General features: G+C 29.0%; 34 protein-coding genes across 34 annotated transcripts; 15 read left to right on the top strand and 19 right to left on the bottom strand.

Annotated features, from left to right (window-relative positions):
- Positions 1-573: 573 nt before the first annotated feature.
- On the top strand, positions 574-3,261 carry PGO_110390 (phosphatidylserine synthase; the record flags this gene model as incomplete). The annotated part of the gene is made up of 9 exons (XM_028688378.1): positions 574-711; positions 871-978; positions 1,167-1,331; positions 1,544-1,621; positions 1,761-1,834; positions 2,019-2,185; positions 2,339-2,378; positions 2,540-2,663; positions 3,178-3,261. 9 exons carry the CDS (start codon positions 574-576, stop codon positions 3,259-3,261), a joined length of 978 nt encoding a protein of 325 aa, XP_028544179.1.
- Positions 3,262-3,792: 531 nt separating this feature from the next.
- PGO_110400 (hypothetical protein, conserved) lies at positions 3,793-4,776 on the bottom strand (the record flags this gene model as incomplete). The annotated part of the gene is made up of 1 exon (XM_028688379.1): positions 3,793-4,776. The coding sequence occupies one exon, from the start codon at positions 4,774-4,776 to the stop codon at positions 3,793-3,795; it is 984 nt and encodes a 327-aa protein (XP_028544180.1).
- Positions 4,777-6,889: 2,113 nt separating this feature from the next.
- PGO_110410 (signal recognition particle receptor) lies at positions 6,890-8,710 on the top strand (the record flags this gene model as incomplete). The annotated part of the gene is made up of 1 exon (XM_028688380.1): positions 6,890-8,710. The coding sequence occupies one exon, from the start codon at positions 6,890-6,892 to the stop codon at positions 8,708-8,710; it is 1,821 nt and encodes a 606-aa protein (XP_028544181.1).
- Positions 8,711-10,290: 1,580 nt separating this feature from the next.
- On the bottom strand, positions 10,291-10,740 carry PGO_110420 (nucleoside diphosphate kinase A; the record flags this gene model as incomplete). The annotated part of the gene is made up of 1 exon (XM_028688381.1): positions 10,291-10,740. One exon carries the CDS (start codon positions 10,738-10,740, stop codon positions 10,291-10,293), a length of 450 nt encoding a protein of 149 aa, XP_028544182.1.
- A 4,124-nt stretch (positions 10,741-14,864) lies between these two features.
- Positions 14,865-18,251, top strand: PGO_110430 (hypothetical protein, conserved; the record flags this gene model as incomplete). The annotated part of the gene is made up of 1 exon (XM_028688382.1): positions 14,865-18,251. The coding sequence occupies one exon, from the start codon at positions 14,865-14,867 to the stop codon at positions 18,249-18,251; it is 3,387 nt and encodes a 1,128-aa protein (XP_028544183.1).
- A 4,248-nt stretch (positions 18,252-22,499) lies between these two features.
- On the top strand, positions 22,500-36,461 carry PGO_110440 (hypothetical protein, conserved; the record flags this gene model as incomplete). The annotated part of the gene is made up of 4 exons (XM_028688383.1): positions 22,500-23,377; positions 23,534-24,560; positions 26,144-26,211; positions 26,414-36,461. 4 exons carry the CDS (start codon positions 22,500-22,502, stop codon positions 36,459-36,461), a joined length of 12,021 nt encoding a protein of 4,006 aa, XP_028544184.1.
- Positions 36,462-37,029: 568 nt separating this feature from the next.
- Positions 37,030-37,473, bottom strand: PGO_110450 (hypothetical protein, conserved; the record flags this gene model as incomplete). Its single annotated transcript, XM_028688384.1, has 1 exon — positions 37,030-37,473. One exon carries the CDS (start codon positions 37,471-37,473, stop codon positions 37,030-37,032), a length of 444 nt encoding a protein of 147 aa, XP_028544185.1.
- A 1,542-nt stretch (positions 37,474-39,015) lies between these two features.
- PGO_110460 (hypothetical protein, conserved) lies at positions 39,016-39,592 on the bottom strand (the record flags this gene model as incomplete). The annotated part of the gene is made up of 2 exons (XM_028688385.1): positions 39,016-39,291; positions 39,485-39,592. 2 exons carry the CDS (start codon positions 39,590-39,592, stop codon positions 39,016-39,018), a joined length of 384 nt encoding a protein of 127 aa, XP_028544186.1.
- A 1,509-nt stretch (positions 39,593-41,101) lies between these two features.
- PGO_110470 (hypothetical protein, conserved) lies at positions 41,102-41,371 on the bottom strand (the record flags this gene model as incomplete). The annotated part of the gene is made up of 1 exon (XM_028688386.1): positions 41,102-41,371. One exon carries the CDS (start codon positions 41,369-41,371, stop codon positions 41,102-41,104), a length of 270 nt encoding a protein of 89 aa, XP_028544187.1.
- Positions 41,372-43,446: 2,075 nt separating this feature from the next.
- PGO_110480 (ubiquitin-60S ribosomal protein L40) lies at positions 43,447-44,388 on the top strand (the record flags this gene model as incomplete). Its single annotated transcript, XM_028688387.1, has 2 exons — positions 43,447-43,653; positions 44,209-44,388. 2 exons carry the CDS (start codon positions 43,447-43,449, stop codon positions 44,386-44,388), a joined length of 387 nt encoding a protein of 128 aa, XP_028544188.1.
- Positions 44,389-46,268: 1,880 nt separating this feature from the next.
- On the bottom strand, positions 46,269-48,074 carry PGO_110490 (hypothetical protein, conserved; the record flags this gene model as incomplete). The annotated part of the gene is made up of 3 exons (XM_028688388.1): positions 46,269-46,685; positions 47,078-47,716; positions 48,045-48,074. 3 exons carry the CDS (start codon positions 48,072-48,074, stop codon positions 46,269-46,271), a joined length of 1,086 nt encoding a protein of 361 aa, XP_028544189.1.
- Positions 48,075-53,388: 5,314 nt separating this feature from the next.
- PGO_110500 (SNARE associated Golgi protein) lies at positions 53,389-54,962 on the top strand (the record flags this gene model as incomplete). The annotated part of the gene is made up of 3 exons (XM_028688389.1): positions 53,389-54,439; positions 54,610-54,666; positions 54,805-54,962. The coding sequence occupies 3 exons, from the start codon at positions 53,389-53,391 to the stop codon at positions 54,960-54,962; spliced, it is 1,266 nt and encodes a 421-aa protein (XP_028544190.1).
- A 423-nt stretch (positions 54,963-55,385) lies between these two features.
- On the bottom strand, positions 55,386-58,220 carry PGO_110510 (hypothetical protein, conserved; the record flags this gene model as incomplete). The annotated part of the gene is made up of 8 exons (XM_028688390.1): positions 55,386-55,521; positions 55,841-56,061; positions 56,221-56,325; positions 56,580-56,639; positions 56,774-56,833; positions 56,923-56,991; positions 57,109-57,157; positions 57,316-58,220. 8 exons carry the CDS (start codon positions 58,218-58,220, stop codon positions 55,386-55,388), a joined length of 1,605 nt encoding a protein of 534 aa, XP_028544191.1.
- Positions 58,221-59,120: 900 nt separating this feature from the next.
- PGO_110520 (glycine cleavage system T protein) lies at positions 59,121-60,697 on the bottom strand (the record flags this gene model as incomplete). Its single annotated transcript, XM_028688391.1, has 2 exons — positions 59,121-60,251; positions 60,626-60,697. The coding sequence occupies 2 exons, from the start codon at positions 60,695-60,697 to the stop codon at positions 59,121-59,123; spliced, it is 1,203 nt and encodes a 400-aa protein (XP_028544192.1).
- A 1,013-nt stretch (positions 60,698-61,710) lies between these two features.
- Positions 61,711-63,426, top strand: PGO_110530 (ubiquitin-activating enzyme; the record flags this gene model as incomplete). The annotated part of the gene is made up of 1 exon (XM_028688392.1): positions 61,711-63,426. The coding sequence occupies one exon, from the start codon at positions 61,711-61,713 to the stop codon at positions 63,424-63,426; it is 1,716 nt and encodes a 571-aa protein (XP_028544193.1).
- A 1,616-nt stretch (positions 63,427-65,042) lies between these two features.
- On the top strand, positions 65,043-67,466 carry PGO_110540 (hypothetical protein, conserved; the record flags this gene model as incomplete). Its single annotated transcript, XM_028688393.1, has 1 exon — positions 65,043-67,466. One exon carries the CDS (start codon positions 65,043-65,045, stop codon positions 67,464-67,466), a length of 2,424 nt encoding a protein of 807 aa, XP_028544194.1.
- A 1,105-nt stretch (positions 67,467-68,571) lies between these two features.
- PGO_110550 (hypothetical protein, conserved) lies at positions 68,572-68,727 on the bottom strand (the record flags this gene model as incomplete). The annotated part of the gene is made up of 1 exon (XM_028688394.1): positions 68,572-68,727. One exon carries the CDS (start codon positions 68,725-68,727, stop codon positions 68,572-68,574), a length of 156 nt encoding a protein of 51 aa, XP_028544195.1.
- Positions 68,728-70,003: 1,276 nt separating this feature from the next.
- PGO_110560 (50S ribosomal protein L17) lies at positions 70,004-71,191 on the top strand (the record flags this gene model as incomplete). The annotated part of the gene is made up of 3 exons (XM_028688395.1): positions 70,004-70,082; positions 70,431-70,518; positions 71,011-71,191. The coding sequence occupies 3 exons, from the start codon at positions 70,004-70,006 to the stop codon at positions 71,189-71,191; spliced, it is 348 nt and encodes a 115-aa protein (XP_028544196.1).
- A 410-nt stretch (positions 71,192-71,601) lies between these two features.
- Positions 71,602-72,615, bottom strand: PGO_110570 (hypothetical protein, conserved; the record flags this gene model as incomplete). The annotated part of the gene is made up of 1 exon (XM_028688396.1): positions 71,602-72,615. The coding sequence occupies one exon, from the start codon at positions 72,613-72,615 to the stop codon at positions 71,602-71,604; it is 1,014 nt and encodes a 337-aa protein (XP_028544197.1).
- Positions 72,616-73,154: 539 nt separating this feature from the next.
- PGO_110580 (ferrochelatase) lies at positions 73,155-74,885 on the top strand (the record flags this gene model as incomplete). Its single annotated transcript, XM_028688397.1, has 4 exons — positions 73,155-73,308; positions 73,588-73,674; positions 73,841-73,946; positions 74,180-74,885. 4 exons carry the CDS (start codon positions 73,155-73,157, stop codon positions 74,883-74,885), a joined length of 1,053 nt encoding a protein of 350 aa, XP_028544198.1.
- A 1,629-nt stretch (positions 74,886-76,514) lies between these two features.
- Positions 76,515-78,165, top strand: PGO_110590 (DNA-directed RNA polymerase II 23 kDa polypeptide; the record flags this gene model as incomplete). The annotated part of the gene is made up of 7 exons (XM_028688398.1): positions 76,515-76,657; positions 76,824-76,931; positions 77,102-77,183; positions 77,307-77,366; positions 77,542-77,625; positions 77,901-77,975; positions 78,100-78,165. The coding sequence occupies 7 exons, from the start codon at positions 76,515-76,517 to the stop codon at positions 78,163-78,165; spliced, it is 618 nt and encodes a 205-aa protein (XP_028544199.1).
- A 547-nt stretch (positions 78,166-78,712) lies between these two features.
- Positions 78,713-79,951, bottom strand: PGO_110600 (hypothetical protein, conserved; the record flags this gene model as incomplete). The annotated part of the gene is made up of 1 exon (XM_028688399.1): positions 78,713-79,951. The coding sequence occupies one exon, from the start codon at positions 79,949-79,951 to the stop codon at positions 78,713-78,715; it is 1,239 nt and encodes a 412-aa protein (XP_028544200.1).
- Positions 79,952-80,865: 914 nt separating this feature from the next.
- On the bottom strand, positions 80,866-83,457 carry PGO_110610 (aldehyde reductase; the record flags this gene model as incomplete). Its single annotated transcript, XM_028688400.1, has 1 exon — positions 80,866-83,457. One exon carries the CDS (start codon positions 83,455-83,457, stop codon positions 80,866-80,868), a length of 2,592 nt encoding a protein of 863 aa, XP_028544201.1.
- Positions 83,458-84,869: 1,412 nt separating this feature from the next.
- On the bottom strand, positions 84,870-86,426 carry PGO_110620 (exosome complex component RRP45; the record flags this gene model as incomplete). The annotated part of the gene is made up of 1 exon (XM_028688401.1): positions 84,870-86,426. One exon carries the CDS (start codon positions 86,424-86,426, stop codon positions 84,870-84,872), a length of 1,557 nt encoding a protein of 518 aa, XP_028544202.1.
- Positions 86,427-88,338: 1,912 nt separating this feature from the next.
- PGO_110630 (hypothetical protein, conserved) lies at positions 88,339-98,436 on the bottom strand (the record flags this gene model as incomplete). Its single annotated transcript, XM_028688402.1, has 1 exon — positions 88,339-98,436. The coding sequence occupies one exon, from the start codon at positions 98,434-98,436 to the stop codon at positions 88,339-88,341; it is 10,098 nt and encodes a 3,365-aa protein (XP_028544203.1).
- A 2,825-nt stretch (positions 98,437-101,261) lies between these two features.
- Positions 101,262-104,717, top strand: PGO_110640 (pre-mRNA-splicing factor ATP-dependent RNA helicase PRP16; the record flags this gene model as incomplete). The annotated part of the gene is made up of 1 exon (XM_028688403.1): positions 101,262-104,717. The coding sequence occupies one exon, from the start codon at positions 101,262-101,264 to the stop codon at positions 104,715-104,717; it is 3,456 nt and encodes a 1,151-aa protein (XP_028544204.1).
- A 2,372-nt stretch (positions 104,718-107,089) lies between these two features.
- Positions 107,090-112,774, top strand: PGO_110650 (hypothetical protein, conserved; the record flags this gene model as incomplete). Its single annotated transcript, XM_028688404.1, has 1 exon — positions 107,090-112,774. One exon carries the CDS (start codon positions 107,090-107,092, stop codon positions 112,772-112,774), a length of 5,685 nt encoding a protein of 1,894 aa, XP_028544205.1.
- Positions 112,775-117,260: 4,486 nt separating this feature from the next.
- Positions 117,261-119,654, bottom strand: PGO_110660 (hypothetical protein, conserved; the record flags this gene model as incomplete). The annotated part of the gene is made up of 1 exon (XM_028688405.1): positions 117,261-119,654. One exon carries the CDS (start codon positions 119,652-119,654, stop codon positions 117,261-117,263), a length of 2,394 nt encoding a protein of 797 aa, XP_028544206.1.
- Positions 119,655-123,120: 3,466 nt separating this feature from the next.
- Positions 123,121-123,663, bottom strand: PGO_110670 (hypothetical protein; the record flags this gene model as incomplete). The annotated part of the gene is made up of 1 exon (XM_028688406.1): positions 123,121-123,663. The coding sequence occupies one exon, from the start codon at positions 123,661-123,663 to the stop codon at positions 123,121-123,123; it is 543 nt and encodes a 180-aa protein (XP_028544207.1).
- Positions 123,664-126,295: 2,632 nt separating this feature from the next.
- On the bottom strand, positions 126,296-130,292 carry PGO_110680 (nuclear fusion protein; the record flags this gene model as incomplete). Its single annotated transcript, XM_028688407.1, has 12 exons — positions 126,296-126,469; positions 126,648-126,712; positions 126,854-126,978; positions 127,114-127,192; positions 127,337-127,414; positions 127,593-127,735; positions 127,856-127,902; positions 128,095-128,216; positions 128,392-128,502; positions 128,628-128,719; positions 128,885-128,997; positions 129,393-130,292. The coding sequence occupies 12 exons, from the start codon at positions 130,290-130,292 to the stop codon at positions 126,296-126,298; spliced, it is 2,049 nt and encodes a 682-aa protein (XP_028544208.1).
- A 1,408-nt stretch (positions 130,293-131,700) lies between these two features.
- On the bottom strand, positions 131,701-133,704 carry PGO_110690 (hypothetical protein, conserved; the record flags this gene model as incomplete). The annotated part of the gene is made up of 1 exon (XM_028688408.1): positions 131,701-133,704. The coding sequence occupies one exon, from the start codon at positions 133,702-133,704 to the stop codon at positions 131,701-131,703; it is 2,004 nt and encodes a 667-aa protein (XP_028544209.1).
- Positions 133,705-134,764: 1,060 nt separating this feature from the next.
- Positions 134,765-135,481, top strand: PGO_110700 (hypothetical protein, conserved; the record flags this gene model as incomplete). The annotated part of the gene is made up of 1 exon (XM_028688409.1): positions 134,765-135,481. One exon carries the CDS (start codon positions 134,765-134,767, stop codon positions 135,479-135,481), a length of 717 nt encoding a protein of 238 aa, XP_028544210.1.
- A 1,294-nt stretch (positions 135,482-136,775) lies between these two features.
- Positions 136,776-139,678, bottom strand: PGO_110710 (endonuclease/exonuclease/phosphatase domain containing protein; the record flags this gene model as incomplete). Its single annotated transcript, XM_028688410.1, has 3 exons — positions 136,776-136,838; positions 137,037-137,102; positions 137,258-139,678. The coding sequence occupies 3 exons, from the start codon at positions 139,676-139,678 to the stop codon at positions 136,776-136,778; spliced, it is 2,550 nt and encodes an 849-aa protein (XP_028544211.1).
- A 1,473-nt stretch (positions 139,679-141,151) lies between these two features.
- On the top strand, positions 141,152-143,940 carry PGO_110720 (polyubiquitin binding protein; the record flags this gene model as incomplete). Its single annotated transcript, XM_028688411.1, has 2 exons — positions 141,152-141,158; positions 141,347-143,940. 2 exons carry the CDS (start codon positions 141,152-141,154, stop codon positions 143,938-143,940), a joined length of 2,601 nt encoding a protein of 866 aa, XP_028544212.1.
- Between the last annotated feature and the right edge of the window lie 239 nt (positions 143,941-144,179).

Here is a 144,179-nt window from a genome sequence, read left to right on the forward strand (position 1 = left end):
ATTTTTGCAATTACTGATGTATATATAATATATATATGTACATATGTATGACATGGGTCTAAGTGATATTTTACCACAGAAAAAAAATAACAGAGAAAAAATTACTGTTGTCACTCCCCTTTTCATGAGAAATACATATGGTGTTATATGTAGTTTCCTTTTAATTAAAACTATATGATGAGTGTGAATGAAACAACAGTGCTTATGTATATCTTTACACATACAACTGTGCGTACGTACGCACGTTTTCCCATTTATTAACATATGTACATATATATATATATATATATATATATATATATATAGATAGATAGATATATAATTCTTTCATATCCTCCATCCCACCCTCTTCAGGATAAGTGTCCATTTTTTTGGAGGTTCATTGCTAACAAGCATATTGTTAGCGCATATAATGGATGGCTGGGATTTTAAAACGCGAATAATCATGTAAACTTCAAAGATTTTTTTTTTTTTTTTTTTTTATCCCTTATAACATATATGCATACCGAAAGACACAACATATATATTTTTGTTTCTCTGTAATCACCATCATCCTCTTGCAGATCCTCAATAATGACATTTGCTAACTTATTAGCAGTAATGAATTTGTTCAGAAAATATGTGTATTCTGTAAAAAGAGACATCTTTACACTTTTCGTAAATTCTTGCATTTTAGTTTACTATCCCCTCCTTTTATTTATGAACTTTTTTGTAAGAATGAAAAAAGAGAAACAAAAAAGAATGGAGAATAGGAAAAGAAAAGAAAATGCGGAATAAAAATGAACAAATGAAAGAATTTAAAACAAAATTAGTCGAACATCCTATATCGCCTAAGCATAATATAACATACCATTTTCACCCTCTTTGCAGACAACAAGTGAGGTTCGATCAATGATAAAACTATTATTCAAGAATGTAACTTTTCACACAGTTGAAAAGTCTTATATGGAAAATTGTAACTCACTAGAAAATGTTATGGTAAGAAAAATAGGAACATATGGTTCCCAATAGCAAAAAAAAGAAAAGTTAAACTATTCATATGTATATATGTATGTGTATATATGTATGTGTATATATGCATGTGTATATATGTATATGCCCAGTTCTGCTTACGCAGCTACGAATTTCTAACTCATTTGCCTCTCACTTATTTTATTTTTTTTTAGGACAAAATTGACATTTTTGTAATAGCCCATTTGGCAGGATGGTTCATCAAGGCAATTGCCATTCGTAACTTTTTCGTATTAAATCTCACTAGTGTGACATTCGAATTGTTAGAATTAAGATTTCAGCACATTTTGCCAAACTTTTATGAGTGCTGGTGGGATCATGTAAGTATCAAGAATTTTAATACCAAATGGGAAAGAGAGTTGAAAGAAAAAATAAAGAAAAAAGGGGCTCCGGTGAAAAGAAACAAACACAGATCGGACACATTTTTCCATTACTGTGATATGCAACTCACCTTTTGTTCGAATTAACCAAAACCTACGCAACCATATACTTCTAATTCGTTACATATATTTATTTCTCTTATCTCCCTTAGATATTATTAGATATCTTGGGGTGTAATTTGTTAGGAATACTGATAGGCCTCGCCTTTATGAAGTGGCTAAATATGCCCGTAAGCAAATTGGAATTGAGTGCAGATTGAACACTAGGTCGTGTATTTGTGATTTATATTGATGATCCCCTACCCTTCTTCATTTCCATTTCCATTTCCATCTCCATTTCCATCTCCATTTCCCGTTCCATTTTTTTAGCTATATTCCTGGAAGGTGCGAGATAAGTTTAAACCGAATAAAAAAGGCATTATATTTCCAAAACTTGACACAATGTAATTGTACATTTGCATTTGTGTGCGTATTTATTACCCTGATGCACATTCTCATCGACACAAAACACACCTGTTCATGTGTTATTATCTCTCCCTTATGTGTTGTGATTAATTATCATTTCACTTCTATAGCTAAATAACTGACTTTTTTTTTTTTTTTTTTTTTTTTTTTAAACATATATAGGCTAAGGAAGGTATTCACAAATAGTCGTACCGTGGTATTATTAATTTTTTACTCCCTCATGACAAATCTGATCGATTTAAACGTATTTTTTTTAAAGGCAGAATTGCAATTGTTACAAACAAATTTTTTAGTCATGATGAGAGAATTGTTCATTGCCACAATTCTGAGTAAGTTTTTTTTTTTTTTTTTTCTTTTTCGAACGAGACAAACATTTCAAACCATCATATAATGTGCAAATGTAACTTATGTAACCCTTAAAATGGGAAATATCTCCCAGAATTTCTTCATTTTCATTACTCATTCTTACCCTTCCTATTTAGTGTATGGCTCCATCCATCTGAATCTTCTCCTTACAGAACAGTAAGTATCCACATTTTTGTTATTAAATGATATAAATGCCATGCTTTACAGTCATACCGAAATATAAGCAATTATTAGTGAGAAACTTATTTTATATACATACTCATAAAATATGTGTTACATGATCTTTTTTTTTCCTTTCCTTTTACGTCCTTTCTTAGCTTTACCCCCAAACGATTGTATTATTCCCTTGCTGCAAGCGGGGTTCTTCTGTTAGAACTCTATTTGTCCTTTAGGTGGAAACACAACTTGGTGTCTGACAATTCTGACTTAACTAATATTAACGTAAAAAATATTTTTATGAATTATTCCTTATGTGCCCAATGCACAGGAGTGTGTGTGCACATGTTTTTTTTTTTTTCCATGTATACGCATATCTGCATGTGTATATTCTGACTCCCCCAATCTATCCACTCTACCCAAACTATCCAATTACCCAAATTATCCAACTACCCAAACTATCCAACTACCCAAACTATCCAATTACCCAAACTATCCAACTACCCAAACTATCCAACTACCCAAACTATCCAATTACCCAAACTATCCAAACTATCCAAACTATCCAACTACCCAAACTATCCAATTACCCAAACTATCCAACTACCCAAACTATCCAAACTATTCAAACTACCCAAACTATCCAAACTACCCAAACTATCCAAACTACCCAACTACCCAAATCACCCCAAAACACTCGCGCACAAGAGCACTAGTGCAAACGTTGCTTTGTGCACGTATGCACACGTAGCCGAACACCCATTGATTCATTCACCCCTGTTTTCATCACCCCTTACAGATGGTATGGTTCTCGATATTCGCAACCCTTTTGTCAGCAATGGCCCTTCTTTTTGTCAACGAATCTCGTACTTCAACAAAATGAGTCAACAGAATTGACCTTTTTTCATTTTTTTCCCCACGAGTGGCGTATGTTCTAATTTTAATTCTTTCATATTAATATTAAATTAATTTTTATTGATATTCCAAAAAAAAAAAAATTTTAAATAAATTATTATATTAGTAGTCAATGCACGTATGTGTGTTTGGTGTTTGTGTGTAAATTTGTTTCGTACATGTGTATATACATGTATATTGATGTGCGTAACATCATAAGCATATTCATAATTAGACTTATAATCAGATACGTACATCTTATGTACACTTTATATATATATATATATATACACTCAGCAAATTTGAAATGCTATTTATGCAATAATTAAGTTACAGTCATGTTTTTGTGACTTTAGTGCTTGGTCTTATTCTCTCTGTAATCTTTTTACTTTATTTATTTACTTCTATTATTTTTTATTTTATTATTTCTTATATATATATATATATATATATATGTTTTTTTTTTGCCTTATGAACACAAACACGCAACAACGCCCTTTCCCCTAATTATTAGCTATATTTAAAACATATTTAATATCCTTTTAATATTATTTAAATATGGGTTATAGTTAAGTATTATGGTGCATTTTTTTATATTCACAGAATTTATATGTATTTCACTTAATATCAAATTACAAATTTGAACTCTCACTTTAAAATCCTTCTCCATATAAAATATAACAGCTGTTAATAAAAAAAAAAGTTTTACTTGTTTTGTCCACGGATGAAAACATAACGATGGTTCATGAGATAAGGTGAAGCACCTCTTTATCATTTTATTAATTTCCCCATTAGTATAAAAATCAGATACGAACGTATTTTTTGTCAATCCCACTTCCAATTCGTGTCCATTTATTTTGTTCTGTGACAATAAACTTGAAACTATGGTACTCTCTGTCATCATTTTATTTCTCGACTCTCTCCTCTTCACGTCCACTGCAACAGTAGGGTCCACATCTCCGCGTGTGTAGAAAGAAAAAGGATCCAAAGCAGCTGACGAATCTGACGAATCTGATACATCGCTTATGTCTTTCCCACAGTGAACAACATGAGACGTCAAAGAGCACGCCTCCGGTTCCCCATCAAAAGGAAACTCGAATATAGACATGTATAAGCAGAAAAACAACTCCTTCAGATTTTTGCAATTTTCATCAACTTGCCGAACTACCAATGACAAACTTCGTATCAACTCTTCGACAGCACTTAGTTTCTGTTTTAGACAATTTTCATTTTTTTTTTTTTTCAAAAATTCCTCGTCATTCAGTGTGTAATCCATAATGTTTTTTTTCATTTCTTTAAAGTTCGTGTTCAAATTATGCCGCAAACATTCTGAATTTTCCACTAAACTTAAAAACCATTCATAAAAATTCTTATTCAATTGGAAATGCCTTCTAATATGATGTTTTACTTTACCCAATAAATGATTTAAGTCTCCCATTCTTGTTGCACTATTTTTTGTCTCTTGCATGATGAAGTTATCGAGCGTATCAAAATTTAAATTCATTGTTCGATATAGAAATTTCATATGTGTCTTATAATGTGAAAAAAAAAAAAAAAAAAAAAAAAAAAAAACATGGACTCTTCCTAGTTATTAACAATCCATTGTGCTAATGAAAAATGGACCAAAGACAAATACAATATGAGAAGAAAAAGATTATCTTTCTTTTTGAGATAGGGTTAAGATACATGATCCTAGCAAATTCCTACTATGCTATTTTTGTCAAATTTTTCTTTTTCTCTTTTTCTTAAAACAAAATTTGACCTTTTTGGCAGTTCTTTGACCTTTTGCATATTCCTAAGTGAACCTGTGTATGTATATATACATATATATATAATATACACTGTTTGTATTACAAATCATTTGATACATATAAAAATGTATCAGCATATGTGTGTTTAGAGCTAGTCCCAGACATTTATATGGATACTAAACAAACCCTTATGTGCATGGTTCGTCCCCTTGCTATTATATACGACCACTTTTTTTATAATTTCATAAATCTACATTTTTGCAAGAACAAAGAACACAACATTTTTACACTAGTAGTTATGTGTCTGAAAAGTAAAAATGAAGCACTCTCCCATCACCACTGCATATGACTGCATTATGGTAAAGCATCAAAAAAGGAAAAAAGAAAAAGGAAAGAAAAGAAAAGAAAAAAAAAAAAAAACTTTCGACATAAAAAGAGAGGAGAAGGAGGTATATTAAATCATATACGAGGAACAAAAAAAAAAATAAAAGAAAAGAAAAGAAAGTGATATTTCTAAAAAGTTTCTTTGCTAATTTGCTTATTTTAATTCCTACTCCTGCAAATATTTTTGCAACACAAATTTTTTTCAACTTTCATTTGGTGAAGAATATATACAATACTACTTTCCCAATAAGCTTAGCCTTTATTTTGGCCAAGCACGCAGAACGAGTCCAAAATTTTTAATTATCATTTTACCATGATTTTTAGGGGGCTATCATTTTTTTTTTTTTTTTTTTTTTTTTTTTTTTTTCATTTTATATCCATTTAAAAAATTTGTACAAGTTATGATTGTTTACTTTTTATTTTTTCCCCTTCATTTCTTCTTCATTTCCCCTTCATTTCTTCTTCATTTCCTCTTCATTTCTTCTTCATTTCTTCTTCATTTCTTCTTCATTTCTTCTTCATTTCTTCTTCGTTTCCTCTTCACTATTTCCCCCTCATTTCTTTACTATTTCCCCCTTATTTCTTCACTATTTCCTTTTTTTTTTTTTTTTTTTTTTTGTCACAAGGTAAGTTTCTCCTGAACACATGATTCTTTTGTGTACATTTCTGTATATGCATATATATTCGGACTTGTTTAGTGCTCATGTTTGCGTATATTACTTGGATACGCGAATTTATGAGAATAAATTAAACATGTGCTTCACTTGAGTTCGTTCAAATTCGTTCAAAAATTAGTGCAATTCTTAACATGTATTTACAACTATTAAATGATAATTAGCGCCAATTTTTTAAGGCGAGTCATTTGGAAAGATTTGAAGGATATTTGCATTTCGTGCGCTTTGCATTGTACTTATTTTTCCTTTTTTTCCTTTTTTTCCTTTTTTTCCTTTTTTTTTTTTTTTTTTATTTTTGCAAGAATCCCTCACTTCCCCATGTACTACCTGACTTAACATCTACCACCATGTTTATATCACCACATTAGCAATTCTGTTTAATTAGTATATAATTTGCATATTAGAATGTAGAGGAGGGGGAGGGGTTCTCTTTAAACTGAAGCATACGAGACATGCCACATGTGTAAAATTTTGAACATTTGTATTTTTTCCACATTTGTAATAGTTTTAATTTTTTTCAGTCATATTTATAACTATGATAACTGTCCTCATTCACAACATTTTAATTTGAGCACACATTATTTCCTTCTTATTCGTCTGATTTATTGGTATTTTTTTTTTTTTTTTTTTTTTTCCATTTCTATAAATCTGCGCATGTATAATTTGATCTGATCAAAATTACTTTCCTCAAGTATGCCTAGACTATCTCGCTCTACATCATAAGAAATCATACATAACTATACGTAATCATATGTAACTATACATAACCATACGAAAGGTCGATGCACCATCGAAGTGAAGTATCAAAATGATAGATGTGATCAGAATATTTAGTAAAGGAGGACTGATTTTGTGGTCTTACGACTTTTATGAAATCGAAGATGTAACCATACGAACCATTGTAAAACAAGCACTAATAGAGGAAAAATATGAAGAATTTAGTAAGAAACACAATAAGTTTCATGCGAAATGGAAATTATTAAATGATGTGGATATAGTTATCCTTATTGTTTATGAAGGAATACAAAATTCAGCATACTTGCAAAATTTATTTTTAAAAATTAAAAAAGCCTTTGTAAAAATTTTGCCAAAAAATTTAAACTACTTTGATATTGACATTCCTCTAAATTTTGACAAGCCATTTTTGAAAATAGTGGAGGATGTAGAAGCCATATTATCATCCACTCCTTCAGCAGGATCCTCTGATAGAAAGAGTCTTCTTCATAAAAATAGAGGAAGCATAAACAGAAGAAGAGGCAAGAAAGACAGAGAGAACAAAAGCAGTTATGAAAAAAATGTTAGTGATGAACGTAATGAAAGTGAACACACAAATGCAGATAGCTGTTCATATGATAGCGATAAAAATGATGATGCTCATGATGATGATGAAATAAAAGGGAAGAACAAGCATGGGGCAGAAAAAATGGAAAGACATAAATACACCAAACAGAAAAGTGAAGAAGATGATAAAACTATCGATGATGATGATGATGAATGCAGTGTTAAGCGAAAAGGAAAAAGTAAAAAAAAAAGCGCAAGAGAATGGGAATTAAGTAAAAAAGTAACGAAACGAGATATAGACAAATTAGATTTTTCAAAAAATGAAAAGATTTCAACAAATTTTCAAGAAATGAACAAATATGAAGGAGAATTTGAAGATTCAAGTGATTGCAATATAGATACCAAAAACAACCTCTTAAATAAGTTAAATGATTCCATTTTAAAAGTATTTTCTTACAATAGCAAAATAGAAGAAAATGATATAGAATCCATTTTACAAGGAATTAAAAACAAACTGCTTTCAAAAAACGTTGCAGTAGGTATATGTGACACGTTAATAGATAAAATGAAGGAAAATTTAGTTGGAAAAAAAAAAACACTATTCTCCATGAATGTTAAAAAAACAGTTTCAACAGTTCTATCAGAAACCATACAATCTATACTCATACCCAAAGAATCTGTAGACATACTACGATCAGCGTTAGAAGCAAAATCCATTGGGAAATTATATTCAATTGTTTTTCTAGGTGTAAATGGAGTTGGGAAATCAACAAATTTAGCAAAAGTTTGTTATTATCTTAAAAGCAAAGGAAATTTAAAAATCATGATCGCTGCCTGTGATACTTTTAGAGCCGGTGCTGTAGAACAATTAAGAACACATGCTAATTGTTTAGATGTATTTCTATACGAAAAAGGGTATGGAAAAGATGCAGCTGCAATTGCCAAAGAAGCAATTTCTTATGCCAAAAAGGAAAATTATAATGTTATATTAATTGACACAGCTGGAAGAATGCAAGATAATGAACCACTCATGAGATCCCTAGGAAAACTTATTTTAATTAATAACCCAGATTTTATTTTATTTGTTGGTGAGGCATTAGTAGGAAATGATGCCATTGATCAATTGAAAAAATTCAATCAAGCATTAACAGATGCTACTTGTAATGCCAATAAAAGGACTATTGATGGAATACTGCTAACAAAATTCGACACAGTCGATGATAAAGTTGGTACAGCACTCTCTATGGTTTATCTCACTGGGAAACCCATCGTTTTTGTCGGCATAGGACAAAAGTACACACACTTGAAGAAGTTAAATGTCAATATGATTGTCAAGGCGCTCGTTTAAAAAAAAAAAAAAATTCAAGAATCAATAAGAATACGAAAAGAAAAATAATGCATGAGATGTCTAATTATCGACTCCACAAAAAAGAGAATTATAGAAATAGTATTTTTTTTTTTTTTTTTTTAATCTTTTTTTATGAACTTCAGACGATTTTACCGCATTTCTCCTTAAATTCCTTTGTCAGCATCGAGGTTTCAATCAAGGGGAGAAAATCCTTCCTTTACATTGTAAAAAATTCGCCAAAATAAAAACAGACCAAACCGATTAACAGACTATCTGATCACTGGTTAAACAAATTTACATTTTACTGATAGCAAACCTGACACCAAAAGGAATGCATATTTTGTATTCTCATTTCAAGCTGCGCTAAAAAAAATATTGGCTCGTGCACGTGCACAAAAGGTTCATGTTTTGTATTCTCATATGTTTATGCATGTGTATATTTTTATGTATGTTTATATTTATGTGGCCACTTACGTATACTTGTGTATATGATTTAAGAACCTACATTTACTGGAAACGTGTGCACATAGCTATTTTCATAATTGAACTGTTTTCTCGCGGAAGAATTTCCTCCTTTCCGTTATTTCTCAAAACCTATATTACATTACTTTAGGTTACTTTATATTATCCCATTATATGTTTTCCCCATCCCGACCCTCATCCCCTTTTTTTTTTTTTTTTTTTTTTTTTTTTTTTTTTTTTTTTTTTTTATTTTTTTTTTTTTTTAAAAAAAAAAAAAAAAAAAAAAAAAAAAAAACTTCAAAACATGGGGTAATTCAAATTAATGATAGAAAATTGAATTCCAAACATTTTGAATAAGCTAACTATCACATATGTTCTTTCAATGCTTCTGTGTGTATACACACGGGTATAAGCTTAGGAAATACGGATAGACGATCGAGTTGAACAGTGTGTATACATATATATATGTGTACTTGTGCCTTTAGTGAATTTTTTTTTTTTTTTTTTTTTTTTTTTACACACTACTTTTGCCGCATTTGAAATGCAGAAAGGACTTTTTTCATTCTGGGGAAATTCTAGCCTGTCAAAAACGAGAGAAATTCATTCTTACTGTTTCCAAGAATGCAAAAAGGCATATGAAAACTTGTGAGAGGAAGAATAGTTATTCATGCATAATTAAAGATAAAAAGTCGAAATAAAACATAAATAGGAATAACAACTGGGTTGTTTTCAAAACATCCATTGTTTCCTATTTTTCTATTTTCCTATTTTTTTTTTTTTTTTTTCTTTTTTCGTTTTTATTGCATATTCATTTCATTTTTTTTTTTTTTTACATTTGCGTGAATGCTCTATATAAGAACGATCACATATAAAAAGTTGTTAATTAAAAATGTTTTGTAATACAGACATGAATTTTTACATTCATTGAACTCACGAGAATAATGCAACCATTTTGATGAGGTCCTTTCTCCATAAAAATTGGGATAAAGATAGCATATTAAAATGATGAATGGGCTACATAGGTATGTGTGTGCATGTTTTTGTTGGAATTTCTGGTGATGATAACACACACAAGTGCTCTTTTCCCACATTCGTCTCAAATATGCGATTCACCTACACTAAGCGTAAATCCATTCCTTAGAATGATGATTCCATTGAACTAGTTCTTCAGCCTTAAACCAGATGTTAATTTCCCTATTAGCAGATGCAACTGAGTCACTACCATGAATTATATTTCTGCTAACTTCTAAACAAAAATCCCCACGAATAGTACCAGTATTACTATTCAAAGGGTTTGTTTCCCCTATAAGTTTTCTACCTTGATTCACGATTTCGACACCTTCCCAAACCATTGCTACAACTGGACCTTTGCTGACGTAATCAACTAAGGTATTAAAAAATGGTTTATCAGACAAATCCTTATAATGTTCTTTTAAAATTTCTTTTGATGGATTTAACATTTTAATTGCAATCATTTTATAACCTTTTTTTTCAAAACGTTCGATAATTATCCCAACTAGTCCTCTCTGTACTCCATCAGGTTTTACCATAATAAAACTTTTTTCCATTTTTTTTCTTATTTTCCTCCTGATTTACTCAAAAAATTGAAGAAATTTTTTTTTTTTTCTTTGTTTTTCTTGATTATTTCCCTATGCTTTTAATAAAAGGAGGCAGAATAAAACAAGGACTCTTGATATGGTTATTCAAATGTGTAAAGGAGGGTTCAGCAATTTATATCTACCTGCGATGATATTTGAAAAGTTTTGTATTTATGCATAGAATTAGGGAATGGGCTAGAGACCGTGAAAAGGTGTTGTGGTATATCTATATCTATATATATATATATATATATATATATATATATATATAGGGCCATGGAAAAATAAAAAGGGGGCAGCAAAAGTAAAGCAAGAATTTATAAAATTAAAAACTAACTGAGATCGAGTGGGTAAAATAAAAATACAGTCAAATTATATTCCAAAATTTTTTAAGGTGTGTTAAACGAGAGAAATTATATCTCATACGTGAAATTCGTGAAAAAGGCATAAATCAAAAACGAAAAAGAAAAAAAAAAAAAAAAAAAAATACACAAAATAAAAATAAAACCTCAAAAAAAAAATTTCTTAAATAAATTGTTATTGTGTAGTAGTGTTCTTTATTATTGTTACCATGTGTACTTCTTCCCCAATTGTTCCACCACTGGTGATCAAGTTATAAGAATTTTTTTTTTTTTTTCCATTATTTTTTTGGTGCCATTTCGGAGGGACTTTTTTTTTTCCTTTTTTTTGTACGCCTTTTTTATTTTTCAATGAAGTCCCAGTATATTGTATCAACAATTTTGACTTATACTCATTCAAAAAAAAAAAAGAAAACGATTTAAAAAGAAAAAAATACCCATATATCTACACGATTGATTAGAATGAATGGAAAAGTGGAAGTAATGAACACTATGATATATCCATTGCCTGATGCGTTAAAAAAAAAAAAAAAAAAATATTCACCGGAATTCACATCTGTTTTAGTATATTTTTTCCTGCTTAACCTGATATATCTTTTTGGATATTAAAAATTGTGAAATTTTCTTTCTATTTTTTTACGAATTCATGTTCGCATAGAATTTTTTTCATACTATTTTATGGGACAAGAGAGGTGGATCTTCTGTTTATTTTATCATATATATTTTTTTTTTATGCATAATTCCCAATAAATATGTTAACAAAATGATATTTGTTGACAATGCTTCGATATGCATTTCAAACATATCTTAAGTATACTGCTATAAAAAAAAAAAGGGACAAAATGGGCACACCTACTTTTTCTCCTTCACCCACATCTAGAGGTAACCGATGCCGAATTATGAATTCCATTTTTCGTATATTTCACAACACCTCAAATACATACTACATGAATATAATTCTTTTGGACCAGAAAAAAAAATAACCCAAATTATTTTCCAGTTGTAAAAGTAATTTGAGCCCCAACATTATATCATAAAATACATCTGCTCCAACAACTTCCCGTTTTACAGCGTTCAAATGTTACATTACTTTGTCACATTGCTTCGTCACATTGCTTCGTCACATTGCTTCGTCACATTACTCCTTTTCCCTAAATGAACTAGTTGATTTTCCTCGCATCGTCACCTTAGCAGAGCGAGCTAACATATAAAAAATCATTTACACGTAATGTGCAAAATGATCATGGCATATTTCACTAAATCCCATTCTTATAACCATACATATATAATCGTAATATGTTTATATTATCTTTCAGCAGGGATACACATTTTTTTTTTTTTTTTTTTATTATTCCTTTTTAAAGATCTTTTTTTTTTTTTTTTCTATAAAATATGTGCATTCAGAATTCAAATGATAAAATACAAAATTGATGGGAAATACTAATCTAAATTTTGAAAATTAAAGATGTTTTTTTTTTTTTTTTTTAAGTTATCGTACAAGATAGGTAAGAAATGTAGGGGCTCATACCGCTATGTTAATTATATTGAGAAAATAAAACAAAAATGAATAAGTGTAACGAAAAGTTAACGATAAAATGATCTAGTGTAAGTATAATAAGCTGAATAAATGAACACTACCCGGAAATGACTGTCATATGTGTGTATGTCCCACCACATACACCCTATATCATATATACTAACTAATTGCATCTATCTATTCTTAAAGAATGGACAATAACACTAATGCTTTTATCATTATTTTATCATTATTTTATCATTATTTTATCATTATTTTATCATTATTTTATCATTATTTTATCATTATTTTATTATTATTATTTTTTTTTATTATTTACCTATTTATTTACTTTTCTTTTTTTGCATAGATTCGTTACATTGAGGAGTTCGTGCTATGAATACTTGCTTACAACGTGATATTTAAACATATACATATATATATAAATATGAATATATAAAAAATATGTATGCCTTCATATGTATGTGGTATTATATACCCATTAAGAGGTGTCAAATAATGCCGATTCAGAGGAGGAACTGGAGACCCACCATATTTGCTACACAACAGGTACGCGATTAAAATAGGGTACCGGGCGAACATACATATGCATATATAAATATGTATATACCCGGTTTTAATATTTACATAATCTCCTGTATCTTCGATATGGAATAAGAAAAGGAGGGTAGTAGAACATGTTAAAATTCGTATGTACTTTTTCCTAAGTTCATCCATGGGATGCATCACAGAAATTTTCCAACTGAACCGTGAGCTCAATATTCATTCAGGTTTTTTTGCCTCGTAATAATATATATTATATACGTAATTTTTCCTACTGATCTTTCTTGGCCTCTTGATGCAGGTGGGAAATGTACACACTATGTTAATAATAAATGTATGAATATATATGTATATATACATATATACATGCGTACATACATACGTACATACACATATAGGTATGTATATGTGTATGTAAACACAAAACTTAGTTGAAAAAAACAAAATGAATAAATAAAAAAAAATATATCAACTCTTTACGAGCTACTCGAGCATACAAAAATAAACCCGCTAATGATTTTTAATCTTTTTTTTAATTTTTTTGTTTTTTCATTTTTTCATTTTTTTATTTTTTTTCATTTTTTAATTTTTTTATTTTTTTTTATTTTTTTACTTTTTTGTTTTTTACTTTTTTGTTTTTTACTTTTTTGTTTTTTACTTTTTTGTTTTTTACTTTTTTGTTTTTTACTTTTTTGTTTTTTACCTTTTTACCTTTTTATTTTTTTATTTTTTTACTTTTTTATTTTTTTACTTTTTTATTTTTTTATTTATTTTTTCATTTTATCCTATTTTTCCCTTTTTTTTGGTTCTTTTGTTTTTAGTTTTACTAGTTCAGTTTTATTAATTTTAATAAAAATCCTGCACCCTACTCCTCTCTTTCCCCGTGGTCTCGGATTTTTTCCTTTTCTCATACCCGCTACATGTACGTATATATATACCTATACGTGAAAAGTTATGTACATATATATATGCATAATATATACACATATATATACATGGATCCAACTAGGAACTAGAAAAATCGTTGCAGTCTTTCAATTCTTCATAGATGAAAATCAGCGTCAGAGTTAGAAAATGCAATTGACTAAAAGCAAATGCAAAAAACTATCACCCAGCAATGAGAACATTCGAATAGTTGCTGAAAAGTTGCTAAAAAGTTGCTAAAAAGTTGTTGAAAAGTTGTTGAAAAGTTGCTAAAAAGTTGTTGAAAAGTTGTTGAAAAGTTAATGAATTACGGCACTCCAATAATTGTCAAACAACAGATAACATAAACAAATGATGCTCTAGTTTTCTTTTTTTTTTTTTTTTTTTTTTTTTTTTTGCCATTAGTTTCAACCTTCTCTAATTGGTAGGGACACACGAACATTTGGCATACGTTTCAACAACAATTTTCTTCCTTCATTTATGAAGAGTACCTTTACGAATAATCATATCCTACGCGAACACAGCCATGTTCTAATAACTCCCTTTCCTCTGTACCATTTAAAGTTTAGATAATTACATTTTACTTCTCTCTCTGTTTAAGCAATCAGGACGTACGACAACCAAGTACTACAAAAGTACGAAGCAACACTGTGTTTTTCACAATTTGGAATCCACACAAACAGGCATATACACACACAAAAAAATAAAATAAAATAAATAAATAAGCAAAGATGCAGGATATCTCCCATGAACAATACACTCTACAAATAAAGTTTCTAAAAGCTTTGGACCTATTCTGCATTTTTAAATTCATTATCACAAATGATTTAAGGATACACGAAGAAGAAACGTACAATCTGTTAGTGAAACTTGTCAACTCATACTCAGTTATTAGTATTAAAAGATCCTCAAAGGATATTTTTTCTGAAACAGAAAAAATATACAAGAAATACTTTTACAGCAATGGGGAAGGGACAAATACAACTACTGGAATGGGTTCTGCATCTGAACCTATTGTAGACACAGAACAAGCTCATCGAAATATCAGAAATGGAATTAACAACACATACAAAATGGGCATGGAAAAAGAAATTCTTACCAATGATTCTCTTTTTTCAAAACGTCTAAGTAACAAACAATTATTCCAATTTTTCAAATTTCCAAAAAATAAAAAAGTAGGAGATTACGTAAACAAATGCTGTGTTAATGAACTTATAAACGAACCATTAAATATAAATGTAGGATTTGTTAAATTTGATAAAAAGAAAAGAAAAAGCAAAAAAAGAAAGAGATCAAAAAATGGGACAATATATATGCCAACAAATCTATGTAAATATAATAGTGATTCTGGTATTAACAATATTCGATTAAAAAATTCTTGCAGTTGTTGTTATGAATCTAAAGAAAATTACAAAAACTTAACAAATAATTTTAAAAAAAAATTTAACGAAACGGACCTATCCCTTTCAGATTCCTCAGAATTATTTGCAAATTTAAAAAATTCATTTGTTAAACCAAATAACACTGCCTATTTCGATCTCAATAATACCAATTGCAGCAACTCTGAAGATGAATCTGATTATAATTATTACAGTGAAAATACAAATAGGGAAGATCTTACTAATGAAACGCGTGAAAATAAAAATATTAAACTTAAGAATAAGTACCTTTCAGTCAAGCTTTCTCTTTATAATTCTCGTCTATGCAACAAAGGCGGAAAGGAACGCACCGGCAGCATAACCAGCAACGAAAGCACCGACATCATCTCAAATACAGAGAACACACCTAATGTGCTTAACACTTCCAACAAGACTAACATTTTAGACATCCCCAACAAGACTAACATTTTAGACATCCCCAACAAGACTAACAGTTCAGATATCCCCAACAAGACTAACATTTCAGACATCTCCAACAAGACTAACATTTCAGACATCTCCAACAATTCGAACGTACCATTTGATGAAACGTCCTTGTGCCTCAACCACTTCTACGAAATACATAACATCCTAAACAGAGACCCGAATGGACTGAGAAAAATTAAAATAATGTTGAAAAAAGATATTGGAACTATTAGCATTTCCCCATTTTACATAAACTTTGATTGGACGAGGATATTCAAAAATGTCTGTCGGGCCTTTAACTTCACTAATTTTGATTACAAGAAACAAGGTGTATACCAAATTATTAACTCCTGTTTTAGTACCCCCAAGTCTAAACATATTTTAAAAAATATATTTCTAGATGACCTGTATGAGCAACAAGAAATATATGAAAATGAACTCAATTGCAAAAAAAATTTACGAAAAAAAAATTTACTCAAAATGAGGAATAAAGAAAATATTTTAGAAATACTTGATGATGAAAAAAGAATTAATGTATTATACTTTATTAACCGTTTTTTATACTCTCAAAAAACTCCTCTCTCTAGTTTGTTTACAAATTATTATACAGCTACCAATTCCAAGCATAATGAGGAAAAAATGGAACACCAAGAAGAAAAGCAGAAATGGAAGAAGCAAGATCAGAGAAGTTCTGTAACTCATGATGATGACTCCCCTTTTGACGAACTAACTGTAGATTATTTACTTTTTTTAATGATTTTTGAAAAAAAAATGGATGAAGAATTTCATAAATATCTTATTCGTAAAATTGATGCATGTAAAGCCTACTTGTCTCCTTATAGTCAAAACATAAATACCACCACCTTCACATCTTTGTCAACTCTTCATTCCAAATATAGTTATCATCCATCCAATCATAAGGTTAATGCCGAAAGCACCATTTCTCACTTACATACACATAGCGAAAAGAAACAAATAAATGATTCGATTGAAGTTATCCAAAATCATTTTGAGGTGTTCAAAAAGGAGGAAATTCTACTGGAAGCAGATGAAGGAGAAGAAAGAAAAAGAAATCTCGTTCACAAGAACCTCCTTGATGGAAGAAACAAAATGGAAACTGCATTAAGCACAGATAGGAGGCATTCTTCCTACTCCTCTACCAGCATCAATTCAGAAACAAACGAAAGCGTGACAAACAACACACACAGTACATACAACATGAGCATGTCGATGAACACCCTCACATCTTATAACTCCAATGACTTATCATGTAGTGAAACGTTCATGATAAATGGACATTCCACAAACGAGAATAATAGAGATGATAACATATTCTTGTATCCTTCCAGCGACGTTAATATCCAATCGACGTGGATTAATGGGAAACAAAATAGAGATCTTGCGAAAGAAAAAAGCGAAGAAATGAGTGATTGCACGAAGAGCACTGTAAGAGATGGTTATGAAGAAATGGAAAATGAAATAGAAGATAGGGAAGATAGAGAAGAAAGGGAAGATAGGGAAGATAGGGAAGATAGGGAAGATAGGGAAGATAGGGAAGATAGGGAAGATAGAGAAGATAGAAAAGATAGAGAAGATAGAGAAGACAGAGAAGACAGAGAAGATGGAGAACAAAATTCTTTTCAAGATTTAAAAAAATGCAATCCGTCTTCCGAGCTAGAATTGAAATATAAAAATAAATCAGAATATAAATCTAGCATAGAAAACGAAATAACATTGCTAAAATGCATAAGACCCTTTCCAACGGTTTATTGGTTAATAAATAAAAATATGTGTGGATATATTTCACATTTAGAAAAAATGAACATAATAAAAAATATTGAATATTTTGTTAATAGTCAGAAGGAAGAATTTCATTTACTCAGATATTATTTAATACATGATCATTTGAAATATATTATTATCCGTTTAAGACATATTAACAAAAGAATACTTTGTTTTTTTTATAATATATTTTTAAATAGCCATAATTTTAAGGAGCAGTTCAATTTGGATGAGACCAACAATTCATTATTTTCTATATATAAAAATTCTTTTGAATTTTCTCCCCATATTTTAAATGAATATATACACAAGTATAAAATCGATTCGAATGTCATTATAGAGATTCTTAGAAAAATTAATACCTTACGAATTAAAGGAATTGGTGGAATATCAAATTTTTTAACTGTTAAATGTATACATCTTTATTTTGCATCTCATTTGTCTTATCCAAATACAATTGGCTATATTTTGGAAGAGCTTTTCAAGTCATGACCAAAAAATCACATCTCCCGTGTTACACCTGTTAGAATGGAGCATCGTGCCACGTCCACCGTACATACATATATATACACACACTTATATATGCACATTTTTGCAACATCTAAATCAACATGCGTGCGCATCCCCCTTGTGGACTAGCCATTTATATTCTCACATAAAGCATAAGAGAATTAGGCGATAAATGTACAGGCGTTCGTCAAAAAAGTATATTACGTTACTCTGGGAATAGAAACCACTGTAGCTTGTTTCTATTCAACATTGCATTCTGCTATATTTGAGAAACATTTTTTTCTTTTTTTTTTTTTATGAACAAATTAAATATAGGTTTATCAAAAAGATACGGAACCCAGTTTCTTTTCTCGTCTCGTTAATCTCATTAATCTAGTCAATTATTAAAACAGACGGGATTATTTATGCTCGCTTCTCATACCACATTGTGGGCACAATGTTTTTTTTTCTATACAGTTACTTACACCGTTGTGTGTGTTACTTTTTACCTCCTTGACACTTCACATATCCCACTAGATACCTTATGCTTCACCCCTTTTGTAACTTTTTCACGTGAAAATAAGTTACCATTTTTTTTTTTATACTCACCTCGAACTCCCATTCTCCCGTAATGCATTTGCATCCAACACCTCCCCACCAACCCCCCCTGAAACATGTCTCTTTCATGCATATTCTCATATTGATATAACGAGTGGAAGTCTATTTAAAATTTACATGCTTTTTTTTTTTTTTTTTCACCGGTTTTTTTTTTGCTTCTCTAAGAAAATTTTCAAAGGTCAAAAATGTATTAACAATTTTTTTCAAACAATTTATTAACAATTTACACGCATAACACTTATGTGAGCGAAGGAAAAACATTTCAAACTTGACATATATGAACTTTTTAAAGAAAATAAAACAAAATAAAAAAAATTGTTTAGGACAATGCCCACCTGACTTAACAATATTTTGTCTTAACTGCTCAAACAAAATATATGTCGAGAAAAACTCACAGTTCCACTTTTTTTCCAATTTATATTCCATATCTTTCAAAATGTATTTCTTTCTGCTAAATATATATATATATATGTGGATATGTTTTTCTGTGTACACATTAATAGGCTTATTCAATCCATTTTTAAAAAAAGTGAATTTTTTTATTTTTCATAGTGAGATATAATTCTTCAAATTCAATATATGCAAATAGAGAGGAAGAAATTGCACCTATGAACTCATAAATAATCTTCTGGACAGTGTAATCGTCCCCCCTTCTTTTGTTGCAAATAAAGTAGACGTGTACAATTTTACTATATTGCCATATCATACGTAACAATGTAGAGCAAAATAAAAGGCACCAAAAATTTGACCTATTTCTTGTATAAAATCTTCATCTAGTGGAAGAAACGGAAAATAACAAAAAAAAAAAAAAATATTGAAGATAAAATAAAGCACTCATGTAGGAAATTCCTACATAATTTCACATTACCATTTTGTGCTGTTCATTTAATTTTCTACTTTTGTTTGCATAAGTAATTACAGAACGTGGTACTGGTTGGTAGTAAGGAATACTCAGTTTTAACAGTTTCCTTACACACTTAAATCATGTACTTATGATATGTCCCTTATACTGAAGTTTTGAAAATTGTGTAAATCTACTTTTTTTTTTGGGGGTGGAGGGAGCCTCTACCACATCTTCTACAATCTCCAATAATGCCAGAGTTGTAAAATCAGAAACTTCGTTAGAAAAGCAGAGACAACTTTCGAAAAATAACCGAACAGACATAAATAACATCATCCTTCCTGTTATCAGTGGATGCATAAATATGGGATAGCAAAAAATGTTCTTATGCGTGTTATGTTAACCCCCTTTGCAGCTTAAGTAAATTCGAGTTAATTTTGCCAATATGAAATGAATGTATTAATTATTACATATTATAAATGTATCGTATATGTATAGTATAGTTATCCCTTCATAGCAATAACTAATTCAAGTTGTTATCATAAATTTCTTATCAAATTATTCTCGTTTACATGTGCATGTTCAACAAATATGTGCCTTTACATTCCATATACATAAACGTGTACATATTATAAAAACATATATCATGGATATAATATGCATATTTCCAACATGGGTAACAAAATTTAATATGACTTTGCATATGCATCTCCTCTAGCCCAAATTAATCACTTGTGAAATATTTTATAGGGAAAATTCAAAAAAAAATATTATGAACAGCCATAAACGATATATATATATATATATATATATATATATAATTATCCAGGTGTTAATACCCTTCCCCTCCCTTCTCCACCTTGTGTATATGCTCACGAAAAATCCGACCTTTACTTCCTCCACATTTATCATTCGAAAATGTTTTATTTATATCTCTTTGCACCAATTTATTTGATTGTGGTGGTGGTGTATATATCTGTTTTTTTTTTTTTTTTTTTAATGTACTAGAATATGCAACACCGCTCGGTTATATAATTGCCATGTCATTTGATATAATCCCACTTGAAAGCATTTATAAGAACAAGCATTCATATTTTTTTTTTATTTTTTATTTCTTTATTTCTTTACTTTTTTATTTTTTATTTTTTCGTTTATTTACTTTTTTCCTTTTTTTTTTTTCCTTTTCCCAACTTACCCGTTCACCATAGGCGTGCATAATGTTACGCAGCCTTTGTATGGCACATTCGTACGTAATATGTATGTTGGTATGTATATATATATGTACTTATTTATATATATATATATATATTTTTTTTTACCACATATAACGACAATGAACGTATAGGGGAAATGCTACATTATACATGCCGTACGCATTTTTCAAATGTTTATTTTGTAGGAATATAAATGTACCTGAAAAATGTGTTCACTTGCCAATTGTACTAAAAAAAGAATTTCCTCTTATTTCAACCAATTTGCAATAGCACATGGAGTAGGATGGGGAAGTTATCATAATTTTTGTGTTAACTCTTCGATAGTATTTACATTTTAATTTTCACGTGGATTTTATTCTTTTTCATGTGTTTTTTTATTTCTCCTTTTCATTTACCTTGCTTACATGCTTTATTTTTCATTACATTTTTGTGAACATTTATGAAAATATTTATGAAAATATTTATGAATATTTATGAAAATATTTATGAAAATATTTATGAAAATATTTATGATCTTTTATGAACATTTATGAACATTTATGAAAATATTTATGAACATGCGTATGAAACATATATCAACATGTCATGATTATGCTAGTTTTTATGAATAATTTTCTCCCCCATTTTTAAATTAACCCAATGTGTACCAACTTCGTGCTTTCGTCACTTGCGAAAAACACAAATTTTTGAAATAGAAAAAAAAAAAAAAAATTAAATATGTAAAAATGATCAACTAGAAGGGACTTAACCCCTATTCCACAGTTTGGCCAAAAGCGCCCGTGAAGTGGATAAGTGGCCAAAGCCATAACACAGCTCTAGGGAACTGATAGGGGCTCATAGGGAGCGAGGTTCAACTTGAACTGATTCAACACGTTTACGTAAGCTCTTCTAACAGGAAAAAAATAAAAAAAAAGTACAAAATGAACTGTCCGGTTCATCCTGTATTTTTATTTTATATGGTTTTTACTTTTTATTTTTCATTTCTTCTTATGTTTAATTACTTATTATGTTTAAGTACTTATTATGTTTAAGTACTTATTATGTTTAATTACTTATTATGTTTCACTACGTTATAAGCTTCACTACTTTTTATTTTATTTATTATTCCACCTCCAGACTCATAATGGCCCCGTGAACTGCTTCAAGGGTGTTTACTTTTGTGCATGCATATTTCTCAAAGCATACAATATATATTTCTCATTTGTACCACCTTCAAATCTCACATTGTTTTCATCCTCTGATTGTGTGCATATTTATTAGCGAGAGCACGTTCTACACACACATTTTCACATGCACTGTATGCACATCTTCTCAAATGTAAAGGCGAATATATATAAATTTTCTTTATATGTAAGACCGTTTTTTTCCTATTTCTTAAACTTCTATTTTTGTTCCTCCTTGCAATGCTAATCAGTACATTGACAAAGGGAGCCATACCTAACTCTGCTTAGAGTTACAAAACAAGATATATAATATTGTAATAATATCCCTACATCGTCTATCATTCTTTTGGGAATACATCTTAATCCATTAACCTATACAAAAAGACCCCAACCCTGAGATTCATTTCTATGAAAAATGTATCAGAACAAGGAAAAAAAAGATCATGAAGAGGAGGGGAAAAGAAGTATAGGGATAAAAAATCCATCTGGTCACAGGAATAAAAAATACGGAAGAAATATAAAACATGCTCCACCAGTGTATAACAACAGATATATAAACAAATTTCATAAGCGAAACAATGATTTAAGGATAAAGAAAGGGAATAATGGAATGATGACTTTTAGTAATTTGTCCCTAAATAGTTGTCATCATAATGTTAAAGGAGATAATATAAAAGTTAATCAAGTATATTTTAATAAAAATAATATGAACAGGAATAATAAAGATATTTTAAGAACAAGTGTGTACAAAAAAAATTATTTGGGGCAGGATAATATTAACTATAACAGTTTTATAAATTCACAAACACCTATATGTTCATTACATATCGAGAAAACAGAAGATGATATAAAAAATCAAATAAAATATAATGAAACTGTTTACCTAAGCAATCATAAACATATTGTTAAAGAAGTAACTAATTCCAGTTACCCTTCATTTGTTGAAGAAATTAATTTTACCAACAATTTAGTTCAATTATCTGCAATTCTCATTCTCTCAAATAATGATAAAATTTTCAACAATTTAGAATTTGAGGGAAAAACTACCCCATCACCTAATGAATGCAATCTAAGCATCTATGTTAATGTTATGAACAAATATACTTCTCAATATTATAAGCAGTTGCACCCTGTCTCATATAATTTTAAAAACAGACTTTTGTTTGCCATACCAAGCACATTAGCCATTGTTGATTCCTCTCTGCTAATAGATAAAATAATCATTAAAGGAAATTTTAAGGCGATTTCCCTAATTGTACTTGGTCAAATTGAGGAAATAAGTGACAATTTAATGTAAGTTTATGTATCTATTTATGCATATAAATTGCCTGAATTTGGATGTGCCTATTTATTTTTGTGTATAAATTTTGTTATTTCACCATTCTGTTAGTGCATATTTCATCTTTTTTTTTCTTTTTATTTTTTTCTCCAATTCATTGTGATTCTCAGATCCTACCGCGAAAACTTTTACGACAGCAATTTAAGAAGCAAAATAAATGAAGATACACTAGATGTGGAAAACATAGATATGGAAAAGGATGATATGTATATCCCCAAGAAACCAGTTGACATCAGAACTTATAACATTAACACATTGATAGAAGAGAAACTAATTTCAAAGCAACCAAACAATGAGTATTATTTTAACAAAATCGAATGGCCTTATGAAGTTCAAACGAATGAACAGAATGAAACCTACGAATCGCAAGAACTAGACCAACTTCAAAATTTGTCCAATTTGCTTGAAGAACAGTTTTTAAATAACAACATGTACCAAAGTGAAAACTTGAACCTCGAGTACACAAATAGGGAGAAAAAAAATAAAACCGATCAAAATTCTAACAACACAAATGAGAAGGAAAATGAGGAAGAAATAAAAGGTGAAAACAATAAAATGGAAAAATCAGAACAGCTGCAAAATAACAGCAGTGATAATAGCATAAGTATGAATTTAGAAGAAAATGAAACAAAATCTTCCAATAAAAAAAACACCATGGTATATTTCGTCCCACCAAACAACGAGCTCATAATAAAAATATTAAACGCGTTTACAGAAATGTATAAAGTAAAAAAACGAATTTTTAAAAACAAGTTGTTACTTTATAAAAAAATTATTAAATATGGAATCATGTGGATGTTTTATATTTACAATAATATAAAACAAGATCAAGATGATTTCTTTTTGAATTATGCTAGATATACAGAAATTAAAATTTATGATATATTAGGATGCTTGTTATTGCTTAGAAGATGTGCATTATATTCTGAATTAGTTAAAGATATAATACATATGAATTTCAACTCGCATATGATATATTTGGATCAACAATGCCCCCATGTCTTAATCAATTTAGTCAATATGCTTACTATTAATAACATTTATTTTTTTTCATCATGGAAAATAAAAACTTCTATACTAAAAACGCTCATTGCCCTAATATCTGATGCTTACGTTATGAGCCATTTTTGTAATTATGTAAGTTGAAAAATGGAAAAAAAAAAAAAAAAAAAAAAAGCAATGCAATGAAAGAAAAGAAAAGAAAAAAAAAAAAAAACTGAGAGAGTTATATCCTACTATGCAACAACTTTATAATGTGTGTTTCCTATTGCTCCTCCCTTCCCTATTTCCTGAGCACCCATGCTTTTGTCCATATGTATATATACATTTATATTCTTTTATGTAGTATAGTTAGAAAATTTTTCTTCTTTCACTTTTCATGTTTGCCCCCCTCTATACATGATTTCCCCTGAGAATTACATGAACAACTTCCAATAATATGATAGCTTGTCTCACGTTCTATCCATTTTTGTTTATGTATATTGCACACGTATAAAAGGAGAATTTTTTTTTACCTTTTTTCACAAATTTATCTTCTTTCCGATATCCCAGCGCAACCCTCCCTCCACCACCTTGTTGTTATTTTCCCGTACAGGAGAATAGTGACATTTATGTGTGTACATTCATGTACATACATTATTACTCCATTTGACAAAAATATTATATTTGTTTTAGTTGATCTGCACGTTTGTTTATATATACAACCTTTCCATTCATTTATTTTTTTTTTTTGTCATTATTTTTTTTAATTTGTCAATGTTTTTGTTTTTGTTTTTTTTTTTTTTTTTCCACTTGCCACATAATATTCCATATGACGTGATTTTATTTTCACATGAAACGAATATAATACGTCATCGCTCTAATAATACCGCCTCCCCCCTTAGTATCTTTTATATAGAATATATTTTTCTTATTTTTTCTACCATACAACGGTAGAGTGATAAATATTGTCAACATAGTTTAAATGATTCATTTGAATTTTCTTTTTTGTTTTATCTATCATTATTTGACATTTTTTTTTTGTTTTTTTTGTTTTTTTTTTTTTTTTATATCGAAGAAGTGTTGATGTCTTTTTTGTAAACATGGAAAACCTTTCACACATATATTACCGATGTATTTATTTGTGCTCCATTTTATACGTTTCAATCTTTTTTTTCTTTTCTTTTTTTTTTTTTTTTTTTTTTTTTTTTTTATTTTTTTTTTTTTTTTTTTTTTTTTTTTTTTTTTTTTTTTTTTTGGTTCGCAAAACACATTGCGAAATGGATAAGAAGGCACATTTTAAAACTTTAGTCGAAAATATAGGTTCATGTCGAATTTGTATATTTATTAAGTTAACAGATATAGAAGAGGGGGAGGGTTAGAAAGTGCTCAAGTGATTTATTCTTTGGGTATCCTTAATTTTTTTTTTTTTGCAATTTCCATGATTTTATTCTAGTTTTTTGATGCCCACATTGTGACTTCCTTTTTTTTTTTTTTTTCTTTTTCTTTTTTTGAGTCCGTGCAAGGAGAAAAACAATTATTAGATATGGAATACTATGTGCCGTTCTGTATCCATAACGTGAATATGTATATACACATGATAAACTAATATTTGCATTTCGTTTGTACATTTATCATTTGCTCATTAAGTAGAATAGGATAAGAGGGAGGTGGGAAGAAAAAATATGTTAACTTTATATTATATTTTACATTTTTTTTTTTTTTTTTTTTTTCCACTCCAGGTGGATGAAAATGGAGATACCCCATACCAAAAGTTGTTAAAGTTGTCTTCAAGTAATAAAATGAAAAGGTAAGAAAATTATTTTTGTCTTAGTATGACGACTGTGTTTGTTTTGTATATTGGCCTTAAAATATCTACAAATTTGAAGTTTTTTTTTTTTTTTTTTTTTTTTTTTTTTTTTTTTTTTTTTTTTTTTTCCTCCTTTACATCTCACATGCACTACATGACCCCTACAATTTCCTCCCCACATTGTTGTCACATCTCCCTTCAGCTACAACACCAAGAGACTGCTTGGAATTATCTTGTGCAGAGTGAAGTTATATGAACAGATTAGGAGCTTCGAACAAACCATTATGCAAATTATAGTACATAGAAGAAAGTACGAGAAGAATCTGTTTAATGAAATTGTTACATTAAAGATAATACACGAATTGAAAAATGTACACAAGGAATTATTTCAACATAGTTGTAGGCCTGAGAGTAAAAATAGTTGTTATGATGAACTGTATGAAGACGAAATTTTTATTTTTGATGAAGAAAAGAAAAAGACGAAGAATTATTATATACACAAATTACATAATTATGTAATTTCATATCTACAAAGAAATAAATTTTTTATTCTTTTTCTCTATATTTTAAAAGAATTTGAAGAGTATTTAAAAAATACATTATTTTTAAATTCGTATGATATTTCATTCGTAACAGTTGTGAACGACTTTTTATTTTATATCCTCAACTGTTCAGGTGGAATTCATTTATTAATAAGTTACAATTTCACGTTGTTTGAAAAATTGTATAAAAACATGTGTCTAATTATAAATAAAAAAATGAAAGACTTAAATTGCAAAATGAAGGACTTAGGCAAAGGTCAAAAGAATGACAAAACTGAGGAAAAAATAAGCGACACAATCAAAATTAAAAATACTAACAACAATGAACTTGCAAATGATCCAGAGAAAAGTCAACTATTTAAAAATATATCAAACGAATCAGCTTACAATTCCTACGACACAGTACACCAAACCAAATGTAATAGAGCAGGTTATCCAAATGAAAATAATATATATTCCAACGAATTTGAAGACCCGTATAGCGAAAATAGCAAAATGATGAAGGGTGCAAAACATATGCCTGAGGTCGAAGATGCAGTAGGAGCAGGAGCAGGAGGTGGTAGTGCATCTACAAGTGGTAAAGGTGATGGACCCATCGCAAGTGTAACAAATTTTATGTCAACCAATCATGTTTGCGAAAAAAATGAGGAACTGAATAATAACGGTGCAGAAAATCAGAAATACGATTTCATATTTAACGAGAAAAACTTTTTTTATGACAATTGCAAGTGTATTTGTACATACAATGACATACTAAGAAATAAGGATATTTCAGATCATTTATATTTGGACGGATTTAACTATAAAGAAATGAAAAATGCACGAAATTATTGTTCATATATATTATGTGCGCTAAAAACATTTTTTAAAACGAATTTATTAATTGAATTGTTTTTTAATTCTGGAGATAATATATCCCTTGAGCATTTAAAATATTTTAATGTTCTCAGTTCATACCCACTTCCCAAATTGGCTCTTTTTAATAATTATAATTTTTATCATTTCTTCTTACATCTAATACATCTGTTTTATTATTTTATTTATTTGGAAAAATTATATGAAGAAGGTGTTACAAATGAAGATTCAGCAATAAAAGGAATCGCATATGTAAACATGGGGAATGAAAGAGAAAAGTCAACAAGTACAGAAAAGGAAAGTGAAAAGATACCGACAGGACCAACTTGCAATTCCAACACATTGAACGATTTAGAAAAAGAATCCTCACATGGAAATAGAAACATATCAAATAATATGAAAAACAATCAACACTTAAATAAGAACACAAACGAATGCATCTTAGTGACCATTCGTTACCTCCTTGGAATCATTCATAATTTAATTTTTTACGATGAATCTGGACATTATATACATCACTTGGGGTACTCCATATTTGTGTGCTTAGAAGAGATAAAAAACATCACTGGTGGTAATATAAAAAAGAATAAAGATTATTCCTTTGGTAGTTTAAATAATAAAAACATAAATAAAATCATGCTAAAGGATTATATATGTAGTGATAAGTTCTTTTATAATAACTACATCTATTTGTATGATAATTTGAAAGGATTATATTCTGACCTATATCGTTATGAAAAGAAAAAATTTTTTGAACTTGGAACAAGTAGAAAGAAGGAACTATATGAAAATAGTCTTCATACAATCTTCAATAATATGAGTAGAGGAACAGTACCAATCGGTGAAACTTTGGATGAATGGCGTAACATACCTCAACAAGTTGACGATGCAACTGAACAGAGATATGATGGAGATTATGAATCTAAATCTGATTTCATCAAAAGGAGAGAATCGAATTTTCCAGTTCGAAATTTAATAGATCAAATTAAAGAACGAATAAGTAAAAAAGAAAATATGTACCAAAATTTACCACCCCTAAAATCAAATTATATACCCAATGTGACAAAAATTATTGAAAGCTGCAATTTGGAAAAAGATAATAAATACATGTTGAAAAAATCAAAAGAATTAAATAACTATAATTGTAAACTCAACAACGATATATATATAAACAATGCTTCCAAAAATTGTACACGTTTGGGTAGTAGTAGTAGTACCACAAATCATCAGTATGTAGAATTACTAGAAGAGTTGGATGATAATAATACCATTTCACAAATTTTTTCTACAAGTAAAAAAATAAACACAACCACATACCCATTTTTGTCACTAAACTTGTTGTATTATTACATGAACTTGTGTTCAAACCTAAACTATTTTGTTACATTGTTTGATGAAAATGGGAGTACAGAAAAAGGCATAATGGAACCTCAAGGACAAGAAAAATCCATGATGAATAAAGAACATGATAATTTCCTTTACCTCACCAATGAGGGTATTTTTTATAAGGACCAGCAAGTATGTTGCAAGAATTATATATTCATAAAGAATGATAAAATTGATGAGACAAATAAACCAATAAAGTATGAAAGTATGACGACACGTGGTAACCATAAATATATGGATAAACATTCCATGAATAATGATTATATACCTTATGAAAATGCGAAAGAAAAAAAAATATATAATAAAATACAATCAGAAGAACATTCCTTTTTGACATCAGCAAATTATATGAGAAAATATGAACATGGAAATTTTAAAAATATTGGATCATTATTATATCTTGAAAATAATCTTGAATTTATAATAAAATTAATAACTAAATGTATTTTTTATTTAAATGGAAATATATTCAAATTAGCATTATTAAATTTTAACAAAATGAGTGGAAAAATACTATATAAAATTTTAAAAAATAGGTTAAAAACTTTATACCTAGTTAAATCGATTTTAAATATTCTTTTTAATTTCTTCTACAATTTAACAGACAATTCAAATTCCATTTCATTAAAATCGTATAGAAATAATGAACTTTTCTACGCTTTACTTTATTTATTAAATAAGTTGCTAAGTTTTACCGATTGGCTCGGATCAAATAACATAACGGAATATAATCATCACACATCTATATTCCTTTTAAGATATAATATTATTTACATGTTAAGAATTTTTTATTTATGGTTTAACAAAACATCAGATAATCAAACTTTTCTTTTTCGTTCTGTAATAAAATACACAAGAATTCTTCCTTCCTTTAGTACATCTGGTATGCTTTTGATTCTAGCCTTCTTTGATTTCAAAAATATTTTCCCCGATTATATTTATTCCTTTTTTCTTGCCAATAATTTGAAAGGCATATGTTACGACAGCTGTGACAACAGTACATCACAGGCTCAGTTGACCAGAGAACAACACCAGAACTACATTCAGGAGGAGGCATATCAACAGGAGGAGATGAAGCTCGATGACTCAGAGTTCGAGTACAGTCAAGATGCAGAAGTGGACGAAGTGCTAGATGCTGAAGTGGACGAAGTGCTAGAGGAAGAAATGGGCGAAGTGGTAGAAGCAGAAGTGGACGAGGTGGCAGATGCAGAAGTGGACGAGGTGGCAGATGCAGAAGTGGACGAGGTGGCAGATGCAAAAATGGATCAAGAAGACAATATCTGTGTTGTAGAGAAACATAGTCAGGTGGAGGAAGCTAACCAGGTAGGGGGAAGCCCAAAAAAAATTAGAGGTAGAAAACGAAGAAAAAATCTAAATAATAACAAGAATGTTCAAGAAATGGTTACATCTTCCCAATGTGATGTAGTAGAACACAAGGAAGTAGAAGATACATCGAAAGAGAAATTGACAAATAACAATAACCCTGTATCAGAGAATATAACGAATGATAACATAGCACATTCTGAAGGTCTGATACCAAACAGATTTTCGTACATGGATCAAAAGAAAAATTATGGAAATTTCTCTAGCAAAAATAAATATCCCATTTCTACGTATAACAAAAGGATCATATGCAGAAACAATCGCAATGTATTTGACCATTATATACAAATTCTGAATCAACCCCGTGACAGCTTCCTAAGTGACATGGAGGATGAGGAACAAGAGCAGGATGAACAGAATATATCAGAGCAACATGCTGAAGGCGAAACACTTATGAATCGAAGGAGTGAAACAGAGCAACGAATGGAAGGATCGCCTGAAATCATATCTAATGATGACTCGAATTACCATTATTATGCAAAAAATTCAAAGGATAAACTTATGGGTGATAAAAGCACAGATAATTGTAGGAAAACGAATGATATATCCTATAGTGAAGAAATGAATGCAGAAGAAAATGGAATACATAAGAAGAACCCCAAGTTAGAATTATATACAGATCCAATCATCGATATGAAGAACGAACTAAATGAGGAAACGAACGAAGGAAGAAGAAGCTTGGAGAGGGTTGTCCTATATTGTAAACTGGATGATACATTTCAAACAAAGGAAGATAAAACCTTATATCTATGCTGTGATATAAATATAAAGAAGCGAATTTTAAGTGAATATGAATGTGAACAATTTCGAGTTCTGAATTTAACGCATTCAACAGATGATTATGAAGAAATACTGGATGGAGAAAGAAAAAACATGGATCAAGTGCTTTATTATAACAACAAATCCATGATAGGAAATCTGTCACTTAACTTTAGTGATGTGGAAGAAGAGGAGAATAAAGGAAATAATAATAAAAACAAGAATAGTAATAATATTAATAATAATAGTAATAGTAATATGGATTCAAAAAGTCATAACAATTTTGACATATTAGATAATGATATTTTGTCAAAAAATTATATTGGAAATAACTTAAAAGGAATTTCATTTCTATCTACGTATAAAGTTCCATTTAAGAAATGCAAGGACACATCAAATTCTTATAACAGCAAAGACAAAAATATGCAGTGGTGGGGGGCGGAGGGAAACACCTCATTTTTATCTCCTCTTCAATCAAAGGGTAAAAGTGATAATGAGGATCGATTCCTTCAAAATCATTTTTCTTTCAATAATTTTAAATATAATGCGAATGAAATAATTTCAAAGGACAAACTGAATAATAGTGAGGATTACGATCACGATCTGTATTACTCAAGTCATGGAGAAAAAAGAGAAGGAAAAGAAGATAATCGTCGCATATGGAAAGAGGAATCTGAACTGATAATAGATGGAAGACAAGGGAATAAGAGAATCAATGTAATTCCAGATAAATCCATAACTGTTAGCGTGACATGTCCTTATTCAATTAAAAATTTTGTAGAAAATAATGAAGAAAACTATGCAGAATATATCTTAAAGAAACTGAGAAAAAATGAACATTTAATTGAACATCATATTAATATGAACAGATTAAACGAAAGCGAAAAAGAAAAAATACATTTAATAAAAAAAGAATTAAAAATAAGAGAATATACAAATTTTGAAGACTTATGTGATTATATTAATTTTATTATAAGAATAAGTAAAACGAATAATGTAATTGGTCGTTGTTTAAGTACCTATTGCTGTGTTCTTTTGATTAATCATAGAATCCCAATTTTTTCAATTCTTTTTAATCATATTTACAGCATTGTGAACAAACTAAAAAATCTAAATTTGTATAATTCTAATAATAATGATGATCACACTAGTATATGTATGAATAAAATTAATTTCTACTCTTTCTATTCTTACAATAGTACGCAGTTGAAAAATATTTATTATACTTACAATAAGGAAATCTATCATTTGAAAGAGTTATCCAATATTTTTTCATTTCTTCTTGAAATATTTCACATTTGCTTCTTTAACAATTATAAAAATAATTATAACAAGTTAATAAAACTTATTTATCTACCTTGTAAAAAAATGCTTGACATTCTCTATGATCTAATCCATAGTTTGAATGAAGTCTTTCCTCAAGAACTTTTACGATATGTAATAAAACTTTCAGCTACTATTTTTAGAGGTTATAGTTATGTATTATTCGTCTTCTTCAATAAACATGTCATTTTACAAGATCATTTATGCCATCCCCATGGATACACAAATGATTATTCATTATTGCATCTACAAGATTGTCTTTTCATACACAAAAATCAGATTCACGCAAGGAATTTACAAATAGACGAGGATAGCATAAATCAGAGAGAACAAAAGCAATACATAATCGAAAGCACAAATGAAAAATCATTTTACAGCCAAAAAAAAGTCCTTGTGTCATGTCCTAATTATATAAAATATATAAAGTTTTTTTTAAAATATTATTTCGAATTAATAAACACAAAAAATGTGATTGATGATAATAATAAAAAGGAAGTTCTATACAAATATTCACATTACGTGGATCTGAAAACATTACATCTTTGCTTGATAAATATTTACGAAATTGTAAAAAATCGAATTTTTTTTTTTTTCTCCGTCTTTAAAGTTCAAAAGGGACTTGTTAACTTATTTTTTAGATACATACATAAATGTAAAAATGGAAAAAAAAATTGTACACACATATTTGAAAACGAAAGTGGAAGAAACAATGCTAATGCTTCAATGCAAAAAAACATGAACATTTTTCCTGAAATAAGAGAATTGAAAGAAAGAGAATTACCATTCATATACGTGTTCGATTTTTACATAAAAATAAACAAACACATAAACCTTTCATATTTATTAGAATTTTTTACTCTCTTTTTTAACATTATCCAAGATATAGATTACAAAATTATTCAGCTATATCAGTACATAAATGCCACAGATATTATATTAAACATAATTAGTCAAATTATCGATTACAATTTTAATTCCCTCTTCATCCTTCACCACTTGGTTTCTCCAGACCTGTCATTAACAATGCTGTATGTAAACAAAGTTCTAAAAATGCATCACAAGGAAGTGCAGCTTTTCGAAGCAGAACAAGAGAAAGAGGAAAAAGAGGCCACCACACTAAAACACAATAACGATTTAAATGCTCAGTTTAAAAATAGAAGTGTAAATAAAATGGACATTAATGCAAAAAAGAAAACAAAAAAAATATCACACCTTCCGAATGTTAACGATTTTAAAAAGAACTTCTTATCAAATTTTCTGAATAGCCTGGAAAACCTACACCGTTGTATTGTGGACAATCAAATGCATGATAATAAATCTCACTCCAAAAGTGAGTCAAACGATATGAACGTTGACAACTTCCAAAAGAATCGAAGCAACCAATGTGATGCAGATCCTACCCAAAATAACAACAGTGATGTTAACCAATCGAACAATAAAATGAGACAAAATGAAGAAAAGAAGAATAATAACCCTGCCCATATAAATGGTAACATATCCATTGATAACATTGCAGGAAATTACACGAAAATATCCATACTTCATCTCCTATCAAACACTGTTTTAAATCTAATTCAAAAAGTAAAGTTAATTAAACAAAGAGTACTTGTTTTAAACACATGCTATGTCCCTGCAATAACGTTTAAGAATTTCCTTCTCTTTTTGTGCTATGATTTGAATGAGTTAAAAAAATTCTACAGGTCACAGAATTCTAAAAGAAGTTTCTCAGAGGCACAAGAATTATGTACTGAATTTATTGAAAACAGAAGACGACGAACTGATGGAGCAGAAACTATCATCTCCTCTGAAATGGTAGACAAACAAATAAAAAAACACTCTGAGGAGGATGCGAAAAACACAGGAGAGGAGGAGAAGGAGGAGGAGAAGGAGGAGGAGAAGGAGGAGGAGAAGGAGGAGGAGAAGGAGGAGGAGAAGGAGGAGGAGAAGGAGGAGGAGAAGGTGGAGAAGAAGAAGAAGAAGGGGGATAATGGTCCCAATACGAAAGAGGAAATTTGCAAAGGTGAAGAATATAAAAAAACAGGACCCACCAATCTGGTAGAAGTAACTAAATTGAATGATGTGAATAAGACTATTATAAAAAAATTGGAATCCAAAGATTATTCTTTTTTCTTTGATTACATTTTTAACGACATGGATTTTACTCTAAATAATCAATTTTTATTTAAAAAATTAAGCCATATTTTTTACTCTCCATATATTCTTAACAAAGTAACAAAGTCTTTTGAATCCCACCAACATTTAGATAACAACTATTTAATAACAGTAAAAAATATGAATGCAAATAATTTTATGCCTTCAGTTAATAAAAAGTTGTATGACTACTGTTCCCATCTATTTTCGGATATTCAATCAAGGATATATTTAAATGAAAATGATGAAGATAGAAATAATTTTACACTATTTAACGTTTCACAAGAAAGTAAATCAAAAGAAATTGATGAAAGCCATGCCCTATATAATTACATTAACTTACTTAAGGAAGAATACAATAAATTGCAGAAAAAAAAAATGGATGCCACGAATGCTCAGAATACACAGACAAAAACAGTCAAACCATTCAAGAGAAATGACAAAAACAATTTTGAAGATCATTTTAGAAATAGAAAAACCGTTTCCTCACGGGCCCCTTCAAAACACGTAGATGATTATGAGGCTGCCAATGCTGCCACAAGTACAACACCAAATGAGGCGAAAAATAAGGGAAAAGAAAACGAAAAAGAAAACGAAAAAGAAAACGAAAAAGACAACGAAAAAGAAAAAAAAAAGGAAAATGAAACAGAAAACGAAAACGAGCAAATTGTTAAAGAAATTAATGAAAATTCTATTGAGAGCACAAACAAAGGTGATATCAAAACTGTTCCAAAAGGTGGACTAAAAAATACTTCTAGAAAAAATATGCATCCTCAAAATAAAAACAAAATGAACATTACTCAGAACAAAGTTTACAAAATGAATAACTTAAACAACAGTAGAATTAACACTCACCTTAATGACAACACCCATGGTCATGACATTCCCAACCTGTCCAAAAACATGAACACTATGAAGAACGATATTTACACTACAGCTTCAGTGGAAATGTCTAACAGAAGGAATAACCAGAAGGATTCCAATGTTAGGAGCACTGGTGAATACATTTCCGGAGAAAGCATGGGTGAGTATCAGCATGAGTCGAATTATGATTCCAATTTTGAACCCAATTATGAATCAAACCATGAACCAAATTATGAATCGAACCATGAACCAAATTATGAATCCAACTATGAACCAAATTATGAATCCAACTATGACATCAACTATGAGGCAAACTTGGACAACTACGACATCTACAATCACTACGATCCCAACGATAATATGAATAGTAACAATTACAACATCACTGAAGATGATACGAATCCATATGATCCCAGAAACCATTTTACCAGGGACAATAATGTCGAAAATAATGCATCGAACAAATCAAGTCATCCCAATGACATTTATGACTCGAATTCCTCCATGACCCATAGTTATAACAACCAAAATGATTTCAAAAAAGATAATATAGAAAATAATAATAACTCAAATAATTACCATATAAATATGCATAAGGATAACAATTATGGTATATCATCCCATGATGGAAAAAATATGAACTATATAGAAAGTAATACTATTGTTAATGCTAATGTTAATGTGAATAATATAGGAAACAATGAAAAGGATAATAACAATAATTCTCGAAAAGATGAACATATTGAATCCAACGAAATGGTTAATAAAAATTCCCAGTTCGAAGATTGCACTTGTTACAAATTTAATTTGCTTGGGTGGAAAGAATTTTCAGAAGATGGTCATAAAAATGATTTAGATGTTTGTAAAATTGTAAACAAACCTGTTTTGTTAAGAGATCCAAGAATTAAAATGAAATTTCTTAAAATTCTGGATAGGCATAAAAATATTAAAGATATATTTAAAAAGTTGGGTGTCGACATAAAATGAGCTTGTCAAAAAGAAGAGAAAAAAAAAAAAAAAAAAGAAAAAAATACAAATGAAGAAAAATTCAAGTGTGCAAGAATTTCCCGCTTAGCAAATTTATATAACACATGTGCACTTATATCTCTAATATATCTCATAGTTCATCATATAATTATCCCCAAACCTCCCCATCCTCCCACACAACACCCATGAACAACGCCCAATTTTGCAATTCACGAATTCCGATAGTCTCACAAATACATTCACCCTGCACGGCATTCATTGCATATCGCGTATTTCAAATGAATTTATCACTTACCGCGACGAAAACCACCACTATCCTTTTTTTGAGAATGAACAATTTTAAACGACGCATTCGGGAGAGGGTAAAAGGGAGGACAACCCCTATATGCCAATACCATGTATTCCTTGTTAATCCTATTGTTTTGCTTCACTTCGTTTTGTTTCACACCGTTCTGCTTTTTGCTACATCGTTTTAGTTTATACCGTATTTCATCCCATTTTTTCGAATATCGGCCCCGTGGAAAATCCACAAAAAACCTCTTCATTCGCGACCCTGTTTTTGCCGTCGTCATTTCCTCCACCTTAAATGTTTCGTGTTTAATTCATCATTCGGCTTTAACAATCGCCATACCTGTGGTTTAAATAAATGTAGTTTTGTCTCATATTGCTTTAAAACGTGATTACTTCTTTTTCTATTCGTGTAAGTTAATTTGCTTGCCATTCCGGAATAATTACATAAGGAATAACCTGCCTTCAAAATATGAACAAGCTTTGTCAAAGATATAATAGATGGAGTTATAAATGCCAGTGACTTCATAAATGCCTCTTCATTAAAATTCCCATCCTTCCTTAATTTTTTCAAGTATAATTCTAACGATTTTTCATTATTCAGTGCTGTTGTGTTGAATGGATAAATTAGAGGGTATGCCAATCTGCTCTGCAAAAGGTTTATAAGCATGTTCACGCGACAAATTAGAACAGACAACCTTTTTTCCTTCCCTGTGTAGTTCATCATGTCTTATTTATTTTTATCCTTCTTTTCTTGCAAGTTAATCGAATTGTCAGCCTACACTCTTATCACTGCAAAATCGTGTAACACAAGGAAGAACACACCTATTTTTGCAGTACTAAGGAACACTACATTACCTGTTATTTCTCCGTTCAGAGCATTTTCCAAACAAGTGAAAAAAATTTGCTAAAACTGGAAATTAATGAAATAGAAAAAAAAAAAAAAAAAGTCCTTTCAAATAGGCAATAAAATGTAGACTCCTTTTTTCCTTTAAAAAAAAAAAAAAAACGCAATGGGAATTAAAATTTTTAGAATCATTGTTTTTCTTCCAGCTGAACTGACAGAGTATACCTATCTTCTGAACATTTTTTCTACGTATTTATAATAAATTTTTTTTTTTTTTTTTACGCATATCTAATCAATGCAATTTTTTGAGTTTTCCTATTTGACAAGGTCCTCACAAAGCGTATTCAACGCATTCTTTCTTCATTAAATAGTCCTTAAACCACCTCATAATGAAAAATGTAAAGAAGTACACCTAAAACTTATTATTACACCTGCTTAACACCATCACAATATTTTTTCTGCTCATGCTCTCCCTACCCATATCTTTCAAGCATGTGAAACATTTTTCCTTTTATTCTTTTTTTATTAATAAATGAAGATTTTTCATGTGACACGTGAACCGATTATTGGAACGCATTCTCACATTATTGACAAAGTTGTGAAGTTACACACGAAATGTAAATAATATAATGCAAGAAATAAAAAAAAAAAAAAAAAAAACACGTTTATATATATATATATATATATATATATATATATATATATATATATATATATATATATGCATATGCAACATTGCAAATAATTTTTTTTCTAAAATACACAATTTTATATTTTAATATCACTTAAGGGGGCCACATTTTTGGATTAAAAAATTTTGGAGGACCCTGTCAGTGCCCTCGTCAATTGTTAATGCAATTGTATTGTTATGAAATATATTTGCAAATTCTCCATTACTAATTGGTTAAAAAATAAAAATGATACTATTCTTTTATGATGGAGAATAGAATCCTAAATATAACTTATTGCATTTATTAAGCATACATAAGTACGCGTTTTTCAAGCATATTATTTGGAAAAAATATGTGTATCTGGGGGGGTATCCTTATAATATATAAACAAAGGTGTTCTTTTCTTAACGCTTCAGCATACATTTATGTAGATGTGTGACTATAGTTACGCTGTATTGGATTTTTCCACTCTGTGTATTCAACACTTCCTTAATGAAATATCCTCCATATGTTTGCACATGTTATGTCTTGTTATTGTGAAAATATTCATTTTTTCTAATTTTTCTTTACTAGTAATGCTGACCATGTGGTGAGGAATTCATTTAAAATACCTTCATCCGATTGTGTAGATGGAAGAGCACATTTTTTTTTTTTCCATGTTTTTTGAGTTAGACATTTTATTTTATTTCCTTATGAAGGTAATGATTAGGACTGTTCACTAACAAAGGCTTATACTTCGTAGCACTTTTCAGTGATGTATGTTCCTCAATTCTCTGATCGACTTAAAATCATCATCGGATGCCCCATTATATAGTTTACTACCCAAATGATTTTCTTCTCTTTTTAAAATATGCAATAAGGACTTTGCAGATTCCCTTATTTTCGTATATGCTGCAGATGTTTCCTTAATAGTTCGATCATATTCTAAACGTGTTTGTAGTTTTTTTGTTATACTGTGACAAACTTCTTGTAGCTTTTCGTTTAGCATGGCTATCTCTTTCTGCATTCTTTCTTTGTCCTCTTCCTCATGTTGAATGGAAACAGAAAGGGGGAAGAAAATGAGGTGGGACAAATATGGACAATAAATATGAATAGATGAAAAAATATATTCGCTAAAAATCATGTAGATACAAAAAAAAAAAAAAAAAAAAAACATGCACACACTTGGACAAAAATGTTTAGAAACATTCTCATCGCTCCTTGTTTCATTTGTGTACCTTTAAAATTTGCTCATGTATTTCCTGCCTCTTTATTCTTAGTATCTCAATGCATTTTGACAATTCATCTTCACTTTTTATAAGTGGTGTTGCCTTCTTACGATCCATTTTTTTGTCTCAGTATAAGTGAAATTGTGAAAAAAATTTATCAAAAAAAGATATCTTACGTGTTTTTTTTTTTTTTTTTTTTTTTTTTTTTAAAGTTATTTCATAATTTACACTTATACACATGAGAGTCGTGTTTAATCAAGAACTCTTATATATAAAAGTAATACTACACAAAAGCAGTCATATTATGTAAATACAGAAAAAAAAAAAAAAATGTTTCAAGCTTCAAAAAATGCAAAAACTTATGTATAAGCCGAATCAATGTTTTATAATATGAACAATTGTCTATCTTTTCAGCGAACCATATTAACATGTGCAACCCGTAAACAGATGGAGCGCAATTAAATGAAATGGGACCAAATGTAACGAAATGGAACGTGACTTACGAAACATGTGCGACGAAAAGAAATGCGTGCAGGGGAAGGGCTATAGTTTCCCATTCACAATAAAACCATCGCACAACTTTTTATTTTAAGTTCGTCTATAATTTATTTAACTATTCCTTTTTGCTATGCTATATGATTTCCCTTTGATTCGTTATATTTAGCATTCCTTCGCTTTGCTTTTTTTTTCACAACACACCCATGCACGGCGTTACAATTTACATGTTCCTTCAAAATTTTGTCTAAATGTAAAAAAAAAAGAAAAAAAAAAGTAACCATTGAAAAAGAAACACATTTCATGAAATTTTGTATAAATTTTGACACAATTTTGTGCACAACTGTCGCATTACTTTCTACACCATCGCGATATAAATGTATGATGCATATGCACACAATATTTGCAAATGTTCAGAATTTATACTTTTTTTTTTTTTTTTTTTTTTTTTTTTTTTATGAACAGTTCATAATCTTTTACTCTCGTTTATCACTGAAAAAAAAAAAAAAAAAAAAAAAAAACTGAATGAACAAATTTGTTTACCTTTTTATGAACACAATATATTGGTCACACTTTGATAAAATTTTAATCATATTTTTTTTTTTTTTTTTTCACATTCCTTGAACAGCTAGACAATTTAAAAAAGTAAAAGCTACGCTCGTTACGTAAAATGAACAATTCTGGAAAAACAAACATAAATTCCTGATCCTAATTTAACGAAAAATGGGTGATATGCCAACGTTTTTACCAAAAATTACGAATTATTTAATAGTTTGGACATAACCTTGAGAATGACGCAACAAGATGAAAACTGTTTCTTTTACCATCAATTGCACACATTATGAAAATATATTAAAAATTTGGTGTCATTGTGTTGTAAAATGGGGAATAAAACAGTGTATTCGCAGTACAACTATTGGTAATAATATTCATATTTTATTACTGCGCGTAAAAAAAATCACGTCATTATACAATTGTTACAAATTAAAAATAGGAAATGAAAAAAGAAAAAAAAAAAAAAAAGACAAGGTTGGGGGAAATTAGGCCTCAAAATGGACGACAAAATAAAAAAACAGAGCCAAAAACGAAAATAAAAACAAAAATAGAAACATAAGCATAATAGAGAAACATTCATCTGTTTTTTTCCTCCTTTATCTTTTTAGTAAAGTAATCATTTACGTGAACCATCACGCCCTTGACATGATCCGACAAATTGTTATGGCTAAAGCATATTTCAACACCTTCTTTGCTATTTTGAATGCCTTCGATGGGCCCCACTCCAGATGAGCACTGGAAAACCTTTTCTCCATTAATGAATGTGCTCGACTTAATTAACATTTCGCATTTTTCTTTATCTAGCTTGCTGCTCCCAATGTTTTCGGAATCTCTCGTCGTGTTCATTTTGTTACAATTGTTTCACGTGCATGCATGAGCCCACGCCACACATGGGAATACAAAGTGGTGTGCAATTTTAAATAACTGCGTAACTGTATATACATATAAATATATATACAAATCCAGGAATTTAATGGGTCAGGGTTTCAGCACAAAATTATTTATCCCCTACGTGTCAATAATGATAGTCCAAAATAAGAACATTCGCCCCAATATATATAAAAGAACCTAAGGAAATATAACAAACATGAAATAAGTACCCACCCTCTTGTTCTGTAATATTATTTATACAAATTATAAATTAAAGCGGAAAAAAAAAAAAAAAAGAAGCTATTCTTGCATATATAATGCGGTAATACTATCGCTATTGCTCATCGTGCGTTTTTTCTTGCAAAAATACCGCTTTGAATCCACGTAAAATATGGTTCAGTATATAAAAAGACCAAATGGTTAATTCTGTTAAGACACTTATATTAAAATAAAAAGATACTACACCATTCATTCACTCCCTCAATTATTTTTGCTTCCCTTCGTCCGAGTTTTTAAAATTATACATAAGCCTGAACATAAATTTACGATTTGATTGGGGGGACTATGAAGAACGCCTACTGCAAATGGTGTCTCACGCTTATTAGCGATCATGCTGTGAAATTTGAAAAAAAGAGTTATCAAAATATTCTTTAAGTGGGGCTAGCATATAAGAATGCAGAACACGTGAAGAAAACTGGGATTACTCAAAAGTAGCATATATAACATATAGCAACAAACCGTTACTCATGTTTTGCTGTTCATTTTTTTGTGTTTTTTTCTCCCTATTTTCTCCCCCATTAATCCCACCAAATTCAACGATCTCATAATTTGACTTATAGTCTGAATGTATTTTTTTTTTTTTTTTTCCTTCCCAATATTTTTCCCTTAAAGCAAAGTATATAACAGTTGTTTTTATAAATTCTGCTTTCGACGACAAAATGATGTACATATAAAATGAATAATAATTAGATGACCCATTCGGTCGTTGTATGCAATTTAAGATTCGATCGAATATTTTGTAAGATAAAGGGATGTCCACAATACCCGTATCCTTAAAACAATTCGACAAAGATTTGTGTGAAGAGAAAAAAAAAAAATGTTCAAAAGGGGAACAGTTTATATTTTTACTAATAAACGAATGGGTGAACATAAAATAAAAATCCAGAAACTGGAACCCCTTTTCTAAATATATTATTATTCTTTTTCATAAGTTAAACAACAGTAACAACGAAAATACTACATATACTACAGTACCCCCATTTTTATGCTCTAAAATCAGGTACTGTACTACAATATTTGTACACTCGTATATCTTTTATAATGCCCCCCCAAAATTTGATATTCCTTTTATATACCCACGAGGGCATCACAGAAGGTGATGAAAGTTATTTAAATTTTCGAAAAAAAAAAAATATACATAAGTACGTAAGCAAAGCGTATATTTTATGTTCTGCATATACATTATGTTCTGTACATATGTAATATATATAATGTTTTGCGCACTTTTTTTTTTTTTTTTTTTTTTTTTTATAAATGATATAGTGTAGCATGGCGCACGGTACGAAGTAGTGCATTCGTATACGCATATATAATTGCAATGGTTTATATTATATAGTGGTTTAAAGCTTTTTTTTTTTTTTTTTTTTTTTCTTCTTCAAAATAGGTATGATAAAGCTGAATTTAACCCATTTTTAGGTGCTCTTTATTTTATATAATGTTTTAAACAGAATAAAGGAAAAAGGCCTTTTCCATTTTTACAATAAAAAAATAAATATATTTACATGTACAACACATACATGTAAATTTTTTTTTTTTAAATTAAAAAAAAAAAAAAAAAAAAATTATACAATTTTTACGAACAAAAGTAAACACGCTGGTCAAATTTGTCACATAATAAAAGTATAAAAATATTTTTAATTCTGTGAGAAATAAAAGAACGAGAAAAAAAAAAAAAAAAAAGCGAAAGTTTTAGTTTATCAACCGTACCAGTTTTATCACATTATATTTCCACGAGTACATTTCTCCTTGATATTTTTTCTCTTTTTACCAAAATGCAAATATTCGTAAAAACATTAACCGGAAAAACCATCACCCTTGATGTCGAGTCATCTGATACGATTGAGAATGTTAAGGCAAAAATTCAAGATAAGGAAGGAATTCCACCCGATCAACAGAGATTAATATTTGCAGGAAAACAACTAGAAGATGGCAGAACATTAGCTGACTATAACATTCAGAAGGAGTCCACTTTACATTTGGTAATATATAAAAAAATACATATGTTATATATTAAAGAAAACGAATTTGAAGAGAATGATAAATAAATTCATAATATTTACAATTAAATTTGTCCAGCTATATATATTTTTTCCGAACTTATAAATCCGTTGTGTTGTTTATGTATACATGCCCGCCCATACATCATAACTGCAAATATAATTACATTATGAGCAAGTGTTTATTGCGGACAAAATCGACATATATATATACATATATATATATATATATAACGAATACCTTTATTTATATTCATGTCCAGAAAAAAAATAAAATAAAAAATAAGGAAAGGCATCACACAACATTTATGTATATATTATGTGCATGTATTGTGTGTACGTAAGTGCCCATTTAGCTGCATGGACTCATTTATAAGTACTTTCGTTTCCCCTATCCCATGTTGAGATAATACATGCATTACATTATTATGAGGTGTAGATCCTTTACAGTCGTTTTACAAACCGTGAAACTCAGTTTGACATATTTCTTCCTCACCGTCTACACATGTGCAACATTTCTTCCCCTCCCACACACAGGTGTTGAGACTTAGAGGAGGAGCCATCGAACCATCCCTCGCCCAATTAGCACAAAAATATAATTGTCAAAAATTAATTTGCAGAAAATGCTACGCACGATTGCACCCAAGAGCCACCAATTGTAGAAACAAAAAGTGCGGAAGAACGAATCAATTGAGACCAAAGAAGAAACTCAAGTGAACGATGCGAGGTGGTGTCGTCCATCGGAACGTATATGTGCAGAGGCATGGAAGGTGTGATGTACAGGAACTGCTATCGTACTATAGGAAGGTTTAACAAATATACGTTCGCATCCATTCATATGTATATATGACATATATATATTTTTTTTTATTGTTATTATTTTTTTTTTTTTTTTTTTTTTTACTTATGCATTCATATGAACACGTGGGTAACATATATAACACGCCACCTAAACAGATATACAGAAATACACACACCTTTCATTCTTAAAATGCTTCTTTAAATCATTTCTTTTAATGACGTTCCAAGTACACACCCTATTATATATTTACTTGAGTGACTGTGCGCTACTGAAGATGAGTGCCTTTTTTTTTTTTTTTTTTTTTTCTTTCTAACGGCTTGTTAACATTTTGTACATATAACGATGCGCATGAAACTGTATCAGCATATTAACATAAGGAAAAAAAAACAATGGACGGAATAAAAACTTTAAAAAAAATTTATGATGTGTAAGTTCTTTACAAAGATACATGTGAATCATATATTCGGTTAAACGAAAAAAGGATGAAAGTGAATAAAATAATAAAAGGAAAAAAAAAAAAAAATGTATAATATAGTAATAATAACTTTTGCCACGACTTCCGCTATTATTTGTTATTGTTACTATATAGTAATGATACTAATTTAAAAAAAAGAAAAAAAAAAAAAAAAAAAAAGCATACACGGATAGGAGTAGGAATAATAGAAGTAGGAAAATAGGGATGGAGAAAGTATATGTAAATATGTTATACTTTCTCTAACGCTATTCCCACTTCTATTTTAAACCATATATGCATTATGCATACAAGCGTTTTGGAATATCCACTGTTGTGTATTTTCAAATATAAAATGATTATACATCACAGGTGTAACAAGGAGCTCATAATGTTACAATTTAAAAAAAAAAAAATCAAAAAACTTTTGAGAGGCATGAATGAAGAAAAATGATAAAAAAAAAACGGAGGGGGACAGGTTAAAAGAAAGATGAAACGGGAGGAAAAGTTATTGAAAAAAATAAAAATAAAATAATTCAAATTTGCGTAAACACTATACTTTTTCACACAGGTTACGTAGAGGTGTACTACTAATGCACAAACATACTAAGTGAATAACTGGAGAAGGGGATATACTCAAACAACAAAATGTTATTTTATTTTATTATTTTATTTTTTTATAAATAGTCAAACTCTTTGCAATTTGTAAAACAAACCTATTTTCTAAAATCGTCAAATTGCTAATATAGGTATGTGAAAGTACTATGAGAGTCCCCTGTGTGTGTGAACTAAAACATACCGAATATGCATATGTATAAACACACCTATATATATACATATATATTTGCATTTATATATATGTATTTATATATATATGTTTACACATGCGTATTTACAAATACGTATTTACACATACGTGTATTTGCACATTCGTATTTACACATATGTATTTATACATTCATAAACTAAAACAAATGAAAATTCTTTTAGGCACATGCTTATGCGTTCTTACATGCACATATGATGAAAGCTAAAGAGAACAGTTTACAAAAGTCAATAAACGTAAGACGACTGATACTGGAGGAAGATGTTACACAAATATTCGTTTGTATAAAGCCTCCTCTCTATGTGCACCTACCTATAACACATGTTTATGTCGTATCTCTAATGAGAATTCTACCTTGACTCGTCCATATATCCACGTATATATATATATATATATATATATATATATATATATATATATATATATATATATATATTTACATGCACATAAATATAAAAATAAGCATAAGCATAAATGCAAACGTATACATAAAAATTTGTGCGTATGCGAACACACACTTACTGTGGAAATGCAGGGGCAATATTCTGAATGGAATAACTTTTTGCCTTTGTAGATTCTGCTGGCGACGATTTATCATTAACCCCTAGAATACTTTTAATATTATAAAAAATGGATTCCTTTTTAGCATCAGATTCAGTTATTTCTCCATAACTTACTGTTTTCTTGGGAATTTTGTTTTCTATACTTGAAGTGGTGTTACGAGTGAACGGATTAATGCTAGTAGCACTACTAGTATTGTAGTTATAATCTCTGCTTTGACCACTACTCATTTGTATACTTTGCATACTGTGCATACTATTTGTGTGACTGTATGCTTTCTTTTCTTTAAATATATTCATGTCATCTTCTTCTTCCAAAAAGAAGTTGTAATCGATTGGAAGTTTTGGTTTCTTTGCATCAAGGTATTTGAATTTCTGTATAAAGTTATGGAATGAAATATTGTGCTATATGTATCACGATCTCTCACGTAAATTTGCAATATTGTGCAGGCATAATTGAAACAGAAGGGGATATTCTCACATGCATAAGGATGTAGAGAAATGTTCTGATGAGTCAAGCGTTACATGTGTGACATCCAAAATTGTGCATGTACACTCTCTATGTCTGACTCATGGAGAAACATACAATAAACTCAAAAATGAATCGTGCGGAAAGTTTCTTCTTTACTTTCATTTATTTGTTTCTTTTATTTATTTGCTTCTTTTATTTATTTGTTTCTTTTATTTATTTATTTCATTTATTTTGTTATTATTTTTTTATTTTTATTTTTTTTTTTTATTCTATTTTCTCTCGTATTTCAAATTACCAGCTCCTTCAGGGGGTCCTTCAATCTGAGGGACACAGAATTCATAAGAGAAAAATAACATAACAAAATTTCCAGGTCTTTTCTAGCATCAAATAAAACTTTATTTGTTTTATTTTCTAGTATAACTTCAAAACCTTTTTTAATGGCATCATGATATTTCAGATAATCATTTTTAACCATATTTAATTTTGCTTCATTTCTAATAACTTTATCTAAATGTTTTTGATTCGATGTAGTAACTAGCTGTAATTTTCTAATTTTCTTTTCATAATGTTCTATTGATGCACCTAAATTTTTTTTTCGCGACAATAAATTTTGTAATGTCTTAATTTTTTCAAGTGTATTATTAGCAGCCATTTTAGAATTAGCTATATGGGTCGTAATTTGTTCCCTTACATCACTAAATGTGTTCAATATATAAGATACATGTTTAATTATTTCTAGATTTACATCATTTTCAAAAAAGGACATTAGACTTCTGTTCAAATCACTTATCATTATATTTATGTTTTTTATAACACTTTCTAATCTTTCTAGATATAACAAGGAGTGAGAAAAGTAATTGTGGAGTGAATTTAATTGTTTTCTTTCGACGTAAAGTTCATCATCTTTTTTTAAATTATCATTTGACTTTCTGAACTGCTAATATGAAACGGTAGAAACGAAAAAAAATTGGGGGGGTGGGGGGAGAAATAATAACATGAGTTAATGCGAAAAGTGGTCTTAAAAAATGGGCAAAATGCCACTTATAAATGAACTCATAATTTAATAAGATGTAATGTGGTGATGTGGATTCGTGGGTACATCCCAAAATATATGAATATCTGAAGGGACTTCTTTGTTGTTAATTTATTAATGTGAGAAAAAACACACAAAATATATACTCTTAAATATACAACAATCATAGAGATATGAAAATTCCTCTCTTTCATTTCCCCATTCTTTTCTCCTGCGTGCTGTTTAATACCTTTTCAACGAAAGCCTTCATGTTATTCATTGCTACTGATTGTGGACTCAAACTTTGAGTAAAAAACTTCAAAACGGAATTAAAGAAAAAAAACAAAAACAAAAAAAAAAAAAACTACATTATAAATAATTATATCTAAATTTTCGTAGAGTCCACTTTCTTCCTCTTCTGCTTCCTCTTCTTCTTCTTCTTCTTCTTCTTCTTCTATTTTCCTCTCACGTTTTTGTTAAAAAAAAAGTGGTGTACCTTTCCTTTCGAAAAAATGTCATTATACTTTTTCATTTACCTCTTTAATAATCAAAAAAAAAATAATAAATAAATAAATAAGGTCGCATAAAGAAAAACTAAGATGGAAAGGGAAGCGAAAGGGGAAGGATGATAAAACAAAAACAAAGCACTTTCCAACGGACTGCTTAGCGTAAAAAAAAAAAAATAAATAAATAAATAATATAAAAATAAATAATTAATTAATAAATAAATGAATAAAATAAAAAAATAACATGAAAAAAAAAAAAAAAAAGTCTAAATAATAGATTAAAAAAAAAAAAAAAAAAAAAAAAAAAAAAAAAAAAAAAAAAAAATAAAAAAAAAAAAAAAAAAAAAAAAAAAAAAAAAAAAAAAAAAAAAAAAAAAAAAAAAAAAAAAAAAATAAAAAAAAAAAAAAAAAAAAAAAAAAAAAAAATAAGAATGAAAAAGAAGGGAATGAAAATAACAATATAGTGCGCAAAATAACACTTTGCAGATGTGTAAGGAGCAACACAATAAATGCGGGTAGGATTTTTTTAACGTGTACTATTTTTTTTTTTTTTTTTTTTTTTTTTTTCACATATGTGCTTTTTTCTTTAATTTACATAATCTTTTCTATGTACCTTATTTATATGACATATTACATAACCCGTGTTTATATTTACATGTGTGCTCCTACACTGGTATTTAAAATATATAATGTATATTTGTAAATATATTCGTAAACCTAACGTTCAATCCAACACATAAAAATTTATAGGATTTCTTTTTACCTATATTTTTGTGTAAAAAAAAAAAAAAAAGGAGGGAAGAAATCTTTCAGGACATTTAAGACTACCCACCAACACCCCACTTCTACCCCCGCTTTTGCTTTCATTTCCACTTCCTACAAGTCTGTATACCTTTTTTTATTTCATTTTATTTTTTTTTTTTTCTGTTGCTTTGTTTTCCCCTATTAACTTTTCCCCACATTTCCCCTTTCGACACGTACACATAATTAAAAAACATTAAATAAAGGTCCCCCCCCCCCCCAATAAGCATAACTTCATTTGAGAAAGGGAAGGATTATTTGTTCTTTTTGCAAAAAAATTCTAATTGCGTTTGTATTATGTGTATTGAGAAAACTTTCATCATAATGGTTGAAGTGACATTCGAACGCATTTCATTCTGCATTAACAAAGGATTAACTATTTATTTCTTAAGTGAACGTAAAAGGTGAAGGAAATGAAAAAAAAAAAAAAAAAAAAAAAAAAAAAAAAATGGAAAAAAAAAAATAAATAAAAAAAAAAAAAAAAAAAAAAAAAAAAAAAAAAAAAAAAAAAAAAAAAAAGGCAAAAAAAAAAGTGAAAGAAAAAAAAAAAAAAAAAAAAAAAAAAAAAAGAAACAATGGAACAGAAAAGCAAATATAGATGTACATTTATATATGCTCATGTACTCAAACAAGATCGCACAGTAGGAAAAGATCTTGTTTAACATGCACAAAAAAAAAAAAAAAATAAAATAAAATAATAAAATATTCATCATCCCTTTCTGATATGTAAAAAATTTACCGCTTTTCAAAAAAAACAGAAAATATAATAAATATCCCCAAAAATTAGTGCACAGATATATACAAATTTTACCTGCTAACATCTCATACAACCATTAAATTCGTTCCTACGTCCACTGATCTTTCATCTTAGCACGAAGACATATAAGAAAGTATTTACGAAAGAATCTATACACAAGCTTTTTCTTTGTGTAATCCAAATATTACGCATGTTGTTACCTGTGTGTGATTTATATATATACCCATATGTTTGATGGAACTGTCCTTGTTTTCCTTTTGAATTTTTTTTTTTTTTTTTTTTTTTTGAGCGAAATTAAAATTTCACGAGCAGAGTGTCATATGTAAAAGCAGATCATTTTGCTAATAATCATCATAATCAATTGAGTTAATTTCATTTTATTTTTATGCGATTTGTTCTTTTTATTCGTATTGTTTTTCACTCGAATTCATACTTCATGCGAATTGTTCTTTTTGTTCGGGTTGCTTTTTATGTCTGCATTTATATATCCATTTTACTTTTGTACATCCGGATTGAATTTCATATTATTTATTTATTTTGTTTCGTTTTATTTTGCTTTATTAGGTCCTATTTTATTTTGTTTTATTTTATATATTTTTTTTTTTTTTTTTTTTTTTTTTTGTTTGCTTTTTTTTATAATTTTTTTTTTTACATTCATTTACCTCAATGTGCGCCCTTGTTTTGCATCTACATACATAAAATCCCTTTCATTTGATGGCACAGCTATAAAACATATTTTTAACTGTTAATATAAAATGCTTATTTAAACCAAACCAAAGGATTAACATTTATGAACATCTGAGATATAGACAATGCAGTGAACATGTGGAACTTTTGACTTCAGAGCTCGGTGGCCCTTTCTTCATAGCATAAAATCGGACATTGCAAATACACCCTTGTTTTCAGATATGAGCTTTCACACACGTACATTTGTACATGCATACAAAATGTGAATAATGTACATATATTTATATATACATATATACACAATACATGAACCCATAGGATCATTATATTACGACAGGCAAAATTTGCAACGATTTTCTTTTCACAAATGATCCATATATAACATAAAATTCACCCTTTATCTCCAATAATTTCATCAGTGGGTACTAAACACACATTGTTCATAATAAACTAATCCCATTGACTTATGCATCCTTTCTACATGTAAATGACAATTCATTTTACTTTTTGTTGAACACACGGAACGATCTTTTCTTACACTTTTCCACATTACAAGGGAGAAATTGTTATAATGACATAGCCTATAGAATGGTCATGATGTAGGCATGAGTGATTCTTATGTATGTAAGTATTTATATGTATGCATGTATGTATGTATTCATGTATGTATGTATTCATGTATGAATGTACGTATGTGTGGCTCTGCTTATATTAGTATGAATGCACCCATCCTATATACAAACGCAGGTTTTTATTTTCTAGCGTCTTCATAAGATACCGTCCCCATAATAGGTGGGATAAATGACATGAGTACATCGCTCTGTATGTACGTTGGTAATTTTCCTTTACGAACTGTGTATAAATATATATACATATTTAAAAACACGAGCTGCGAGAAAATTGATAAAATTAAGAATTAACGTAAAATGTTTATTGGATGATTAAATATGCAGAAAATATGCGAAGAAAATAGTGTATACATATATAAATAAACCTGTATATATATATATATATGTATGCATCATGCGCATACAGTGGAGTTTGAATAAACCGTTGGATTTATTTGTGTTTTAATATGAAGCAGCAGCACTCCCCATATGCAATATTGTGTTGTTCTTACTCCCGGTGTTATTCTTTTTATCTGTCATTCCCAGTACTCGTTATTATTTGCACTTAAGGCTTTATCACTCATCATTTACTATCATTACTTTAGTATATATTTTTTTTTATTTTAAATATTTCCTAAAATTTTAAATTGTAAATTAATTGATAAACATACATGTTGCCCAATCGACTTTTCCATTCGATGTTTCCATCATTTAAGTAGTTTTTCATTCATTCATTTATTTTAGTTTTTACTGTTTTTATTATCCTTTACTCGTTTTAATTTTATATTGACAAAGGAAATCATTTATCCCCCAACGAATTTTCCCTTTTCCGTTTAATATTTTCTTTTTCCGTTTAATATTTTCTTTTTCCGTTTAATATTTTCTTTTTCCGTTTAATATTTTCTTTTTCCGTTTAATACTCTCTTTTTCCTTTTAAAATTTTCCTTTTTTTGTTTAATATTTTTTCTTTTTCCGTTTTACTTTTCCTTTTTCCTTTAACTTTTCCTTTTTCCCTTAACTTTTCCTTTTTTTTTCTTTTTTTTTTTTTTTCTCACGCCACATACCTTTTCTCTCGTTTAACGTGTGTTGCTTTAATTTATATTAGTGGTATATTTGCCATATATATATATAAATATTTATTTATTCATGTTTTATTTTATGTCGCCCAAGTTATTCTCGTACCCTCTGTTTTTTTGAGTAAATATTTAGAAAAGCAATTTTTTGTGTCAGATAATTAATTTTAGTGCTTCTATTTTTTTCTATTTTTTCCCACATTTTTCAAAATTTACCGCATTTTTCTCATTTTTTCCTCCCCTTCCACACTTCTCCCTTTTTTTTTTTTTTTTTGGAAAAATTTTAATTGGCACACATATTGTTTTACCATTAAGTATAACCCGGAGAGATACATTTCCACTAGGAGATATATATATATTTTTTTTTTTTCCCCTTTCCCTTTTGTATACATTTTGTATATATATATTTGCATAGTACATTATTGTATGTATATCCGTGTATACATGTGTGTGTCCACATATGTTATCGTGCGCCAATATACACACTCGTGAACGCACTTAAAATTTTGTTGCCCCAAGTCAATGCTCGTAATGTATACCGCACTGCCCATTGCACATACACATAAATGGGAGAAAAAAAAAAAGTAGTATATCCGAAGAAATAGAAAAACACAAATTCTCAGATAGACACAGAAGCAATTACCATGCTTCGCAGAGCACAAATATAAATGATTGTAACAGAAATGGTACCACAATATGCGTCAAATACATATACGCCTTATTATGCACAAATGCATGAGCAGTAACCTCCAATCCCCCACATACCATCATATATCATCACGTGTACATGTGTATACACCTATAGATGTTGAAAACGCACATACTGGCAAATAGGTTAACTATCCCCAATTGCTAACATGTATATAAGGAGAAATACTGACCTTTATTGAGTTATTCTCACGAACTGATAAAAATATTTTGACGATATCTTTTTTTTTTTATCTTTTTATTTATTGGTACCCCATATAAAGTTACATATACACATATGTGAATAGTTGTTAGACGTACGTGAAGAAATAAACAAAGCCCACAGGCACAATAGGTTAAACGTATGGTAAAACCATCAAGCAATTAAGAAAATAAACCAAGAGATATCACACCAAGCGCCACTTCAACTTGCTTACCTACCATCCCTGGAAACAAAGAATTCAACATCTTAGAAATGGAAAATATAGGAAATCACGGCGGGAAAAAGTATGAATATTTAAGCAACAATTATGATACCATATACAATGGAACTGAAGAAGAGAGTGAATCAATGAGTAATAATTATCATAGTGGTATGAATTACAATTATAGCCAAAATTTATTAAACAAAAGTAACGGTACGAATATGTATATGAATAACAATATGAAAAAAGGTGCTTATAACTCTAGTGATATTAGCATAAATATGAATAATAGCATGAACAGAAGCATGAATGGCAACTTCAATTACGGAAATAATAATAAAAAATACAACTCCACAATGGAAAAAGAAAAACTAATAAATAGTAAGTCCACCTACCAAATAAACCAAAAAAATTACAATAATTTGAACTATGATAGCAACGAAGATGATTGCTCTGAAACGCATTATCATTTTGAAAATAAATATAATTTAGACAAAGATTTAGAAAATAATCGAGTTTTAATTGAACCTGATGAATTATTAACATCAAGAAGAAATCACATGAGAACAAAAATGCAAGTATTAATAAAAGTATTAGTAATTGTTGCCATTTTTTTTCTTCTAGTATTTCTTATTACAAAATTTAAAAAATTCTTAAACTTAATTAATGTAGTTATTAAATGGGTGGGTGAACAAGGTTCTTGGAGTATCCTCTTATTCATTTTATTATTTACTTTAACATCTCCCCTTTTTATGTCTGTAGAAATTATGTGTGTAGGCGCAGGTCTTATATTTTCCGGTGTTTATGGAAAATTTTTAGGAATACTTGTAGCTGTTTTTTCAGTTTTAACTGGTTATGTTTTAGGAATGTCATTATGCTTTTTCATTTCAAGATATATGATGCATGAATTTATTTATAAAAAGCTAATGGTCTATCCTATATATTTAGCATTTAACCAAGCGATCAACTCTAATGGATTGTCTTTCGTCCTCTTGATTCGTTTGTCTCCAATTTTACCCGCCTCAGTCGTTAGTTACATATTAGGCGTGACATCCCTCAAATACAAGGATTTCGCACTTGGGTCCATTTCTGCCTTACCCAGTAAGAAACTGAGCAGACATATGGGGATGTTGCTAATGTTACAAATGCTACAAATACGAGTGAACAAAACCGAACAATGACAGCACTGTTGCAACCCCGTCCATACTGTCGAAATATTAATTTTTTACTTTTTTTTTTTTTTTTTTTTTTTTTTCCCTCGCCATCACCAGGTATAAGCATATTTGTTTATATTGGAGTTTTGCTTCAGGACATTTCCAACATATCGGGTAACACCAAAAATTTCATATATTTGTGTAAATATAATTTTTCTTTTTTCTCCATTTTGTTCCTTTTCTTCCTGTTTCATCCCATTTTGTCCCATTTTATCCCATTTTGCCCCATTTCTATCCTACAACACTTTGCAGAAATGGAGAACCACTGGGCCAACCTGATCATCCTTTTCATTGGCTTTATTCTGGGTGTGATTGCCATTGCATACATATCAGTTGTGACCAAACGCAGATTAAATAACTTGAACATAATGAACTCATCACTGTCGACAACCAATATCGACATCGAGTGAGTGTTTTTATCGAATGTAGAAGTCAACTTAAAAGTAGACATGTATATCTTTCCCTAGTTTTCTATCATGGGATAAATATGTGCGCATGGTTATGTTTTGTGAAGAAATCGCATACTAGCGTTGTCCCAAAATATGTATATATATATATATATATATATATATACATGTGTGTATGTATGTACGTATGCATGCACACTGTTATAATGGAAAATAGGGGAAAAAAAAAAAAAAAAAATAATTTGGAAAAAGTGTACATTATGGAGGCCATACATTTTTGAGAAAGACAATTTGTCACGCTTACTTCATAACTCGAACCAAAAGTTCTTTCCTTTTTTTTCATGCCTTTTTTTTTTTTTTTTTTTTTTTTTGGAACCGCTGTTTTCATCTTATCTTAATTTGTTCCTTATCCCAAGGATACTTACACTATATGTCTTCGTAGTTTTCCTCATCATCCCTGTCGCCATCTTCATAACTTGATACATTTGATTCTCCGGAAGAATAGCTACTTACATTAACATTTACATTATTATACCCTTTTTCATCACTTAGAACCTTTTCCCTATAATTTTATGTTCAAACACACAATATTAAAATTTTTCATGTGATTTACTTTAATCAAGCAAAACATATCAAATTTTTATGTAACAACATTTTTTTTTTTTTTATGAAAATGTTTTATATAATATGCATTGTTTAAAACTCTATGGATCAATTAAATTTTGTTAAAAAGATAAAAATGTGCAAAAAATATACGCATAATAGTTCTTTTTTTTTTTTTTTTTTTTTGTCCTAAAAAAATAAAGTGCTAATAAGCTTTCAGTGCCACCACATACACACACCAATAGATGCATATTTACTTGTACGGTTTTTTCACCCACCTAATATGATAATACAACTCATCCATTAGCTCCTTCTCACTTGAATTATTAAGTATGGTACTTCCTTCTTTATCTATCTCTGAATTTCTATTATTACTATCCTTTCTTTTTTCATTTAATAGAAAAAGAACCTTATTTTTAAATTCATCTCTTCCTTTCAAAATGATTTTACTCAATGATGAAGCTAACTGGACACCATATATGTCTAAAGCTTGTCTCAACTGTCCCAGATTGATCATATGGAGAATGAAAAAAAGGTGGAATGGAAATATTAAAAAAAAAAAAAAGAAAAAAAAAAACTGCTACTTTTGTACGTTATGTTATGTATATTCATATTGTATATTCCACGTTTGGAAAAATCAGTCTCCCTTGCGCCTCACTTGATAGTCCGACAAACTCTCAAACTCATCGGGAAGCTGCATTTTTATGCTATTGAACAATCCAAGTGTACATTTGCTTATTAAACTGGAAAGAGCTTTTCCTTCCTTAATAAAAAAAAATAAGTAGACAAAATAAGTAGGTAAATTATGTAGGTAAAATATGTAGGTAAAGTATGTAGGTAAAATATGTAGGTAAAATAAAAAAAACAAACAACTAAGACAAAAATAACAAAACAAACAGCTAAGACAAAATAAACAAAAACAAACAGCTAAGACAAAATAAATACATAAACACAGCTATTTCGAAATGTGATCAAGCTTTTCATCAACGAAATGCGAAAACAACTAAGCAAAGGTACATTTATGCAGGTTTTGGTTAAATTGGCAAAAGATATATCACTCCCTCGAACGTCGATTCCCTGATGATAAGAAGAAACGAGCATATAACTTGTCTATAAATCGTTCTATTCCATGTTATCCTTTTATTCTATTTATTTATGCATGTATTTAGTTATATATTTGTACATGCATGTGCTTATATTTATTTATTTACTAGGACTATTATATTCCATGTAGACTTCTCCGACTTCTTAACACGAAACATGTGACCTATCTGAGGCGATAAAACAAAATGACACACATCAAGAAGACAAAACAATCTGCATTTGAGGAGAAACAATACTGGAATGAGAAGTTAATTACTTCGTTTAAATCTTTAAAACATTCTAGATTAATTGGTTCTTCTGAATATATTTCCTCGAGGTTTCCAACCTATTTTGTCCAGGGAAAAAAGTTATATTTTTCACTTGCATACGGATAAGAAGAATTATACTCATGCATAAAAATATACATATGCCCAAAAATAAAATAAAATAAAAAAGTTATCACGGTAAAAAGCTCCATTCCAAATTGAGGACCATATAACTTCAGAAAATTCCTGAGTTAGAAAAAATCATAACAAACGCATTAACATATTAACGAATGAATGGCTCCGAGGGGGACGAACGTAAATCGAATGAACTTGTCTATAAAAATATATGATGCAAGTTGTTCACAAAAATTTCAACGTGTTTCAGATTCTCTTTCTTGACTTACGCAAAGCTTTTAGTTATGGAACAATCAGTTGCGGTGTTTCCTAAAAGGGGCATGGAATTCACATAACGAATTAAATAAATATGTCCAGTATTAATTCTCATCCCGTTCTCATCGAATTTTCCTGATTTTCTGACGTTTATGTATGTGTTTACGTTAAAATTGTATGAAGTAAGATGATTTTTTCTGAATATCATACTTGTACAATTATCTACTAATGAGTCTAACAAAAAGTGTTCATCATCATTGGAATGATGTTCTTCACATGTGTGTGTAAACTCTTCAACATTGTCATAACAACACTTAATATTTATATCCTTCTTCCACAAAAGGGTTAATTTCATATAAAAAGAGATTCTCTTATCGTATATATTACACGCATTATTAATTTTTAAAATGACTGATATTTCTATGGACCACGTCCATTCTTTATCCATGTATTCCTTAAAATTCTGCACAAAGGTATGACTTAAATCCTTGTCAATTACTAGCATAAAATCCCATATTTTATTTTCTTCTACCCTTACTTTTAAGTGCAAAAATCCGTAAGCTGTTTTGAACGAATAAAGCAATATTGTTTTCAACCCAATACCAAATTTCCCACTTGTTTTACTGTTATCTTTTGATGTTAAAAACATCTCAGAGAATTTTTCTAAATCTTTAATTTCAGTACCTTCTCCATTATCTCGACATATTATTTCATAAAGAGACAAATTCCTGTCGTGTTCCCTTATTGAAATTTGCACCTCTTTTCCTTTACCCTTTACACCAGATAGAGCATCAATAGAATTATCAAATAGTTCCTTAACAGTCATAAACAGAGCATTCTCTTCATAAAACCCCGTAACAGACAAATTTTTATAAAAAAAGGAATAAGTCGAATTATTGCTTTCACTCAAATTGTCCATGTGTAATGAGAATACTTGTGTGCAATATATAAAAAAGCGTTGTAATGGAAATAATGCATTTATGGGACTTTTCCTGCAAAAAAGTGAAATTTTAAATGTTTTCTTTTCTTTTTTTTTTTCAGTTAGCTAGTTTTTTTTTTTTTTTTTTTTTTTTACATGTTGTAAGGTGAAAATATAATTGTAAAAAAACTAAAAATAGCTAGAAAAGCAATAAAATTTTTCCAAAAAAAAAAAAAAAAAAATCCAAATTTGGTCATACAAAATTCCATAGAAACAACGGTGTGCAAAGAATTCGCTCATTGATGTACTTTAAGTATTTATGTAATGCTATTCATATACACATCAATGAATTAAAGACGAATGACCACACACATATGATGTTTACGTATATATGCAGTAATGACTCAATACAAAATCTTTGGTCTCATTTTTGTGAGAGACTCCATGTGGAAATTTAAAACAAAAGAAGATTGGCTTATGTGTGCAAAAGCAAATTATGAAAAATGACATAAAATTGCATATAATATAAGGGAAATTTTAACTGAAAAAAAAATATTACAAAAAAAAGAAGGCCAAAAAATGGAATATATATGTATATGTATATAAGTACATTTTTATATGTAACATTGCTGCAGATCGTTGCCTAGTGGGAGGTTGATCTGAATCTTCAACAAGTGAATTAAAAATTTTGTGGGATGCATTGGGGAATATGTATACTATCCTGAATACAAAGAAGTAATTAGATACATTCATAAAAATGTGTTATCCAAATTTCTGTACACATGCTTGTGCTTAAAATGTACTACTGTGTGGTGCCCACGAATTCTCATACGCGCAAATATGGAAAGGTTTCTCAGAAGTTCCATAAAGTATTCCATTTCTTACAAGGTAAAATACTTTTCACATTTTATATATTGACAATGGGACAAATGGCATTTTGGTAATTTGAGCGTTTTCCAACTTGTTTAGACATTCCACCTTTATAAGATTGCTAATAGTAGAATGTTCCGTCTTTATATAACCCATGGCTATTGGTTTCTGCAGTAAGGGTGAAAATACGCTACTCGTTATATACCCTATTTCTTGATCTATATTTTCATGGGCATATATTTTAGAATTTTCCTTAGGAACAATAGGAGAATTTATAATTAATCCAACTCTTTTAATTTTTGTGCCATTTTTAATTTGGTTCATTATAATATGTGCACCATTGAAATCTAACTCTTTTAATCTTCTTTGTCCTAAAACCCATTTATAATTCGATTCAATGGGAGTAAAACTTTCATTAATGTCTTTTCCATAAACACAAAATCCACTTTCTAATCTCAAGGTATTCTGAACTTCTAATCCTCCTGGTTTAACTAAAGAATTGCTAAGAATACATTCATACAAATTTTCCACATATTTATTCGGTACTAATATGTCAAAACCATCTTCACCTGTACATGTGTATCTATTTAATAAACAGTCGTCTATTCTATTTAATGTGGCTATATTACTAGACATAAAGCTACAGTTTTCTAAATTTATATCATCCCCTATGATTTCGTTCAGTACATTAACAGATTTACTACCTTGTATACATATAGAACTATGAGAAGTGTATTCTTCTATTTTTACATCTAATTTTGTATTTTCTAAAAGTTTTTCATTTAAATATTTAAAAACTTTATTCTTACATTGTATATTCAAATATATTAACAAATGGTTTTCCCTTAATATAATAGTTATGTCATCTATAATTCCACCTTTTTCATTTAATAATAAACTTATTCTACATTCATTTTCCCATAACCCTTTGATATCGCTGCCTACATATTTTTCCAAAAAGTGTATTTTATCTGATCCACTTATTTTTAAAATTGGTCTATATGTATAATCAAAAAGAGAGCAACTCGATCTTGTATGTAAATGGGATGTTATTAATGTGCAATTTTTGTATTCATTTGGAATATAGTAATTACTATGAATTTTAAAAATTGCATTGTTCTTCTTATGTACGTTATACAAAATGGTTTTCTTCACTTCTTCCTTCGAATCAATGGGTAATAATATTAATGCAACATAGGTAATGTAAAAAAAAAAAAAAAAAAAAAAAAAAAAATGAAAGAGTCTAATAATTCGTTGTGCTAAACAGCTCAGTGTAACAAAAAGGATTGAAATGTTTGAACAAGAATAACGTACGCACATACAATGAATGGCACAAGTCTATGTCAGGACTAATAATCAACAAAATTATTTCCAATAAGTAGGTGTATAATATATCCTACGTGTACTGTAAGCATGGTAATATTTTTTTTTTTTTTTACATTTTTTTATCTTATACGATTAGTTGTGTATATAGTGAACCATCTTATGAACATACTATTTTAAACCGTCTAAATGCATAGTTTTAAAAAGCTTACCTTTTGTTTATTCAATGTGGAAAAACATCGAAGCCAGGGTAGTATCTTTTCGTGCTTGTGTATAATCTTCATTTTTCTATTTCTTATTAAAGTTATTCTGATTAACACGCAAACTTTTTTTTTTTTTTTTTTTTCCTTCTCTCGAAATGAATATTACTTGAGAACCAATTTTGGTTATTAAATTTTTGTATATACAGTGGGAGTAGCACAATTTCATGAACACCATATAAGCATATATGCTCTCCATTCATGAATAATTAAGTACTGCATGCTCCAATGCGTAATGTGACAGGTTTACATGCTTATACTCGCTAATATCACTTGAAGTTACATATTTGTGTTCTCCATTTCTTTATCCATTTATGAGGACCATCTAAATTATCCCCATTTGAGGAAGATCCCTCTGCACTTTTGTTGTGAATGTATTGTTTTACGATTTTCAAGTGCGTTGGGAGAAAAAGAATACATTGCCTTCGCCTAGATAACCTTTCTTTTATTATTTAACTTTTGCCTACTTATTTTTTTTTTCTTTTATTTGTTTTACTTTTACCTACTTATTTGTTTTACTTTTATTTATTTTAATTTCATATATTTAATTATTTTTCTTAGTGCCCAAATTATATACAAATTTAATCTCCCTCCCCCACCCATTAACCTTTTTTTTTACCATATCTTCGTTTTATTTTTATATCATTGTTTCATTTTAGCGCTCGTCAAAATTTCCGAACCATTTTTGTTAAGCCTCATATAACTGCTTTTTTTTTTTTTTTTTAATCTACTGGCTACGATGTAATCTATTTTGTCCTTTACACATTTTTGGAAACAGTTGTATTTGATACGTGTGTTCGGATTCTTATGTTCATTTGTTTCTACATTTTTTACCCCATTTTTGCACGTATGGTTTTTCTCATGTATTAAGACCCCACACAAGGGGATACCGACCCTGTGTGTATAGTCTATTTCGGCATAACCCGTTGTGCCTGGCACTCAAAATCATTTTTAACCATCCACACACAAACTCTCTTCTTAGTGTTTTTTTTTTTTTTTTTTTTTTTTTTTTTTTGCTTACAATTCATGTAACCAAAATGGCACATTTTATAAACAAAGATTTCATCAAGTACGGGCTATGCTTTCTTCTGGGGTTTTACATAAAAAAGATAGCTAAATGGGGAAATAGGGAAAAAAAAAAAATGAATGAAATCCTGGATGTGATATGTTCCAAGGTGGAGACAATTTTATATCCATTTATTTTTTCATTATATGATTATAAAAATGTGGAAAAAATAGAAAAAGAGTTATTTTATGAGAATTTTGATAAAGGAACTATTGATAAGTATGGGAAATATATAAACATAAATGATATTCCATCTGATTCTCTTGAAAAAATTTTCAAAACAAAAGTTTTAATTATTGGTTTAGGAGGATTAGGCTCTCCTGCATGTTTTTACTTAAGCAAATTTGGTTTTAAAGAAATTGGCCTAGTTGATGGTGACAAAGTGGAAAAATCAAATTTACAAAGACAAATAATACATATGGAAAAACACATTGGGATGAATAAAACTTTATCAGCTAAATTAACAGTAAAAAACATGGGAGATGATGATGCGAATATAAAATGCTACCCATTTTATTTGAACAAAATGAAAGGTCTACAAATAGTTAAAAATTACGACATTATTGTTGATTGTACAGATAATATTAGTACACGATTTTTAATTAATGATTTATGTATTTTATACAAAAAAAAATTAATATTTGGAAGTGCATTAGGGTTATATGGACAACTAAACGTTTTCAATATGACTGAAGACACTTCGAATTGTTACAGATGCTTAAAAAATTTTAATAATCATACAGAAAGTAATAATTGTGATGAAAATGGAATTCTTTCAACCGTTACAGGAGTTATTGGAATTTTACAAGCCAATGAAGTTATTAAATTGGCCACAAATTTGGATAAACAAATATTACAAAATTTTTTAACATTTAATAGTTTATCCAGTAAAAGACCCTTTGAAACGTTAAACATGAATCATAAAAATAAAAATTGTATTTGTGCATGGAATAATTTTGATAAGATGCTCCATTTCATTCTGAACAATAATTACGGTGCTGGGGTTAGCGATAATAATGGGGATGCTACTGAAAGTAGTATTAACGATGGCACTGAAAATTGCATTAAGTATGGTACTAGTGATGATGCTCAGAACTGCAGCAGTAATGACATTTGCAAGGGCAACAAATCTCCTTGCCCCAGCAGTAAAGTTATGAACACCTACCAATATGACATATACATTCCCGATTTTATGGAAATTTTAAACAATAATTTCTCCTTTTTTCAATTTCCAGTAAACTATTTATGCATTTTAGATATAAGAAAACATAACAACACCAATGTATATGGATTAAAAAATTCGATCAAATGGAGTTACTACGACATCATGGAATCCATAAATGATTGTGCTAATAATTCAAATAAGCTTAATCAGCTAATTTTGGAAAAACTAGAAATAACAAGACAGAAGGGAAATATAGTTATCATTGTTATTTGCAGAAGGGGTATTGATTCTTTAAAAATTGCCAAATGTTTTAATAATCTTTTTTTAGTTAATCCGACTAAAAAGAACAATACCTCAACCATTCCTCACTTATCTTCATCCAACTCTATCCTCAATTTTCCCACAAAGCTAGAAAATCATAATAAATCTGAATTTCAGGATAAGCACATTTATACGTACAATATGAAAGGTGGTTACCTTGAACTTCAAAAAAAGGTATTTAAAAATTTACCCTTTTTGTAACATTTCCTCTAAAAAATTGTCTTCATGTGATATGAAGTAATAATATATGGTTTTCAGTTTTGCATATATACCCAATGTTCCAATACATCTTTTTTTATTACTTGGAAACATTTTAAAATTGGACCCTTATAACAGTTCACAGGGTTCAGCTGCTACGTGCGACTGAAATATTATTAAGTTTTTGAAGCAACCCTACAGGATCAGTGCTTCGCAAACATATATATGCTTTTAGCTTGTATTGGATATATCCATATGCTTGTATACGTTAAAATGTATATAATAATTCCTTTACTCATTTGTTAAGCAAATTTTTTTTTTTTTTTTTTTTTATGTAAACCACCATCATCGCTCAACCCCCAAAAAATATATTGTTACATCCTAAGTAATTTCTTCAATGTATCCTACTTTGTTTACCCCCATTCATTATACTTGCAAAATTGAAATAATGTTTCTTCCAATGAGATGGAATTTTTTACGTTTTATTATTTTTCTTAATTCTCCGTTAAGTCAAAATTTCAAACAACAATTTTGTTCTTAAAACTTTTCTTTTTCTTGCAATAATATATTACATTTTTTTTTTTTTTGTTTTAGCTAAAACGTTGTGACAATATGGAGTTACAAAATAGGAAAGAAAACACAGAAAAGGAAGGAAAAAAAAAATGATTAAATGTTGTATTATTTACACTCATATATTAAAATAGCACTCATCTTTCTCTAAATTAAAGAGGGGATTTTCCCCTGCCCCCAATATTGACCATAAAAAAAAAAAAAAAAAATCACATAAAATCGCATCATATGAAATAAAAAAAAAAAATAAAATAAAAATAAATAATTACGTGTTTTGGTTTCACTACATGTTTAGTATCATCATTTCACTTCTTTATTTTTCTTTCTTTATTTTGCTTTATTTTTGAGTCTACAAGGACGCGCGCAACTTAAGATAAAAATATATATCTACAAACGTACATATATATATATATATATTTTTACGTTACTCCTTATATATAATGGCATTTTTTATTCAAAAATCTACCGAACTGTCTGAACGCCCCATGGCCCATTAAATCAGCTTTACAAAGAAGGGGAACAAGAGACTTATATATTTATTATTATCCCCTAATCATTTGAATTATCATCATCCCTTATTAATATTTTTCATCACTGCTTTGAAAAAGGTTCCTTTGTTTTGTTTTGTTTTGTTTTTTATCCATACTTGTCAAACATAAAGGAATAAAAACATCAAGCTGGTTTAATAAAACCATATATATATCATGATGTATCATGGGGAAGGAAGAAACAAAGTCAAATCACGTAAAAACAAGAAAGAGAGCTAAGAATTAAGAAATAATTTTTAGTGTTCGCATCAAGCATTTTAAATAGGAAAAGAAATGATACGATTAATTTTTTTGGAACTTTGTATTTCTGCAAATCTAGCTGGAATGCACAGAACGATGAACCATATATATATAAATGAATATGTATACATGTTAAAAACATATATACACAATTAACATATGTTAAAAGCATACTTCCGTACCCCGTGCTGCGTAATATGCATAACATACAACTGTGCATTCAAGAAAAAATCCTTTTTCGAATACAAACTCACAGAAGAGATGAATATAAAAGATTTACTGCACAATGAAATTATCATAATAAAAATAACTGAGTTTTTAACCATATTAGAAATTCAAAATTTAATTATATCACTAAGAATAAATGTAAAAACGAACTTGTATTTTATGAATGAATGCTTGGCCATATTGATGGACAAGGAATATGCAGGTGAAGATTCAACAGAAGAACCAATATCATCATCACTTGCAAGTAAATCGAACGGAAATGCAAATCACAATAGTAGTCGTAGTAGGACTTATGGGGAAAATGAAGCCCGTGATGGATATCAAACTTTGAATAATGGAAATGCATCCCCTGTAATGAGACACATAGATGTTGAAAACGAACGGAACTATGGAGTTGATCCCAATCAAATAATTGATTTGATAACATATGATGAAGATCATGATGAGAATTTAGAAAGCTATGCTCAAAGGAATACAGTCCTAAGAATGAATCGAATAAATGGAACCCTCAGGGAGGAACCTCCAATTGTGGAATCAAATCATGAACATATAATGCCACACGCAGTAATGGATCCATGTAAGAATGCTGAGGAAAATGGAGAAGAAGAGGGAGGAGGGAAAAAAAGGCAAAGGATAAAATTAAAAAGGAATATATTTAAAAATTGTTATCAAATTAATGTAAAAAAAGTCCAATATATGAGAGTAATTAAGAAATACCTGAATATCGATTTTTATAGAAAAAATAAAAATTCCACGTATAATATAAACCCGCAAATGAATGGAATTAAACGATTCAGAAAAATCTGGCTGTACATACATCTACAGAACGAAATAATAGATTTGAGAAAGAGGTTCAAGAATGGATTTTTAAAAATAAATATTAATGAACCAGTATATAAAAATAATAGAAAGCGATTTGATATGTTTCAAATTTTTAAAATAAATAACAAATTTTATACTATTTTTGATGTACCTTGGGTTTCTATATATTTTCAATTATGTTTAAATTCAATTTGTGTATTTTGCCACCAGAAGGTAGATAGAGATTCCCTGTGTGTATTTTCCGAAAAAATTAATTTATCTATATCAAATAAATTGCTTTTAAATTATTTTAATAATATTATAAAATCTGGTGAAATCAAATTTTCTTCACATAAGGGAGAAACTCAGATCACCCCAGACGAACCAGACGAACCAGACGAACCAGACGAACCAGACAAAACAGACGAACCAGGCAAAACAGACGAACCAGGCAAAACAGACGAACCAGGCAAAACAGACGAACCAGGCAAAACAGACGAGCGAGAAGAAATGATTACTCAAGGGAAACGAAATGATAAAACAAATGATGAGTGTAAGGAGCACCCTCAGAAAAGAAAAAAAATAAGCCATGATTTTACGGAGGATATCTATGAGCTTGATCGTGTGTCCATTATAGATAAGGAAGCTTTTGATGATTGGAACAATAACATGATCAAGGAAAATAACTCATATGCCCTTTCGTGGTGTGGAAGTATTAATAGTCTTTCGTTGAAGGACACGAACGGAGCAATCGAATTGAGCGACACGAACGGTGCAGTCGAACTGAAGGACACGAGCAGCACGAACGACTCAATCGATTGGAGTGGCACAAATGGTGGGACGTCGTGGGGTGGAGGAAGTACATTTGATGGTATTTCGTTGAGAGTTACGAACGATGGATATCCGCATAATCAATTTAACGAAACATCTATTGAAATAAGAGAAGAATTTTTAGCTGTAAGAAAAACCCACATATTTTGCGACGACTGCATGAGGATACTCGAATACAGAATAAACATAAAGTCTATTTTTGAAGCTTTGAAAAAAGATTATGAATTGTTAAAAAAATTGAAAATAATAACGAAAACGTTTAAGATCCCGAAAGATCTTTTTTGTATATGTAATTATTTTTTTTTTAAAGACAAGTATATTTTATATTTTAAAAAAGTATCTAGAAACTTGCAAAATGTAAGGAAAGTTTTAAAGAAAAAATTAATTAATAATTTTATATTCACCTTTTCTCTAAATTTCTATAAATATGTAATTCGAGCACTGCTAACATGTGATGACAAAAAAATTTATTATTCCGAAAATATTTTCTTATTTGGATTTTATGTCAAGTATAGAAATTTATTGACTATGTTTAGTAGCCCCAGAATTTTATATTTATACTATTCCTTCCATGTTATTACAGAAAAAATTAAAAAATTGCAGGTTTTTTTCTACCATAAGCATTTTATAAAGTTGGCGCAATCTTTACACTTCGATGTTGTAGCCATCATTGAAAGACTTAAACGATCTGATGCAAAGAGGATTTACAAAGGTATTTCTAAGTATATGTATGAAAAATTGAACGAAGGTTTGTTATCAAACAGAAGTTATGATGAACTCTACGTGTTTTTTTTTCAGTGCGTCAAGAATTACAGATTTTTCTAACCATTTGCAGAACCATTACGGCACTAATAAAGATTTGTTATTATTTATATATACAGTAGGTGCTATTCTATTTACCTTGAAGTTATTTTTTCTTTATTTGTAAATCGGTTAAAAGTGGGGGTAGGGTGCTATATTAGCACCTCGTTTTGTCATGCATTTCGTACTAATTGGACACCACATTATCTACAGAATTTATTACTTTTTTTTTTTTTTTTTTTTTTTTAAATATTAAAACCCTTTTTTAAGTTTTAATTGCTTTTTTTTTTTTTCTTCTTCTTCTTTTTCTGCATCACAAATGATAAAATTTAACTTGTTTTACCCCCATCCATTATGTGTAAACATTACATATAGGTGTCAGTTTTACAAGTCTTGTACGTTTTTCCCACCTATTCCGCTTCCCGACCCGCACACACACATGTCCTTTTCATTTTATTTATATCCTATCACTCTTTTACAACTGGTTGCATGTGTGTGTTGAATTTTACGTAAAGTGTTTAATTCGGTTATGGGTAAAAAAAAAAAATATATTCTCTTCTCTTTTTTCTCATTTGCATTTTTTATACCCATCAATTAAACATAACCCCTGTTTATCAATGTTTCCCTCTTCTTTCTTATCCACCATATTATAATTCATAAAATGAATAGACTCATTTTTCACCCATTTAGAAAAAAAAAAAAAAAAAAAAAACAGCCAATATGTATATAATTTTTTTTAAAAAAAAATGAAATTATTGTTTTAATTCAGATTGTTATGTTATTTAAAAGAGAAAGAGATGTAATATAGTCTCGAAAATGAAAAAAAAAAAAAAAAAAAGAGCATATGGATATTAAAAACGTGTGAAACGTGAAGTATATACAACCTTTGGTACAGCAAAAAAATAAATGCAGCACAAAATAACATTCACATGTGACACACATGTATTCAGTGAAAACAGTTTAATCGATGCATACGGATATCCAGACACATATGTAAACCAATCAAATTGACTATATCCATCCATGACCTTGGCACTTTAGATCTTCATCCCAAAATAATTACGCTTCTTCCAATTTTTAACTACATCCGTCACTCTTGTTCACAATCCACTTGGGTGAAACAAATATCTTACGACAACTTGTTATTTTCTGGTATATCAAAAAGGTCCCCGTGAAAGCATATCAAATAGCATGACACAAGAAAGCTAGAAACTCTTAATATGATTTTCCACTTGTCCGAAATTATATCCTTCGGTTTTTCTCTGAACATTCCTGGGTAAAACATTTTGTACTAATTTATATATATGGAAGTAAAAGTAGAAAAAAAAAAAAAAAAAAAAGAGGAAAAACGGTGATTTTATTTATCCACAATAAAAAAAGCTAACATAGCCCCTTTTACACAAAAAATAGTTAAATTTTAAAAGGATAAACTTTAACAGGAATAAATTAAAGTGAAAATTTTATGTTAAGATATAATAATTGCATAAGCATTATTTTGGTTAAAATTAAAATTTATAAAAAAGGAAAGTTATCTTCCATACTGTGTATACTGGCATTTCTTTATAATTTCATATAACATAAAACATATATGAATTCATATATATGCTACTACATCTCCATACACGCATTACTAAATATATAATAATAAAAAAAAAAAATAAAAAATAAAAGCATCCATACTGGAGGCAAATGGCTGCTTCCTATCATTTAGAAGTATCCATTTTTTTTAGGAGGAACTTTAGCAATTAGTTTTCGACACAAATGCATTTATTTGCGTATATATATGTATTTAGATTTTTTTTTTTTTTTTTTTTTAACTGTTGTGCTCCTAAAAGTGGCCAACAACTCATACATGTATTTACCTTATTTTATTTTTTTTTTTTTTTCTTCTTCTTTTGAAGCAGTATAAAGTGCCTTTTGGGTGGACTCTTCATTTGAGCTTGACACATCTTTGCGTTTCTCTCATTTTTCTACATTTTACATTCGCCCATATGAGAGATCACTCATTTTTATGTTTTGTTAACTTCTCCCTTTTTTACTCTTTTTGCAAATTGCATTTCGGCGAAATGGGAAATGTTTTAAAAAGAAAGTGAAAAGTAAGAAGCGCACATATATGTATGTAAATAGATATGTTCATATATATATATATATATATATATATAGAGAGAGAGAGAGAGAGAGAAAGGGTGTCGTTTTTCATTCCCCATTAGATGAACAACTTGATCCACCATCGAAACGCCTCCACACCCCAAATTCGCATCATTTGAATAAAGAGTGACGACCATAGATAAAACCCAAGTTTTACATTGCATTGTTGTTACTTATTCGGGGTGATGGTGCAGAAAGTTTCATGGACAGACACATGTCTTGTTACAACCTGAGCGACCTACGTGTGCTTAAGCAAATACGCATATATGTGTGCACATTCGTATGAACATTCGCCTGAACATTCCCAATCGTGCGAACGATTGGAACATATTCATACACCCAACTCGGCGCATACACCCTGTGTTACATGAAACTCAGGAAGCAAGCATAACTCCAAATGGGAAAAATAAAAAATGATAAAACTAAGTAATATATATTCATATTGGCATTACAAGGCTTGGCAACGTGCGACGGCTGGATTTTTGAGGACATGTAATTTTTTTTTTTTTTTTTAATTTATTCACTACCACAAAAAAAAAAAAAAAAAAAAAGGACACATCTATGATATATGCTTAAAAAATGATAAAATTTAAAATAATTATTTCAATTTTTTATGTTTTATATTATTAATTTTCATCACTAATAATTGAATTTTTTTTTTTTTATATTTACTAGCAATATATTACAGCATTAATTTTTAATTATTTCCTTTTTAATACATGATGAACTTCATTGTCCGGCCTTATTAATTCTGTATTCTTATTGATATTTTTCTTTTATATTAAAACCACATTATTTTACTCTTTTTTTTTTTTTTTTTTTTTTTTCAACACATTAAAGTCATTAAAAATAATTTAGCAAATAACGAAATGATCGGATATGTTATTAACGATAAACATCCCAAAAGTATACGAGTAGCTTGTGACAGGTTCGATACACATGACAAAATTTTGAGGACCCACTGTTTGTGGGTCAAGGGTGCATAAACCAGGTGTACAAACAGATACGTAAAGTATAGATATACGTATGATTTACAATTACCTTAAATACCTTAACCCATCAATATGTCGAGATCATATAAAGTACATAAATAGACAGTAATATGTGACACATGCAAAAAAAAAAAAAAAAAAAAAAAAATATTTGAAAAAAAATATGACCATCAATATATGCACTTCATTTTTGTATGCAAACAAAAAAAATTACAAACGGGGTAATGGTGGTTAAATGGTAAAGGTTTAACCCTATATATATATATATATATATATATATATATATATAAAATGCACTTATATATAAATAACAAAAAAAAAAAAAAAAAAAAGGCCTAGAATTTTAAATCGCCCAAATTCATTACACACATGGTTCTATCTCCTCTTCCTCTACACATAAAAACATATGCACATTACATTTCTTACAGATATATGTATGTTGTTCGGTATAAAAAGACCTTCAGATATACCAAAAAAATTTGGGCACATGATGAAAAAAGTGAAGCGAAGATTGGAGATATTGTTCGGATTCAGCCACTGGGGTATAGAATAGGTCCATGGAAAAATTATATTCTCGTCAAAATTTTGTACAAAGAAAATAAAGAATAATGATTCTTTTTATTATATTTCAAATACGAGTGGACGGGAGAAATATGTGTAGTTGAAGTAATACTTTTCTTATCTGATTTCTTTTTTTTCTTTTTTTTTTTTAAGTTTTGTTAGTTCATTCTGTTAGGATATGTATATATCTCATGTATGCTTACTCACATCCTCATATGTGTGCATGAGCATTTTCAACTATTTTTGCATTTCGACTGAATTCTTACGTATTTGCAATTTTTTCCTTGTGGAAATATTTTTCTATGTCGCATCATATGCAACAGTAAAATAGTAATCGGAAAAACATCTCCCCCCCTCTTTCCCCATTTACAATCATTTCTGTTAAGAAACAAAAAAAAAAAAAAAAAGATCATAGAAAATGTAAAGCTTACTAATGAAATTTATTTGCTTCCAATATTTCACTTCTCATAATACTGCCTTCTGTTGGATCTATCATAATTTGATGGTGCATTTATGTTTTTCAGAAATAAATTCAAATTATAATTTGTTTGCTTATCCTCATTTTTCAACTGATAATGTTCTTCTTTCAAATCCTTTATAATTAATTCCCTCTCCATCATTTTTTTTTTATACGCTTTCGTTATAAAAACCTTTTCTTCCTTAGAAGTGTCTATTTGGAGTTTTTTCTGTATCAAAATTTCTTTTTCTAATTCTCTTCGTTTGGCGCTATTAATCAGTGCATCCATGTATTTTGATTTGTTCTTTTGATTATTTTCTTTCTTGTTGAATATGTCATCTATGCGAATTTCCTTTTCCAACTCGATTTCTCTCTCTCTATTTTTCTTTCCATTTTTACATTTATCAAAAAATTTCCCCTCATCTTTCCCCATTTCGTTGTCTCTTCCGAAATCGCGTTTTTGTCCCCTCCGTCCACTGTTGTCACTTCTTTCATCACTTGGGAACTTACTTTTCCTTTCATCCGTGCCATCGCAATCTGGGATGGATTTCTTCTTCTTCTTTTTCTTCTCCCCAGGTTCGCTTAATTCATCATCATTCAGTTTTGTCAACTCATCACCCCTATAACCCAGGTATTGAATTTTCTTTTTTTTGTTCTCATGATATATTTTTAATCCTTTCCTTGGATTCGTTTCCACCACGTTTTCGTGTTCATATATATATTCTTTTATTTCTCTTTCGATTTCTTTATTTTTTTTTTCAGTTATTTTTTTATTTTGGTTGTTTTCAAACTCGTATAGTTCTTCATCCTCATCGTCTGATGGAAAAAAAAAATTCCCTACTTGATTTTTTGCTTTTGTTTCGTTGGTTATATTCCTTCCAATATTGTCCCTTATTCGAAATTCTCCATGTTTCTTATTCTTCAATGTACCAGTTGATGTGCCTTTTGTGCTACCACTCCGTTCTACCTCCTCCTTAATCTTATTATTTTTGCTTACGAATAAATTAATCTTCATCTTGTACTTTTCTCTTCTTTAACTGATCCGCGCTACAGCCTTTCAAAAAAATAAAAGTGGCCTCTTAACACGTTTGTTCTTTTTTGCCTATGATTTTTATGTTACATGGATATTTAAGCATAATAATTTACGTGCTTATCTGTGTATGTAGTATATACATACTGTTTTTATCATTTATCTGCATATTTTACAACTTTTTGAGTAATTTTTTAGGGATTTTCTTCATCCCTTAATTATTTTCATTTTATTATTATTTTTTTTTTTTTTTTTTTAAACTAATTTCTGCATTTCATTTTTTTTAATGTTGTTTGTTTACTACGATCGAAAATTATCCTTTTAGCGACAACTACAAGGAGGGGGGTAATTTTTTACATCGCCATAATTTGAATTGGCACACTTTAAATGGCAACAATTTAAATTGCGTCATTTTTTATTGGTTTGCATTTTTTAAGGAAAAATCCTTTTTGCCCCCATAGTTATGCCAATTCTCATGTGCACACATTGGTACATGAACATTGTATCACGTACTTTTTACAAAAATGAATATAGATGACTTTCTAAAATGCAACAACTTAACCATATCGAAAGATAAAATAGGAAACAGCCTTCAGCGTAATAAAATAGGGATACTAATAACAAATTTGGGTAGCCCTGCGAAACCAACTTATTGGGCACTGTACAAATATTTAGCTAGTAAGAAAAAGACAAAAAAGGGGAAATGGAGAGAAAAAAGAAGGGGGAATTAGAACGCATACTGAGATAGTTCTGATGATGTGCGTTCGAATATAATGCTACATTTAAAAAAAAAAAAAAAAAAAAAAAAAAAAAGAACATACGTGCGTTCATACATACATACATACATACATATATTCACGTATTCACGCATTGCAAGCTGTTCACCGCGTGCGCGATACAGCGTATCATCTTTTTGCTTTTTTTTTTATTATTTCCTGCTGGCCTTCACCAATTTAGAGTTCCTGGGAGACCCAAGAGTTGTCAAATTGAATCGATTTATATGGCTGCCCATCCTATACGGATTAATACTACCCTTACGCAGTGGTAACAAGAAAAAAAAAAAAAAAAAAAAAAAAAAAAAAGATACCTTTATAGGAGTCCTATAATCTAATACATCAACCGAGAATATTTTTGTACGCCTCTAAAGTGATATCTAGGAAACATTTACATCTTTAATTTTATAATCATCCACATGTACACTACTTCGCAGGAAAATCTCTGTCCAAATATAAAAAAGTATGGACAGACGAAGGCTCCCCCTTGTGCGTGAACACGCATAAGCAATACTTGGCGATAAAGGAGCGTTTATTTGAAAAGTAAATAAGAAGAAAAATAAAAAAAAAAAAAACATACACAATGATGCATCCACATGAACATGTCCAATATACAAAATATACTCTATCCGTCTCCTTCCTTTTTGATGATGGGGTCCTCGTGCTGGAGAAATTTTTATTCAATTCATCGTAAAGGAATAAAACATGACTTATGAATGTACAAAGTCCATCCCTTCCCAACCCCCACCCCCCCCTAATCACATGAAAATTTGCAGATACAAAGATAAGGTTGCAATTACGTATGGCATGAGATATGGAGAAAGATCTATAAAAAGTGGATTACATTATTTAAAAAATGAAAATATAAACAAACTACTAGTATTGCCACTATACCCCCAATCAGCTGAATGCACAGTTGCTTCCACACTTGATTGCATAAGTGAGAATTTAAAAAGATGGAATAACGTCCCAGAGTTGAGATTTCTCTCTGGATATTGTTTTAATGAAAAATATCTAAACAGTATGACTGAAAATATTCAAAATTTTTGGAAAAAAAATGGAAAAGGAAATAAACTAATTATATCTTATCATTCCATACCTACTAAAACAGTTGAAGATGGAGATTTATATCCTTTTTTTTGTATCGAAAGTACAAATCAATTGGTTAAAAAATTAAACCTTAAAAAAGATGATTATATTTTAGCTTTCCAGTCAAAAATTGAAGGTCAGAAATGGATACAACCATGTATTGAAAATATTTTAAAACAGCTGTCCACTGATGGATGCAATGTCGTTGATGTCGTATGTCCATCTTTTTCTGCTGATTGTTTAGAAACGCTTGAAGAAATTCAAATAACTTATCAACAACTGTTTCGTCAATATGGCAATGGGCAGCTTAGATACATCAAGTGCTTAAATTATTCAAAGATTGGCATTGATTTTATTATGAATATTATTGAGGAGAACATAGTCGGGTGGTAGTGTATTTCCTTGCATGGGAGTTACAATTCTCTACTCCCATACATATGATTTTTTTTTTTTTTTTTTGCTAATCCCCATTAGTGCTATATATGTATACATATTTACAACGAAGAGAAACATAACAAGAGCACAAATTAGAAATATATAAAACTACGGACCTACTCAGCTTTGTGTATCGCTCGGTTTCATGTCTGCTGAACATCCCCGTAACCATATCTCCCCAATTTGTTGTATCCAATTTGTTAAACCCAATTCTTTGTATTACAGTTCTTTGTATCCCATTTTTCGTAGCCTATTTATCATTGCCTAAATTTTTTTTTTTCTTTTTTTTCCTCTTTTCTCCTTTAATGATGTTGAAGCTTATGTTACAACGTAATCGATCATATTTTTTAATACAGCCAAAAATAAGAAAAAATTATAAACTAAAAAAGAACAAAATATTATTCCTACAAAATTTATAATTATTAACAAGTTTTTTTTTTTTTTTCCTTTTTTCCCTGAGGGAGTAAAAACGCATTATTAACATTTTATCATTAAAAAAAGCACCCTCATTTTTTAATAATTAATGTATTTAATGCTAAACTTGTATATTTATAAATGTGCTCCCATCAATATATTAATGTCCAAATGGCGAGTTGGAGGCACAGGGGAGTAACACTTAAAAATTGCCATTCTTGAAATTTTATCCCATACTGGCAGCACTTTTTTTTCAAATTTTCTTGCATGATATATTTGTTTACTATTGGCTAATATGCCACATTCTTTTTTTTTAAAAAATTTTTTTTTTTTTTTTTTTTTTCTTTATTCCAGTGTGAAATATAATACTTTTCAAAAGTATTATAAAATAACTAAAGAAAAAAGAAAAATGTAATAACATATATGTCACGTGCTTACAAGAATAGGGTAACTTATTATTGTAGGAGGAAAAAGGCATGGAACAAATACAACAAAAAAATAAAAATAAAAGAATAGATTGAAAAATAAAAATAATCCCTTGTTGAAAACAAAAATGAGAAGATTTTTTCCCAACCCAAATAATAACATGTCATATTTTACAGAACCAATAAAACTTACATAACATATGAATATGAATCCTCTATTTATGTATTGTATACATATATATACCAACCAAGCGTTTATGTATGTATAGAATATAATTCACTTCTTTTTTTTTTTTTCCATTTAAAATTATCAATACTGTGGAAGGGAGAGCACTAATCATGTTATATGACGAATGTTCCCACCAATGGAAGTATAAACAATAGCTCAAGCCAAAACCTTGAACGAGTTTGATTTATTCGTCTTTTTTAAAAAAAAAATATGAACGTTTTTGAAAGGCTTCACTTATGAAATAATAATATACTTGTAAAAAAAATTAAATGCAAAATGCTCATAACGAAAGGGCACACAAATTTTTTTCCAAAACAAAGTTATACAAAATAACATCATATTTGTAATGTGCACCTCCACATATCATCTCAACATTGTCAAAAAGGATAGTAACTCTATTAACTTTTCCTAATTCAACGATATATCGTCGAAACCAAATAATAAGCAGAATAAAGGGGTGAAAAAAGTATAGAAAACGAATTTATAATATCGCAAGAAATAACAAGCGAACCAAACCAAATGGAAGACCCCACTACAAGGTTCTACAAATGCAGAAAAACCTGCTGTGAGATGCTGGAGGACAGGGGATATATAATAACACCAAGAGAGAAACTTGAAAATTTCGCAGCCTTTAAGGAACAATTCGAAGAAAATGAAAAATTGTAATGAAATATATATATGCATGAACATATATATGTATCTATATAATGGATTGTCTCCAAAGTGGAAAACATATTCCACTTTTTTCTCTTTTATTTAAATTAATAAGATGTTGCGCGAGTGATGTGCATATTAAATAAAACCCCTTACATCCGCTCCTTTTTGTAGACGATCTCGAATGACTATTATAACAAGCCACAAAAGTGACCCGAACAATAAAATAATAGTTTACTTCGCTGATGAAATTAAAAAAACGGGAGTTAAACCATTGAGAGAGTAATACGAAAAACACGAAAATAAATATTTGTTAATGTCTGATCTATACTCTATATGTAAAGTACATTTCATCTTTGTATTTGTGCATGAAAACATGAACAGACTATTTTCACGTCCCATTATTATATTATATATATAAAAAAAAAAAAAAAAAAAATTTATTCATATAGGTTAACAGAAAAAATGGACGAAAAATCAATTCAAAGAGCAATTCTTGTGACTCAAAATACATTAACACCCTTCGCTCGAGATGTAATATATTTAAGAACAATGAAATTAAGTTTTTTTTTTTTTTTTTTTTTCTGACAAGCAAGAAATATAACATATTTTTCTTCTACTTGTCCCCACCTCTATTTTTATATTGCAACATTATAGGCAATTAAGGAAGCTGCCCCGAGACACATCATAGAAAATTTTTTGGACACGGAATTGTTGGTAAGCAAAATGAAAACAAAAGGAAAAGCAGTAGTAGAGCAATATCAGTAGCAACAACAACAATATCATGTTTAATTTTCACAAGCACGTTGATCCATTTCACAGGGCCAGTGTTGCAGATACAATTATCTCGTCACATGTCAACCATACACAATTTCAACTTAATCCTCTGCAGGTTAATATAACGGAGCACGAGTTGGTTCCAAGGCATATCCCCCTTACGAGTGATGAAAAAAGAAATTTGCTACAAAGATATAAAGTAATGCAAAAAGTGAAATCATAGAAAAGAGAAAATATATAATGAATTAATTGTATGAATAAAATGAATTTGTGTTATTGTTATGTACTATGTGTACCACACCTCACTAGTGATATCCAATATTACAAAAAGGGGAAAAATGCTTATCTCGTTGTGTTATTAGTTAGTTTATACATATTTTGAAGCAAAGTGGCAGATAGTATTTTAATCCCTCTCCTTCTGACTGCACACGTACCCGCTATTTTTAACACCCTTACTGACTTCTTTATTTATAGATTAAAGAAAACAAGTTACCAAAAATCCAAGATGTGGATCCTGTATGTCGATATTTTGGTCTTTCAAAGGGACAGGTAAAAAACAAACTTAGTTTCAAAAAAATATTTTTTTCCTTTTTTTCTTTTTTCCTAACCATACTTAATCCTGCACATTTTTCTACATTTATTTTTTCGTATCATTTCCCTCTCGATATCTTAGGTTGTTAAAATAATCAGGCCCAGTGAAACTGCGGGTAGATACGTGACCTACAGACTCGTAGTTTGAGATCCATCGACCTTTTCTGCGAAGGGGGGGGGGGATGGCATATATATGCCATTTAGACATTCGTACTAGTTTTTCCCTTTTTTCCCCTATTTTTTTTTTTACATGTTATTACTATTTCATTTGAACTAATACAGACATGATGCACCAGCTTTTTACCTCTTCGTAATTATAAGAGTTCGTATACATGCTTGTCTCCGAATTCCTTTGCACATTAGCATTAATTGATTTGAATTGCCCACAGCAACCTTTTTTTTTTTTTTTTTTTTTTTTTTTATTTATATCCTTTTCATATCATTTTTAATTTTTATTACCATTTCTTATATGGAATAATTAAAACTATTCGCAAAATTTAGAAAAAAATTTTAACCTTTTCAATTCATAAAGCATTCCCTTGAACGAACTCAGATATTTGCAGTATCTGCTTCTTAAGTAGCTGTTCGATGTGGTCAGGGAGGAGGAAAGGATCTGTGGACATAACTCCTCTCTCCCCTCTAATTACGAAACATGTCTTACAACCGATTGCACTTGAATGATGCATACGCATTGTTCATAAAGCAGGTAGCAATTCTTTACCTCTTTTTGGTAATTCAAAGCTGAGAGCGTGATTTACCCAAAGGGAAATTTTATTCCGTTCTGCTGCAGCGAAAAAACCTGAAAAAGGATGAAAGTCTAAGAAGTTGAAATAGTTAAATTTATACGTTGAAATATAGTCTATTTTTTTCATTTGACTTAAATCACATATATTAATAGTACAGTTATTTGTAGTGGAAATAAATATTTTGCTATCTGCTCTTATAACTATATTATCCATGTTGTCATTTGTATGTGCCTTTTTGGTTATATAAGTCTGTTCATTTTGATCAAGCAGTAGGGAGTATACTGAACCATTATTAGTGCTAACTAAACAGTTGTTTTTGTTTATATGATAACTTAAAACATTTTCCTTAACATCTATCATAAAACTTGAAACAAATTGGTTTGTCATTCTAAAATCGTAGATGAAAAAAACGGAGGGTTCATAACATGCTATCATATACGTCTCTCCAAAAAATGGAACTGGATAAATATCCAAAATGTTATTACACAATTTCAAATTCAAATCAGTGTTCAAAACATGTTTGTATTCATGCTGTTTTTCACAGAAACTTAAAATTTTGATCTGTCCAACTTTTTTCTTTATTTCATCAAAGTGTATAACCAATTTGTTATTATTTCCTGTCTTCAAATTATCCCACTTATTATTACAAAATACATCTTCTTCTGTCACTTTACTCTTGGCATACTTTTCGATACTACAATTTATATTTTTGTTATCTCTACTTAGGGAAGTTAACTTACCCTTGCATGGGATTTTATTTTCTATATTTTTATTCTCACCAGTATGAAGCAACAAATCATGTTTTTCCCTCATATCACATATGGCAATATCCCCATCGTGATTTATAGGTGTAACTATATTACCATTTACACAATACGGTTTCGCATAACTAAAATTATTAGTATCTAATTTCATCACACAATAATCATAATTCAAATTCCATAATTTTACCGATCCTTCTTTTGTTTTCACAAAAAATTGTTCCTTATCAAATGCAGATGCATAAAATGCACTATGATTTGATACCTTATATTTTCCAACACTTCTTTTATCACTTAAATTCCATATAGTAACAACTCCACAATCGCAAGTAGATATTAATAAATTATCCTTAAAAAATTTTACGCTTCGTATATTGTCTGAGTGATTACTCAGATATAACAAAGCCCTTTTATTTTCTCCCATCATGTCTGCTGCATATTTCTTATCCGTCCCCTGCTTTTTAAGTGAATCATAACGAATAAAAAAAATTATAAGAAAATGGGAAATAATTGGAAAAATGTTGTAAAACCAGTAAAAATATACTATGAAAATGTTTGCTTTAAAAAAAAAAAAATAAAAAAAAATAATTTTAAAGGTTCTGATGATAAGATCCCTTGAACTCACCTTGCAAATAATGGTGTACTACTAATAACAAATGGGTAAAAATCTATATGCATATAACTTTTATAGGTCTTACATGTACTGAGGATAAAAAAATAATACCTCCACAAAAAAAAAAAAAAAAAAAACAAACAAACAACAAAGAAGCATCAACAAAGCAGCAAAAAAGCAACAAAAAAGCAACAAAAAAGAGGTCACGGTCACGGTCACAATTTGCGAAAAGAAATAAAAAAAAATAAGTTTCACAAAATAGTGAAAAAATGAGTGAAACTCAAGAATAGAAGCACAGGTTGTGTGCATGCAAAAATTAAAAACTTCAAAAGGGAATGAGGAAATGGATAAAAAATAATCATTAGAGGGCTAGTCGCATTTAAAAGCCCTTAAAATGTACGTATAACAACTAATATATGTTAAAAAAACGATGTCGTAGGAGTAAAATAAAACAAAATAAAAGTAAAGAAAAATAAAATGAAATGAGGATTGTTTCTTAATTTTATGGAAGGCCTTATCTTGATGGTACAGTTCCAAAAAAACTATAGTATGAAAAAAAAAAAAAAAAAAAAAAAAAAACTAAGAGTGATAAATAGGAAGAGAAAGTTATTTCAGCACCAAGAACACAAATATAATATATAGCCATGAATTCACGGCTGTTCTAAATTCAGTGCCTCTGTGTGTATCTGTCTATCAGAACACACAAAAACACCCCTTTTTTCACAGTATCACTGGATAATCCGGATGGGATCCCTGAACTTCCAATGCAATGCATTTATTTCGCGTTCCAACTTATCCGTAAATAGCACATCCTCTGTGAGTGAATACAAATTTTCTCGAAGTTGCAAAAAATCTGAGATACCAATAACGGTGGAAGTAACAAATGATCTTGTATAAACCCATTTCAAAGCAGCCACAGTTAAATTTGGGAAATAATATTTCTGACTTAAATAATATAACTCTCTAATGATATATGTAGCTATAGATCCTCTTAATCTTTTCATATAGGAAGGGAATTTTTGCATTCTTCCTTTTGTTGTATAATCTGTATATTCTAAATATTTTCCTGTTAATATACCGGCACATAGTGGTGAATATGCCAAAATGGAAACGTTCGTATTTTGTGGTCTACAGATTTCAAGAAATCCTTTTTCTACGTCATTACGACATAATAAATTGTACTCTAACTGTACTGATACAGGTGGAGATATATTTAACTGTTTGCATAATTCATAAAATTTTAATAATCCAAAAGGTGTTTCATTACTTAATCCCCATTCTCTTATTTTCCCTTTTTTTTTTAGCTCATTAATTGCTTGCAGTTGTTCTACGAACGGCACAAAATCATCATAATACTTATTATAATCATAAAGCACATCGCTATAATCACCAGATGATTGATTAGGATAATATCTATCGGGCCAATGTAGTTGTAACAAATCAATGTAATTCGTTTTGAGTCTCGTCAAGCAATTGTCTACACTGGAAATTATGCTCTCCTTACTAAGTGTTATAAGGTCATTTTCTTGTCTTTGGATATTCTTCCATTTTTCTAGTTCCTTCATTTTTTCCACCATTCCTTTGTCCCCTTTCAAATATAATTCTTCTTTTTTTTTTAAGGCCTCTAATTTTTCAATCGAACTTTTGTTTTTCTCTTTTGAGTCATACAAATCATTCACATTGTCCTTATTTTTCCTTTGTAGCTCATGTTCTGTATCATTTGCATCACTCGCTAAGTCATCCATTCTTTTTATTCCTCTTTTGTATTTTTTAGCCCACGGAATTTTATCAGTTCTACCGCAAATTTTCGTAGCAATGACAAACTTGTGTCTGTTGGCCTTCCCCTTAGCTTTAATCCAATTTCCCAAAATTTCCTCCGATAATCCAAAATAATTCTCACTAACAGGTAAGGGATATATTTCTGCAGTGTCGAAAAAGTTCACTTGAAATTCTTCATACGCATAATCAAATAATTCATGTGCTAATTTTTCATTTACATAATTTCCAAAATTCATGGTACCTAAGCAAATTTCAGAAACAGCTAAATTACTATTCCCTAAGTAATGATATCTCATACTTGGCTTCTTATTCCCATTCTTTTTAATACAGTAAAGTTGACTATATTTCTGATATTCAATTAAATTCCCATAGGGATACTTAACATGTCTCCATGACTCTAATCCTATGGGTTCTCTACTACAGCCACCTGTCAAAACATCACTTAGCATTGGTTGTCTAAAAATTTCATTATCTAACTTTTTTTTAGGTATAATAATTTCTTTTCCATAATATCTTCTGTCTTCTTCTAACTGAGATTTGTATGGTGGAATTTCATGTATTGTGTTACGAAACATTTTATAATAATTTCTTCTTTTATATTCAAAATAATAATTTCGTTCCTTGTCGTAATAGGTAATTATATAATCATACATCGGATTATCAAAATCTGCTTTCACCAACTTTATATTTTTATTTTCATCATAGTCAAATGGTAACATAATCCAACCATCATCTTTAATACCTTGATTTTTTATTCCAAAAAATCCTTGAAAATTTTCTTTTGCTTTTTTTAATTCTTCTTCATTCCATAAATTTTTTATCTTTTCATAATTTTCATTATCAACAATGTATATTCCCTCTTCTAAATTGTATATTCGATATTCAATGTCTACACCACGAATGTTAATTTTTTTTAATTCCATTTCTTCTACATATTTGTACGATACGTCATCTTCATTAAGAATGCGATTTTTATAATCAGTGTTATTACTATTTTTCTTTTTTCCATTCTCATTCTTGTCTCCCACTGTAAGTAAATCCTTTTCGTCATAATTCACCTTTCCCCTTTCATTGATAAAGCTGAGCATATCATTGCTATGCTCATTTTTCTTCTTATCAATACATAGAACAAACTGATTGATCTTTTTTTTTCTCATATGATTAAACTTATTTGGGACATATCCCCTTCTAGTAATGAAGTGTCTTACTAAATTCTTTTTTCTTCTCTCTGTTTTTTTACCTTTTTTTTTTAAATGTTCTTGAATTATTTCCTCTTTTCCGTCACCGGTATGGTAGTTGTAATATTTCTGCAAAACAACCCAACTATTACTTTTTCTTCTCCAGCCTGCATACGAAACAGTGTTCTTAGGCGAAAAAAAGAAATTCCTTTCTTTACAATTTATTTTAGCCCCATGCAAAAACAGTACGATTAAACCGCTGATATATTTAATTGCGTCCTTTCTCTTCATGGGCTCCTTTTTATATTTGTTTTTTAGTTTTTCTTTTTTTTTTTTTTTTTTTTTTCTTTCCACATAATTCATTTAAAATGGGGTTTTTTTTTTTTTTTTTTTTTTTTTTTTTTTTTTTTTTTTCTTTTTTTCCTTTTTTTTTTTTTTTTTTTTTTTTTTTTTTTTTTTTTTTTTTTTTTTTTTTTTTTTTTTTTTACATAATTTATTTTAAAATTGGGGATTTTTTTTTTTTTTTTTTTTTTTTTTCATTTTCATTTCCACTCAGTGTCCCTTGTAATTTTTTTCACTTTACACTCTGTGCCATAATGTTCTATTATGACAATTTTTGTTGCTTTCTTCTCCTTCAAAATGATGAAATTCATATGGTATTAACGTTTTTATTTCATGTAGATACATATTTTTCTTAATTTTACAAATTTAATTTTACACATTTTATTCATAATTGGGTAAAAAATCAAAATAGCGCTAAAAAATATAATTCCTTATTGTTTACATAATTTGTAAAAAGAAAAAAAAAAAAAAAAAAGTGTAGTAGCAAAAGATAATTAGAATTATAATATGGTGAACAAGATAACCTTTTCGTAAAACCTATCAAGATGAGACTTCACATCAGATCTCTTTTATTATTATTATTTTTTTTTTTTTTTTTTTTCTCCTTTTTTCACTTCACATCCTCCAAGTACATATTTTACCTATGTGTATATTTTTGAAAAGATTACGCATATGTAAAAAGCTTACGTGTATGCGGAGATAGACCATTCCTCAAATGTGGATTCGCTTTCAAAATATACACAAAAAAGAAAGGTTTTACAAAATATAGTCATTAAAAAAAATGATATATTTTTGCTTGTTAGGCATTTTCTGCTCAGCCTTTAAATCTTTTCGTTCTGATTAACGGTAAGAATTCATTTTATTTAAATTGCACATTTTGTGCATTTTTTTGTACTTAGGTTTGCAATATTTTTTTTCAACTGAAAAAAATTTAAAACTAAAACTTGTAAAAATGGTGAACTGATAAACTGATAAACAGATAAACTGATAAACTGATAAACTGATAAACTGTTAAACTGATAAACTGATAAACTGTTAAACTGATAAACTGTTAAACTGATAAACTGATAAACTGTTAAACTGTTAAAACTCCTAAAAATGCAACATTAGTAAAATTAAAAAAGTAATTGCCAAAAAAAGGAACCTCAATGAGAATACACACGATTGAAAAAAGGGTAGGTACAGGTTGGAAATGCATATTGGACACAATCGTTGTATTTTTTTTTTTTTTTTTTTCATTATAATAGAAACTTAACGAATTGTGCAAGAATATATGCAATAACCTCACACGGAAATATATTCCAAAAATTAGGAGTTTAAAGTTGAATAAAAAAACGAGGACATCTGTACCATCTAGTCATATGTTATCATTTCACTTGTCCAGATGTACACCTGGTGGACGCTTCCGGTTTATATGTGTATTATTCCCTCGACTAGTTTTTTTTTTTTTTCGATTTCTTCAAATTTTGATTAATAGCAACAGAAAAATCAATATCGGATGAATCATCATTTGATAAAGCAGAAGACTCGATGCTTTTCTTCTCCTTCATATTTCTTTTATCATTAGCAAAGTCTGACAATCCTTTAAAATAGGGGGGGGTGCGAACATTCATGTCTATTTTATCAATATCCTTTTTGACAGTATTTTCTGATAATGAACTTGAAAAAATAGTATTCTCCTTTCTTGGTATATAATTCTTAGTTTTTTGCATTTTCAAATTATGTAAATATGAATTAATGTCGCTAATTTCTTGTCTTTTTATTTTCCCCATATCTGTATTCCCACTGCTACTTTCGTGTTCTGTTCGCTCGTTACTAAAGTTATTCATGTGCCTGTTATAATTATCCGTGAGACAAAAATCATCATCATTCTTTGATCTGCTTTTATGCTTTAATTTCCGAAGTTCTTCGTTTAAGAGGTACTGATTTGTGGGTACATCACCAACGGTGTCTGTCCTATCCTTGGTTGTTTTACACTTTTCTTCTTCTTTCATATTTTGCAAGTATATGTACTGTTCATATTTTTTTATAATGTTTTCAATGTTCATATTATTTTTTAATGATTGATTAAGGGGTATAACTAACGGTTTTTCGCACATATTTTCATGATCATATTTTATATGAACTGGATTGGAAGAGTATTTTATATGTAAATTTTTTTTTTTTAAACCATTTCTTAAATTTTTGTCCTCTTCTAATGCATCTTGTAAAATTTTTAAAATACTTTTCACTCTTTTTTTTGCCAGTTCAATGGCTTCAATTATTCTTTCATAGGATATTGGAAACCCGCCAGGTTTCAAAATGCTAATTAGTTTCCCATTCTTATTAAGTGCTACGGATAACTTCGAAGACATGAATTCTTCTTCCTGTATAGATGGATCGATCAAACACACATCTTCACAATTGAAATATGCAAAAGTTGTTAAAATTGGTGTATTATGAATTGACAAGGGAGTATAATTCGTTTCCCCCTCTTCAACAATAATATTTCCTGAATTTTCAACTGTCACTTCATTATTTCGAAAATGTACTAATGCACTATAAGCAGATAAATAACATGAGTCATATAAATTACCATCATTTTCAATAACAACAATATTAATTATCAGACACCATACTTTCTTATGGGGTATAATACACAAAGATTCGAAATTTAAAAGATTACTTGCTTTTAAAATCCTTTCAATTAAATTTTTAATTTCCAAACATTCATCACTTGTTTTGGAATTATCATTTACATTTGTAAAACTATCTATATCTAGGTTAACTTTTATGATCCCTTCATTTGGTCTTTTATCAAAAGGTTTCACAATTTCACTTGTTATTCTACATATAACTTTCGTATGCCCAATGCATATTTCGACATTTCCATACTCTCCTAAAAAATATATGGAAATGTTTCTAGAGTCCTCAAAATTACGCCCATCTAACCGTAAGTTCTTTTTTAAGTTGCACCAAAAGAAGTTAGAGTTGTTTTTGCAGCTCTTCATTTTGCACTAGCATCATAACACGAAAGGGGAATCAAAACATGTAAAACTAATCCCAAAGGTGATGTTAGGGATCTGCTTAAATGAAATGTGTTATCTTTTCACCTATAACTTATAATATGTAGCTTACCACTGAAACATTGTGTCATGTAGATTTTCCCTCCCCCCCTTTTTTTTTTTTTTTTTTTTTTTTTTCTCTCTCAGTAGCCCTAAAATCTGTATAGTGTGATCTTACAAAAGATAGTCATTATTTTATTTTTTTTTTTTTTTTTGCATTAATATCTTCTCTTCCTCTTCTGTCCCGTTTCTTTGCGGTATTCAATGTCCCTCAACTGTTGCACGTGGCAGGAAGGATAGCATAAAGAACAAAAAAAAATAAAATAATAAAATAAAATAGAAAAAAATAAAGCATAACAAAACAAAGCAGAAAAAGTAAAAAAAAAAGTATAAAAAACACAAAAGTGAATCTTGCCTAATTTATAGTCATTTTTTCTTCAAAATGATATTCATTCGTTGGCAATCCCTGCTTCAACGCATGAACAAAATTTTCCCCCTTAAGCAACTGTAAAAAAAAAAAAAAAAAAAACGATAAACAAATAAACAAATCTGTTTCATATGCAAAGGTTAGCGAAATATAGTTCCCATAGAAAAACAGAAAAAATAGATCGATTACATATAAATATATACATATTCGAAGAAAACAAAAATTATTAAAAAACATGAAAATGGAAAAACTATATTCTCCAACAGAACATTACAAATTGTAAAAATAACGGTGATCCACATTTAGTAAAGCTATGTGGGTTAAAAATTATGAAATCACTCTATGGGTAAAGAGGAAAACGTTTAAACACATGTACTGCAAAAAAAAAATAAATAATTAATTAATTAATAAATAAAATAATTAATCATGTGATGTTATGATGCAGTTTGATGTGTTGTGGTACAATGCGTGCCATGATGTGAACTTTTCACTATTTCTGCGCAATTCCCAATTTGTAAGCATACCCATTATATATCCTAAAAAAAAGTATATAAAGTTCTCTAGAGTCATTTTCCCCCTAATCAATGTGAACAAATTAGTACAAAAATGTGATGAACTTAAATGGTTAATGGACCTCATATTAACTTCCCTTAAGATTATTTGTTCTACATAATTAACTTAGGCTGTTGAATCAAGTGAAGTTCAGCAAAAAAGATGACCTTCGCACGGACAAGTATATATGTATATATTTGCACTTACACCACACCAACATGAATATGTATATTTTTGTATAGATATACTCATATCTATACAAACAACTTCCGTGAACAAGGAAAAGTGGACGACGGACATGGTGGTAGGTACTCATGTTGAACTCCCACAATTTCCCTAATAACATTCGAAAAACTAATTGATAAGTGAAAAAATGCAAAATTGTAAAAAAGTAAAAAAAGCATAAGACACAAAAAATATATACATTTTAAAAATACATACATGTAAAAAAAAAAAAAAAAAAAAAAAAAAAGACATATGCAGAGCGTTAAAATCTTTGTATTGTGTGGTAATCATTTCAAAAAAAATTCATTCGTGAAGACGAGATATTATGATCACAAATCGGGAACATATCTCATATCCAATAAATATACAAAAATATAAAAAGTATAATTGAAATTTTCAATTATTCGTATATGCATATATACATGATGGAACAGAAATCAAATTATACAAAACTGGAGAGATGAGGAAAAAAAAAAAAAAAAAAAAAAAGGTGCATTTTCATATGTTTAACCAATAAAAACTGATTACTGAAATGGACATGAAGAGATATTTCTTCACCTAATGTATGAATACACCATTCGTTGCAGCGATGGATCAACCACTTCTTACAGTTAACTCCTTCCGTGTTTTTTTTTTTTTTTTTTTTTTTCCCTTTTAATTAACAATATTTACCTTCTTGCTGCGTAACATCCTGTGGGAACGTTCAATCACCCGTTTATCTTCATTCTTCTTATCGGAAGAACCGTTATAGTTGTCAAAATCAGACCTTGGAAAACAGTGCTTCAAAATATCTAAAATGAGGTAATTGTCGAAGGATTTTTTCTTCGTACACACAAGGGAATTTATGACTAAATTTAAAAGAAAAATACTTTTCTGGTATTGATAAAGAAAATGAGGTAAATTAATAAGTTTCTCGGATTGTATATAAAAAACGTCCGAAAAGAAATTGTAAAATAATCTTTGGAATTTATTTATTATATTTTCCTTGTTTCCATCTATCCATAAGGTTGCAAAAGATCTATTTAAAAATATATCTATAATTAACTTTATCGAATTAAATGGAAGAAATTTTAAATTGTTAAATATTATGTTAAGAATTTCAACAGATAAATAAAATTGTAATGTAGAATACTTTTTCTGGTTATATATATACGATTTCATTTTTATATTCTCTGAAAAACATGTGCTATTTCGTTGTGTATCCGACACGACCTTCTTATAATGTGTCTTTATCATTTTAATCAATTTTACTTTACAAAAAATTGTATAAAAACATGAATATATAATGTAATCCAAAAAGTTATATTTCGCATAATTGGTATCTTTTTTCATATCTTTTTTAAAAACACGACTTATTAGCCATCCATTGCTTTTTTCATATGATAAGGGCTCGGATAAAAGGGTGTATATAAATTTATACGAAAAATTACTACAAATAGTGTTTAACTTTTTTAAATTTTCTTTCAAATTTAATGAACTTGTTATAACTAATTTTTTCTTTTTATTCACAAGGAAAATTTTTTCTATATGTATATCCATTTTATTCTTATAAAAACATTTTTTTGGAAAATAATTGTAATTCTCCAAAATTTCACTACCTTTTGAACATAACACTTTTTTTATATTTTTCCTCAATTTATATTTCTTGTTTTGATTTATATTTTTATACATATTTTCGTCTATAAGGTTAATTAAATATTTTACTACAAACCTTTTGTCACCATTATTTTCTCGTTGATCTATCCCTCCCTCTTCCCTTAAATCACTTAATTTATTATCACCACTTTTACTTTTCACATTCAAATGTTCCATTTTTCTGCACATTTCTCTTCTTTCGTTCCCTTTTTCTCTTTGTTCGTTTACCTTATCTCTACTCAGCGTTAATATAAACTCCTCTTTCATCTTTACTTTTAGCAAAAGACACATTAAAATGTAAATAAATGACAAAATAAAGCTTGTCAATTTTTTATTAGCCCTTTTTTGCAATACTTTATTTATACCTAGAAACAAAATATTCTTCAAAATGATATAGTTATCTTCATAAAATGTTAGATAGTAAAAATTAAAAGAACACATAAAATTTATGTACAGGTTAATTAAATTCAAAAGCAACTTATCTGTTATTTCTTTCTCTTCGCTTTTGCTATGCTGAAAAAGCAATGCTTCTCGTGGCTGGAAATAGTCATTGAAAAGTGCACCACCGATTCTAGAACCTGGGATCCTGTAATCCAAATTGTTTCTTCTAACATTTCTTAAATTGTTGTCATAACAGTTGTTTGTTGGTTTTACACTTGCATCCTGTGCGTTCATTTTTTGTTTTATACCCCATTTTGTGGCTACCTCTTTTGTGGCTACCTCTTTTGTGGCTTCCTCTTTCATAGATACCTCTTTCGATGTTATCTCCTGACCTATCGTTTCTTCCTCTTTCTTGGCGTTCCTTTTCGACCTGGAACTTCTACTAACTCCACTTCTACTACTGTTTTTTTTGCTTCTCGATCTTTTATTTGTCTCATCCTTCATCAGCTGTTCCTTTTCTGCTACAGCGATTGGGTTTGTTAGATTCGTTAAATCAGTTTCGTTCTTTTGTGTGCTAGTCTCATTAGTCGTGTTAGTCCTTTTTGTTGCATCATCTGCATAATTCATTTGGACACCCTGGTTTGTACCTCCGATCACAGTATGATCTACTTTGATCTCCATTTCATTTATAGTTTTTTGTATACCATTTTCGCGAGGATGAATCTTAAATTTCTTGTTATTGTTTTCATATTCCTTAATTTTTTGCTCCGGTTTTTCATTTGGCTTATTTTGGAATCTCTTAAACGACAAACGACTTCTTCTGGTGTAAATTCTCTTCTTCAAGGTGTCAATATAGGTCAGACAGATGACAATAAAATTCTGAATGATTATTTTGTTAATGTGTTTTTTCTTTGAATTTTTAAAGAGGCAACAAAAAGAAATAAAAATAAAGCAAAATTCCGAGATTTTGTATATTGGTATATGCAGAAACGAATTGCTAATTAATTTTATCATACTGTGTACATATTTTTTGCTATTTTTAATTTCACTTAAATAATAAAATAAATTATTTAATATTTTTTCTACCCCTCTATCGATGTGATTAGTTTTGCAAAAATCAATTAATTCACTTATTTTATCAAAATTTTCTAAAAACACATCTGTGCTATTTAATTTTATGCTTCTTTCAAAAATAAATATACTTAAAAGAAATAATTCTATATTTTCATAAAAACATTTTTCCATTTTATACTCTTTATAGTTGCTTAAATTGCTATACTTCTTATAATGATTTAACCTATCCATCTCAGCTATTAAACTACTATTACAGTTTAAAACAATTTTTAAGCTCATATTCTTCTCATTTATACGTTCAAAATTTTGTTCTCCTCCTTCCTTTGCTTTATTTACTGTGCTACAACTTATGCCATCAGGTAAAATATCGCCTCTTTTTTTTACCTCACCAACGCCTTCTTCAGGAAAGTTACCTTCTACTACCATAATGTTCGTTTGCTCTTTGTTATTATTACTATTACTATTACTATTATTATTACTATTACTATTATTATTACTATTACTATTATTATTACTATTACTATTATTATTATTATTATTACTATTATTATTATCATTATTATTATCATTATTATTATCATTTTTGTCACATGCCAATTGGTTCTGATCTCCACTTGGTGCTATGCAGGGAGGGTCTTTTTGTAAATCATTGGAAGGTAGAACTGTACCCAGATCTCCCCCTTTGTTTTCCTCTTTTTTTTTGGTTCCACTTCGCCCTTTCCTATCACCTGAACTTGCAGCAGCCTTACGTCTGCTCATTCGTCTATTGTTCCTTTGCTGTTCATGTTCTTCTTCAATTAAGTGACTAAAATTTTTCTCTTTTGTATTAACACCACTTTTCCTTCCATACCGACTTCGTCTAGGTTCGGGTTCTATAACGATTTCAGCCGCATTATTAATTTCTGCTTGTTCCTCCATTTTTATTTCGTTTTCTGCTTTGCAATTTTTAGTATCATCCCTTTTCTCCTCTTCCTTCTCTTTTTCTGCATCCATCATTTGCTTTGGGTTTGTATCAATGTCAATATTTTTTTCGTCACTTTTGATGTTATTACATTTTCTCCTTTTGCTCCTACTATTAGTCGTCTTCACATGATTACCATCTGTATTTACATTCATAGGGATCAATTTGCTCGCTTCTGATGCCTTCTTATCATCTTTAATTATTCCTTCTTTATTTGTGCAACCCTTGGTTTGTACTTTTTCCGTTTCTCCTCTGTTCCCCATATTAACATTTGGTTTGTTACTCTGACTGTCACTTTGACAATTACATCTGTCTACATCTTTGCACTCTTCTGTTATGCCACTATTTTTAACATCAGGTTCGCCCTGTTTTTCCGTTTTCAGAGAAATAGCAGGTATGTCCTCTGCATTGTTCATACTATTTTGCACCTTCTTTGAATTGGATTTACTTCTGCGGCTGCTATTATTTGACCTCTTTCTGCTTGATTTATTTTTTTCGTTTTTATTACCTCCTGGAAATAATAATGCTGATTCAGGTGGTGGTGCTTCCTTTGTTTGAGGAAGAACTTCTGTTTGTCCCTCAATCTGGGGATGTATTGCAATGGATACTTTCCTATGCACAACATTCTCACCATGTTCTACTTTGATACAATTAACATCAGCGTGTTGGTTTTGACTCTTCTGCAAATATACATTTTCATTCCCTTTATTCTCATCAACACTGATTGTGGTACTAGCACCAAGGTTGTCACATTTTCCGAATGACGCAAAATAAAGCTCTTGTCTTATATATTCTTTTTTTGCAAACACATCAGATATTTTTTTCCTTCTACTTTTTAACTTTGAATGAAAATGATTTATTCTGCTAATAATAGTATCTTTGAACTTTTTTTTGTAGGAGAAGTATTTTAAAAATTTTAAAATATGTTTCTTGGTCGTAATCCCAATTAATTCATTGTCTAATAACTGTATCAATTTGAAAAAGAAATATTCAAAATGGTTTGTGCAGTAATCATTTATCCTAGTCAGTAATAGAAGAACTTTTAATAAATTTACAAAAATGAAATAAAATTTATCTAATTCTAAAATGGTTAATTTTTTTAAATTTTTTAAATTTCTCAATTCATTATTTCCTCGCGTTTTTTTCTTTAATAATGTTTCGATATTTACACTAATTAAGTTCTCTTCAATGACCGAAATAATTTGTAAAAAATATTTAAATAGTGTTAGCATTTCCACTATAAATTCTTCTATATTTTTTTGATCTTTCATTTCACTTGTTTCATCAACGTCATTATTATTGTTACTATTACTGCTATTATCATTCTTAGTTGAAAAATCTACGTTAAAATAGTTATTCAGGTAACTGTGTTCATTTTTGATAAAGTAGAAACAAAAGGTAAATCGGTTAATGTATATGTTCAAAAAACAATATATACAATTGAAAGTGTAGTAAATAAAACTATTATCGTATATTCCTTTTTTTTTAAGTTCAGAAAAAAAAAATATATTTATAAAATACAAATTTTTATATACTATTTCTTTCATTTCTTCTTCATTTTGCTCTTTTATTCTTAGTTTCACTTGAATATCATTGCTAAGAAAATCGTTCATGTTTATATTTTTTACTCGAAACTGTTCTGCTTTATTGTTTTCTTTTTTTTTCTTTAAACTGACAGATTCCTTTGCATCTACGAGGGGGACGCTACTATTGTGTGCCCTGCTAGGAGAAGACCTACCATTTGTCACATGGGTTGGCTGTTCAGCTGAAGCTTCAGTTGACGCTTTGAGTGGCCGTTCGAGCGGCCGTTCTGATGGAGGTTCTACTGACAACGCAATTATGTCATCACTAACCCCCACTCCAAATCCTCCTCCACTTCTGCCAGACCCAACAATCTTGTTTTCCTGACTCTCCTGGCTATCCCCCGTCCCTGTGTGCATAAATAAACTCCCCATTATGGCCCTAACCTCCTCAGAGGATATGTTCAAAATAGTACTCACAATTTTATAGTTTGCTGCATTTCTACAGTTTTTGAACAAAACTAAGAATGCAAATACGTAGAGGTCCTTTGAGTTATTTAAAAACATAGATTGAATATTCCTTAACATGATATCATCATAACCTGGGCCATTTGTATCACTGTGCGAAAAAATTTCCTTGCTTTTGTAAAAGCAGTCAATGTAGCAGAGGTTGTATAAAATGACTTTATCATAAAATTCGTTTAAAAAGGAAGGTGACAAGATTTTGGAGCAAATAAATAACAAACTTACACATAAATTTCTAAACTTCAGATATATATAAATATTCGTTTCTGGTTCTTTTAAAATGTTAAATATGCAAAGGAAAAAATTCTGATATATAGATTTCATTATGTAATTTTTTAACACCTTTTCTTCATAACTTAAGGATCTATGTTTAATAAATTCGATTAATAAAATAGTCATCATATAAAATATTCTCAAACTCATGTATCTAATAATACAACCTTTGCTAATACAACACTCTAATAAAAAATTAATTATATTATTTATTAAAAATTTTTTACCCTCACATAAAGTCATCAAATCATTTTCATTTTCTGATACAACTGCATTTGAACTTTTCATTTGATCCCATTTCATATGTTTGTTCTTCTCGTTACTTCTTATCAATGATGATAGCAGCATTTTTGCAGCCAATTCATTGTTCTTGCTATTGTTTTTTTTCATATAATCATTCGCACCAATCAGATGATAATGATTATGATGTTGCTGTTGCTGCTGGGGCAGGTCAAAATGATGTTCGTCAACTTTGGAGGAACTCATTTTCATACTTGTCTTTCTTTTAATTTTACTTACATGTATTTCGAATAGCATATACCATATGTTTCTTCTCTTCCTCCTCTTATTCATTTTAAACAAATTAAAAATTAAATTTAATAAAAAGTAGCAATTGTAATTATTTAACGTAGAATTGTTCTCTTCATATCTTTTACTCTTTATAAGTTTGTCAATTTTGCTTAAAATATAGACATATATTTTGTACTTATTAAATTCGTTGCAGTATCTTGTACTTTTCAACATACATGAAAAAATTTTGTTAATAATTATAACATTGTCATCTTTGAAATCTATTTCTACACATTTTAATAAAATATCTAAAATTTCTAAAAAGCTATTATTGTATAAATTATTTATCATATCTCTTATAACTTCGAAATTACTCTTTTTTAAATTATTCTTCATAAAATCACGATTTAAAATAATATCTCCCATCTCTAGTTCATATTCCCCTTTCACTTTTACATTCATTTTCATTTTGTTTTTATTTTGTTTTTTTCTTCCTACACCATCTTCTTCTCCGTCTTCTTCAAATTCTTCTCTATAAGCTTCCTCATGAAAGTTATTCCACGTTTCTGAAGCAATATCCTCTTTATTCTTAAGTAAAAAGGCGTAATTGTTACCATCACAGTGGTACATATTACCAAGGTTATTGCTATTCATATTTGCATAACCAAAGTTGTTAATATTACTACCACCACTGCTACAACCGTTACAATTTAAAGCGTTGGTATTCATTCCATATGCAAACATATTGTTTTTCATATTGTTTATAAATATATCATTAATACCTGTACACGAATCATTATTACTAAAGCTGATTGGACTACTGTAGTAGTTACTAATTTGATCATTGTCTATATTACTTAAGCTTTGATTCGAATCAAGAAAAGTTTGTTCATTGTTTGGAAAATAGTATCCGCTGTTGGCACTGTCGTTAAAGGTAGTATATACACCTTCACTATTATCTACATTACAATATGATGGGTTTATATTACTATATATGTCATCATTTATGTGGACACCTTGATCGTCGCTTAAAGTAACGACATCTTTACTGATACTTATGGTTCCATCTTGAATATCATTTGTAGTGGTATTATATTTACTTATATTTATTAAATCATCTGAACTGGGGTTCACAGGTGCAAGACTAACAGTACTATGTTCATTGTTTATCTCGACACATTCATTTCCTTGGTTTTTATTTGACATGTTATAATTGTAATCCACACTTAAATGCTCACAACTATTCGTTACATTGTTGCAAATATCATTTATATTATTACTAGCAAATGGAATACTATTAGTACCTCCATTGTATATTATATTGTATGTGTTTGGATATAAGTTATAACCATTATTATTTATTATATTCTCCTGGAGAGTTTGATTAACGGTGAAATCATAACCTGCAATACTACTGCTGATGCTACCGTTGATACTACCGCTGATACTTCCACTGACACTACCACCTCCTTCGCAATTATCCCTTGCAGAGGATGTATCTACAGTACACAATAACATGCTACTGTTATTTATATTATCCAATTTTAGTTTATTGTCATCAAGTGATTCTTTCTTTCTTAGTAACCGAAATAAATCCAATTCATGGTTATTTGGAAAATTGTTTTGAAGCTCGTCCGTGTTGATGTTACTATTATGGTTCCAATTACCACCACTGTAGTAGGGGTGGTAGTTGCTCTGATCATTTCCATAATCTTTTCTGCCGATTATATCACTTTCAATATTAGTATACTTTTTTTCTCCTCTTGGAACGGGTTGATCCCAGTTATCTTCTTTTTTGGAATATTTACCTGCCTTGGAGTCTTTTGAATTTCTCTTTGCTAACTTAGTCAGAAACAGAAGAATTAAAAATTTTAGTTTCAGAAAATAAATTATGGATTCACTTAGATTATTTTTTATCTTATTTATCATACTTTTCATCTGATCAACCACAATTTCAACGTTGTATAGTAGGAATTCATTATAAGACACTTGGTTATCGTGGTAAAACAAGAAGTTTTGCACATTTCTGATATTATACATGTTCATATAAACATTCAAAATAATATTCACAAACATGATGTTTTCATTCTCCAGATCTTGTTTTACGGGGAAAGAGCTCCTTCGCTCCATGTCCTCTTCAAGTGTGCGCTCATTTGGATGTTCCTCTGGATATTCCTTCGAAAATTCATTCATGTGTCCATTTGATTGGAAGCTTACGGTGCCACTTCCAATACCATTTCCATCATTTCCAATACCATTTCCATCATTTCCAATTCCATTTCCATCATTTCCAATACCATTTCCATCATTTCCAATGCCACTTCCATCATTTCCAATTCCACTTCCACCCAAACAGTCATTTTCTGCTAGCTCAACTTTTCCTTCATAAACTTCCTCCAATTTCTCATCCCCTAAATAAAGAGAGGGACACGTGGAAGGAACAGCATCAATGCACACCTTGTCGTCCTCCATCAGTTCATACATATCTTGTTCGGTTGTAAATTCCTGTGTGTTATTAATGCTTATGTTAACACCGTCTTTTCTAGTAGTTTCTTTATCTTCATTACGTTCTGTATATTCCTCATTAGTAAAAATGGAAAAATTGTTGGATAATTCTTCACCCTTACTTTCTTTTTTTATTTTTTTTTTTTTTTCCTTATTACCATAATATGCATGTCGTCGCTTATTCACGTTGCTGTTATTTTCAATTAGTTCCATGTTAGTATTAGCTTGATTTTCATCAAAATTTTCACTTTCACAATTATTATCGATTTCAGCTAAATAGTAACTTTCTACACGATTATTATCATGTCCTCCACGAACGTTGTTAATTTCTTCAGTGATGTTCCTGTTTTCAACAATATCACAAGCATCATTTTGAGTATCGCCGTGAAGCTTTCCCATACCATTTATATCACTTCTATTCACTATATGTCTTCCAAAAAAAGGTTCATCCGTTTTCTTGTAATTTTCGAACTCTTTCGTATTAACACAAAATTCAGTTTTGTCATCTTTCGTTTTTTCTTGAATCTTTTTTTCTTTCCTTTTTTTTTTTTTTTGAGAATTGTTCTCATTCTCCCTTTCTGAAGTAATAGATTCAGATTCATTCGTGGAGTTCCTTTTTTTTTTTTCATTAAAAATATTGTTAATATTTTCCAATGTTATGGCATTATGATCATTTAACAATTCACTATAGAAGGAAGATGATGTGTCATCTTCATCATCATCATCGTTTAAGGAAAGATAATTTTCATTATCGAATTCAAAACTTTTGGAAAAATAATTCCAAAATATTCTATATATTAGCTCTGAAAAATTCTCATTTGGTTCGTTAAAAGTGTCATATTTAGATATTAATATGCACATACAAGACAAAGAACTTATTAAGTTACTAAGTAAATGTGTTGACAGATTGGATGAATAATATAATAATTTAATAAACACTAATATATACTTTTTATAAACCCTTTCACATATTATTTTATAACTTTCTTCAGTTTCTTCTTGATTCTCTGTTATAATATAGTGATACCTACTAAGATAAAAAGTTTCATTTTTTGCATTTCTCTCTTCTAATATTTCGTTGTATATTATTGGAATCAATTCAGTGTGACATATTTCTTTTATTATGTTTGTTATAAATAAGTAATATCCTTGAAATTTTTTACATTCATAATTTTCACAACTTTTAATTATATCAATTAATTTCTTTTCACATTCATCTAGGCAATTATACTGAAACATAAATCTTTCTATGTCTCTTCTCAATTCTTCATTTCTTACTGTACCGTTATTATACTGATCATACTTAGTGATTATATTATCTATACTTATCAAATCACTGTCCCCTCGGTCCTTACACACATTTTCCATAACTTATATGTTCGCCAAAAAAAAAAAAAAAAAAAAAAAAAAAAAAAAAAAAAAAAAAAAAAAAAAAAAAAAAAAAAAAAAAAAAAAAAAAAAAAAAAAAAAAAAAAAAAAAAGGAAAAAAATACGAAAAAAAAAAAAAAAAAAAAAAAAAAAAGGAGGCATCGATGGATATGATCATGGACACGATAATATTATTAAATGTGCTCGTGTATAAACTAGTATCAAGCAAAGATACATTATGATCTATAAAGGGAAGTTAAATATAATAAAAAAATAAAAAAAAAATTCAATTTTATTCTTTACTTCTATATATTCAAAGTTGCATTTGCAAAAATAAAACACACAAAAGTGTCTCATCAGCATGTAACAACACATATCACCATTTTCTCCCCTATTTAGTTCACAAAATCTTTTAATTATTTATATCAAAAGAAATTAACAAAAAAAAAAAAATAAATAAAATATAAAATAAATGAAGACACAGTTTCTCTGATCAATTTGGTAATATGAACAAATTAAAAAAAAAAAAAAAAAATACAATAAAAAAAAAGAAAACATATGTCACGTGTAATGATGTACACTAATTCATATGAACAAAAAATTGGGGTTTCGACATAAATATTAATTTTGGTAATATTTTTTTTATCAAGAATTTGGAAGAAGATGGTTGGGTTGTAATAGGGTTCGTGTGTATCTAACAGGGGGAAAAAAAATGCATCTATAAAAATGGGTTTTAGTCGCTATAGGAGAAAATGAATATGTACGTATGTGGGTGCTTTTACCAAATCTTAAAGCAAATACAAAAACAGGAAGAAGCATCTACCTAACATACTTCTACTGGGTTTTTTTTAAAAGCGTCGAATATTAAAATTTTCTTCATAATTCGAGGGGGTTATATATCACTCATAATATATAAGTATAGATATACATGGACATATATATAAACATATATATATGCACTTATGTACATGCTTAAAGGTTCGTATATGTATACAACACGTATTTATACAACACGTATTTATACAACACGTATATATACAACATGTATTTATAACAACACGTATTTATATACAACAAGTATTTATACGTACCTATTTTATACATATATGAACGCATCCCTCAAATTGAGATAAAATACATGAAAGGTCATATATAATTTTTATGCATTAACTATTAATGAGGCATATAGATATATATTCATACATACATAATATAAGTTAGTGTTTTTTTTTTTTTTTTTTTTTTTATTTGGGGAGTTTCTACATAAAATACATGAGAAGAAAAATGCAAAATATGTTAACATAACTAGCATGTTTTCACTAAAGGCAAAAAAAAAGAAATTATTCATTTTTAAGAATTAATTTGACGAGGAAATTTTTTCATTTATTCCTGTATATAAACATCATCTATGGGTGACACTATTCACTTATTATTATTAAAACAGTGCTTAAAAAAAAAAAAAAAAAAAAAAAAAAAAAAAAAGAAACAAAAGCGTGGTATTTAAATAACCGCACATATAATTTTCTCGTACTTATTTTATGCCATTTGAAAAATTAAACAATTTTCCAACGATATTTTACAAGGAAATATTTTTATGTTTAAACTGCAAAAAATTTTCATTCATAAAAAAATGGAGGAATTTTCCTTTTTCTGAATGAAAATTTTAAATTTAAATGCAACAAATGGGTAGATAATAATTTGTGAAATTATTTTTATTTAATAACATTTTTTTTTTTTCAACTCCTAAGGAACAAAACAGGGGTTTAAAAATATTCTATTTAATTAAAATTTCCTTATTTATGTATAAACCCCCCTTTCTCAAATTCATTTTGGCGAAAATAGTTCTATTTTTTTGGAATAGGAAGAAAAAGCATTTACATATATACATATATATATATATATATACACTGTGGGGAGAACAGCTACAATCGTTTGACATACATATTCAGATAAACACACTACTTGTACATTTTTTTTTTGTTGCTTTTCTTCTTTTTTTTGCCTTCCCTTTTTTTTATATACTGGCTTAAATATTTTCAAATATTCCCACTCACGTTTGTTGTTTTGCCACTTTATTGTAAATCCCCAATGGAATATAAAATAAAACGCCAAGTTACATGTTACACATCGTAACAGACTTACAAAAAAAAAAAAAAAAATAGTGGAAGAAAATGCAAAAAATATGATTGGCCAAATGAATATTGAACCAATTTTTTTTTTTATAGCAAAAAAAAATAAAATGGAAAGCTTATACATTGTAAGTAAAGAAGAAAAAAAAAAAAAAAAAAAGAAGTCTTAAAATAGTACCCCCCCCCAGCACATGAATTTTAACACCTTTCGACTTGAACACATTTACAATACATAATTAGCACACACACATGTACGTGCGGACAAAAAGACAGTATTTCTTAAAGTCCATTTTACCCACTACATAATCGTCCACTTTTATTTAAAAAAAAAAAAAATAATAAATAAATAAAGTTTTTTATGAGTGGAAAATTGATTGCATAGATGCGAAAAAAGGCATATATATACATGTCCCTAGCACTGCATGTGGAAAAATGTATGTGTTATTGGTTGATGAATCATCTCATGTAGTCACATACGAGGAAGCGAATATGCCATAGGCACTTTTAAGATTCGCTTTCTTCCATTGCAAACAAGTGAATAACATCCTGTTACAACAGTTTCATATTCAAGCATGCATATGTATGTCTATGGCATTTACACATATTTGTAAATGCAAATTTTGTATATTATTGCTATTGTTATAACCTACGTTCCTATCCCTTCTCCCCCTCTTTCTTTTCATTCGTTTTTTCTGAATGATAGCGAAAAAATATCTATATAGTACGTCTTCATCTGATGAAGCAAAGGAAACAGTGGAAAAAGTAAACAACAAACCGCTCAATGAAAACCCAACATTTAAGAAGAGGAAAATAAATAAAGAGAAGCAGAAAGGAACTAGTAGTAATATTCAAAATAACTTTTTTAAAAATGTGCACACTGCTGACAAGGAAATTGTATTTGTAAAAAGAGGAAATAATAATCATCCCAAAACGATCTACAAGGACAGAAAAGTTTCTACAGAAATAAATAATTTCGAACGAAAATACAAACATGAAAGAAATGTCGATAGAGACGTTAGTAACTCAAAATCGGATGAACTCTTGGGTGATGACTATTCTGAGTCTAACAGCAACAGTTACAAATGTCGGGAGTCTAATTTAAAAAGAAAAGCACACAAATCGAGTAGTAGCAGAAGTGGAACGGAGCGAAACAACAGTAGCAATGAACTGGATCAAAAGAATCGAAAAATAAGCAAAAAAAGTAACTACCAGAGAATTCTGGATAATAAGAAAAAGGAAGAGGAATACTATAAAAGAAACTATGATCGAATTATGGATGAAATATGGTACTCTAAAGAAGACGATTTTGTCGATTCATTTTATAACATGGATATTGACTCAACCTACCATAGAGAAAAAAAAATGATATCGAATTTTAAAACAAGAACGAACAGTACAGGAAAAAAAGTTAATCAAAAAAATTTAGATAATAATTTATGGGAACTGAATAAATTAAAACAAGGTGGTGTGCATTCAACATACAACAAGTTACAATTGGAAAAAATTAACGAAGCTAATAATACAAATGAAGTTAGAAAAGTTGTTTTAACGAGACATGTAACACCTTTCTTTATAGAAAAATTAAAACTCACAAATGAAAACGGAGGAGAACAGATACAACAAGATAATAAACAAAGTAGTGTAATTGATGAATGGAATTTAGTTTCGCTTGACATGAAAAAAAATAGCACGTCCTACTCAACCGTAGTGAAGGACGAAACATGCGATTTTGTAAAAGCAGCAAAGAAAGGAAGTGAATTTTTAAGATACTTTAAAAACGAAAATGAGAATTCCAAAGCGAGAGACAGATACTGGGAAATTGGTAGAAGTAAACTAGGGGAATTATTGCGGATGTATAAAAAGAATCAAAATGATTCTTCAGCGAAATATGGCACAGATGCAAGTCCAGTCGAAGAAGAATCAAATATGGACATTTTTGATTATAAAAAGGACAAAATGTATAGTACTATTTTTAACTTGGAAAATAAAAAGAATAAAAAAAGTACATTACAAGATAAAGAGGATTTATTAAAGCTAAAAGAATCGCTACCTATTTTTAAATCAAAAAATGAATTATTAGAAGCTGTTTACAATAATAATATTATCATCATTGTAGGAGAAACAGGTTCTGGAAAAACAACACAAATAGTGCAGTATTTATATGAAGATGGTTATCATAAAAATGGAATAATTTGTTGTACACAGCCAAGAAGAGTTGCAGCTGTTTCAGTTGCCTACAGAGTTTCTCACGAAATGAATGTTGAAATAGGATCCCTAGTTGGATACACAATTAGATTTGAAGATAATACAACGAAGGATACAAAAATTCGTTATGTTACTGATGGTATTTTACTAAGAGAAACTTTAACAGATAAGGAATTAGATAAATATAGTGTTATCATAATGGATGAAGCACATGAAAGATCAATCAACACAGATGTACTGTTAGGTATATTGAAAAATATATGTTTAAAGAGAAATGACTTAAAGCTCCTAGTCACATCAGCTACTATCGATTCGAAAAAATTTTCAAAATTTTTTGGAAATGCCCCCATATATAATATTCAAGGAAGAACTTTCAAGGTGCATTTAGAATATTTAAGAACACCTTGTAATGATTATATAGAATGTGCTGTGCAGAAAGCGATTGAAATTCACATATCGGACAACAAATATGATAACAATTTTGGTGATATACTAATTTTTATGACAGGACAGGAAGATATAAATGCAACATGCTATCTTCTCAGTGAGCGATTTTACGAAGTGTACGAGTCGTATAAAGAATCAAAGAGCAATAAAAAGGAAACAATTACCAAGATAAGAAATATTATAAAGGATAAGGAAGCTGTTTCAAGTAATACAACAAGGAATGGTAACAGTAGTGAGGGAGGTGATGAACACACGGACGATAGCGATTATGGTCCACAACCACTTACGAGAAAAGATTCAGAATATTGCCAAATCGACAATAGAGAGAAGGAAGAAGAGAAAAACGTAATATACCCATTCTACGTGTTTCCTATATATTCCCAACTATCAAGTGAACAACAAAGTAAAATTTTTCAAAAATACGACTTGCGAAAAATTATCGTTTCAACAAATATAGCAGAGACTTCTCTAACATTAGACGGAATAAAATACGTAATAGATACTGGATACTGCAAATTAAAAGTGTATAATCAAAAAATAGGAATGGATGTGCTTCAAATTACTCCTATATCGCAAGCAAATGCAAATCAAAGATCAGGAAGAGCTGGGAGAACAGGTGCAGGTATATGTTATCGTCTATACACGGAAAATACATTTTTGTGTGATTTATATCCAAATAATATTCCAGAAATACAGAGAAGTAATTTAGCAAATGTAGTTTTATTGTTAAAGTCGTTAAATGTTGAAAATATTTTTGAGTTTGATTTTATTGATATACCTAGTAGGGAAAGCATAATAAATTCCCTACACGAATTGTGGATATTAGGTGCTATAAATAATGAAGGGAATTTAACAGACATTGGGAAAAAAATGATTCTATTTCCACTGGATCCCCCTCTTTCTAAAATTGTAATTTATAGTGAAAAATTTGAATGTACAAAGGAGGTTTTAATTATTGTTAGTATGCTATCATCTGCAGCAATCTTTTTAGAAGCAAAGGAAAATAGTGAAGCTATTGAATCCAAAAAAGAAAAATTTACAGTACCCGAGAGTGATCATTTGACTTTATTAAATATTTATTTACAGTGGCGTTCTCACAATTATTCCCCACGTTGGTGCACAGAAAATTTTATTCAGTATAAATCTCTGAATAAAGCAAAAGAAGTGTATTCACAATTAACTGATATAATTAAAACCTTAAATATGAAAAATGTGTCCTGTAATAATAAATGGGAATCAGTGAGAAAAACTATATGTTCTGGATATTTTCATAATGCAGCCAAATTAAAATCTATTTCAGAGTATATAAATTTGAGAACTAATGTGTCATGTCATGTGCACCCCAGTTCTTCACTATATAACATTGGATATACGCCTGACTATGTAATATATCAAGAAATTGTTTTTACAACAAAGGAGTTCATGCGAAACGTTACTACTGTCGATCCCGAATGGTTATGCGAGCTGGGACCACTTTTTTTTTACATGAAAAATCTGTAAATATATGCATAAACCGTTAGGAGTTTATAAGGCACGGGGGGACAGAATATGTTCCCCATGCTATTATCTTCATCCGTATGCAACATGCACGTGAATTTATATCTACCAGATGCCTTACACAGCTTTTTGCAGTGCACCTCTCTTGGAACACTGAATCGCACACTCCTTTGGAGTTAAATATTTGCTTTTCCTTTTTAACGTGTTTTTATAGCACATATATATATATATATATATATATATATATATACTTTTGTGTAACCAAGGTATCCAAGAGTACACAAATGTGTATACAGTGTGTAAATTTTTCTCATTCCTGTCACAATTGTGGTGTCATTTTATTACCAACTACTCCACTTTTTTTATGTTCATTTTTTGATATATTTTTTTTAAAAATACACACAACTTTTTTCTGAGCCCTTAAGGGTGCTGCGTTTGATATATTTTTTTTTTTTTTTTTTTCAACCACTTCATAACTATGTATAAAAGAATGAATTTGCAAAAATATAAAGTTTTTACGAACCATTGATTGGTTTACACACACAGATATGCAAGGGGAAATTAAACCTACGATTACATATTTTAAGAATTTGTAATTTCATATTATGTCCCTCAACGATGGACACTTTTTGAAAAAAGGATATCAAAAGATTAATAATTATTCTCAGTTTTGCTCTTGGCCTAGCATCATACACTGTACACAATAATTCTATTCCATTTTAGTGTTACTATTTACTCAAAGCAGTTTTACATCATGTAGATAGTAGTTATTTGCTTTCCTGTGAATATTCATTACATCCCGAAAGAAAGCAATTTTGTAAGACATCCCCCTGTGAGACAAAAAACGTATATCAGTTCTGACAATTTCATTTATATTTGAGTTTACACACAACCATAATTTTGTATTCTTATTTTTAAACAAAAGTTTTTCTTAAATGGGAACTAATTTGATAGCATAGGTTAACTTTCCATTCACAGTATGTTTCTATGTTAAAAGGAGCAGAAACAATTTTATTATTATTATTATTTTTTTTTTTTTTTTTTTTTTTTATTTATTTATTTTATTTTTTTTTTTTATTTTGTCCCCCTTTAAAAAAATGTTAAATTTTGTCAAATTGGTAAAATGCGTTAACAAAATTTGATATCAAGTCAGATACTGTATGAGCTTTAAAAAGGATAGAAAAATAAAAATACGGGACTATTTATAATTTTATAACAGTTCCTGTAAAAAAGGGGAGAATAAAAAGATGTTGAAAAAAGTAACAGGAAAAAAAAAGGGGTACATAAAAAAAAAAAAAAAAAAAATACAAGAATAGGAAATATTGTTGAAACCTTTTAAAGGAATGTGGACACATGTTACAATAAAAATGAAATGTTAATTTTTACTTCTTTTTTGTTCTTTTTATAAATATCTTTAAATCCTGTTGCTTTTCATCAATATTTCTCCTTCTTATGTTTGTCAAATGTATTTATATGTAATAATTCCAAATATAATTTGCCAATAAATGTACATTATATGGAGTTATACCATTGCCCTTTAAAGGTAATGATATATTGTGCAAATTTTTAAATAAGAAAAAAAAAAAAAATAAATAAAATAAAACACTTGTTTGCACTTTATTATTTTCATCGTTGTAAAGAAGTGGGAAATATAAGCTATTATAATATGAGATATACTTAAATTTTTGATGAATTAAAAAAAAAAAAGGACCAAAGGGAAAAAAGTACTTATTTGTATCCCATTATGTATGAATGTTATCAAACAGCATACTTTTTCTCTCCCTCAAACAAAAATATATAAACGGTGTGCATATTTTTCCCATACATAAAAAAAAAATATGTACACGTATGTTATGTTTGTATGTATATATAAATGGATAAATGCATGTACACAAATGCGTATATGAATGTACACAAATGCGTATATGAATATACACAAATGCATAAATGCATGTACACAAATGTATAAATGTATATTTACAAACGCATAAATGTATATTTACAAACCCATAAATGTATATACAAATGTATAAATAACATGCATACATAGCACTGAGATGAAGAAAAACAGAAAAAAAAAGTAGTTGAAAAAATTGCATAAATGAAGTTAAGCAAAGCTCTGTTTTGTGCAAACGTAGCAAAACATGTTTGTGCCCTTTTGTGAAATTACGCTCATTTTGAATTATCCTAGTTTTTTTTTTATTTTTTAAACTTTTTTTTTTTTTAATACAACTCCTTTCCTTTAGCTATCTTGTCATATGTTATTATACACCACTTTGAAATTCAAACAAATGAGTAGGATTTCATTTTATTTTTTTTTTATGTTCACGCCCTCTCCCCCAACCTTTCAAAGTAAATGAAAAAATCAACGAACTATGGATGTAGGTGAAAAGGGCTTAAATTTTTTTGTTATGAATAAATATGAAAATCACATAAATCATAAAAATTCAAAAGAAAATAAGAATGAAAATTCAAACAAAGAGGGGGATGACATAAATAACGCAAATGGATATTATGATAAGGTTGATGTAAACGAGGAGAATGACCAATCATACGATGGATTTGTCACGATCTCAGACCAGTCCTCATGTGTGGGCTCGTTTTACAGAAACGATTTTTATGATGATTTAGATGAAAATGATAACAATAACGATGAAAAGTTCAACTCAGTGAATGGGACAAGTCAATCAGGACCCCCCTATTCATGCGACAATAATAGAAATGATTCAGAAGACTCCATGTCAGATGAAGAATATGCAACTTATATAGATCAAAAAGAAAGATATGTAAACAAAATTCTTAATAGAGGTGACCTGAATAGTTATGAGGACAATGATTACTTGGAACAAATAGAAAACACAGAAAAAAAATCGGAAAAAAAAAGTAACTGGAAGAGGCTTTTTTCCTTTAGCAGAAATGCTCCTTTTGTAGGGAAAAGAAATAATGCTTCTGAGAGTAACATCCCATCGGCTGAAAGTACATCCTGTTATAGGGAAGCGAATGGAGATCGTCTGAAAAGCCCAAGTTTCCCAAATGAACATTCACTTCACAGATATGAAAATCGTGATAAAAATTGTGATAAAAATTGTGATAAAAATTATGATAAAAATTATGATAAAAATTATGATAAAAATTGTGATAAAAATTATGATAAAAATTGTGATAAAAATTGTGATAAAAATTGTGATAAAAATTGTGATAATAGTCGTGAAAACAAGAGTGAGAAAAGTCGTGAAAACAAGAGTGAGAAAAGTCTGGGTGATACACAAGATAGCAACCCCGATGAGCGATGTGAACAGCAAAGTGAAGGGAGTGAAGACGATGAAGACGATCTGTATTCCGTAATAAGTGGGTCAGAGGGGGATAACGAAATTTTCAACGCCACTAGGAGAGACACGTTTGCAAGCATGGTGAATGCGTCAAGTGATAATGCAAACAAGGATGATAAAGAAATAAGCGAGCCTCATGATAATATTCTTGCAAATGAAGAGGAGAATCAAGATAAGCCAGATTCATCTCCACGTGCAAATTCATCTAAGAGGATTAAATTTGAGGACGAAATAAAGCAATATACAGATAATGGGAAAATAGCACCACAGAAAAAGGAAGAAAAACTGGATGAGAAGAAAGAACAGGCGAATGAATTCCCCCTCGCTACGAACAATCTTCCAAGCGATCACGACACCAAAAAGAGACAAAGAGGAAAAGAAAATCATTTTCAAAATAAAAAGAATTACGAATTTAAACAAATTTTATCAAACACTATTAACATGTGTCATCCGAAAATAAAGTGTGCAAATGACACACAAGAGATTATAAGCAACATGGAAAAAATATCAAAAATTGTTATACTAGATGATAAAAATAAAGAAAGTAGTGGTGCTACCAATGAGGAGGAAGAAAGCACGAATAGCCTTTACGATGATGTAGATAACATTCTAGACGATCGAAAAAAAATATATATGGAAAAAAAAAATGAATATCTTATGAATAAAGCAAAGAATACTACATTAACAAATGTTAGGGAGGATGAAAAAGGAGAGCAGCAATGCAGTAAAGGAAATCTAAAAGATACGCAACCAAACATTGGTAGTAAGAGCATGACCCATGGCACGAAAGTTACAGAAGAGGAGAAAATGAATGAAGAATCCAAGAATTTTATATACTATCTAAATAATGACATGATAGAATTAAATGAAAATGTTTTTAAATTACATCATGGAACATGTGATTATACGCATCGAAATTTATGTGCAAAAAATATCATAAATATTGTACCACACCTTCATAATATATATGAAAGTAAAAATTTAAGTTATATTAAGGATTCTCCAAATTTTCATGAAGTATATAAAGTTGTACCAGAATGGAAAAATTCCTTCGAATTATTGAATAAAAAAGCACAAGATGATACTGAAGATATGAAGAATATATTAAGAAGAATTGAAAATATTCAAAACGATTTAGGTGAACTGAGTAAAGATTTAACGGAAGATAAAAAAGAGTTCGAGAATATCAAATTTGAAACTGTGCAGCATGAATCTAAGATATCAAGTTTAGAAAAAAAGAGTAAAATGCTCATTAAGGGAGTATTAAAATTGGACAACATGTCTTTTAAACTAAAAAAAATCCATAATATAACCACGAACAATTTGAATAATTTTACCATAGTGGAAAATGTAAACAGATTGCTAAAATATATGGATAATGCATTGACTGATTATTCACAACTTTTCTCAGAAGAAAAAAGTATGGAAATTTTGAGATTTCAACCAATTGATAATGTATATAATTTTTTAACAAACACAGATGATGAGTCATGTTTCATTATGAATTTACTGAGAGAGGAACTAAAAGAAATGATATTAGAAAAGAAAGATCAGATGCAAAACATAATCAGAAGGACTATGTTATACAATGCATATGATACAAATACATACAAAGAGCATATTACAAATGCATTAAATAAACAGACCATAGTAATTAATCGAATAAAATGTAACATTCAGTGTAACGTAATTTTACTATTTGACATGTATAAAAAGTTTGCTAAAAAGAATATGAAAGTAATAAAAATTTCAGAAAATCATGTCAAAGATTATATAAATGAAGAAACAAAAAAATTGTATATAATAAAATCATATAATGATGCAAAAAAGAATATTTCCAAATATTTTAATTGTATTAATTTTACACGAAACAAACCAATTATTCATCCATTTTTTATTCATTTTTGTTTAAGCGACAAATTTGTACATCACTTTATCACATTTGTGTTGGATCCATTATCAGATCAAAATCAGAAAAATTTCTTGCAATATTGTTCTGTGCCTGGATTTAATTCCATGTTATTCATCGAAAAAATTGTCAAGTTGTATAAACAAGAAGAGCATTTTACGAAGAATGATACTTCATATGATTTTACTTCTGCGTATTCGAGAATTATCCTTTCCGATTTTTCAGATATGGTTAATAATCCTTACGCAAATCAGCAGTATGAAAAATGGAATGAAGAAAATCGTTACCTAATTGCTTTGAAAAATGCATCAGATGCTTGTTTCAAGTCTATTTTAACAAACAATCAATATGACCACTTTTCATGTTTGGACACTAATAATTCCTTCAATTTGTTTTACTATATACCCGATGGGATAACAAACATGACTAACAATTCAATAGGCCCCACTTATGCAAATTATGCACATCCATATAGTAATAGTAATAATTTCAATTTAAGCCTTAATACTAATAACCCGAATGCAGCCTTTGGAGTCTCCCAAATTTACAACATGAATAATTGCAATGCAACTCCCGCATTTCTTAATAGTATGATGATGAATAACAATTCCACACTTAGTAACAACATGAATAGTATGTTTTCTCAAAGTAATGGAAATTTATTTCGTAGTGATGCTTCTTCCCCCATGGGCATAAGTGATGGAGTCAATGCAACTTTCACCATGAATAGCAAGAATCCTCTAGTTGGTCTCTCCAACCAGTTTGGTGATATGAATAAACAGTTAGGAAGTTCAGTAAACACGAATCAGAACAATATGTTTGGAAATGTCTCAATGAATAACTTATCAGGAGGGGGAACAAGCAGCATATTTAACTACAACAATACCAGCAACAATGGAAACAATTTTATGTCGTCTGGATTTAATCAAAACAGAAGCAGTAACTCCTTTCTGAATAATGCACCTGGGGGAATGTTCGCCAGTGCAAATTCGGCTCTGATGCCTAGTAACACGAACCAATTGGATAACTCCACAAATCTGTTTAGAGGCAATGTGAACAGTTCTTCCAACCTGTTTGGTAATAATTTAAAACCCAGCGTTCCAAATATGTCTAGTAACATGTTCGCAAATAATGTGTCCAATAATCAACTCGGTTGTGGTATGAATAACCTGTTTAGTGGAAGTGGAAATAGTAGTGGTGATAACATGAGCAGGGGAAATTTCTTCAGTGATACCGGAAGTAGTAGCAATGCGTTAGGCATGTCTAACAATACACTGAAGAACACGAACACATGGATGTTTAATCAGAACAATAATTCTAATTCCAGTCATTTTGGTGGCCTTTCAACAAATAACGCAAATATTGGAAACACTCAAAATATGAAAAGTATACAAGATCATTTAGGCTCTCTGTTCAACAACGGCACAAATACATCGGCCATTGTGAACAATTTAAACAGAAATATAAGCAGCAATATAAACAGCAATATAAACAGCAATATAAGCAGCAATATAAACAGCAATATAAACAGCAATATAAACAGCAATATAAACAGCAATAATGGTAACATGTTTCAATCGCTTAACAACCAAAACAAAACCAACATCTTTTCAAGTAATAATAATAATAGTAACACGATCGGAAAAAACTTTAGCAATTCCAGTAATTCTTTATTAAGAGATGGAATGTTTTCATCATCTCAACAATCTGGTAGGAATCAAATGATGAATAATAATTTATTTTCCACAAATAAAGGTACAATGAATATTTCAACGAATAATAATGCATTTTTTTCAAACAGTATTGCAAATATGGGAACAACTCCTACATTTAATAATAGACAAAATTATGGCAATACGTCGAATAACACCACCACAGGTATAAACACAAGTAGTATCAACCAGAATGGTAACCTCTTTAGTAGGAGTGGTATGTTCAATAACCAATTGTCGTCCCTTAGTGGGAATAGTAATTATAACAATGCACAAGGAAACAGTAATAATAATATGGATAATTCCTTTTCTGCAAATAAATATGCAAACTATTTCCAAAATAATAACACACAGAAAAGTAACATATTTGGCACCACTTCTAGCAACTTATCAAGTAATAATAGTACCAATTTATTTCCCATCAATTCGAATAGCAAAAGTAGCAACATATTTAATAATGCAAACAGTAGTAACAATATGACATCAGGTAATATATTTAACAACAATATGTCATATGATAGCACTAGCAATAATTTAGCTTACAACAACAATGGTAATACTAACAATAGTTTATTAAGCTCACACAACAATCAATTTAGACCGAATGCAAGTTTCATGCCTGGAAGTAGCACTACACCGGGTACCAATAATAACTTGCTTTTATCCAACAACAATAGCAACAAATCTTCATTTATGTTTTCAAATGAAAGTAAAGGAACTAATAACATTGGAACACATGACGATAAATTATTTCAAAATTCAAGTAGCAATTTTTTGTCAAATAATAAAGCTGGAATGGCATCACCATCAAATATGTCAAACAGTTTGTTTCAAAAAAATACATTTTCTTCCATAAATCAGAACAAAGGATCTATACCCAATTTTAACAACTCTTCCCCATCAGACAATTTCGGCTTGGTAAACCACAATGCCGCTCTGATGGGAGGAGGAGGGACCTTGACTGGTATATCTAGTGGTGTGAATTTGAACACATTTAACAATAGCAATAATAGTAACAATACTAATAACCGATTTCAACAGAACAATTCATCGAATTTTACCTCATCCTTTAATTCATCCAATAAGACCAATACCATCTTTTCAAGATAATCATTTTGGCATAGAAATAAGAAATTTTATAATCGCCTTCTATCCCTAACAGTAATTCAGGAAGATTGCATGAATTTCTCGTTCAGAAGCTCCTGAAATGTATGTTCATACGTATGAAGACTTGTTCTGTATGTGTTTTTTTTTTTTTTTTTTTTTTTTTTTTATGTACCTTGCCCCCTGCCTTCTGATAGGTGCTTTGAAAAAAAAAAAAAAAAAAAAAAAAAACATCTTATTTTTATTTTGAATATAAGTCCTTATATAACATTTTATATTAAATTTTTCAAACATTCCAAGAGAGATAACATATGTATGGATATGTATATACTCCCCCACAGGTCCTGTCTGTTTTGTCATATTTGTCTCCATTTGCATATATAAAATCCCCGCGTCTTTTTTTCCGTGTTTAGTTTATTTTGTTATTTCTCTTTGCATTTTGCGTTTTGCATTTTACATTTTGCACGTTTTACCCTTTTTTTTTTTTTTTTTTTTTTTTTTTGTGCACAACCAATATGAAAATTACATTTATGAAAGAAGTTGTATTAAACTAGATTTAACGTAAATTTTGTGTTTTTTTATCTCTATTTTATTTTAAATAAATCGCAAACATTTAAAGTTAGCATTACATATGTTTATCCATTTTAATTTCCCTCTTTTTTCTTTTTTTGAATTAAAAAAATACATGTGTTTAAAAACGTTTATAAACAGTTTTATACCCCCCTCCCCAATTTTGACCCTTCGATCATCTTAAAAAAAAAAAAAAAAAAAAAACGTAATAATATACGAAACAAAAATACGTACTATAACTTCTTTCTTATGGAATAAAAACTGACATGAGTGGAAGGAACATGAATGGTGAAAATGCACAAAATAACGTACAAAAATAGTTTTTTCGAATTTTCATTTATTTTTTTGTTTCGTCGGATAAGGAATGGATCTACTAACTCCGTTAGTGTTTTCTTAAAACATATAATGCAGCCAAAGTTATGGTTAACACTGAAGTTGCTTGATCGACTATAGGAAATAAATGCGAGCGCACCACACATCACAGGATTTAGGGAGCCCGAGATGTAACAATTTACCCGCACTTTTTTTGACAAATTATTCCCTTCATCCTCACAAAAAAAAAAAAGAAAAAAAAAATGAATAATATATTTTTCGTTTTTTAATTTGTCTATATTACTCTTATTTAAATATAAAATATATTCTATGTCTCCCTTCACATATAACTTGAATAATCCCCTTTTTAGAGTCACAAAAATGTTGTTACTATGAAATACAAATTCAATGTTATATAAAAAGTACCTGTCTCATTAGCACCTTATTAGCAATAAGTGCACATACAAATCCGATTACTTTTTGATTACTTTTAAAATATGAAATTATTATATATATTGTTTTTCTTTTTTCAGTTCCTCTCTTAGTGAATTCTTTATAATTATATGAACCATTTGCAAAATCAGTATCATTATAGGACAATATTTCTCTCCACCTTTGTATAAAATATAATTTCATATAAACACCCATGTCATAACGTAATAATGCTAGTATTATATACAATCCTAAGAATAAAATTATAAATAACTTTTTTTTTTTTTTTTCAAAAGGGAGCTAAGAATTTACATAAGCTGTTCCCTTTGAAAATATATCAACAACATTTTCATTAACTTATCTCCTTATAGTATGTTAAAGTATTATCATTACTATGAATTTTAAAAAATAATTTTCATCTCAGTGATTTAAGTCAAAAAAATTTATAAATATAATCAAGGATAAGGAAAATTTTAAGACCAATGCATAATGTAAAGTATATTTTTTTTTATACTTGTATAAAAATTTCGAACAGTGCAAATAGGAAATAGAACTTGACTTCTCGTTTGCACGCATAAATGCCAGTTTTATAAGTATTATCAGCATGATCATCAAAAAAGTACCTATTTGCTTTTCATTCTCAGAGCCCCCTTGGTTAACAGTTTTATGGTGTTTACTATCTAACACCTTGTTAAATGAAAATACATAAATAGTTAACATTTAAAGATACCTTTTGTGGTAACTTTATATAAAAAGACTTTAAAAAAAAAAAAGAAAAAGAAAATCATCATTTGTTGTTCAAAGCTTTAATGGACACATTTTTGCAAATGTGATGGCTTTTCATATTTTTAATTCAATAAGTATAACTGTAGCTTAATATTTGATTCTCCCCCCTTTGGGGGTTAATTTCATATCCAGCTTTTCGTTTTGAAGTGATTATTTTTATTATTTTTTTTTTTTTTTTCATCCATTGTATGACAAACAGAGATATACAATCTTCTCCTTCACAACAGTTTCGTAGTATGTTCCTTCAAAAGATAGCACCATAACTATATAATTTTCAGTTTTAATGTCTAATTTAACTCTGTTTTCCATCAGATTCAATTATTTAACTTATCCCTGAGTTCCAGTTTGTTGAAACTATTCTAAAGTTCCATCATCATTCTTTACACTTTCTTACTATCCATCATCTCCATAGATATCTTCAGCATATATCCTATCACAAAAATCCCCTCATTCTTTGACTTCATCTTAAGAAAATTTGTATCTAAAATAATAGATTCAATTACGAAAAGGGGACTGTCTTAATTTCATCATTTTGCTATAACTATTAGGACCATTTTTATTCTCTCCCAAGCATATCAAAAATGAATTTCTCATATTCTCCAATAAGTATATACGAACCTGAATTGAATTGGAGGGAAAGTCATAAAAATTTTCCTTCCTCTAGATTTTTCCAAAAATTATTCTCTCTTTGTCTTTGCAATATATCATATTCCAGAACATTTAAAAATTACAATTGTTTCATCATCTGTTGTAAACACAGAAAAAAAGGGTTGCACCATTGAACCCATTCTCTACTTCATTATCACATTTATTTTCCTAATCAGCAGAACTTGTGCTTACGTGAACAGTTATTATACATTTTTCTTTAACAGGTATAAAAGCATAAATACCACTTTTAAAACGATTTTCACTATAAAACTATTTTATCTCCATCGTAGGTATGTTAAGAAATTTCAAAAATGTACATGTTATGGTTTCTTTAAAAAAAAAAAAAAAAAAGAAAAAAAAAATTTACTTTCTGTATTTATTCAAAAAAGCTAACTTGTTTGAGGAATCATATATAACTATGTAATTCTTAAAACTCGAAATTTTGTAAACGTGTATGAAAATGGGTCCCCTAGAGTTGCTTAATGGCCTTTCCAAGATCCATAATCCAAATGACAAAAATTAAAAAAATAAAAAAAAAAACGAAAAAGGGAGAGCAAAAAAAAAACAGACTTGAAAATCCAATGTATACACCAACGCTTTCAGAAATGGAAAAAAAAAAAAAAAAAACACAAACTTCACATGTGTATATGCTCGTATACATATGTCCATCTAAATTTCCTTTTCAACGATTATTATTTCTTTTTATGTATATTTCAGACATCACAAGGAAGAAGTAATCGACGCCTAAAATAAAATAAAAATAATTATATTTTATATCCCTTTTACAGAATGCATAATTAATATGACCGTTCCTCATAAAGAAGAGGAATAGACTAGCAAAAATAAAAAAATAAGACAAGGTAAGGCAAATTTAAGAGCGCATCACTTTTCTTGCTTAAATATAAAGCCATGGCATTCCTATTACCTCTTTCATCTGAGAGCAAGTCGAACAATCCTACATCATGAGGAATATTACACAAATAAATTCATCACACGTTTTTTATTTAGCATAATTTAGCACAGTTTAGCTTACTTTTTAATGTTTTTAACACAAGTTAATAGTTTCAAAAACTCAATTATAGCCATTAATTTCACACGAAAATGTTAAAAGCGTTTCATAATTATTCCCAGTTTAAGTTGCTTCAAAATGTGTTTTTAACATACCTCAATTGCTCCTTCCGTTTCGTTCCTAGATTAGTATTATTTCGGTTTTGTTCTAACGTATTTTTTAATAATCGGATTATTCTTACCTGATTTGCTCAGGTTCTTTTTCATCACTAAGTCGATAAACACTTTTGCATAAAATAAGTAAAAAACGAAAAAAAAAGGAGAAAAAAAGGTAAAAAAAAAATAAAATAAAATAAAATAGAGTAACGTAACGTAAAACATATAAAAAACAAACAGAATGAAATAATGATAGAAAATTGTTAATTATCCATTTTAAGTAAATGCTTACACAACACATACACAAAAAAAAAAAAAAAAAAAAAAAAAATGACGTTAGAGGAATATTTTTTAAAAGCATTTTACTTGTTATTTCAAAAAAATGAATATATGCATTGAGATCGGAATAGGCGGAAAGGGTGGCCTGATGAAGTGCGGATTATACTTAAATATGCCCGTAAAACAACAGCAATATTCCTGTAAAGTTCTCAAAATGTGTCTTCAGATGGAGAGGGGAGGGGGGAAGTCTTGAAATTTATACTAGTAGACTAAATGACAAGAATTATATAAATATGAAATATCATTCCACGCAGATGTCATTAAAAATGGAATACTTGTTATAGTACAACTTTTCAATACTCTTGGCCGTGTTATAATCTCCAAAATTTTTCAAAAGGAGGGAAGAACTTTCAATTAATTTTTTAACAAATTCTTGATCAAATTGATCTATTTCTTGATTAGCCCAAAAAATAGAAGCTTTTTGCAAGTTGTCAAGGATTTCTATATTTTTAATTCTTTTTTCAAAAACGTCCATCCAGTATGTAGTGATTATATGAATAATTCCTTCAATGTCTAATTCGTTTTTTCCTTTGGTTTTTTCCCATATGTTACTTTTGGGAATTTTACTATCAACTAGCCATTTATTTCCATATTCAATGTCTAGGATTCTTTCTATGATGGGTGATAAATGTGTTGACAAAATATGGAAAATGTTTAAAATAATATCTAATATAATATATTCATTATTAATATATATGTTACTTTGGATATTCATCAGCAATGAATGAATTAAACTAGAGGGGTAGATTCTTCTATTGTTTTCATCAATCCTTAATTTAAGTATTACATCATCATTTATGTTATGACTACTCAACAAACTATGGGCATTAATTATTATATTTTCACTAGAGTTATATAAATTTCTATAAATTATATTTCCAATATTCCATGAGATGTATAAATAAGAATTTATGGGAATGTTATTCGAATAATTATTTCCATGCATACAACAGAAAAAATCACGAGCTGCTGTGATATTAATATTTGTAAATGTATATGTCTTATTTATGTACAAACTATTCGAAGTAACATTTCTTTTTTTTAATAAATGAAAGTTTTTATCTTGTATTACATTTCTTCTAAAATCTTCATGCTTTAAATAATTAATACTACTAGTACTATTATCTGTGCTATAAATTTTCTTATTATTTTTTAGACTTATTATATCATCCGTTATTTGTGCTTTATCCATATGATGGGACTTATTTATCATTTCTTCTACAGCATTGGAGTATAGGGATAGGGAACTTTTTATTTTGGAAAAATTGGAAACGTGAGAAGGAGAAAGGTTTTCAAAATTTCCCATCTTGAAAAAATCTTTTTGATTTCTCCATTCGTCATCATTACAATCATACACATCATCATACATCATTTTGAAGTCACTCGGGTTGACTAAATCTTCGTTCAAATTATTCTCATTTGATGCATTATTCTGAAGATACTGACAAAATTGACGAATCACATTGATACTACACTGATATATAACATTCAAATTGGTATCAATATTGTCCTTCGTGATACCATACTTGTTAATAATATTATTAGTTAAAGCTCTACATTCTAGTATTTTTATTGGAGGATAATAATAATATTCCAAAATGTGAAACACAGCTGTACATTCATTAAATATTTCTACGTTTTTAATTATAGTATATTTCGTAGTATTTTTTATATTACATTTTATCTTGGAATTTACACTATTGATATCCCAAAAAATGTTTAAATAACATGGCTCATTCATAAAGTTGTATTTACAAAATCCGTTGATGCTTGAAAACATCCCATCACTATTACATCCAAATTCACTGCAACGCATAGAAGAAATTTTTTCACTTGGTAGTTCTACCCAATTCCCCTCTGTCAAAACAGAGGACTTCACTCCTTTGCTATCAGATAGAGATAAAGTTTGTCTTGTAAAATTTATAATCAAAATGTATAAAGATTTGTGAGCTTTTCGTAATCTTTTTTTCCATTCATAATTTTTAATATTTATTATAAAACTTAATGGTAGTATTTCCATTAAGTCTTCATTTCGATAAGAACTATATGTCATTCTACCATTTTGTAACGTATTATCCTCGTTATTATAATTATATCTAATTTCATTTTTTTTAATTGACTCATTCATACACCTTTCATATCTTAATTTCTCTTTTTCTTCTATAGTTCTTATATTTAAAATTCTCAATAAACCTTTTTTTAATTTTTTCTTATGATATTCAATGAATCTCTTCCCTTCATCTGTTTCTAAAATGCTTATGTAAAATTTACTATTATATGTGTTGTCAAAACTATGTTTTATTATGAAATAGTTCTGTGGTGATAGCATTTGTGTCGTATCATTTTTTATGTTCATTCCTAAGACGGCTGATGCTGTGTTATCACCCAATAGAGGAATATCAAATCTAGCATTTAAAATATAATCTTCGTTATTAATCACCACACAGTATTGTAAAATTCCGTAAAAATTACCCATCGTTTTAGTAAATTTAGCTATGCATTTTTCTTCTCCTTTGCTCTTTAAGCATTCTGGAGGAGTAACCAACCAGATACCATGTTTCACTGAATGCATATATCTATAAAATGCACAACTCGTACCATTCAAAATTCTTATTTCGCATTCCCTGTTTTCCATTATCCTTTTCTATTAGTGATTAATTACGTGTTTTGCTTAACAAAGCGCAACCTTTTAACCATGTAACGTGTCACTCTTTTTACCAAATCATAAATACCATATTTTATTTTATTTCATTTCATTTCTTTTTTTTTTTTTTTTTTTTTATATCCATTAACATAACATTTGCTACTGTCCCAACATTAAGGGTCTTTTCTTTTTATTACGCTTTGATTAATATGTGTCTGTGCCTTGCTACAACAATGATGATTCATATGGACTAGTAAAACATAAGCATATATGTACGTTTCTGATTATATCTTTTTTTTTTTTTTTGCCTTCTTCAAGAAGGTATTGTACGTACTTAAGTTTAGGGTACGGAAATTTATTGTGCAAATAATCTCCCCTCTTATGCCTTTTTCATTGCTGTTTTACCTAATATATGTGTTCATTTATCAACAAAAACCTCAAAGTAGCTTAATTCGATAAGAAATTTTCGTTCAGCATTTCTTTGAGTACCATTTATGCACAGGCAAAAAGTGCAGTATTGTATATATATATATGCACGTATGTAAAATACTATGGGGTATTAAAAAGTTTTTTTTTTTTTTTTTTTTTTTTTTTTTTTTTTTTCAAAAGGTGTAAATAAAGCAATAAAATGTTTTTTTATTTTATTTTTTTGAAGCTATTACTCGCGCTCTCTTATCCTTGTTTTAAATATGCTCTAAAGTATAGCCCAATTGGTGTGTTTCTTTTGATGTGTACGTATAAGTATATTTCTTTATGTAAATCATTTTTCATGCTCCATTTTTCATGTTTCATTTTTCATGTTTCATTTTTCATGCTCTATTTTTCATGTTTCATTTTTCATGCTTCATATTTCGTGCTCCATTTTTCATGCTTCATTTTTGTTTTTATTTTTTTTTTTTTCTCACCAACATGCATGAAATGGGTAACGCCGAATTTCATCCCATTTGTTCACTGTGAATAAATAACATTCTACTATGCATGGCTCATGCGCGTGTTCCCCCCTTATTCCCTACAATAAATTGCCAAATGTAAGATATAGAATTGCACGACCACCATTTTGCTTTCCTTTCATTTATCGAAGGGCTATAATTCTCGCAATTTCTCAGTGTTGTTAAGTATAAATATGCTTTTAACACCTTGCGTAATCTTATTTATAAGTATGCTTAAAAAAATGCAAGAGGAGGTCGATTTGTTTGCATTAAATGTTTGTACGCGTGAACTCCAAATTGGAACATTTCCGACGCTGTAAATTCGAGAAAAGAAAAGGAGAAAAGTGTAAATTATTCTAAAAAATTAACACATATATACACTAGTATACATATACTTCTACAAGTGACACATACGAATTTACACAATTTATAATTTTAAAACAAGTTACACTTATTGAATCTTTTTTCCAATCGTTTTAACGGTTACAGAAACTGAAAAAAAGTGTGTATTATTACAACGAAGTATAATTTCTACATTAGTGTCTCCCCCAGAAAATCAAAAAAGCTTTCCGCGCAAATATTTATGTATACATATATACACAAATGTATATATAGTGTATGCCTACTGTGATTCCCTCCTTTATATTCACAATATTCTCATGAAACTTACATAAGCATGACTAAGAAAAAGTTACATATAAATGTTAATATGTTATCTTTCATGTCGCGAATTACACTGCTGAAACTTCAAAAAAAAGGAGGGCTGATCAGCTTTCTTATTCCACCTTTCCTTTTTCGAAGGTTTAGGTTTCAAACACAGAGTAAAAGACTTTTCTAAAAGTTTTCTAGCACAGACCTTACACAAAGGTGATAGGTAAACTTTACCTGCTCAAATGCGTATATAAGTATGTATATATATACATACATATACACATATACATTTTATCGCACCTGGTAGAACAACGATTTGTGAAAAAGTTTTTTGGATAGTAAATATTTTTTAAAAAATAGCAAACCTTAAGGGCATTCGCACGAATATATAAATAAATTCAAATATTTCACTTTTGCAATCAGGTTATTCGCTACCCAATGGGGACACCCTTTTAGCCTATGTGTATATTTTTTGGGGTTTATCATTATATGTAAATGTATATATCAAAATGTAAAACTCACAATAATGTATAGTTGGAAAAAAAATAAAAAAAAAAAAATAACCCCTTAGTTTTATTGCTGCTCACTGAAATGTGTAGGTGGAATATGGTTAAACCAACATAAAAATAATTTCCCATAATGATCAATTATAGTTTCTTCTCTTTTTCAACTTGGATGTAATAATTTTTTATTTTCCTCTCCTTCATTCACAAAGAAAATTACGTTCTGCTTCTAATATCCAAAAAAAAAAAAACAACGATCATATTATCGCTTTTCTAAATTGTAAATCGTATCTATTTGACAAAAGCAGGGAATGTTTCTTAATCGAATCTTTACATAGTGAGGGAAAGTGTAAAAACCCACAAAAAATTCAACATTCGTAAATTATCATATATGTTTTTCTTTTTTAATATCTACATGTTTATAAAATTAAAAAAAAAAAAAAATTATTTTTATTTTTAAATTGAAATTTTTTTATAAATATTTGCTATAGGATTATATGCATTATCAGGGTCATATAATAAATATTCCAGTATATGTGGATGGTGTATGGGATAGGTTTAAAAAAAAAAAAAAAAAAAAAACAAAAAATGAACGAAAGAAAAAAAAAAAAAAGCATAAACAATATGGAACAATATTCAACATAAAACATAACATGCGAAATATAAATTGTCGCAATAAAATAAATATATAAAACAAAGACAATATACACGATATATGCATTGTATATGTATATTTTTTATTTCTTTTTTTTTTTTTTCTTTCCCTTCTTTTTGAGGTTGGTTTTGTGTGACAGATTTTGTGAAAAATAAGTGTTTCACAAGGTACGAATATATGTACATATGGGGGCGGAGAGCGTAATGGTAAAAGTATGTACAGATGGAGTATGTAAATCTGTGCATATTTTTCTTGGCCTTCAAAACTTATAAATACATTTAGCGATGATGTATTTTTTTTTTTTTTTTTTTTTTTCTCTCTTTTTTTTAAATATACTACGTGATCTTATTATTTCATTACTAAAACTGAACATTGTTAATAATACTTAAGTGATACCTACATTCATAACTTCTCTAAACTCGAGGGATGGATTTATCCTTTAATTTATACTTGAACATCTGTTTTATATATTTACTACCACACTGATACAAATTCAAACTTGATAGAAATTGCTCTCATATCACTACGTTTTCTCATTATCAAAATGTGACATTCTTCTTATTATTGGCATTGGTTTGTATAAATAAAATCATACATCTTGAATACATATGTGAGTCCTTATGTGCAACATATGACACATATTTACATACACGTTTCCATATATATATACCCATATATACATCTATACATATGAAAAATATAGTGCAATAGACACAAAGTTAAATGCTTTTTTTTATATGTTTTAATTTTGGAATGTTATCAAACATGTACTTGGCCTGTTCCTTCAGGTCAACATAATATGGGTGTGCAATTTGACACATCTTTGTTATGTAAACATTATTAATATGGTTATATAAGAATATTGCCCAAGTAACCATGTAAAATAAAACACTAAAATTTACAAAGGATAGAAAATTTCCAATTGCATAAATCACAATAATTACAGTTACATTTTCCATTCTGTTCGTCCAAAGTAAATATTTTCTCACTAATGTCAACTGATCATTTATTAATTCATATATATACATTACACAACTCTCAATCATTTCTTTTGATACAATTTCTAACTTGTCACTCTCCTTGTAATCTGACGCTTTGTGCACTTGCAAAAATACAAGTAGCCCACTTAATAAAAGTAACAAAATGCATAAGGTACATATGACTTGCAAAAATGTCTGGTTGAAAAGGTATAATAATATATATAATGCATTTATCGACGCAAATATCGATAAATTTACGATATTCTTTGAATTCATATTCATCTTCTCAATTATTGTGAAAAACAAAAAGGGGACTCTGGATTGATACTTCAAAAAAAAGTTGCTATATTTCTCAAAATGAACTTGCTAAATATGTTTTCGCATATATACAGCTTGGGCAATCGTATATGTATATATCACTAAGTGGATACAAAGTATATTAAACATATACTGTTGTATATATGACTTTTAAATATGCGCATATATCTATTGCTATAAAAGCAGAAGCATGTATATTGTATTTATTCTTCTCTCTAATACATATACATATAAATATATAAAGTACTTAAAATACTACGCATAAATAGCTTTCCTTTCGCTAGTTAATACATCCAATTTAATTTCATACACTGTATAAAATTATATACATTAAAACGTATCCTCGCTAGAAGTCATGGAGAAAATAATGCGCAAAAGAAAAGGAAATAAAATGGAAAAATATATATTGTGGTGGTGGGGGGTAATTGTGAAATAAAATATATTTTAAAATAAAAAAAACAAAAATGGGGGTGGCAAAATTATAAAATTTTTTTCAAAGTGTAATGAGCATAACGTATTTGTGATTTTTATTTTTAATATTATTATGTTTAAATATTCATGTTAAATTATTTATTATTTACATTTTTTTTTCATGAGCATTTTTTTTTTTGGTTTTTTTCCCTTTTTTTATTACATGGTATATGCGATTTTTTCACATCTATTTCAAAGGATAAAATATAAGAAGTATTACAGAAAAAACACAAAATCTCAAAAAAGAAAAAAACGAGAAAATTTAAATATGCCAAGAGGGCATTGATGGAAAAAGATTTTTTTCACTACTGCACAATGTAAACGTAATGTATATCATCCAATTTTTTTACAGTTCATTTCATACGCGTTTTTTGGATATAATATGAAATAATTAATATGCATATAATATATATATACACGTTAGTATTCCTAATATTCGCAAATATGCACTACCGCTACTCGTACATACAATAAAATTTTTTACGTATCCATTTCTTCGCACTGCACGTTCATAAATTATGTTTGAAATTTTATTCAAACAATTTACATATCTCATCCCAATTTATTGCTTATGTATTTATATATAAATATATATATATATATATACACATAAACATTTATGTAGCACCTTATTTTATATTTCTTTAAATTAAAAAGCCCCTTTTGACGAAAATTTTTCCATTTTTTCTTTTTTATTTATTTTTTTTTATCACGTCTATGAAAAGTTACGGATAAACAGTCGTGCGGTTGCGTTGAGCTTAAAAATTTTTAAGTGTATCAAAAAAGAACATGATCAAAAAAAAAAAAAAAAAAAGAAAAAGAAAGTGCGAATTAAATAATATCCCATATAATATATTTTAAATACTAGTAGTACTGTTTATAAACAATGATTCTAACGCTTAGAATATGTATATGAACTGCTTACAATATGCACACCATATAGACATAACTTTCCCCCCCCCCCAAAAAAAAAAAAAAAAAATATTATAATATCGTCCATACCGTATGCCCACGTAGTTCTTTTATCCCAACCTTGTTAATATCCAGAAAACTGCACACACTTTGAACTGTCGAAATGACAAAATATCATGTGCGAATTAATCATCCTTTTTACAATCCCTTTTATGTGCTAGTTTCCCATCAGAATATAACGAAAGTGTAAACCCATTTTATGATTATTTATGGCCACCCTTTACGTTGAACCATCATGTCTCTTTGTGTAATTTATTCTTTCTAGTAAAAGGTCATAATAAAGGGTCATAATAAAAGGTTATAAAAAAGGTTAATCGAACGTGCTCATTTCTCGCTTTATTATGTGCTCCCAAAGCAAGACAAATTTTCGCATAGCATAAGGATATATTAGCACGTATATTTTTAATTAGCCCTGAGAAGTTAACCTTTACCCTGGAATTATTCATATATAACAAATGCTTGACATGGCTGTAAATAGACTCAAATATTTGGATTTATATATAAGGGCTTACACGAATGGGTACTTGTAGCATAATTTATTATAAAGAGGATGAGTAATTTCTGTTTATCCCATACATATGTATACACATATGTATGTATGATCTCATCCTCAAACCCTTTACATGCAACTAAAAGACTAGTGCAAATTATGTCATGAAAACTGTCACAGATAATTAGTCGGACCTAACGGATGTATTTGACAAATCGTGAAAGTGTTGAGAGAAGTACTATAGGAAATGAAATAAAAAAAAACATATATCAAAAGTGAAAACCTATATCAAAAGTAAAAACATGTCCAAAACAAAAACATATATGGAAAATAAAAACGCATAAAATGAGCAATAAAAAGAAAAATTTACGTATGCATCCATAAAAATGGAGATCCTGGTGCTACTATTGACCAAATCTTTATTATAAGAATATATCTCCTAATTTGAAGATATAATTAAAAAATGATTTCCTTCATAAGTATGCGGAGATTATAAAAGGTGTTTACAACACTTTGTGTGTGTATCCTGTTATGTAACTCGTGATGTAAGGGAAATCTATATTGTTTGAGATCCTTATTTCCATGGAATTGTTAAGACATCTACCAAAGAATGCTTTGTATCACACAGTAGAAATTTTCTGAACATACGACTAAGCAAACAGTTTAGGTATTATCCAATGAGAAAAACTTATGTACCATCGCATCTTCTTCTAAGTCATATAAACTACAAGTCTCTTTTTCTTTATCACTCTCGAGAAGTTTAGTTTTACTGTTCACGTCGATGTTATGTTCGTCCCTATGACAACTGCTATGATCACTTCCATATTCCCTGTAACCCTAGCAAAATGACAAATTATGAATTGTCAATGTGACAGTATTCGTAAATTTCTGTCCAAACCACTACCACTTTTGCAGAATAAACATGAGAATAATAACTTCAGAATATAGATATTATTTTTTTTCTCCTTTTGTTTATTTTATTTTATTTTTTTTTTTTCTCTTTTTTGTATATTACAAAATCACGCATTCTTTCTTCCCGCAAGCGCGTCATTACGTTGTGATTGTGCTCTATGACATTGGCTGTGGTAGAAAAAAAAGTTAAGTACATAGAAAATTGCACAAGTTTGATTTTATCATTGCATTGTTCAGAATACTTTAAGCCCATTTCCCTGGAATTCACCATTCACTATCTTGTGCAAAGGTGTTGACTGTTTGTCTTACTAAAGGATATGGGGCTTTCCGTGTACGCCTTAACATTTGTTGGCGAAGGGAAGTAATGGAAAAAAATGGGGCGATGTTTTCTATGCAGTGATTTTATTCTCATTCCGATGGCATCTTCATTTAATCTAAGTAAAAAATTGGAGTAAATGAAAATATGAATGGCTTAGCCAATAACAGCCTCATCTGCCTATTGGCGTTTTTCTCATTATTGTTCTTCAAATCATATTATACTCCATAGTTTAGTTATTTTTATTTTCTACTCTTCGATTTCTTTGGGTTGAATATCCTCGCTAACTAGTGAAGTGTCTGAGCTGCTAAACTCCACATCACTGTCAGAGCCTAAAATCATTTCGGTTCAATTTGGACGAAAAGAATGCAAATATTTTATTTAAGTGCGTGAAGATATATGTATATATACACATTAATATTTGCGAAAAGGTAAAGACAGTAAAATATTCTCTCTACATACTGTACAATATTTACCTATGCTGAAATCTTCATCCTCCAAATATATTGAATCAAGATAATCATTGTAATTTAACCATAAATTTAGAACATTAACTGAAATGGAGTCAAAAATGGAATATAAAATTATAATTTTCTTTAAAGGCACTTGGGTCATTGTTTCTCATTCTTTTTTTTTATTGCGTTAAAATCAATGTTTTAAAAAAAATATGTATTCCTCAGAATATTTCATAATTTTTTTTTTTTTTTTTTTTTTTTTTTCTTAACAACTTACCCGTTTCATGGTCCACAGTATGATGTATTTGTTCGTTTTGTCTTTTTATCTCCCTAAAGCGGTTTTGATGTTGGTCATTTTTTTCAACAAGTTTTTTTATGTATCTTAATTCTTCCTCGATTATTTTTACTGGCTCTTTGTAACTGAAAGGAATGCCCATGGATAATTATAAGTATCAAAATAAAAATTGAAAATAATGCATTAACGACTATATTACATCTTATGGTAAAATGTACTTAAATATAGAAATATTCCGTTATTACGTTATTATAGTAGTCATTAATATTTTAATGCCAATTAAAACAAATGTCTAAAAAGAATAAGGCGTAGGGAGAAAAAAAAAAAATCGATTTAACTAACACAAATTGAGCTAATTGTGAATACTATTAATCGACTTCGAAAAGACCCCAATTGGCTTATGAATTTGTGTACGATAATATTTATATTTCTTATCTAGCTATTTTCCCGTTTTTCTATTTTTTTAATTTTTCTGTCTTTTTACATATCTAATCCCCTTTAATGAATAATCGACTAAATTATCGCTGATTTTCAGAAATGCATATTTCCTAATCAAAGTAACAATCTTTTTGAAAATCAGTTCCGTAAAGCAGCAAAAAAACACACCTAATAATGGGAATGATTCAATGTGGAGAAGTGGGGGTTGTGATATGTATACTTGCATTCATGTGATTCTCTATATGTATATAAGAATATACAAATATGTACGGGACATCCTCACGAGGTCCCCTTTTTATTGTAGAATTCTTGCACACAGCATTTATCTATTTCATTTTATTACAAGATATAATTTTTCTTCGACCACTGGACGCATAACTTCGGGATGTAATAAGAAGAACCAGTAGTAGTATCAACAAGTATATTACAAGCATCTTAAATCCTGTAACAAATTCTGCAAATTTTTTCGAAATAAAACAAAAAAAAAAAAAAAAATGATTGTCACATTTAAATTGTAATTTTTTTCTAAAAAAAAAAAAAAAACTTTTTTTTTATATATATTCCTATATTTATGTTTACTAGTGATAGACTCATGGTGATTCTTTATTTTTATTAAAATATGTATAACCTCACTAAAATCATTTTTAAGTCCTTTTAAAAAACTATCAAATCTGAAAAAGCAAAAAGGGCATAAATATTGGGTAAATAAAATAAAAATAAATAAAATCCGAAAAAAGGTATTGTCAACATGCTTGGGTAAATACGTCTCCCTCCGCACACAGGAAGCCTCACATGGATATGCATGTTCAAGATCAATTATAGATCCGTTTAGTTACCTATTTGTATTTTCTATTTGCTTGACTTGTGCATGTTCTATTAACTTCATGTTTTCTAAATTGGTAGTCATCTGCCTGGTTATGTTTACTGAGGTCTCCGCGAGTCTATTAATCTTTTCCATTTTTTTAGAGGCCCCGGGGGTGGAGATACATAAGGGAAATCAAAGCGTGCATATATATATATAAAAAGGTGTATAAAAAGGGGTATAAAAAGGTGTATAAAAAGGGGTATAAAAAGGTGTGTAAAAAGGGGTATAAAAAGGTGTGTAAAAAGGGGTATAAAAAGGTGTGTAAAAAGGGGTATAAAAAGGTGTGTAAAAAGGGGTATAAAAAGGTGTGTAAAAAGGGGTATAAAAAGGTGTGTAAAAAGGGGTATAAAAAGGTGTGTAAAAAGGGGTATAAAAAGGTGTGTAAAAAGGGGTATATGTGCTCTTATGCGTGCATGGGTGTGTCTATTTAGGTACACATTTGTACACCCGCACTCGAACCAGGTGCGTAATATCCTCACATTTTCATCAGTTCGTCTATTCCATTCTGATGACTGTATGTAAAAGCAAATATCATCGATGTGGTTTAGCTCGGAGTGATAAATCTGAAAGGCAGTATCAGACATTCTGTCACTGGTAGTACAATTCGTTACAATTTTGTATTTTAAATTTTCACATAAAATGTTTTTTAAATAGATATCTTCACGTGTCACATCTTCTTCAGAGGTAATTTTGTAACTATTGTTGAAATTGTTATCAGTGCTAGAATATATATGATTCCTTTTAGAACTTGAAGAAAAAACGTCATTTGAGACACTCTCATATTTATTATCATCATTTTCAATATCATTAAGACATGGATTTTTTGTTTTTTCAATTTTCCTTAACTCATCTAGGTTTAACATTTTATAAAAATTTTCATTTCTAAATTGATCAAACAAATTGTTGTTATATAAATATATTTGTAATTTATTCAACTTCTTTGGGTTTAATATACAACCCGATTTTTCGTCAGGAAAACTTCTTACCGATTTTACAAAAATGCATTTCGTTTTTGCTAAGGCCAATAGGGATTTATTATTTTCATTTATTTCATTGCAGTTATACACGTTTAAGTTGTTTAGCTGGTCTAGTACGTATTCGTAACATTTTATTTCTTTTACATATGTACTATCCTCCTTTTCATCCCATTCTTCATTTTTTTCATTTTTCTCATTTCTACCATGTCTTCTTCTTTTTTTTTTCTTTTCTTCATATTCAATTTCTGCCTTTTTTTTTGCCTTCAGCACATCTTCGAATGCCTCTTTCCCCCTTTTAACCCTCTCTACTAATAGCTCTGTATTGCTAACATACTTGAACTTACATTCTGTCCATACTTTTAATTGCGCAATTGTTATTATAAGAATGAAGATATATATCATAGTTACCCTTTGATGATATATAAGCACGATGTTTTTTTTTTTTTTTTAATATTTTTTTGTATTTTTTTTTTTTTTTAAATTCGTTATTTAGGTCTGCCCCTATAATGCATACACGCATATATAGGCAATGTACATATACAATGTCTCCTTTTTTTTTTTTTTTTTTTTTCCATTTTATCGTTACAAAAAAGGAAAAGAAAAGGAATATATATGTGTATGTGTACACATTTGAAGGAACTTAGATTTTTTTTTTTTTTACTTTTTCACATTTTATTGTTTTACTTATTTATTTTTATTATGTACACCCCTCAAGGGAAGATATGTAGGAAAATGCTACATACTTATTTCATTAGTTTCCTTATTCTACATATGTATTTGTCTCAATTTGCTATCGCATTATGATTCTACAAAATCTTAGCAATTTCTGTCCAATGAAAGAATAAGTTTGCACAAAAGTGTTATATATATATACCCTTATAGCATTTAGTATTACAATACCATTTCGTTTTTTCAGCTAGAACTGTAAACATTCCAATGGAAAGTAGAATTTAAAATAATTTCTGCACTCTTGTTAATATATGTAAAATTAAACCTTCTAACCTACATTTTCTTTTTGTCATTTATTTTGTTTATTTTCAAAATTGCACAAATTCCTTATTTAATAATTTTTTTATTTTATTTTTATTTTTCATTTCCTTTTCTTGTCTCATAAATTGGAAAAAGCCTCTGTTAATTAGTTCAGTGTTGCAAATGTAAAAATTGCAAGCATAAATAATGATAGCCCCATTTTTTACACACACGGCTGAATTCTGCATGTGCATTGGGGAAGGTCTTATTTTTAACCCTTTTACAAATATATCAAAAAAAATAAAGTGTGTCATGAAGGTCTTTCTGGGCAGAAAGGTTTAACTTAATTAAATAAAAACAGAAATAAAAAAAAATAATAAATAAATCAAGATGGTGTAACGGTTAAACAAGTTCGTGAAAATTTGAGAAAAATTCACTCATCAAATATGTAACCTTGCCCCAAGAAATGGAAATGGGTAAAACGCCCTATGTAGAAAAACAAAAACCAAAGGTGAGACAGAAAAAAAATAAAGACAAAAAAAAAAAAAAAAAAGAAAATATAAAACACTGTAATGAAGAACATTACCAATTTTGTAAAACTTAAGAGTGGGCTGCAAATTCGAGCTTGCTAATGAAGGAGGGAATAACAGCAGCGCAAGTGTGCGTAAAAAGCCAAAAAAAGTATATACCATAAATATATATATATATATATATATATATATACATACTGACGAGACGTAAAACGCGACGAAATGAAATGCAACGAAGAGGTGGGGGAGAGGATGAACGGGTAGAGCAAACAATAGCAACGAGACATAAATGCAAAACGCAAAATTCATAACTACTGGGAATCTAGTCCCCTCGAAGATGTATCATCTGAATAATCGCCTATGGAGTTATCACTCAATTTAGGGGAATTATCATCAACAAATTTTCCATTTCCAGCATCGCTGTCAAAAAACTCTTTTGTCAATTTAGAAATGTCAAAATCATCCTCATGGTTAGTTGGCATTCCATACATATCCCTAGCCACACTATTATTATCTGTGTTTATTTCCCCATTTTCGATTTTTTTCTTTTGGCTCACAGAATTTTTTATACTATTTTCTATGTTCTTAATTTCTTCATCTGAAAAAAATCCCCTTAAAAATTTTTTATCCATTTTCGTGAAATTTTCTAAAAGAGTTTCTAGTTTTTCTTCTTTCTTTTTATTTTCTTCATCTGAAAGAGAATCATAGTTTTTGCATTGATCATCCACTTCTTTAATTATGTCTCTCATTTGATTCAGAAGAAATAATTCTCTTTTCTTTTCCCTCTTAAAATTCTGAACGATTTTTTTTTCGTCCTTTGTTAGGAGGTCGTCATTTTTCTTTTCTTCGGTTCCAACTGGTTGTGTGTCTTGTTTCATATTTTGAGCCACAGGTGGTTTCCCATCATTACCGTCATCTACGATATCGATAAAATCCTTCTCATAATTTTTTAAAAGTTCGTGGGAGGTCCTATTCTGAAGGTTCTTATTATCATAAAATTTCTTCAAGTTATCCGTAATTTCTTTATGATTTTCCTCTGATGGATTATTTTTATATGTCAAAAAATCCTTTAAATAACTATTTCTATTCATATAAAGCAAAGTTTTGTGAGGAGCATTCCAATTCTTACAAGCCCGAACAAATTCAGGCAAATCATTATGTACAAGTTTTTTTTCTAAACATATACTGTCATATCCTAGGCTCCCTAGCTTTTGTACATAATTTAGATCATACACATCAATTTTCGCAATGGTAACTAATTCAGGTATAGTATAACTTATAGCCTTTATGGCATGATTATACTCATACTGATTATTTAAAAAATCAAATTCATTAATCATAAGGATACAACTACCACACTGGGTAGCATAATAAATATCATTGTAATCGTGTACTTCAACAATTGCTTGAGTTCCTAAATTAACACAATAATTTAACATATCTTCTAAATCATTTTTTAAATATGATAAATTTAAAATAACACCATCTGCTTTGTTTTCCACTGCTAACGCAATTTGAATTGGATGAATTATTACATCGTCAACTACCACAGCAGGTCTGACATTTCGACTTAATTTTCTTGTACTCTTAACAACATCGTGTAAATCGTTTAACATTCCTTGGGTTGACAGATTGTCGATATTTACTATTATGACATCGAAACCTATTTCGTGCAGCATCAAACTGACATTACCCGGGTTTGCCAAATTGAGAAAATTGTTTTGATACATGTAATTTTCTTCATTCACTAAATGTCTTCTTTTCTTTCCTGTTGCTACAATGTCTGTTTCGTTTTCTTCCATTCCAATTTCAACCCCTCTGTCACCTGTCGTATGACCCTTTTCATCACTTCTAGTGACACTACAAAACACCTTTCTCTTCACATCTGCTACTACTGATAATCTATGCTTCTCATCAGGACATGTTCTTTTTAGACTTTCTGATAATTTGTTATTTATTGTGTGTTGTAAATATTTCATACGTATTTGTAGAGGGTTGTTTTCTTCGAAATTTTCTTCTAATAATTTGCCCACTTCGTATTTTTTGTTTTCAATTATTTTATTCACATGTTCATACGCCAAATATGGATTTCTATGATCTTTTCCATAAATCCTTAAATACATTTTTTCTTTTTTTTTTTCTAGAATATTATGTTTTCCACGATCATACATTTGGTGGTGCCTTATAAAATAAGCCCTTTTTCTTTTTCCTATTTTTGTTTTCTTCTTTTCCTTCTTTTCAAAAGTTTGGATCCTATGCCTAATGGGAGTCTTATTCATTAGTGAAATGCTGAACACAAATGTGCAGGTCGTCATTACGACTATGAAGATTACTAAAAAGGAAATTCGCGACATTTCTATGAGTTCACAAATATGTATTTATCCCGCTGGACCTTCATAAAAATGTGCGCATATTCACATAGTCTTACCTCTTGCCTGATCATCTTCTTCCCACCCTGAGTTTGCAACATTGTTCATTATTGCGTCCCTTCGTAACGTCTCCCAATCTTTTTGGCTGTGTTAATATGTCCTATTTTATTTATATATATTTTTTTGCTTTTTTCCCTTAAGGGATAAATTTTATATTGCCTGTTCCACAACTTGATATGATCAAATTTCAAATATATTTATTTTGTTTCCATTTGGCTGCCAGGATAGTTTGCCTTTCAGATGCTGGTGTTCACCTTTCTGAAAAGGGTTATTTATATGTACGTTCATGTGTATATGCATGTTTATGCTCCTATTTATGCTCCTATTTATGATCCTATTTATGATCCTATTTATGATCATATTTGTTTTTTTTTTGTTTTTTTTTTTTTAAATTCAGTTGAGCACATATCTCCTTCAGCCCGCCGGAGCCCTATTAGACTAGTGCAATTGTTCAGGTGCCAAGGGCCTACATATTTGAAACACATGCGTGGATGTAGTGTATATTTAATACATGCGCTCCCTTCCTTCTTAAATGTTCTGCTGCCTACTACTACTCACAATGTTCACTTCATTTTTTTTCTGTTTTTTTTTTTCTTTTTTTCTTTCAATTCTCTCCCAAGTACAATTGTTTGCTTTAAAAAAGGAAATGTGTATAAACCTTATATATATACTTATAACACCTCGCTTCTCTATAGCTCAAGTTCCCCATAAAACATCTGTTTCCTTTCCTTGTGTTTTTTTCCTTAATATAAATACTTCATTAACAGATTGTAATATTTTTATTTAGAATTTATTACTTAACACAATTTTTCTATCTTCTCCATATTAACAATGCTCAATTTGTAGCTCCATTTTTTTTTTTTTTTTTTTTTTTGCTTCTTCTTGGATGAATTATTTACTGGGGGCAAATGAACCAATTTCTCCGTGACTTTTCGGTCATTTTAAAATGAAAAGTGAAAATGTACTAACGCAGAATTGTGGAATGCTGGATACAGTGTGTGATAAGTTAGTAGAAATTTTAAAAAACTTAGAGAATATTTTACTTCATTTAGATCCATTAAATAATTATGAAGCTAAAGAAGAATCTATATTTACAAATATAAATGATCAACAAAACGAAATAATTGTTTTATCAAGTGTGATACATCATAATATTAACAAACTTACAGTTATACTTCACAATTTTATCAAAACTATCCCACCATCTTACACCTACCATACTACCTTTCATTATAACTCTTTTGTAATTTTAAGAGAAAAAAAAAAGAAGGAGCAAAAAAGACAAGATGAAAAGGTAGAAATAGAAAATTGTCAAAAAGGTACAACACAAAATGATAAAAGAGTAGCGATACAACATCACGATAAAGAAGACACACAGTGTGATGAGGAAATGTTAGTAAAAGATCCAACTCCAAAAATAAAGGAAAATGAAAATACCAGTTCAATTAATGAACAAGGCATAAAATCATGTAGCTTTTCCCCATGTTATCAAAACAAATTAAATAAAAAAAAAAGCAAATTGAAGGAACAAGATAAAGACGAACGGGTTAAGGAATTTTTCTATTTTTCTCTAACAGTCGATTTAGAATATGCTAATTTATTGTATATGAAAAGATATGAAGAGGAACTTGAAAAATATTTAATTAATACAAGAAAGTTATGACATCGAACAAGATATTCAAAACTGAATCATACACAGTAGGAAAATACTATTTGGATGGGAGAATTTCCCACTATTATATATATTTTATTTATCATTTACAATGTTGTACAAGTTATATGATAAAATAAATGGAATCAATTGAGATATATAATTTGGTTCATATCAATTCTAATTGATATAGACTGCGTTAAAATAGTACCGTATATATGTCGAACCATATTGCAAAAAACACGACCATAAGATCATCTTCATTTCTTCGCAACAATTTACTATTAAGGTGCGGACAGCTGCAATCATGCTTATGGAACTCTTACAAATTGCTTTAGTTTTGTAATAATCTCCAAATTTACCGTAAGTACATTTTATAACCGAACAAGTGAATAAATTAAACTTATCAAATAATTTTATGAATATATGAAATTCTACAAATTAGTGTGTATTTCATATAACTGATATGGTACACTGTAATTTTTAACGAATTCATGTATAGTCCGTATAAATATATGTCCATTACTCCATTTTTTTTTTTTTTTTTTTTTTTTATTATGCCGCCTTTCCTATACCTTTTTGTTGCACACAGTTTTTGCGTCAACATTTTGTAAAACAGTTAAAACTAGTGTTTTGATATCCCAGATAGATAAAATAAATAAATCAAATAAATAAATATGTAACATACTCTAAAAATAGACAAACGAAGAGGAACAGAAGTAGGGTGACAAACTAAGTAAATATAGAAACGTAAAAAAAACAACGAAATGGAACCTTAACGTAAAATAACTAACATGTTTGGATTTTTTTTTTTTTCCACGCTTTTCATCTCAGTACACTATTCTCTTCATTTTGTATGAAAAATGCGTGTGTTCAATGATTATGTGGAAAACTTAACCATTACACAAGCACATATATATTATCATTACTTCAAGGTAGGTTAAAACGTGAAAAAAAAAAAAAAAAAAAAAAAAGTAAAGCACAAGCATTTTATAAAAAAAAATGAGAAAAAACAGAGTTATATAATCAATAGGGAAGACATACAGTTAAGTAAAATGTTTGAGGTTTCTACACAAAAATACGAATTTCTGCGTCCTTAAAATGAAAAGAATAAGTGGCAAATGCTTTTTTCTTAAAAAAATAAAAGCGTCATGGGTATATTTATGTATAATCTTCATTAGAGAATGTAAGAAAAAAATACAATTTGATAATTAAAAAAAAAAAAAAAAAAAAAAAAAAAATGTTACATACTCTGCAACTATATGAAGTAATCTTGAAAAATAAACTTATTCATGTTTTTAAGCTTCTACTTATTTGACCTTCTAACTAGAGTAGCGCGTAGATACAAATGGTCGGAGGAGGAATATTTCTGAAAGGTGGAGAAATGAATGTGAAGATAAAAATTAACTGAGAAAAGGTTCAAAAATAAAAAGGGTAGAACAATTGAATGTTTTTTTTCTTATTTGTTTATTTGTTCATTTATTTATTTATTTATTTATTTATTTATTTATTTATTATTATTTTATTTTATTTTATTTTTCTCTTATTTTTTGCTCAACAGGCTTACCTCATTCGGTAGGCATCCATGTTTCGCAAGTTGGTCGAATGACGGGAATGTGGAACAAGATATTTTCTGCATGGATGGGAATGCGAAAAGGGGTATGTGTATCTATGTTCACGTGTACAAATGTAGATATATGCGCATGTTGCTGAAACGAAAACAAGTGTGGAATCACTCTCCCATGTATGAAATTTTCTTAAATGCCAAAATCTCCATTTTCACATTACCTTAAGAGTCTTGTACGAATAAAATATATAATCGACACAACCCTTTTGCTTTCCGTGAAATACAGTGAATGGGACACCACTAAGAGTTAAATTATTTTCCTCATCATTCAATTTGTCTATATCATCATACTTGTAACATGGCTTTTCCTTTTCTACCCGATTTTCTTCCGAGCTGTTATAAATACTTTCAAAATATAATGGATAGTACAGTGCGAACTCTTCCTCTCGTTGATTATTTACTATTTTCGTTGCGTTTTCTGGTTGACACTGTTGACAGTCCTCTTCGACTTCTCTATCATCTTCGACTTCTCTATCATCTTCGACTTCTTCATCATCTTCGAATTCTTCATCATCTTCACCTTCTCCATCATCATCATCATACTCATCCCCATCCTGCATCATATGATTATCCATTCCAACAACATTCTCCTGTTGGTCTTTTTTATTATTAATGCACTCTTCTTCCTTTACCTCGCGCGTCTTCTCGAACTGCTCATTGTATTTGTGTTCATTGCGTAACTGTTCGATAACAGGAAATGCTTTAGTTTTTTTCTTTGTATGATTATAAGAAGGTAAATAGTTTTTCTTCCGTTCTTTAAATTTGTTCTGAGAATATTCATAGGAATTATAATTTTTCAAATATGGTTCATCTGCGTGCTGAAAATTTTTGCTCATTAAATACTCCTCGTTTAAAATATTTTCATTTTTAAAAAAATAAAATAAGGATTCTCTTTTCATGTTTTCTGTTAAACTATTGCAGTGCTCAAGTTTTAAATCATTAAGTATGTTTTCATCAAACATCTTTTTAATTTCATTTCCGTTGTAATAGCTATAAACATAGTACTCCTTTTTAAACATAAGGTACTGACCTGAAATATTTTTTAGATTTATATTCTTCAAATTTATGTACCTGTTAATTATATAGTAGTACAACAAGCTATTTGGTGTTATGTTCAAGTCCCCACAGAAAATTATAGCAGGACTAAGAACACCACTATTGTCTATTTTGTGATAATCCTTGCACTCGCTTTTTGCTACCGTTTCGTGTAGTCTTTCTTCCACGTGAAGTATGTTTTCAGAGTTTTCAATTTTGTCTGCTTTTCTTGAACCATTTTTTTTTATCCCTTTTTTCTCTTCCTCGTTTTCTTTCACTTTCACCTTCACCTTATTCATATGTACCTTTTTCTTAAGAACCCTTAAATAATTTAAACATTTATTCATCATGACAACCAATCGATAAGTCATATAGCACAGTTGGTACAGCTTTACGTCCCCCTTACAAGAATCAAAGATCAGATGCGTATTGGAAACAATAACAATATCATTTAATGAAAAAACGCAACCAGATGATCTGTTTTTGTTTTGGTTTTCCACCATTTTTCTATCATCATCAGAAATTATATTTTCATCATAATATTCTATCTTTTTGGAATGTAAATTTTTTAAAGCTACTATAAGCCCTACGTGCCATTTTTTCAGAAAATGAGATTTATCATAAATGATTTCATCAAAAAATAATAACTTAAACATTTTTGTATTATAAAAGATACATATTCCATCTTGACATGTTTCTTTTTTCTTTTTTAAAAATAATCCTTTATAATGTAATAATTTTAGTTTCTCTTCTAATTCTGTAAAATATGATTCTTCTATTTCTTGTAGACATATGATATCTGATAACTTATTTATTATATTCTGAAAAATTGTTTCTTTTCTATTTATCCATTTCATGACATTAGAACAATTTTTCTCGTATTTATAGTCTACTAAACTATTTGCCAAAATGTTAAATGAAAAAATTGAAAATTCTTTAAATTTATATATTTTCTTTTTTTTCTTTGTCATTACGCATTTTAGCAATTCTACATTATTAACATCTTCCGGTAGCGTATCTTTGTATCCTTTTAGAACTTCTTTTGAATTATTACTATGGACACTTTCTGTCTCTACTTGCTTCAGTTCTGTAATCCCCCTGGATATGGTATCATCCATCGTATTCCTGCCTTCATTTATATTTGGCTGAATTACACAATAGTTTTTTGTGATTTTTCCAATATGAAATTTTCCCCTTCCACAACTGTCACCGAGGACACCTCGAACAATTGGAACACTTTGAACACTTCGGATACTGAATGGGTAACTTTTGCAACTTGCACTATTATTATAGCATTTAGTGTCCTCTATTTTCCTGGTATGACTGGAAATATTTCCCGCAGTTTCATTCACATATCTGTTATGCTTGCAATTGATAAGTTGTCTTCTTACTCCTGTATTTGTAACTTGTTCATGAAAGTTCTCTTTATCTAAACATGTACCATTCCTAATGTGTGTACATTCGAAAACATTGTTTTCATTTTTTTTTAATCTATTCAATGTTCTTTTCCATAAAAATGGTGTTACAGTATTTTTATTATAAAACATTAATCTATTTTCGCTATCCTTTTTTTCTATTTTTTTTTTTTTTTTTTTTCTTCTTAAAATAAAAAATTAACTTCTCTCTTCTTTTATTTAAGCTTCTTAAAACGCAAGACAAAATAAATAAATAAATGTGGAACCAACGGTGCTCTAATTCGTATAATGAAAAAAGTTATACACTATTTATGTTCCTCATGAACACTTCGTGCCTACACGTATATGCGCATGCATAGGTACAAACATATACGTACACACTCCATATTACTTCTGCATTTAATTTCACTTCTCCTTATCCTTGAAATAATCAATTTTGTCTTAGTTTCAGTTTTAGCTGTTTATAAAAAGAGTGTGTTAAAAGAGGGGTTAAACACCATAATAGTTATATTCCCTTTTCCTTGGTGTACAGTACTATTTTGGGTGATTAAGAAAAATATATTACTAAAAAAAAAAAAAAAATAGAAATAACAACAACACTTTATCGTGAACTATAGCAATTATGATTTGTTAGTTCAAACGTGGCAAAAAAAAAAAAAAAAAAAAAAAAAAAAAAACTAGGGAAGCTTTGTTTATCTTTGCTATTGTTTAACTATGTTTAAGATACTGAAATAAAGGAACTTAGGGCAAAATACAAATTTGTTTCACTTATTATTATTATTTTTTTGCACCTCTTTTAAACTTATATTTTTTCCTTTTTAATCATTTCGCCATTTTATTATTTTTTTTTTTTTTTTTTTGTCATCCCTCAGGTATAAAAACATCCATGATGTAATTCTCATTAAGGGCTTATCCAAACACATTTTGTTACACTGCTCGGTACATAAGCTTACATATATATGTGTCACATAACGCTGGCATAAGAATCCAAGCTTAACATTTTGATCATTGTCCGCATTATATATGAATACGTTTAGGAAAATTTTTTTTTTTTTTTTTTTTTAATTATTACCTTTTCTCGCCGGAATCATCTCGCTTCCCATTTTTTCCAAAATGCATTTGTTCATAATTTTGCAAACATATTTTTAGTCACATTTTATTACTTCTATATTACCTTAAGAATTTTATACCCGGCTCCCGCATTTTTCCCGGCCACCCCAAAACAAACGTACCTTTTCAACCGTAACTTAAAAAAATATTTTCCTTCCATGGTTTATTAAATTTATCTGAATATTGGCTGAATCACAATATGAATTTTTTATGAATTTAACAATTCAAATAATTAAATAGCCAAACAGTTATGCAAGCGAGCCATCTGGCAGAGATCGTATCGACGCACGAAGTTTTTCAATAAATATAACAAAAGAATAAAATAACTGTCAATTTGTTGTAAGACATATTAATCGACAACTCGACGTGGATATATACTCCAGTCGAAATTTCGAAATAAAGGTTAACGGATTATTTTTATTACATCATCCAAATAGAATCAAAATTTTTTTTTTTCAAATTGATACCCATCAGTGTCGTCTCTTTTAAGTAGCAATGGGAGGTTAAAGATCTAAGAGAAAAAATAGTGGATAAATATATGTGACTATATCTGCATTGGTGTTATACGAACGAGTTTTTATGCATCCATCTACTGAACACTCATCCGCTGAACCTTCAAGTTCATGTGCTATCCCAATTTTCAATTCTACCCACATACACACAAGATACTGCTTTATCATCCCCTTGTAGACATCGAATACGAACTGAGAGGTATCATTTCCGGACATAACAAAGGAGTAAGATGCATTTGTGTAATTAATCAAACCCTATTTAATGAATTAAAAGAATCCCAGCTGAACTTTGATTATATAGTTAGTGCAGATTTCACTGGGACAATTTTGGTGTGGAAAATAAAGAATGATGAGGATATACCCATTAATGAAGTATCACCTGATGACAACATATACAAAGATATAGAAATTTTTCCATCACATTTGTGTGATAATTATGAACTATACAGAAAAATAGAAGTTCACGAAAGGTTCGTTTACGCAATGACTTATAGTAAATTTATAGGCATAAATGAATTGAAGAAATGCAAACAAAAACTGGAAGATCATTTACATGTGTATAGCGGAGGGAGTGATCAGAGAATTTATCTATTTAACCTGAATGGCTATATCGAATTAGTGTTGCAAGGACATAAGAATAGTGTATGTAGTATAGTAGAATACAATGAGAATATTTTACTAAGTGGGGATTGGAATGGAGATGTTATAATGTGGAGAATTGAGAAAATTAAAGAATATATGGAAAATCAAAATTTGGGAATAAACACTAGTGGAGATAACAAGAGTGGTAATGAAAAAAATCCTCTTTGTGGAAATAAGTACACCTACAGCATACTAAGAATTTTAAATAATCATAAATATGCTACGTATGTAAATTGCCTGAATGATTTTTTCCTTACAATTTCGCAAAATAATATACTGAATATATGGAATAGCGAAGGAGAAAAAACAGATGAAATTAAAAATATACACAATGATAGTGTTCGGGATATAATATTATTTAATGAAAATAAAAATGCAGTTACCTTTTCGAATGATGAAACCATTTATATTTATGATTCAAATTTTAATATACTAAAAATTTACAAAGGACATCAAGGTTTTATCTTCTGCGTTTGTGTAAATGAAAAAGAAAAAATAATGTACAGTTGTAGTGACGATAAAACTATCAAGATATGGTGTATAAAAGACATTTACAACTTAATGGAAAAATATGAGTCAGGTATGACAAATTTAAATAAACAACAGTTAATGAATGATGAAAAAAATTCTTCTTGCTTACAGACAATTTATCTCTCTGATACCTTATGGAATATCAAAGTGCTAGGAAATGGCGACTTTGTTTGTGCGTGCAATGATAGCTATATTCGCATATATACCAACAAAAAAGAGAATAAACTTAGTGCAGATGCACTAAAAGAGGTTCTCGAAAAGTGTAAAAAAAAAAACATAAATGAGCAAAGTGGAAATAATGCAGGAAATGCAATCAAAGTAGAAAATATGAAAAACATTTTAGGGAAAGAAGGAGAAACGAAAATTTTCCAAAACAAAGGAAAATATGAAGCATATAAATATGAGAACAATGAGTGGGTGCTTATAGGTGAAGTAGTAGACGATAACAAATCCCATAAAAAATTTTATATAGGGGATAATATATTTCAACAGGGATATTATGATGAAATAATTTCCATAGACACGGGATATGGAAGTATAAAACAGATGCCATACAATACAAATGATAATGTTCATGTCCTAGCTGAAATGTTTTGCAAAAGAGAAGGTATTTCTATTAATAATATAAAATCCATCGTCGATTTTGTTAACCAGAATTATGCATTCAAGAATATGGATTCCACAGCTATAGCAAACACCACCAGTTTTAATACGATCCATGGTGCTAAAAAGTTTACTACTGTTTTAAATGTGTTCACCATCGAAAAAGCTTCCCTAGATAAAATTTTACAAAAAATTCAAGAGTTTAATTTGTTACACTCAAGTGACGAAAAACAGGAATGCAAATTATCCAATGAAGAAATAAATGCATTATCAAATATCATAAACTTATACAAAACGAATATAAGAAATATGTACAAATTTAACACAGCAGATATAAACCTAATTAAAAAACTTTTTAATTGGCCCCCCTTTCATATATTTCCAGTGATAGACTTATTTAGAGTGTTGGTGTTAAATAAAAATTGTGACTTTTTATATAATAATAAATATGCATTCAACACATTTAAATTGGTTTATGATTGTGTTACATATTACGTAACCAATTCGATAGGTTTAAAAGAAAATGAGGAAAATAAACTAGATTCTTTACTATTGTGTTGCCTTCGCTTTTATTTAAATATGTTTAGTTTATCAACCCCTAGATATTACATGTATAAAAAGTACAATTTTATTATTAAACAATTCTCCGAAATTAAATCAAATAATTTTAATATTAATATATTATTTATGAAAATATTCTTCAATTATGTGATAATATTAAACGAGAATAATGACCAGGAATTAAGAAAATCAATATTTGAAGTCTTGCATTCAATTAATCACAAAATAAATGATATTGAACTTTTGTATATATATTCTATTTGCTTTCATACGTCCCACAACTTACACACGAAGGAGACAAAAGAAATTATAAAAAAATATGGCTCCATTGATTTTATCAGAAACAAATTAAGTTCCTTACTCTCTTTGAAAAATGAGCAAAATGTCAAGTTTTTCCAAAACGTTGATTTTATTTTGGAGGACATGTCAGAATAGTGTTTCTTATATCTGGTACCGATAGTAGTGGTTGAGAACGATTTCTAAAAAAATGCAACCAATTATTTCGAAGGGGCATTTTTTGCTATTCTCATAATGGCTATTTTTCAGTGCCAATTTTTTTTAGGTACTACTTTTTCATGTACGGACATTTTTTCGGTTCATATATATTCTACTCCTTTGTCGTTCGTGCTTACGGGCATATATATATATATATATATATATATATATATATATAT

Source organism: Plasmodium gonderi, assembly GCF_002157705.1.
Source record: "Plasmodium gonderi DNA, contig: Chr11, whole genome shotgun sequence".
NCBI classification, from domain to species: domain Eukaryota; phylum Apicomplexa; class Aconoidasida; order Haemosporida; family Plasmodiidae; genus Plasmodium; species Plasmodium gonderi.